A 134,646-nucleotide genomic window follows, 5' to 3' on the forward strand; every position below is an offset into this window, starting at 1 on the left:
TAAAAGTTAATAAGGGCTTAGTAGATTTGCCTTGGTTGTGCTTGTGATTTCTATTTTCTTCTCTTGGAAATGCTTTCTTTTTTAAAAAATGTTCAGTAAATTTTGTAACTCAAAAAGATAGGATTTTTTTTCAGTTGAAAAATTGGTATTTTCTTCCCTGATGTTATATACCTCTGTCATGTTTTTCCCCCTTCCTTTACTTTTAACTGAAAGGAACTGATTCACCATAATAATTTTTTTTATTTTGATTGCTCATGTTTGGAATTTTCATGCAAATCAATAATTTTAGTTCTGTGCAGCTGTATAACAAATACATCATATCATATGATCTTATTTGATAAATAAATTTTTATTTGGCTGTATCAATATTATCAATATTATTTGACTTTATAAGCACCCCTAAGTGACCTTGTCTTTGCTTGGAAGTAATTAGAACTTGTCTTAGCTACCAGAGTTGTAGGCTAAACTCAGAACTTTAAAAGAAAAATCATTCTGGAACAAAGCAAGAGCAATCCACTGTATTGTTTCTAGGAGTAGCATGGGTTCACATTCATTAAGTCATCTGAAGCAAAATTCAGCTCAAATTGTACTACAAATTGCACTATTTATAATTATAACTGATTCCTTTAGGTTGAAGGTGCCCAAGAAGAAGAAGATACCTCAGTTCAGGAGGATGATCTGTCCGGATCTACCAATGAACTCCCAGCAGCATTTGAATACGGTGATAGTTTTAGTCTAGATATGACTGAAGCTGAAGAAAAAGGTGACCGACTTCTAGACCAATATGCACTTGCCAGGTAGGTTCCTTCCTTCCTTCCTTCCTTCCTTCCTTCCTTCCTTCCTTCCTTCCTTCCTTCCTTCCTTCCTTCCTTCCTTCCTTCCTGTTCAAGGCAATATACATAGGACTCTTGTCTATTGTTCCCAACAACCTCCCTCTAAGGCTGTGAGCGTGAGTGGCCCATTGAAATTCTGTGGGCATTGGTGGAACTGAACGCAGCCTTCCTACTCTTAGTCCAGCACCTTTGCAGCTGCTCCAGACCAGTTATGTTTTACTCCAGACTTTGGATTAGTTCTTTCCATATACACATATATATTCTTCATACAGTATTTATTTGAAAGGAAAATATCTTCTTAGATACAGTCATGGTGACATTTTTGTTTTTATTGTCTTGTTTTCCTTTGAGGCAGCGGTCATACATTTAGGGTTGTGTTTCTTTATGCATATATTTATGTATGAGAGCAGTTTTATCTATATTTCTTTTTTAATAAATAAAAGTGCACACAACAAAATTCACAGCATACAGTAGCAAAACAGTAAAATGGTTCAAATAAATGAAAGCTATTTCCTAAAATAAAACTAAAAGCAAATGTTTAAAAATGCAATATAAACTTCAAGAGGTTTAATTATAGGTATGCCAGGAGGAATTGAAAAATTGAAAAAATTTACACAATAGCGTATAAGAAACAGTTTGTGTCAAATCATTACACTAATTAAGATTGTACGTGTATGAAAACCAAGGAGTTTTAGACACATTATCTGTCCTTATCTAACATGGTGAATTTTTCTTTGTTACAGTTTTGGAGAAGGTGACCGCATTCCTTCACCCCCACCTTCCCCATTCTTTTCTGCTATCCTGGCTGCATTTCAGCCTACTCCCTGTGATGCTGCAGAAGAAGCTTGGCGTAGTCATATAAACCAGCTTATGTGTGACTCAGATGGCTCCTGTGCTGTTTATACTTTCCATGTGTTTTCCTCCTTGTTCAAGGTAAGGAAATAGTTCTAGAATCCTATATGGTTAATTCTGGATAAATATAAAAAGCTTATAATTTGTAGTAGAAGTGTCTAGAAGAGAATTGCCTTATGTGTCACTCTTTAAATTCCTAATGTTTACAGAAATTCTGCTTTCCTAACTCTTGTGCTCAAGCCTTCATAAAGGTGCTTTCACATGGACACTGTAAATGAATATAGTTCACTACAGTAATTTCTTGCTGCATTCAGACAACCTAATTATTCTCAAGCCATGTTTTCTCTTCCTTTACTCTGGTTTAAGTAGATGGATTCAGAAGAGAAATGTATATTTGTGACAGTGGCGTAGCGTGGGTTGTCAGCACCTGGGGCAAGCACCCGGCCGCTGCACTGTCCCTCCCCCAGATAGTCCCTCGCTCTCTCTCCGCACTGCACCGCACGCCTGGCACCCCCCCTCCACAGTGGGCGGCGACCCGGCGGCTCGGATCGGATTCACACAGCCAGCACTGCAGTGAGAGAGAGTGAGTGAGCCAGGCAGGGGCAGAGAGCTGCGAGTGCGAGCGCGCCCCCCCAGATGTTGCGCCCGGTGCGGCCGCCCCCCCCTGCACCCCCCACGCTATGCCACTGATTTGTGAAGATGGATTGTTCCTATAGGTTTTATGAGTGCGGCTTACTTCAGCTAGTCATAGTTATAGTTGTTTACTTCTTTCAGATTTTTCCTATTCACTTTTTTAGATACCTCAATTCTATGGGAAGAGTTTTCATACTTTAATGTGACAGAACTTTAAAACAGTCAAATTTCACATTTGGGAACTGGCTCTGCAATCTCTTTTTTCTTCTATCATTTGCTCTTTCATAACTTTATAAAGAAAATAATATTTTATTTTTACATGGGTCAAAACAGTTGGTACCACTAGTATTGTAGAGTATTTCAGGAAGTAAAATGAATCTTTGTGGTGGGGAGGTAGTGGCAAATCACTTCCATGAATCCTGTTGTTTAAAACTAATTGCACTGTTTTGAAACAGAGGACTATTTGCATTTTTTCAAGAAAACTCAGCCTGGTTTGTTGAAAATATGGCAGAATTATCATTCTGGGATTTTAAAGCATACTTGCAATAGACATTAGAGGCACCTGTATTACATTTAACCACTTTGGGAAGGAAGAGAGTTGAGGTTGGTAGGACAAATTTGTAGATGTTCAAACACATCTTATACAGTGTTTTGAACAGTATACAGTGTCCTTTATAATAAAACACTTAAATAGAGTTGAATGTTAGTGAACACTAAAATTAAATTCTTCATGCAAGAAGAAACTGAAAGACAATCCTCTACTGAGAAAAAAGAGTCATGCCTGGACATAGACTTTTACTTTTAAATAACTTTGTTTAGCAGGAAAACCATTTAAAATTGTTTGGTCATGAAAATCTCACCTCTGTTTAGCTGTTCTATTTTATATTAATATACTTGTCTGGTAATAACACACCCTAATAACTCTGCTTTAATATCCAATGCAAAAATTTCCCATCATGGTTTTTAAATGATAAACCAAAGTTATTATTAGCTGTTTACAGTTATAACAGAGCATTCCTTAAGGCAAAATAATCTCAATCAAGAAAAATGAAAAAAGAAATTCAGCTTTCATAGTTTCCAGCTGAACTTCATTGTGTAAAAAAATTTTTCAAGTAGTACCAAAACACAGAGAAGCCTCTCCTGCGATTTTCTTTTTTTAATAATGATTTTATCAAACATTATAGTTAAACAGATAAAAACTACGTTATCTTAACTACAAATAGTAAAAAGAAAAGTAGAAAGTGCAGAAAAAGAAAAAATAATATAGAAATAAAAATAGGAACAAATGTAGCAAAAAAGCAATACAACCTCTCTTAAGAAGAGCTGTGTAAGAACATTATTCAGATAAGCACAAACACACTGCAGCAACCCAGAACACCAGAAAAAGGAAACAGGCAACCTATAAGCATCTTCCAATAAAATGGACACCCACACAATAACTTTATCAACCCACAACAGTACAACCAACAGAAACTATGAAAAAGATAACACTGTCATACATCAAAAAATCTCAGAAACAACCACAAACTAATACAACCACATGTCATTACCATAGCACACAACCAAATAAAGGTTTCCAACACATCTTAACTGAACCAAAAGACTCAGTAGCTCCTGGGGGGAAAAAAACCAGATGTCATCTACAACAGACTCCTGGGGCAGGTAGGAAGGAGACTGGCATAGCACATTCATGAATACCAGTACTATACAGAAAAGTTAATAGTGTATAATTAAACCATTACAGATATACATATATCCTTAAGTATATAAATATACACCCCACTTACGTTACATATTTCATCTTGAATCATACAAGAAACAAAAGACATTACAGATACTCCTTGACTTACCACTGGTTCCTTAGCGACTGTTCAAAGTTAAGACAGATTCCTTGAAAGCTACTTACGACTCAGTTTCAAATTGATGGTAGCTGCAGCACCTCTGCAGTTATTTGCCCTTATGATCGACCACAGGAATGCTGCAGCACTCACGCATCCCAAGCTGCTAAGTCCCTGCAGCCACTCATTCACCCAAGGGAGATCAGATTGGCTGTAGTGCATCCAGCCTGATCTCTCCTTGCTTGCTCGAGGCTGGCACACTCCAGCAAGCTTGATCTCTCCCAGGTTGCTGGGTGGGAAGGAAGCTGAAGAAGGACCCAAGGGGCGAGAAGTAGCATATGGGATGCCTCAGGGTGGAAGAAGCCTAGGGAAGGCAAGCATGGGCCTATAGTAGGCCTTCCAGGGCCTCCCTCACCCTGAGGAACCCTGTACCTGCTTAACAACCCATATGTTTGTTTCCACAACTACATCAGGGAGAGCAGAGGATGAGTGTCGTCACCACTTGCAACCTTAATGGGCAAGCTCCATTATGGTCATAACTCAAGAACTGCCTGTGTATGAAACTAAAAGATGTATTAAATTCTACAGCAAATATAATAGGCATAATTCTGCTTTACAGAATATTCAGAAAAGATTCTGCTTTCTAACTTGTGATGCTGCCAGCTATCTTGGTGACAATCTGCGAGGAATTGGCTCAAAGTTTGTTAGCTCATCCCAAATGCTGACTTCATGTTCAGAATGTCCTACTCTTTTTGTAGATGCTGAAACCGTGAGTAAATTTACATAAGCAATCACACTAAAGCAGCATGTTTATTACAATTATGTGGATGTATAATTTCATCATATCTTTTCATGATCAGCATGTCAGTTCTTCTGAATATCTGTTCACTGGATAATGACAGATATATTGCATATTATGGAGCATACAATACAGCCTTTAATGCACAATTATATTTTATTTATTTTTCTTTTATTTATTTGTATCCCATTTTATTATTTTTATAATTAACTCAAGATGGCAAACATATCCAACACACGTTCCTTCTCCATTTTCCCCACAACAACAAACCTGTGAGGTAGGTTGGGTTGAGAGTGAGTAACTGGCCCAAAGTCACCCAACTGACTTTCATGCCTAAGACAGGACTTGAAGTGACTCCCGCTTTCTAGCCAGATGCCTTAATCAACAAAATCTGTTTTTGTATGAATTGCCATGTCAGACTATAAATGGAAACTTACATCACCAAAGTGCTACTATTCAAATTCCAAACCATTTTCTTCATGAAGAAGGTTAAACTAGAGACTGAAGATTGAGTCATAGCACCTATTTTCTTAGTTTGGGACATTTTGCTGGTCACCCAAGCAACTTCATCAGTCAGAGCAAGTTAGTTAGGCAGAGTCCTTGGAATGTACCAATTCCTTCCACATTTCTTCCCCAGAGTTCATTGTAATATGTCAATGCAGATTTTCAGTCATCCAGGTAAAGTTGTTGATTGAGTCATGACAACTAGACCTATTTTCTTGATTTTTGAGACGTTTCACTGCTCATCCAAACAGCTTCACCAATCAGAGTAAGTTGGTTAGGAGGAGAGGTTAGTGCAGGAGGAATTAGTACATTCCAATGATTCATAATAATAGAGTGGAGTGGAGTGGAGTGGAGAGGAATGGAATGGAATGATAGAGTTGAAAGGGACCTTGCAGGTCTTCTAGTCCAACCCCTTGCTCAGGCAGGAAACCCTATACCATTTCAGACAAATAGTTGTCTAATCATTTCTTTAAAACTTCCAGTATTGGAGCATTCACAACTTCTGGAAGCCAGTCATTCCACTGATTAATTGTTCTAACTGTCAGGAAATTTCTCCTTAGTTTTAGTTTGCTTCTGTCCTTGATTAGTTTCTATCCATTGCTTCTTGTCCTGCCTTCAGGTGTTTTGGAGAATAGCTTGACTTCCTCTTCTTTGTGGCAACCCCTGAGATATTGGAATACTGCTATCATGTCACCCCTAGTCCTTCTTAAACTAGACATACCCAATTCCAGCAACCGTTCTTTATATGTTTTATTATCTCTGCCTAACTAATTAACTCTGACTGATGAAATTGCTTGGCTGAGCAGTGAAATATTTCAAACCAACAACAAAATAAGTCTAGCTTCCATGACTCAGCCTTAAGATAACTTTACCAGGATGACTGAGAATCTTCATCAGCTAGACCAGAGTTTCTCTGCAATATCTGATCTCATATGAAGCAGTGTGCCTCAGACAAAGCCACTTCTGCATGACTATTCCAGAGTTTAACTCTTATGGGATTGTTCCTACTGATTTTCATTACTCGATGAGAGCATTTTTTACCAGTGTTTGAAAGAAACAATATTCACTGAAGCATCTTTATTTTTTTCCAGCTTCTCTCTTGTGGGCTTCTAGAGAAATTAAAGTTTAGTGTCTTAGAACTGCAAGAATACTTGGATACATATAATAACAGAAAAGAAGCAACACTTTCTGTAAGCATGATTGTTATGTTTTGTCTTATGTTGATTTTGTCTTATTTTTAAATCTAAAATCTGGAAGGGGATTAGTTCATCAGTAAGTCATTTTTTAAAAAACAAACTTAGAGCTAGTTACACTGATGTTGTGTTATTCATTACTTTCAGAATATACTCTACGTATCTTAAAAGATTTTAACTTTTAAAACTTTATCACATTTTAGGAAGTAAACAAGATCTATAAATGTTTTTAGGGATTGGAGTCATCATAATGTGATTAAATTTGATTAGGTTATAATGTAGTATCTACTACATTTTAATTCAAGAATTTTATATTCAGCACAGTAATGCATCAGTTCTTAGATTTATCCCAGAAAATATTTAGAAATTCAGTAAAATGTATATTATCTCAAAAGTATGATTTTCAAAAAATGGAAAGATTATGTCTTTTGTGCTAATGCCTATATAAATATGTGTGGGTGTGGATGTGGATGTATGTATATACACACATATATACATATATATTGTTTTTTACAAACAGTGGCTGGCAAACTGCAAGGCAACTTTTTCAGGGGGTTCAAGAGATGGGGTTATCACCTGTCAGCCAGGAGATTCAGAAGAAAAGGTAATAAAAATTCTGGTTATATGGTATTGTTTCTGGAAGAAGGTTTTTGTGTGCCTTGTGTTGGTTTCAATTTCAGTCTAAAACCATAGCAACTATGGGAACTTAATATAAGCAGATTCTGAGTTATTCTCACACATGCTGAGGGAAGGTTTGCACTCCCATAGAGTTTTGTTTTGTTTTTTGAACATTGAAAAATCCCTTCTTCCTTCGAATCCCCACCATTTCATTTCATTTCATTTTATTATATTTGTATACCGCCCTTCTCCCGAAGGACTCAGGGCGGTGAACAGGGCATATATAAAAATACAGAATACAAAAATTAAAAAGAATTAAATAGTAGCCCAGCTAAAACAATCAATAATAATATAAAAATCCCCATTAAAACCCCAACACATCCCCCATCAGGCCAGGCCGGCTTGTTCAAATAGATGGGTCTTCAGACCGCGTCGGAAGGAGCGAAGGTCAGGTGCCATCCGGAGCTCGACCGGCAACTGATTCCATAAAGCCGGAGCACCCACAGAGAAGGCCCTCCCCCTGGGGGCCACCAGCCGACATTCTCTGACCGGAGGCACCCTGAGGAGGCCCTCTCTGTGGGAACTTACAGAGAGGGCCTCCTCTTACTTACTTCCCACCAGTAAGTCAAAGTATATGTAAATACCTAAAATTCATGGAAATGTATTAATTTAATTGCTATGGCCACCCATCTCAACCAAATGCCAATAACGGGGAAAGAAAGAATAGTTTCCTTTTCTAGGGTTGCCAGCTTCTTTCTAGGAAGAATGCCTCTGATGAATTTGAAGGGAATCTTCAAATGGACCAGCCTCATATGTCTTTCAACAGCCATCCTCCAGCTGTTTCAAAGACTTTTTCGGGTTATTCATGTGCATATATAATACAGAGTATTGAGTAGTGGGTTCTTGGCCACTACAATGGACTCAGCATGGCAGGTCTTTATTGGTAGCAGTACTCCAGCGAACAAAGGGGTTACCTGTATCCCCTTATATACTTGGCCAGGTGCACTGGCAGCCAATCCCTTATTTGGGTTTTCCCACCGAGCGCTTACCAGCCAGTCCAGTTACAGTACAGCGCCACCTGATGGTCACAATGAGCTGCTGCTATATTTTATTATCCCCATACATAACACAGAGATTAGCAACAAAGGGTCTGTGCCTGCTCCTGCATTCAGAGGCAACACAGGAAAGACCATTCAACAGATACAGCTGCCTCAACTTTGCAAACAACCCCTTGACTATTTTGCACTCATTCCTATATAATCAGAAAGTAGACATATATTAGTGAATAGGCTTATGTCTCGCTTTGGACCAGAAAACAAAAAAGTGCTTTGAAGCACAAGTGAATGTAGTAGCATTTGTCTGTAGCGCCTTAAAGCAGCTATGCCTTTTCCAGGATCATTCATTTACCGCAAAAGCATCTTTTTGCCTTCAACTCGAAAATACTCCTTGAAAAAGCATGAAAGAGATTCCCCCAGTAATCTAGAAGCTTGGCTTACATTTCTCTTTGGGAAAGAGGTGGAATAAATGACCAGATTTATGTAGGTATTTCCGTATTATGTTTGAGGGCTTATAGGCCAGTCTTCCAACTCTCAAGCAGTTTAATCCCCTAGCTGGGATTAAAATCATACTATTAGTTTCAAAATAACTACATCAACATAAAAAAAATGTTCTAATCATTTAAGATTACCATATATAACATATTAAGTGGTGAATACTACTCTTGCTCATGCCTGCTGACTAATCACATAAATAGATGTGAATAATAAACCAAGGATTTCATCATTCCTGACATACCTAGTGTACAAAGAACCGTGCCAACCCTGTGATTCTATGATGCAAATCAGTTGCTTTAACTTGTTCCACTTGGAATAGGGCATAATATCCTCTTTTCTTCTGTCTTATTAATATATTCCTGTTTAAGAAGCTCAAGGAATAAACCAGCATTGAAGACATATTGTAATATTAATGGACTGTTAATTCTAATGTCTTGGTGTGAATCCAGTGCTGAATAATACACTGTCCATAGCATGTTCAGAGTCAAGTGGTGAACAATATATTCTGCATTTACATATTTCTTTACAATGTGTGGAAAGTAAAGCAGTACTGAGTACTTCTGGCCTATTGCACTTCTGGTCAACACAGAATAGTTTCCTTGCCAAAGGCTTGGAGATGAATTTCAGAGTAGTTTTTTTTTTGAAACAACAGAATCAGGAAGAAATATGAATGAAAGCAGCATATCTGCCATAACTGGGGGAAAAATAGCTGATTTCCAGGATCTGTAGAGTGCAAGTAATGTTACAAATATCAACATGTGGCTTCAATGTATTTTTTTCCCTGTAAAGTTTTGAAGACTGTTGATAGCTTTTGCTTTCTTGATTTATTTGCAAATTACTCTTTCAACTTCCCTTCTGTCATATGTGCTATTGGTCTAGTCAGTGCTAAAAATATTTGCTTTTAATTTCCCACATAATCAGTTTCCTCTCTTTGCACTGGGTCTCCTCCCATTATTTTTGGCCATATGCATAAAATAATAACAAGAGAAAGTAAACCTTTTTTCTTATTTTTGTATGTGGAATTAGAGAATATTCAGCTTTAACTTCCCATTGGCATGTCTACCTTTCTGGGATAAAGGTGGCCCCCAGGGGGAGGTCCTTCTCTGTGGGCGCGCCGGAATTGTGGAACTGTTTGCCGGTTGAGCTCCGGATGGCGCCCGACCTTCGCTCCTTCCGGCGCGATCTGAAGACTTTTTTGTTTGAACAAGCCGGCCTGGCCTGATGGGGGATGGGGTTTGGATTTTATTGTTGTTTAAATGTATTTTAATCTATTGTTAACTTGGGCATCTTGTTTAATTCCTTTTTAATTTTTGTATTTTGTATTTTTATATGTTTGCCCTGTTCACCGCCCTGAGTCCTTCGGGAGAAGGGCGGTATACAAATAAAATTATTTATTTATTTATTTATAATGAGGTTTGTAGTTTCTAAGCCTCGTAGGATTTGGCCTGTGGTAATTATTTAGTAAAAAAGCATTTATTAATGATCTATTAGTTTGTCCTGGCATGCCATAAGCTTTATATAGCCTGGTTGTGACCAAGGCCATTTGCCACAAATTAGGGGTTTTTCAAAACTAACCAAATCTAACTAATGTAATTAAAACTGAATTTCTCCTGCCTTTTCCCATCTAAATGACAATATATTTTAATGCACAGACCAAAGGAGCATTCCAGTGCCATATTTTGTGTCTCCTCTGGACACAAGTTTACATTATTAGAATGTGCTCATTCATTTACATTGAGTAATTCAAAGAAGATGATATGTTCCCTGATTATTGCTTTTATGTTAGTTAAATTAAGTATTCAGAGTACCTCAAATCATGCAGAACTGGAGATCCTGCTAAGACAAAACTTCTAAATGCCAAGAATTCATTGTTTTTATCCAATGAAGCATGTAGGCAGTGGTAGAAATATTATATTTTATTTGTAATACAACATATGTATAAAATGACATACAAATGCTTAAGTGAAAAATAACAGTTTTTAATTATTTCTGAAAGTTCAAGTATCATCATCATAATTTAGTATAATATTACTAAACATAATAGCTATTATAGTCATAATAATTAGGTAAGATCACTGCCTTAGTTATATATGAAAAAATGAGATAAAAGTCTAATAATAAAAATAACAATCTAATTCAAAAAATGTTGTTGTACTTCTGGTTATATAAATTTATACATTTTAGGATTTCTGTCCAATTATCATTATTATCATCAAACTATATCCAAATACTTCAGTTTTAGCTAGATTGTATAGGTGTAAACACTGCATTTCTTAACCTTACTTTCCATGGCAAGTTAATTATTTTTTTTCAAAAATGAATGCATATATAGCAAGATAAAATCACTGGTTTATCACTGTTGAAGGAGATCTTTTGAGGAGAAACCATCTTTCGTTTCCTTAGGATTTTTTTTACAAAGCTTCAGAAATGTTTGCTTGATAGGGTGCTCTCTTTCTCCATTTCTTACAGTGATGGAACACTGGTCCTATATGATGATCAAGGTGTTGGAGATTAGAATCACTGATCTAGGAAAGATGGCCCAGAGTAGATTGTTCCCACATACTGTATTACTTATGGACAGCTGGATAGATGTTTGAGAAAGAGTTTTCTTGAAATAGGTGACTGGTGCTATTTTATTAGGAAAAAGAAATATTCAGGCTCATGATTCACAGAACCATCATCTTTCATATTCTGGTTGGGTATAGCAGGGCTTTTCAACCAGTGGTACGGGTACCACCTGTGGTACATTGGCACCTGGCAGGTGGTACACGACCATCCTAGAAAAGTGGTAGTGGGGGACGGGAATGAGCTGAACTGGTGGCAGCACCGCACAAGCCTGAGCGAGAGATGGCTGGAGCTGCAGGGCTCAGTGGAAGCGCCAGGATCAGCGCTTCTTCAGGGTTGTCAGGACTCAGTGGAAGCACCAGGATCAGCGCCAGGCTAGAGCTGGAGCTCGGCGCTGATCCTAGCGCTTCTGAGCCCAGAAGAAGCGCTGATCAGCTGGAATATTGCAGCATCTCCAGGGTCTTGTGTTTTACATTCAGATGTTTGGCAACTAATTCATTTTTTCAGAGCCATTGGTACTTTGAACAGTCATTAAGCAAGCTGTTGTAAGTCGAGGACTACCTGTACTTCATCACTTTTTTCTTTTCTTTTCTTTTTTGTTGGTCATCAAGTTTTTGACACCTTGCTAGGTGGCTGGTGGTACTCGGATGTTGCCATATCCTAAAAGTGGTACAATGGGTGAAAAGGTTGAAAAGCCCTGGGGTATAGCATGTCCTAAGGCAAATTCAGATGGTTTGTCAGCAGTTTGAATGCTGTGAGCAGTTTAATTTCTCAGCTATCCTAAAGAAATATTCCTCTACATTATCTTAAGTTACATTTTAAAGATATCAATACCCGAAGAATGATAGCTTAATTTACAAATGGCTTTCAGAAATAGGTTAACTATAGTTAACTTCTACGGTACACATTGAGGCTTTTTTTATCAGAATCAGCAAGTACAAAATTGTGCATAAACAGATGCTTTTCAGCACAACACAGATGAGGTTGAGGTGGGGCTGGCATTTTTTAAAAATGAATCATATTATTTTATTTTTTATTTTATTTTTAGAAAAGATATATGCTGCATATTCTATCATTGCTCCAAACGGATTACAACATACAGAAAACCTATTAAAATCATATAATTATCTTCTTTTAAAAAAAATCTAAAAACACGAGGAGGCTTTAAATCTTCTCCTAAACTATAATAAGTATGTGGCAAAACATGCTCTATTGAAGAGCTGACAGTGAAACATCCTGCAAATAAGTTGGGCCTGACCGCCTATTTCAAAAATGGGGCAATCCTGCATTATATGTTTGCTTACCGCCTAGATATTGTTTGAAACCTGCATGATACTAAAAGAGCCTAATCAATTTGCATCCACAGCTTTTTAAAATTTCTTAAAATGGAAATTTTAAGATTATGAAAACACAGATTTCATAATTCCAACATTATGTCCTTTTTGTAACCTTTTCCTTCCAGTCTGTTGCATCTTGCTGGTGAAGATGTTGGAAATCACAAACTAGTATATTATTTGGCCAGTTCTAATACATACTTATTATGGGATTTGATTATTTTTCTTTCAGATCACTCTGATCTATAAGAGAATTGCGGCTATTGATTTTACAATTATTATTAAGATTTCCGAGCCATGCATGTTGTGTAGTTGATACATCCTGAATCACTTTAGCAACTCAAAATAAGCGCTGCTAATTGTAGTAAGAGAGTAGTAGGAATGGCTGTGCTTTTCCAGTTGCATGCATTACACTGACACTTTACTTTCTTTCCTTTCCTTTTTCCTGTGCCATGCTTGCTGTGTAGCAAATGGAATCTCTTGCAGTAAGTTAAACATTCTTTTCATATTCTTTGTCCATTAAAATATGGACTAATAACACTGTTTTTAACTCTTAGCATGTTTCTCCTTTTTCACTTTCTTATGTATTCAGTGTACAATCACTGTTATTAAATAATTTGTTTTAATTTTATTTTATTGTAGTTTCCCAGGCTCCATCCTTTGAATGGAGCTTTCTTTGTTTATACATTCTGACCATGTCACATTTAATTCCAATTATTATATGAATTTTATTTGAAAGTGTATTAGCCTTCTTTAATTATCAGGGCACTCAGTTGCTGCTCTTCTGAATAAATCAAATTAATATAATATGTTATTAAAGAAAGTGGCTTGTTTCCTGATCACATCAGCCATCACTGCAGCAAACTAGCTACATTACTATTTCATATGAGAGGACTGTTATTTGTGGCCTGAATTGGTCATTTATCTGGAGGACCAGATACCTAGTTAACAATTACATATTCACTACATATACTCATGATGCAGAAGAGGAATTCAACTGCTTTTAAGTGGCTACTATATAATGAGTTGTGATCTTGTAACAAATGATAATCTATCACCACGTGTTATGGCATTAAGTAATTGAGTTTCAGAATTTACAGTAGTCATTTGCAGTCACTTACAAAAGCTATAGCGCAATAATTCTGAATCTGTACTCAGCAAATCATTAAAGTAACCTATTACTTTAACCTATTAAAATAGTATAGGTCATTCCTGGAATGGACATCAAACTAAAATTGGGTCCAAATGATACAGTAGCATCAAATTATCACAAGGTTTTGACTTTATAGCAAGTTCGTAAGATTCCAAGAGGGAATGCTAGTGAAACAACAACAGTAATAATTCTTTATATAATATTACAGTTCCACAATTTATGGTTTATATGGTGAAGCCTTTCAATGAAAATACAATGTTTCAGATAAATGAAAAGTTTAAGGAACAGCTGCCATAGTTTTTAAACTTAAGGAATTATCATAAACATAAGTAAACCAGGTAACAAATATAGTTTAGAATAAAACTTTTAATTTTAATTTATCTGGCTCAATTTATGCAATAGTTCCCATAAAAATTATTTACCTATTCTCAATATCTGAGTCAATAACATTCACTAGTTTTAGCAAATAATGTAATTTATTCAAAGGGTCAGTCGTCCCATGAAAATAGGAATGAATTACAATCACAGAATCCATTGTGCTATTTCACAATGAGCCATGGGTTTTGCAATGAAATCAGCTATGAGCCCTGAAACTGGGAAACTGAACATTTCAATTATGTCTAAATTATATTTTTTCATAAGAATCTTTATAATAGTTTCATAACCCATGCTTTAAAATTCTATTGTTTTATCAAAACATAGATAAGATTAGCCAAATTATTTTGACAGAAGACAAAACAGTAAAATAAAATTAATAAAATGGGGAAAAAAGGCTTGGAAATTTATTCTCATGGCCATATAGGAGAAGAAAAGGGAGAATACAGAGGCCTTAAGATGTTTCCTATCACAATAAATTACGGTGTATGATGCCAGAATATAATTTCTGATACTACTTGAAGTAAATGCACAGCTTGTCTGTTCTTAAATTTCATGTCATAAACTTATAAAAGTAATGCACATTGTATTGAGATGAAATAGATGAAATGTTAAAGTCATTCTGGTAATGTTAGCTTAATAAAAAGAAATAATGTTAGAAGAGACTACATCATAAAGTATATTAAGACTCAGCATTTCAAGTCCTACAAGATAGATCATCATTATTAACTTCATATTGCATGGGAGTAAGAAAGAATGGCTTGCAACTGTGTTCATGGCCAAGGAAAAAAATTGTATCAGGGATAACTGATATAGAGGCTTATATTTTAGCAGCTCTGCTGCTCTAATTCATCATCAGCCTAAAGAAACATTAAAACAAATGATGTAGAAATAGCATACGATACTCATAATAGCTTTGTATTGTTTTGTAATCCCTGAGTTTCTGTTGCAAAGCACATTATGGAAAAATCCAAGCTGTCACCTTTTAATAGTAATTCTCTCTTCTACTATTTTTTTTTAGCAATTGGAACTGTGTCAGAGATTATATAAGCTACACTTTCAGTTGTTGTTGCTTTTTCAGTCGTACTGTAAACTCATCGGACAGGTGCATGAAGTTAGTACAATGCCAGAGGTATGTAGCAAGAAAAAAAAAGACAGAAGCATCTTTTTGTTGGAGTAATTGCTATATTCTTCTGATTAATGTTTATTTCTTTCACCATTCCAGGTGAATTTTAAGTGATCAGTAATGAACATTTAAATTTTGGTGGACAAGTATTGTAATGGAAAGAATAATTTAAAAAAATGAATAAAAGTGGAATTAAGTATTCTTTTCTCCTCCGCCCCCCCCAGTTTTTTAACTGTGTAATGTCCCCCCACATTTCCTATTACAGAATCATGGGAAAACTCTGGTGCCAATCACACTCCTATATTTTTATTGGGTCCTGAACACATTATGGTCTGCAGATTGTCTAATAAGCACTCTTTTTTAAAAATTATAAATGTAGAATTTTGATGATTTTATGTAAATTGGTCCCATTTTAAAAAAAAGTTTCAATATTTTTTTACATATACATTTTGCTTCTCCTTTATACAGAGAGAGAGAGAGAGCTAAAGTTGGTGTGCACATCATTCTCTACACCCCATTTTTCCCCACAGGAATGTTGAATAAAATATTGGCAAAAAGCGACTAATGTAATAACCCTCGGTTGAATTTAATGGCTGAGTAAAGACTTCCCTACCCTAATTTTAATACTGAAACTACAGAATTACAGTAAGCTGCATGTAGCATATAGTGGGCTACTCCTAAATAGGTTTGTGGCATGGTTTTTAAAAAGCATAGCTCATCTAAATGCTATATATTTATTCTTCAAGTTATAATCCAACATTAATCATGGAATTAAGAAATGGTAGAATCTACTTTTCATGATACAATAACAGTATTATTTTCCTTGGAATTAGTATTCTTGCCCTATTTTTGTCCAAAATGAAGCAGAACCTAGCCATCTAGATGTGTAAAGTGTAACCTGCAGGTAGAATTGCTGATGAGGTGCCTTGACTTCTGATCTCAAGTAATTGTTGCTTAAATTGAAATAATCTCAATACGGCCTTTTAAATTTAATAGTACTGATATCAGTGGACCCAACTGATATATAGCTGTAAGCTGCGTCTACAATAACATACAGTATTGTTATAATTAGTTTTCATGAAGTCAGAAGCCAACACCTATGGTATCCCACCTGATTTTAAAAACAAGGGACAGTAAAGTTTGATGTCACTTTAGCAGCCTCATCTTTTGAGATTTTTCGGATTTTTAAAAATTATTGACACAGTTTTTCCCACCTCAATTTATAAAGAGTAGACTGTACAAAGGAGATTAAAAATACAAGGGTAACAATACTGTGTATTGTGGGATTCATGAGTCATGGAGCTAAGCAGAGTCCACCCTATGAAGCCACTCCCAGAATAGAAACAAAACCACTGGAAAAGAGTGTGTTTTATTCTGACAAGGGATGCCATGTTTAATGAGATTCACAATCCATTTATTCCAGTCTCACAAAATACAAACATGCAAATGAAAGGCAGTGTGGTTTAGTGGTTAAGATGCTAGACTAGAATCAAGGAGCTGCAGGGTCTTTCTCAGGCGTGAAAACCAATTGGATAACCTTGAGTCAGTCATTTTCTCACAGCTGCCAAACAATGACATCACGCAGTATAAGGGTTTGCAACAAGCCAACTGAAGAACAAAACCCTTCTCACATCATGCATTGATCTTGTAAACTGGGCAAATATAGTACAAATGAAGTAGAGTCTTTAACCAAGATAGACCGAGGCTAAAAAAGAAATAATAAGATAGCATGAAGTACTGTGGAATATATAGATCTTATTTTAGAACAGTGGGGCTGAAATGCTAATGCTAGCCTTAGAGCATTGATTTTAGTTTAAAAAAATCTTCTTAATAAATCCATAAAGTTGGATTCATATAGCTTAATAGGGTAAATAAAATTTTATTTTACTTAATATCTATTACATTTTTAAAAAATAAGAATGAATTTACAATATATATTCTTTAACTTGTAAAACTCCCTATATTCCTCCCCAGGTTTTAAAATCAGGACAAAATGTATCAAATATATACTTCACTACATATTCTTAAATTAATTTTCATGTGGATATTGTTCCTCCTAATTTAAATAATTCATCTGTCCTTGAATTTTGCATCTTTTATATGGGAGGGAAAAATGTACATTGCTGAAAATGATTTTTCTTCTTCCACAGCTGCTAAATATGTCACGAGAACTGAGTGAGTTAAAGAAAAACCTTAAGGAAGCTAGTGCTGCCATTGCAGTTGATCCATCGATTATAGAAAGTGGTACCTCTGAACCCATGTTCACTTCTACAGAAATAGCTATTCAATTTATGCTAGAGTGTCTGAAAAACAATGAACTTGGAAAAGCTCTACACCAAATAAGAGAATGCAGGTACATTAAAATAGATGAGTAATGTATCGTATTTTCCTATTTTCTCTGAAGAACAACTATCAAATACTGTATGTTTTTACTGAATAATACTGATTATTGCTGAATTTATATAGATGATCTCAGATTAAAAGGACTCATTTCAATCTAATAATTGAGAAATAATTAAAAGGTTCTGTGTTCCCTTTGTTCATCGGTTAGTCATGTTCAAAAAATCTTATAACTTTGGAACACAGTCTATTATCACTTTCCCTCACTTAGAGAAATGAATGAAATTCATTCATGTTCTGTAATGAAATGAAAAAAACTGTCTTGATCACAAATTAAATTTTGCATGTTGAAAGGAACAAAGTTCTAGTATGTTATGCCAACTTAACGGTGAACATACTCATGTATATCTACTGGTTTTGTCCACTAAACTATCTATGTCTTGGTTTTCAAGCTTCTTTTGCATGGAATATATACATGAGATAGTACCAAAAGCCAACACCCCCCCCAAAAAAAAAAAACCCAGCATATCTGTTTGTTTTGTTTTACATTATCTTGTAAAACCCAATGGGTTCAAGCAAATAAAAAAGAGAACCTGCTTTATACAAAAAGACAGGAGTTTTAAAGTTACTTTACTAGGTAGTAATGGAAGTTACTTCCTCTTCCCTGAAAAGAGAGAGAGAAATCTTGAAGAGGAATCTTCTTAAATGTGTTGCATATTGTAATTAATGCCTTTGCATTTTCCCTTCTTTTTGTGATATATATATATAAAACACTGGTGGGTTTTTTAAAAAACTCTTTTACATGTTAGGCACAGAAATAAAGAAATGGGATTTCATTTGTGTTAAACAGCATTTCAGCAGCATATCCTGTACTTTTGTTTCATTGCAGGAATTTATGGCCGAATGACATTTTTGGAAGCAGTTCTGATGATGAAGTCCAGACTCTACTGAATATTTACTTCCGGCACCAAACCCTAGGGCAATCTGGCACTTATGCATTGGTAGGCTCTAACCAAAGCCTGACCGAAATCTGTACGAAACTGATGGAGCTGAACATAGAAATCCGGGACATGATCCGGCGAGCTCAAAGCTACCGAGTGATCAATTCTTTTCTTCCAGATTCCAGTGTCTCTGGCACGAGTCTCTGACAAAAGTCTTGTGCCCCCTACCTCTTTCAGGCTGGGATTGCTTCCGTGCTGGGATGAGATGGTTCAGTGCATTTTCAGCTCTAGAAAGAGTTGGTCAAGTCATAGTCAATCTTGTTACTTTTACAATATTTTCCAAGAAAACTTGGGCAGTGTTTTCAGAGTGCAGTCATAATATAAGGACAAAGGTAGCATCAAATCCTTTGTTCTGAACTACACACCCAAATGACTTTCACAGGGCAACTGCAATTCACTACTGAAGAAGTGACTTCCTTACATACCAAAGACTACTACACTGAGCTAGACTTCCTTTCTAGAAAATAGTTTTAGATATCAAAAGTGCAATCTCTCCTTCACTTTAGGATTTTTTTTAGTTTTGTACATTTATTTCTTTGACCAAGTTATTAAAAACAGGCAGAATGAAGCTAGCGACAAGATGCTGAAAGACTGTCACTGCGAAAGCTGAGAGCCTCTGCATATGAAAATTGTTTTAAAGGACTACAAGTGTGCACTGTAATTTAAATATGATTAGTGTATCTTCTAAATAGGGAAAAATAAGCTGCTATGAAGTACATTTGTTGATGTTGCTAGGCTACTGTCTTGGAAGGTACTAGATCCTATTTCACGAGGTCTGTTATTAAGACCCAAGTACCTATGAATGGACTAAGATTTTTTTTAAAAAAAGATTTTGGCTGCTTTTTACTAGAGAGTTGCTTTTATGTATATTTATATTAAGAATGCTGGTCTGGCATAAGTTGTCATTTTGTAGAAAAATATGTCTGATTTAAATTCTTTTGAACTGGTACATGCATCTTTAATTTTAATGTACATTTGGAATATAACACTGAAATTATTAAGTACAGATCGGATTTACTGTCTATTTTCAAGTGGGGGGTCGCTTATTAGTAATATATGTTCCTGTTTTCTGGCAATTTTTTTGCACTTACTGCTGTAAAGAGTTAAAATAAGTGCATGTAAGTTATTTGCACATTTGAGATACTTTTATTCCAACATTGTGTGTGTCACTTATTCACCCTGTAAATACATTTAAAGGTTTTGTGAATTTTCTTTTAATAGTTTGATCATTAGATCTCAAATATAAAAATCTATATATGTATGTGTATGCACATGTGTACATACATATATCTATATACATACACATTAGTGTGTAAATGTACTAAATTGTAATGACTTTATGCTATAATATATATGGAAACAATTCTGTAAGAATATTTTGAAATCAAGTTCTTTTTTAGTTGGGCTTGAATCAACATGTAAATTAGTCCAACTTTTATGTGCTCACTATGCATCCAAACATTAACCTGCACAAATTGATATAAATTTAACAAAATCCCTTAAAATTAATGTATTCTTGCTCAACCAGTTCTCTCTAGCTAAGCTTTGTCAATCTGGCGTCTTCCAGAGATGTTGGGACCACTAATACCAGAATTTCTAACTAGAGAATATACTGGAATTCTGAGACTTACAGTCCAAACAAATGAGAAAGGAACCAGGCTGAAAGGGCTTCTGCAAATATATGAAAATTGTTCTCCCTTCCTCAAAACAGTAATTTGAGTAACAGAGAAGCAAAGTATTAGTTTGAATTGTAATGGAAAAGTCAAGCTGTTAAGAAATACATATTATGTTATGCAAAATGTAAGTGTACTTATTCTGTAACACCACAATTGAGCAGAATGGGCTCTATAGGTGTGAACCTCTTCCTGCTGGATTGTGCCACCTTTATTATAGAAGCCAATTTAAAATTTCATTTCCTAAACGTGATTCAAACAGGAATTAAAATAGTGTATCTCTCATTCAGATTATAAAATCAACATGTCATTTGTTAGGTATTTATCTTGGTTTCTTCTCCCTATTGAGTTGGAAGAGACAAGCTTTATGCTTAGTGACTAAGGCCTACTACCATAATCATATGGAATTGGGGAATATTAATAGGATATAAAATTATTTTTATTGCTTATAATCTTGTGTGGCAAGTCCGTGTCAGCTAACCCTCATGAAAGCTAACATGAAGTGCCTCTTTCACTGTGTGACTCGAGTGCTGCCCTACTCACTTAGTTACTATTCTCTTAGTGGAATGCTTTGTAAGAGATTAACAAATGTTTCTGAGTGTTAGTAAACCTAATATAATTGAACAGATGAAGTTCATGTTTCTTCTTCATTGTGCTACTTATCAGATCGTGTATAACTCGGGTTTAAACCAACACCATCATTTTTTTAATGAAATGTCAACCTATGTACATGTATCTAAGAACTATTAATAATGCATAATTGAACTGTGTTTGCAATTTTAGAACCTATGTTGTTTTCAGTATAATTTTGCTACTATTTTTATCATCTGAAAACAACTGGAAATAACATGGAAGCTTCATTTAACCATCTATTTCCACATCTCCTTGCTAAAATGCAACAGAAATGGGTACAAACTCATTGCACATGCAACTACTCAGGTTATTATTATTTTTTGCATTAGTGTATGAAATAGATATGAAAATCTCAATTGTTTATGAAGAGTGGCCAAATCTTATCAATTTTTCCCCGTTTTTACATTGGTTTGAAATTGCATATTTAATCTATAATGCTATGAAAATCAGTATGCATCTCTTATAGGCCTAATCATTTATTTATTTATTTTGCAAATTACCGTAGTTTTGAAAGTAATGTCCCTCCTGGGACAAAAGTGCTAACATCTAACACGAGCCACAAAATTCAAAGTACATTAGCAATCTGATAATGTCTTATATTACAATACAAAATACCTAAGTAAACTAGTATGCTCAGGTATTTTTTCCTGTGTAATTTCAACAAGACAGACAGGCCATCTGATACTCAGGAAGACTACTTGTGCTTTTTATTCCATTTAATTATTGTTACCCCTAACATATAAATCCATTACATAAGTCTATTTTTCCTTCAGTGATTTAAGACTTAATTTCATGTATAGAATGCTGCAGTGAATATGCAAGTATACTGCTCAATCTTTATCAAACTTCAGTAAATTCAATTATATTCAAAATCCTGAAAATATATCACTGTTTCTACAAAAAGATTGCAGGAATATAATGTATTGTTTGCAAGCTTTAATCTGGTATGTAAAATCCCTCTAAGTTTTCCACCTCATTAAGAATGTCAGCTTTCCCGTCTCTTTTTAATGCTCATCAAGGAAAAAACAATTTAATTAGAATTTAAGTTTTATTAATTAGGCTGTACAGTGATAAATTACAAATATATTTTAGCATTGCAAACATCTTTAGTCCATTATCCATTGCCAGGTCAGAATCCTAAAGTCAAATCCATATTATGAAACAAAGTGCATAGCTAAATGCAACCTCAGCATACAAACTGCACAGATCAAACAATGTATTTGAAGCTGTAGGTGTTGTCGCAAGATAATCTTTTGCCTTTACAGCGGCCACATAGCTCTTGCCGGTGGGGTCTCTTGAGATCAATGTGCCTTTTTTTCTGGGGACAGGAGCAACGAGTCTTTGAACAGATCTTAGGATAACAAACTTTAATTAGTAGAAGAAATCAAAACCTATTTCAAAGTTTATTTTTGTTGTGATTATACTTAGTGATCTTCTAGAAACTTTTGAACTATAAAAGATGAAAAATATTCTATTAACTAAGATACAAGTTAATCCTATTGCACAAATGTACCACAGATGCCAAATAACATTAAACAAAAGGTAAGGATAAGCACCCTACGCCCATGTTGAACCAGGATTAAGAAAAGTTTTTAAAATGGCCATACCCTATATTTTTAATTGTGTAGTTAACAACCATCCTCTGAAGATCTCTAATCAATTCCTGGGGTAGTTTTGCTTATTAAGAACAAGGAAATGAAGCATCTGAATTATCCATACTTATTGGTGAACAGTAAGACTTAACAGTCATCAGAGGAAGAGAGTTCATTCATTCTTCCAATAATAATTAAGTCCAAAAGTATCATTTGACAAAAATGATTACATTACATACAAATGATATAATTTACTATAAATGTAAGTGCCTTACAGTTCAGATGCAGCAAACTTCCAATTTCCATGGGCTGACTGACCTGACATTCTGCCTATTGTATCCAAACTCTGCGAAATGATAGCCTTTCTATGAGAAGTTTCAAAGTGCCACATTTATTGCTGTTATTTGTGGAGGTACAGAAGACAACTTATGGAAGTCAATTTGTCTCAGAGAATTGTATTTTAATATTGTGATTCAAATAGTTTCCTAATACGTTGCAATTTGTAAGCCAGAAAAAAAATTCAAGTTTTTTCTTTTTTTATACTTCTTTTAATGTGTTAATAGAAGTTGCTGAATATCAAGTCTTACTTACATGGCACTGAATTGCTTCTACTTTATAAGGATTAAAGCTCTTCTGGCACTTGCGACAAAGCTGCTTAAAGTATACCTAAAAATGAAAGTGCTACATTTGAGGGGAGAAAGTCTCACATCAGAGGATCTTTAAAATGTAGCAGCAAAAGATTATACAGCACAACTGAACCAAAACTCATTGTGCCAAACAGACATTAAAAGGTCTTATTCAGCTCATTTTATGATTCATCTAACACTGCATGATTTAACCCAAAGCAAAAAATCTGATTCAGTATATTAAAATGTAACTATAATTTATGTTCAGAGAAAGTGAACAAGAATATCATGAACTGTGAACCAACAACATTTATTTATTTATTTATTTATTTATTTTAATTCCATTTATATCCCGCCCTTCTCCGAAGACTCAGGGCGGCTTACAAGCTTAGCAGTAGCCTTCATTCTATGTATATGCCTGCTTATTAGGGCTTTCACACACACACCCAAGCGGCATTATTACAAAGTCAGCTTATTGCCCCCAACAATCTGGGTCCTCATTTTACCTACCTGGGAAGGATGGAAGGCTGAGTCAACCTTGAGCCTGGTGGGACTCGAACCTGCACTAATTGCAGGCAGCTGGTGTTACTTAAGGAGGCATTAGCCCACTGCTCCACCAAGGCTCTTTTTAATGCTGCCTTCCAGCATTTACAGTTGGTCACTGCTATAGCGAACAGGTAAAAATTGCACAAAAATATCACTTCGTTTACTCATCACATTCAATGAAAACTGAGCCTAAAAAGATTCTGCAAGTTTCAGATGCAGTTACATTTTCTAACATGCAGTCCAGACACTGAGTCCTTTTCTGAAATTTACACCTTACAACAGAAGCAACTTTTCTAATATTCCCTTAAACATACCTTATTGGTTCCAGAAATGCACCATACATAGGCACTTTCCCATCTGGTCTTGCAGTCCTTGCAGTGGAAATAACCATATTTCTGTTCTAAGAACTGCAATTGAAAGTTGTTCATGAATAGTAAATTACTAAATTTGCTTTGTACGATTCTTGAACATTTATTTTAAGCCATTAACATTTAAATCACACTTTTTAAATGCAGAATTTGAGGGGGGGGAAAATCCTATTCACCATATATTTACCTTGTTCTGTAAGCATGAAAAAAAGCATTCTCCAAATATTAAGATACGAGTTATTTCTGGCCAAATACACTTTTGTTCTACTCCCACAACCAAATGCTATCCTATTTTGACACCTTCAAGAACTTTACACCTATTTCTCATTCAGGGGTGACGTTACCACACATAACAATTACAGTACTACCCCAGAGAGAAAGGCTACTAGCAGAATCCTAAGTACTAAACTCAAAAAAGCCAGAAGCACAGGACTATATAATTCTTAATCCCAACATCTCTTGCGAATATACTGTTAAATTCCATGCCTGTGTTTGGGGTGGAATGGGGACTCAGAGACGTGACAAACATTACATCCTGGTTGTATTCTCATGTTCACCATACTCGTGGACTGGGTTCGTTTAAATGTCAGGCCTTATTAGCCCAAGACACTAGTGCAGCGTTTCTCAACCTCAGCTACTTTAACTCACGGGATTCAATTCCCAACTGACTGGGGAATTCTGGGATTTGAAGTCCCCACATCCTAAAGACGCTGAGGTTGGGAAACATTGCTCTAGTCTAGCCCAGGGTTAGGCAACCTCGGCTCTTTTTTGACTCATGGACTTCAACTCCCAGAATTCCTGAGTCAGCATAGCTGCCTCAGGAATTCTGTGAGTTGAAGTCCATGAGTCATAAAAGAGCCGAGGTTGCCTACCCCTGGGCTAGCCAAAGACAGGCGCCTAGCCAGGGTCCAGTTAACACGCGAGTTCTTCCACGGCGTTTTGAAAAACCACCGAGCCGCTCACCTGGAAGGCGGTTCGTTTGCCCTCTTCGGCGAGGCGGCTCCCGCCTTGCCCAGCCTCGCCTCCTTTTCCGATCAGCTGCTGGGCAGAGTATCCGACAGCGTGGCCCGGCAGCCAGTCCTCGGCTCCCGCCTTCTCTTCGGCGCCTCTGTCTCCCTTCTCCTCGACGGACGTTCCCTTCTCCTCGGCCTCCTGGTTGAACTGTGGCGAGGCCGGCCCTTCAGTCGGCACCTTCGGTTTCTCCGCCGTTTCGGGCAAGGTGAAAAGGCGGCGACCGAGCGCGGGCGAGTAGAAGCCTGGGAGCGACGGCTCCCGGCTGAGCCGGCCCGAGGGGCTTTGAGGTCGGACGGCCTGGAGCGGCCGGGATCCGAGCGAGCATTGCACCGCCGCGTCCGCCCGCGGGTTCACCTGAATGCCCACTTCTTTGGTGTTGGCTTTACGGAGCCGCGGGGTGAGGCCCGGGCTGACGTGAGACAGCAGCGCCTTTAGCTGCGCTCGCTTGTAAGTGTCCAAATAATCCGGCGAAGACACCGGAGGAGTCGAGGAGGGGGCAGACAGCACCCCTCGGTAGGGATTAGAGATGCCGCTACTCTTGCTTTGCTTCCAGCTCGGCTGCTTCTGTTTGGGCGGTAGCCTCGAGGCCACGTTGTGGCTTGGGGTAAAGCTGCTCCCATAACTTTGATAAACGCTGTAAGGCGGATAAACGAAACGCTCCATGCCGGGACAGGGAGCCTGGTTTAAGGGTAGGCTTCCTGTCTGCCCTCTCTTTTATCGCCCCCAGGAGTGCCGGTTGTAATTAGTGCTCATTACTAGTGGCGAAAAACAATAAACGCTCTTCGTTAATCAAGGAACGGTTGTACTGACTACGCTCGTAAAGTACGTTTGAAATTTACGCGCCGGAGTTGTGGGGAGTCTACAGGTTTGAACTCACAAACAATAAGGTGCATTCGCGCCATAAAGCGCTTCCACTAAATGTTTGCAACCAAGAACCATTCATGATGGATCAGATAGGTTTTGGATTCAGTTGGCTGTAAATGGAAAGATGAAACTACAACTTGATTCAGCAGCTCCTTTGGAAAAAAAGGGTTACTTTACGGAAAATTAAGTCGTACCAAATTATTAGGGAGTGGAAACATTTATTCCAAGATAGTACATTGATACCAACTGAATTTTAGAGATACAATCCAATAAACATCTAATATTGGCCCTGTTGCAGTATAAAAACCTGTTTTTCACAAACCTAGTTATCCAAACAACATTGGTTCTTTTGGTCAAAATGTGATTTAGTGTGCTGTGGAAATCCAAACAGTAAGAGTTAAATTATTTAATTTGCTCTGTGAATCCAGGTAATTTGACTCAATAAAGTAAAACTACGGGCCCTTTGTTTGCCTGAATGTAACCAATCCCCCATGTCAGAAAGCAACCTGGCCAGATTGTTCAGAACCTGGATGGTTCCGTTAGTCTTTTAAACAAGTGAGCATATTTCAACTAGCATTGGCTTGTTTCCTTTCATATGTATTTTTAACAGTTTTGGTGGAATATATGCATGCTCTAAAAGGTTTTGTGGAATTTTATGATTGACATATTGCTTAGTAATATGTTAACTTTACATTTAACTCTTTAACAAACTTTAAAAACATACAGTGATGAGGCATATTGTGGAAGCCATGTTGAAGATATAGGTCTCAACTCCAGGTTTTACTGAAGTCACAATTAACTATGTTAATATAACCCAGAATAAATCACTAACCCAGAATAAATCACTTAATGGCTCATTGTTCATGCGACACACTAACTCTTAATGTGATGTTTGGTTTTGGCTTAAATATTGCAATTTGTAAGTTTATGGTGCAGAATCTTAAGTTTTAATATGTGTAATGACTTCAGACTTTACACAATACGTAAAATAAAATCATTGTGGCTTAGCATCCAAACTGATCCAGATTCAATCCCAAAAGCATACCAGTGACTTTGACAGTACAACCAACTTCAGTGTGTCTAGAGATTCTCCATCATCCAGGTCATGGTTGTCCCAAAAATGCTTTTCCCAAAGGCAACTGGACTTTCTTGGGGGTTTTTCCCTTGAAAATGTTTGGTGTGTCATCCAAGAAGCTTCTTCAGAACTGAAGTGAAACTTTTAAGGAAAAAAAATTAAGAAAGTTCTGTTGCCTTTTGGAAAACCACCTTCGAGGCAACCAACTTAGAGTGTTGCTGTGGGGAGAAACTGAAGAAGTGAGTGCTCTCTATGTCTCCTTGAATTCCTGGAAGAAAGGCAGAATATATATAGCAAATCGGTTCTGTAAAATGTAACTTTTTTCACAAGAGATTTGCAGGAACAGATTCTCATTGTTGCAGTTAGTATAAGGTAACTAAAAGAAGTGAGTATATTTCAATGGATGTTTGCAGCTTTTTGAAAAAGGAGGGGGAGAGGATCTTAACATCTCCCGAGAGAAAAAAAATGAAACTATGTGCCTATCTCTGAACTATCAGAATTCCGTGGTTCGAGGCGTACTTCAAATATTGCGTATAAACCTACTTAAACTGTGTTCTAGAACGGGCCAATTTTTTTTAAAAAAACCACAAGTTCCATGATCCTTTGAGTGCGGCAGGATTAAACCATTACAGTCTACCCGGTGGCTCTTCTCTTAGTTTTTCGGGCGTTCACTCCATTTCCAGTGAAAAGCGGAGGCAAGAGCTGGGCTCCACCGTTCCTAGCGGGAAACCATTTGATTTCCGCTCGTACTCTGATTGATATCTACGAAAAACCTCCGGATTACGAGAGTGGATCGGCTGTGAGGAAATCACCACCCTCCCCCATTTTGAAACTGCGCATGCGTTGGCGGATTTTGGCGCCTTCATTTGTCTTTCAGAGGAAGTTGTTGCTGAGGTAATTTGGAGCTCGGCGGTACCGGGGCTTCATCGCTTGGCTACGAAGAGCCTTCCTTCCCATTGATTTTTTTTATTCTCAACTACTTTTCAGCGGGGCTGCTCTTCGGAGGTTCTTGCTCAGAAGCTCGCTGACCCATGAAGAGAGGCACTGAGGTGAAATGGGTGAGTGGAAGCCAAGTCGGGTTTTCTTCAAGGGTTAGGAGAGACCCCGTAAAGCAGGAGTCTTCAAACTTGGCCCTTATATGAGTTGTGGACTTCAACTTCCAGAATTCCTCAGCCAGGCAAGCTGGCTGAGGAATTCTGGGAGTTGAAGTCCACAACTCATAAAAGGGCCAAGTTTGAAGACCCTTGCCATAAAGCCTTGGCTCCTTCTCTATATCTGGGATGGTGCAGTCTGAGTGAAAGGGATGTTGGACCCCATTGAATTAAATAGAATGATGAGCATTAAAGACTTTGTGCCTCCTGCTGATTTATTTATTTTTTACTCCTGCCCTCTGCCTGGACAAGCCCCTGCAGTTTTCTTGGCAAGATTTTTCAAGAGTGATTTGCTGTTGTCTGCTTTCTGAGACTGAGTGACTGGCCTAAAGTCGCCTAGCTGGGTTCATGCTCAAGGTAGAGCTAAAATTTGCACACTTCTGTTTTCTAGCTTGATGCCTTAACTAACCTTAGACCAAACTAGCTCTAATATGATTGTGATTATATTTTCATTTCCCCTATACTGGATAGTTAACTTAAGGTGGTGAACATACCTAATACTTCTGCCTGCTACTCAAATTACATTAAATTATTACATGAATTAAATATTCCCAACTAAGTGTGTAGAGATAGAAAAATATTGGATCATAACCTTCCTGTAGGTCAAATGCAGACTTAAACTAAAATACCTCTATGGCTATATGCTGTACCAGCTGGTCATATAGTAAAATTAGTGTTCAGTGTGTTGTGCTAGCACAGCTGATTGGGATATTTCATCAAAGGGGGGGGGAGTTCTGCAAACTTGTGTAATCGTGGCAAGCCCCATTGAATACTTTTTATACTTGTAGATATTATGTAAATAGAAGTATTTACTTCCAGGGTATGTATATTAGGATGACAATGATAGGATTGATGGACTAAATAGGCATTCAAGTCTAATTTCCTGCAAACAGAGGCAAAGACTATTGAATAGGCTTGCAAATTTGTCCAATTGGATTCAGCTCCCCCTATTTTGTACAGACTTATGTTCTTAGAACCTAGTTAATAGATGTGGAGGAAATGGGTAGACTTCAGCTTCATTCTCCATAAAAGTTTTTTTACAGGGAATGATGAAATACAGTGATGGAACATTGATTCTGATTTCAGAAAATACAAAGCTTCCATAGAATAGGATTTTTTGTACTCTAGATTAGAATACAAGTGTCAGTGTATCAAAAAGGCTACTTGAAACATTTTTTCCAACTTCAAGCTTTTTTGCCAATTGTCAGTATTTTTTACACTTTGTAAATTTTAGTGGGTAAGTAGATAGTACAGATCCCTCCACCACAATATAATTGGACATTAAACTTGATAATTTTAATGTCATTTTTTCTGGTTTTAGCTATGCTATTTCCAATATAAGGTTTGATGTGGTTAAGGTGCTGGCCTACAAACCAGGAGATTGAGTTCTAGTCCCACCTTAGGTACATAAGCCACCTGGGGGACTTTGGGTCAGTCACACACACAACCCAATACTCCTCCAGGAAGAGGGAATATTGGGTGCGTTTGTTGCTTTGAGATACCTATAAAGTAACAATGCTGAGATAAAAATTTAACAAATTTCCAGTTAATAAACAGCCAAGTTATTTCTCATAAATGTTATTTTTAGAATTTTGTCTTAATCTGCTGGGATTTACAGCAGTTCCTAAGTTTGTGAAACCTTTTGAATTTTTCTGCATAAATATAAGCCTAAAACATGAGAAAATTCCAGACCTACATATTTGTATATGTAAAACTGCTTTTAGTAACGTGCCCTCTTTGAGAAGCAATAACCAATTAAACATTTCCAGTAACTGTTGATCAGGTCTGCAAACAAACTGGAAAAAAATCAGCCCATTCCTCCTCAGAGAACAGGTTTAACTCAGGGATGTTGGTGGGCTTCCTCTCACAAACTGCTTGCTTATATCCTTTAACATTTTTCTACACTTAATGTAAAAATTTTGACTTGCCTATTCCAAAAGTTTTTTTTTTTTAGCTTCAGTTCATAGACATATACCGTGATATTTTCATGTAGAATTTGCTAGTATAATTCAGAATTCATAGTTCCATCTTGTGATCAGAAGGCCTAAATCATATTACAGGTAGACCTCAACGTACGACCACAATTGAGCCCAAAAATTCTGTTGCTAAGTGAAACATTTGTTAAATGAGTTTGCCTGCATTTTATGACCATTCTTTCCACAGTTAAGTGAATCACAGTGGTTGTTAAATTAGTCAAAATGTTATTAGGTGAATCCGGCTTCCACATTAACTTTGTTTGTCAGAATATAGCAAAAGGGGATTACAGGACCCTAGGGCATTACAACTATCAAAATATATGAGTCAATTGCCAAGTGTACGAATTTTGATCACATGACCATGGGGATACTACAACGGCCATGTAAAACTGGTCATAAGTCACTTTTTTCAATGCCATTGTAACTTTGAATGATCACTAAACTAACTGTTGTAAGTAAAGGGCTACCTGTACTATTACCACCATGTTTCACAGATGTGATAAAGTTCTTACGCTGGAATGCAGTGTTGCTTTTCACCATCTTTTTATTTAAGCCAAAAGTTCTCTTTTAGTCTCTCATCCATCCACAGAACTGTCCTCAGCCTTTTGGCCTATCCATGTGGTATTTCACAAACTATAGATGGGCACTGGGCAACCTTTTTTTTTTTTGAGTAGTGACTTTCTCCTTGTAGTCCTCATACTCCACTTTGTATCAAGGCTGCAGTTGTGGAGGTGGTCAATAGTATTAAGTACCTGGGAGTGCAGATAACTATGGCAACAATCTGACTTTTGGTCTCTTCACACGTTATCTTTAGTGAAGCGTGCAAACTAGTGTTTGCATTTCCCACTTCAAATGAGAGCATATCTTTCTCCTTTAGTCCGACTACTTTTTACAGAGGCATGACTGAAAGCGTTTTAACACTGTTTGGTTTGGTGATAGCAGTGTCTCAGATAGAAGGTCCATACAGAGAATGGTAAGGACAACTGAGAAGATTATAGGAAGCTCGCTTCCCGTTATTCAAGATACTGTTTATAAACGCTATGTGCTTAGAGCTCAAAGCTTTGTTAGAGGCCCCACACACCCACTTCAGTCTGTTTTTGTGGCTCACCTCTGGGAGGAGGTTTCGAAGTATTTGTAGCAGAACTACTAGATTCTATAATAGCTTTGTTCCTTATGCCACCCATCTTGTAAATTCTTTTTTTCTGCCATGTATATATACATTTGAATTAGAATGTGATTTTTTTTCTCTGTCGTGTGTGTATGTGGTTATATGCATAATGGTATTTTTTGAGAGCTGAATGCAGTGAAAATTTCATTTTAATGTATGCTGATTAGTGTGCATTTAAAGTGACAATAACATTTCTATTCTATATTCTACCATTGTTCAGTATTCTCCTAATGGTGGTCTCATGAATCCTGACATTAACCAATTCAAGATAGGCCTTCGGTTTCTTTGACATTATCCTGAGGTTCTTCCAGAGCATTATGCATCTTACCCTTGGTATGCTCTTGGTCTGTTGATCACTTCTGGGGAAAATAACAATAGGGTTAAGTTGTCTCCATGTATACAGTCTTCCTGGCACCTGACAGACTGGTAGAATCTAAACTATTTAGAAATAGTTTGTAACACTTTTCCAGCCAATGTGCCTCGATTAATTCTTTTCCAGAGGTCATCAGAAGTCTCTTTTGTTGAAGCCATGACACATGCTTATGTTGCAAAGATCCTACATTTTCATTCTTAAAATAAGACAGGACTTCCCACCTTCATACCTGGTTATCATCCCACTAATTGAAACACATGATGCTAGTTTCCCCTTCAAATGAACTGATAATCCCAGAAGTTCATATAGTCTTGCCATATAGAAATATGTAGCTTTGTATCATTTTTCTCAATAAATGAACAAATATGTTTTTGACAGATTTCCCTAATTGATTTGTTATCTAGTTTTAGAACTTGTAAGGACAACAGATCACATTTTAGGTCATATTTATGTGAAAATATAAACATTCAAGAGGGTTCACAGGTTTTAAACATCATATGTTAATTCCTGGCAATTTGTTACTAGTTTAACAAATAAGAGGAAGTCTTGACTGTATACAAATAAATGATCCTATTATTCAGTTTCTGAAAAATTATGGTATTGTCCACTGTAGGATGTGGCTTATTCCTATAATATTACTTTCAGTTTCAGGCAGTTTGTTTCTATAAAACACTTGCAGTTGCAGGATTTCCCCCCCTATATTTTTGGATTTGTTGTGCCAATACTTATAGGTAGAAGTTATATACTTAAAACATGTTACAATTCTGCATAAGAATAATGAGTCTTATAAATAAACCATCCATTTTGAAACATACCAATTTAAAAGCCTGATCTAATTTCCCTTAAAGATCAACTACTATAGTCGTTACACAACAAAGACTGCGAGCAGTTTTCATTGATTACGGTATATGTTGTCTTGCCAATCAGTTAACGGAATTAGACATTACAAAATCTTGTCTGTTTTTAGTCCTTTGATTCTATTTAAGAGACTTCTAGATCTATGTTTGAACCAGCCCTCATAATTTGTCAAAATAAATTCACCTGGTATTTTTATATAAGCTATAAATTATACCCCCTTCATGGATTACTGCCTTGTCGTGGCGAAGGGGCATGCGTAATTCAATGAAGCTATGAGCTATGCCGTGAAGGGCCACCCAAGACGGAAAGGTCATAGCAGAGAGTTCTGACAAAACGTGATCCACTGGAGAAGGAAATGGCAACCCACTCCAGTATCTTTGCCATGAAAACCCTATGGACAGTACCAAAAGGCAAAACGATATGACGCTGGAAGATGAGCCCCTCAGGTCGGAAGGCGTCCAATATGCTACTGGGGAAGAGCAGAGGGCTAGTACAAGTAGCGCCAGAAAGAATGAAGCGACTGGGCCAAAGCCGAAAGGACGCTCAGCTGTGGATATGTCTGGTGGTGAAAGGAAAGTCCGATGCTGTAAAGATTCTTTCTCCATAGGAACCTGGAATGTAAGATCCATGAATCAAGGAAAGCTGGACGTGGTCAAACAAGAGATGACAAGACTAAACATCGACATCTTAGGTATCAGCGAACTAAAATGGACAGGAATGGGTGAATTTAATTCAGACGACCATCAGGTATACTACTGCGGGCAAGAATCCCTCAGAAGAAATGGAGTAGCCTTCATAGTCAATAAAAAAGTAGGAAAAGCAATACTGGGATACAACCCTCAAAATGACAGAATGATCTCAGTTCGAATCCAAGGCAAACCATTCAATATCACAGTAGTCCAAGTCTATGCCCCAACCACCAGTGCTGAAGAGGATGAAATTGACCGGTTCTATGAAGCCCTACAGCACCTTATAGAACTAACACCCAAAAATGATGTCCTTATCATCATGGGAGATTGGAATGCTAAAGTAGGAAGCCAAAAGATAACTGGAATAACAGGCAAGTTTGGCCTTGGAGTACAAAATGAAGCAGGGCACAGGCTGATAGAATTTTGTCAAGAGAATACGATGGTCATAGCAAACACTCTTTTCCAACAACCCAAGAGACGGCTTTACACATGGACATCACCAGACGGTCAACACAGAAATCAGATTGACTATATGCTCTGCAGCCAAAGATGGAGAAGCTCTATACAGTCAGTAAAAACAAGACCAGGAGCTGACTGTGGCTCAGACCATGAGCTTCTTGTTGCAAAGTTTAGGCTTAAATTAAAGAAAGTAGGGAAAAGCGCTAGGCCAGTCAGGTATGAATTAAATCATATCCCTGTTGAATATACAGTAGAGGTGACAAATAGATTTAAGGAATTAGATCTGATAGACAGAGTGCCTGAAGAACTATGGACAGAGGTTCGCAACATTGTACAACAGGTAGCAACCAAAACCATCCCAAAGAAAAAGAAATGCAAGAAAGCAAAATGGCTGTCTGAGGAAGCTTTGCAAATAGCTGAGGAAAGGAGGGAAGCGAAAGGCAAGGGAGAAAAAGAAAGATACGCCCAATTAAATGCAGAATTCCAAAGAATAGCTAGAAGAGATAAGAATGCCTTCTTAAATGAACAATGCAAAGAAATAGAAAAAAACAATAGAATAGGGAGGACCAGAGATCTTTTCAAGAAAATTGGAGAGATGAAGGGAACGTTTCATGCAAAAATGGGCATGATAAAGGACCAAAATGGCAGGGACCTAACAGAGGCAGAAGAGATTAAGAAGAGGTGGCAAAATTACACAGAAGAACTATACAAGAATGAGCTTAATGTCCCTGATAATCACAATGAGGTGGTCACTGAGCTCGAGCCAGACATCCTAGAATGTGAAGTGAAGTGGGCCTTAGAAAAGCTGAGCAACAACAAAGCTAGTGGAGGTGACAGTATTCCAGCTGAGCTATTCAAAATCTTAAAAGACGATGCAGTAAAAGTGCTTCACTCAATTTGCCAGCAAATTTGGAAAACTCAACAGTGGCCACAGGATTGGAAAAGATCAGTTTACATTCCAATTCCAAAGAAAGGCAGTGCCAAAGAATGTTCAAACTATCGCACCATTGCACTCATTTCTCATGCTAGTAAAGTTATGCTTAAAATTCTACAAGCTAGACTCCAGCAGTATGTGGATCGAGAACTACCAGAAGTACAGGCAGGATTTCGAAGAGGCAGAGGAACTAGAGATCAAATTGCTAACATACGCTGGATCATGGAGAAAGCTAGAGAGTTCCAGAAAAACATCTACTTCTGCTTCATTGACTATGCTAAAGCCTTTGATTGTGTGGATCATAACAAACTCTGGCAAGTCCTTAAAGAGATGGGCATACCAGACCATCTTATTTGTCTCTTGAGAAACCTATATGCAGGCCAAGAAGCAACAGTGAGAACTGGACACGGAACCACTGATTGGTTCAAAATTGGGAAAGGAGTCCGGCAAGGCTGTATACTGTCGCCTTGCCTATTTAACTTATATGCAGAGCACATCATGAGAAAGGCAGGGCTAGATGAATCAAAAGTTGGAATTAAGATTGCCGGAAGAAACATCAACAACCTAAGATATGCAGATGATACCACTCTAATGGCAGAAAGTGAAGAGGAACTAAAGAGCCTCTTGTTGCGAGTGAAGAAGGAGAGTGCAAAACTTGGGTTGAAACTAAACATTAAGAAAACCAAGATCATGGCATCTGGCCCTCTCAATTCCTGGCAAATAGATGGGGAAGAAATGGAGGTAGTGACAGATTTTATTTTCCTGGGCTCCAAGATCACTGCAGATGGGGACTGTAGCCAAGAAATAAAAAGACGCTTGCTCCTGGGGAGGAAAGCCATGGCAAATCTAGACAGCACACTAAAAAGCAGAGACATCACCCTGTCAACAAAAGTGCGTATAGTCAAGGCTATGGTCTTCCCAGTTGCAATGTATGGCAGTGAAAGCTGGACCATAAGAAAGGCTGAGCGCCAAAGAATTGAAGCCTTTGAACTATGGTGCTGGAGAAGACTCCTGCGAGTCCCTTGGACTGCAAGGCGATCAAACCGGTCAGTCCTAGAGGAGATCAACCCTGACTGCTCTTTAGAAGGCCAGATCCTGAAGCTAAAACTCAAATACTTTGGCCATCTAATGAGAAGGAAGGACTCACTGGAGAAGAGCCTAATGCTGGGAAAGATTGAGGGCAATAGAAGAAGGGGACGACAGAGAATGAGGTGGCTGGATGGAGTCACTGAAGCAGTAGGCGTGAGCTTAAATGGACTCCAGAAGATGGTAGAGGACAGGAAGGCCTGGAGGAACATTGTCCATAGGGTCGCGATGGGTCGGACACGACTTCGCAACTAACAACAACAACAACAATAAATTATACAGCTTTATTTTATCTTATAGGTTTATTCATGATGTTAGTGCTGTAACTATAAATGTTTGCGTTTCTTGTGGGGAGGGTATATGATGACAAAACAATGTAGAAGAAAAAGAAATAGAATTTCTGTCAAATATGATTAATATAATTTTGAGAATCTTTATTTTGCAGACTTTCTTAATTGTATCAGCAGTGTAATGGATAAGAAAAATGTTGATACATCTGCAAAGAAGCCATCTTTGTTTGAAATATTCAAAACACAATACATCGAATCAGGTACTATTTGAATTCAAACTGCTTTTGGCTGGGGGGGGAGGTGGGAAGGGAATGCTTTTTTCTTTGCACACCAGCCAGGCCAGGTATGCCTCGGCAGTAGTGGGAGGAAGAAAACAGCAGCAAAAGTCGAAGAGGAGTCAGCAGAGAATCAAAAGAGCATAAATGGTGGTCAGATAGACAGGTGGCAGTTGCAGCGCCCTTGTGGTTGCAAGTGTGGATAGAGTGCCAAGAGTCCAAATTTTGACCAAATATTGGAACAGGTTGTAAGTCCCTTAATTCAGTACCATTGTGCTCTGAACAGTCGCTGAAGAAATTGTAAGTCGAGGACAGCCTATTTGAAGCTTTTTCCTTGAAATATGATTTACAAAATTACCTTTGTAAATAGTACATTGCAAGTTCATTTTCTATAGGTGATACAATGTATCTTATAGTAGATATTATTTCCTACTTGTTCTGGAGACAAGATTGAAATTATTTTGATATTCCTTGGTCTGAGAGGGGATAGCTGCTTCCCCAGTTTCAGAATGACAAGTTAGAAAAAGAGTTAAAGAAAACGTAGGAAGATTGGTATACAATTAAGATGAAACCGCACACTTAATTGTAGCTACTGCCAGGGTTCGCAGGTTTTTTCACTTTTTTTCTGTTATTGTCTGTGATTATAAATAATATTAATGTGTGATAAACCATAATTATTTTATTAATATATTATTATATATTAGCAAATATATTGAGAAGGAAAAGGTGGGATTACAACAGCTCCAGCAATTGAGCTGTTTCCCAATTGGCAATAACATATACATTCGCTGGAGACTTTGTTTCTCTTTCTAAAGCCTTCCAGTGATTTGGCATGGAGGTGAATCTTTCTGCTGATAACAGAGAAGCTTGTAGTTAGTTGTTAGTTACTTCTATGTAAAATTTAGTGGAAACAATTATTAATCTAGTAATAATCATTAAATTATAACTTGAAACATATATTAAATAATGCATTAACTGCTTTTCTTAGACCTAGGACCAATAAGTCTCAATTGGTTTGAAGAACTCAGTTCAGAAGCTCCACCTTATGATGTGAAAAAAACAGAAGACTCCTTACACAAAATTACGGATCAAAATATTTTCAAAACCCCAAAAGGGAAGTTGTCTATAAATAACTCATCAGTATCAACTCCCATGATTTTCAAAGACCGGAATAAAAATTTAAAAACATTTACTTCTCCTATAGAAAAATCAGCTCAGTCCAGTGAAGAAACAGGTAAGAAATAATATGTAACCAAAATTGTAAACATTTTTGCATGTGTAGCATTTACAAAATGGATGTAGTATGAAAATGAAATGTTACAATGCAGATACCTTTTCTATGGAAATTGTACTTTTCTGGCTATATAAAGGTCCACAAGTAGAAAAGTGACTAATTTGGGGGATATTAGGTGTCAGCTCAAACATTGTGGTTCGTATAAAGCTGGAATGTTGGGTTGATAATTATAAAACAACAGCTTTTGTCCTATCTCCATAAAAGCATGAAACAATAGAAGACAATTTCAACCATTTCTGGGTATAAACTGAAAGTGTATAGACCTGGATTTCATCCTGGATATATATTATCTAGTGTGTACTAGGTAATCTATATTTCAACTTTTTGCTTGCATCTGGAAGGCAACATTCATTGATCTAGGAACAGAGCATTTTGTTTCCTTCAAAACCTTTCTCTTTCTACAGTGGTAGATCAGTTTCAAAAAATCCTTTGAGCTAGGAAGAGTTGAGGTATTTCAAGGGTAGTCTGGCCATGAAGCACAACAGGAAAGGGATCATCCAGATTCTCTAGAATACGATATTTGGAGCAATGGTTCAAAGGACTTCTGTAAGTTGCAATTACGCTTGGAATGGCATAGTTGGGAGGAAATGGAATTCTCTGAAATTCATTTCTGAATCACTAAATGTTCCATATTCTTAATTAGTACTCTAACTTCTGAAGCATTTTCAACATTGTAATGTTTTGTTAAAATTATATTTAACATCTGTATCTTTAGAATATTCTTGGGGCTTCATATGTTTTATTAATCATTACTATTTACTCAGGACACAATGGCTCAGGGGTTAAAAACATTGAGCTTGAAAGCTGACAGTCGGGTTCAAGACCCGAGCGCCACACAACAGGGTGAGCTCCCATTCTTGCCCTAGCTTCTGCCCATCTAGCAGTTCGAAAGCCTGCAAATGCAAGTAGATTAATAGGTATCACTTTGGTGGGAAGGTAACAGCATTCTGTGCGCCTTTGGTGTATAGCCATGCTGGCCACATAACCACATAAAATGTCTTAGGATAAAGCCCTTCGGCCAAGAAACAGAGATGACGTCAGACACAACTGGACAGGAAAATCTTTATTTTTTATATTCACTCACTTTATTTAAAATATAGATTTGCAAAATCTCTAAACTGTTTTATAGATTTAATCTCTTGTGTTCTTTGAATATCATTCTTTAAGTTTCCAAAATGGTAATACCCACCAATAAGAAGAAATTGAAAGCAGATTCAGAGTAACCAAGCCAGTGTGTAACTGGTACTGAAAGGGGGGAAGTCCCATATTTAAATCCCATTTCCTCTGTGGAATTCACTAACTCATTCAATTACTATTGCTCAAGTGAACTTAACCCACAAGAGTGGGTTTTGAAGGATAAATAAAAAGAATAGAGATCCTAGTGTTTGCCATTTTGAGATCTTAAAGGAAAAATAGAATCTAGATGGAGATTAAGTTGAGGTAGGATTGGTGGTCTATAAATTTTATAAATAAATAAATCTAGTAATTACTACTATCAAATATTTAACTTCACTATTTTTTCTCATAAATTTGTAAGTTTTAGTTAACCAAATGGTTTTGCTATTTCTGGTAAAAAAATTATTTAATTTTATAGTCAAAGATTAAATTATGACATACACATAATATTAGTGACAGGGTCTCATTTCTATAAGCCAGGGGTGTCAAACTCGCAACGTCATGTGACGTGTCACAACATATCATGACTTTTTTCCCCGCTGCCGGCAATGGGGTGGGCGTGGTTTAGCCATGACACATCTGGTCCACGGGCCAGCAGTTTGACACCCCTGCTATAAGCAGTTTTAATTCTCAAGAAGGCTATTAACTTACATAGCTAAAATTCCAAAAGCCCTTAAGGGGAAGGAAAACTCTTCCATTTTTGGCTGAACTAGATCCTGGATTATTAGATTTTATTTAAACTGATTTAACTTAAAAGGGGGAAAGTGAGCATAGGCAAAGAGGGCAATGGAATTGTGAGGCTAGAAATGGTTTAAATGCTTACAAAATGGTTAAGTAACAAACTTACTTCCTGTAGACTTCAAGATTAAATTAGACAAATGTAGAAAAAAATTGGAACTATCAGTGAAAGAGGGGTTTTTTGCTTACATTTCTTTGATACAGGTAAAACTTTCTGTGAAATGCCTAGACTAAGGACACAAGTGGATGAATCAAATGAAGGAATGAAACTTTCTAGTTCCTGTGTCATTGCAAGGTGCATCTCATTTCTTTATCTGTGGTGCTGATGCAAATATAGATCTTGTCTATAACAACACACAAAAAAATTCCATTATTACAGCTAAATTTACCTTTTAAATCAAGGTAATATCACAGTGCTTGGGCATATTCATGATGATTTCTTAGCATCATTTTTTGGAAGTTATTTGCTATTGCCTCTTAGAGTTGACAAAGAGAGACTGACTAAAATCACTCAGCTGGCTTTGCATCTGAGGAAAGACTAGAATTCAGTCTCTTGGTTTCTAGCCTGATGCCTTTAACCAACCAAACTAGCAAATTGGCTCACTGCTACACCAGATGATTCTACATGGCAACAAGTGCCTCAGAATTTAGCTGTTTAAATTATTTGGTATATTGAAATGAATTTAGTAACACTGGTATGGATATATTTTCTGAAGGTATAAGAAATAGCCAAGCAAATTAGGGCACAATGTGTAAAAAACAATGTAGCTATATCTAGTTAACATTTATTTCTTTCAGTATATATTTCTCTGAACCTTTTTGCTGTTGCAAAACATCTTTTCTCTGACTTTTTCATGCAGTATTTTTGTTCTCCATTTCTAAGAATCTCTTCAATTCCATCAACACAATTTTCTGCTTTTTTCTCCCCACCCAACAAAAAGGGCAGAAACACATTCTTATATTCCAGTATAACCCCAAATAATTTCAATACTTTTATTTTTAATAGTTTTCATTCTGCTGGAGGATCTTGTTTAGTGTTTTTCACTTATTAAAAATGTTTCCACCAAATCATTCTGCATTTTTTTCTTATTTAATTTTAATTTTACTTCTTCTTTAAATATATATTTTTCTGACTACCTATTTCTTTTAATAGAACATATTTCCTAATTTTTTTTAACAATCATCTTCCTATATGCACCTATCTTGCAGCTTTCACTTCATTACTCTACCATTATTCTTTTTTCATACTCTCCTTTAGCATTACTCCATACATTTCTGAAGCATTTGTAGCATACTTTTTTCACTCTGTTCCAAACAACTTTCACATGTACTTTCATTATGTCTAATTTCCATTCATTCTGTTAGAAGATCAATTGATTTTCCATCACTACTACAAAGATTCATAGTCTTGTGCTTTATTTTCCTGCAGTAATTCAGTCTTCTTTTTCTTTTCTTTTTTTTTACATTTTTCCTTCTAAGGTTGCATACGGTAATAATCTTTCTTGATAGTTCTAAGTTATTGTATATCCCACATTCAGAACCTCTTATCATTCTTGTATCCATTATTTAAACAGTATTGGTCTTTAATTGTATAAAAGCAAATCAATTAAACTTTTCAATTAAATTGTGGATGTTTATGTATACATACAGGGATGCGGTGGCTCAGTGGATTAGGATGCTGAGCTTGTCAATCAGAAGGTTGGCAGTTTGGCGGGTCGAATCCCGAGTGTCGTGTAACAGAGTGAGCGCCTGTTACTCGTCCCAGCTTCTGCCAACCTAGCAGTTCAAAAGCACATAAAAATGCAAGTAGAAAAATTGCTACGGTGGGAAGGTAACACTACGGTGGGAAGGTAACAGCATTCCGTGCGCCTTTGGTGTCTAGTCATGCTGGCCACATGACCACGGAAACGGTCCTCGGACAAACGCTGGCTCTTCAGCTTTGAAACGGAGATGAGCACCGGCCCCTAGAATCGGAAACGACTAGCACGCATGTGCGGGGGAACCTTTACCTTTTACCTTTATGTATACATACACATGCACACATACACATGCTTAAACCATATATTTGAACAACATTTCCCAAGCAAATCTTCAAAAATATACAAATTATTATTTTCATTAATTTTTGGATCTCTGAACAGTCCAGTCACTTTTTCTTTATTTTCCATTTCCTATCTGCCCTATCCTATCTATATTTCATATTACCAAACAGGTTTTCAGTGAGAATGTTCCACAATTATGCCCAAACTCATCCTTGCTCATTTTTTATCACAATGTGTTGACAGGAACAGCTATCACTGAATTTCTATTTTCATATACACCAACAACAGTCCAGATTACATGGATCCATACCTTATTACAACATTTTAGCTATTTCATTTATAGTTAAATTTACATTTCCCTATATGTATTTATCAACTCTACAAGATCAGCTCACATTCATAGAGATTATCTCATTTCAACCTATAAACCACTTATACATACAGTACATTTTTCTTTATATGCCATGGCTGTCAACAGATAGACCCATTTTTGTAGAACATAGATTTGAACAGTTGAGGCTTTCGCCTACCAGTATGTTAGAATGGGAAAGAAATACATTAGCTAACTAATTTTAATCATGGCCATGTCACATTTACCATTATCTTTTAAGAACAGTGTTAATCAGTTTGGACACATTCTGATCTAAATAAATGCAATCAAAGCCTAATATTACCCCGCTATTACTCTAGTGTAGGTGCTCCGCAGATTTTGGTGCAAGCCAGTATACTGTTGCCTATATTCCACCAACTAATAAGTATATATGCTGCAATGACATACCCCTGTGGTACTTATGATATGTAAATTTTCCTAAAGAAAAATTCTGATACGTAAATATACTTCTGCAGAAAGATAAGAAAATAATTACCTTCAAACTATGATATAAAGTTATTCTTGCTTTTGGAGAAATTAAAATGACTAATAAAGGACTGTACTTGGTCTCAGTGCTATAGAATCAGGAGCTCTCAGATTATTCATATTGACTTTAAAATATGATTTTAGATGAGTTGGATGTATGGACATTGTTCATTATATTTTAAGTTATATAAATTAAAATTGTGTTTAAGGATGCTTTTGATTTAAATAACTATTTTTTCTTTATATTTCAGTCCAGTTGTACAAGAAAAACAAAATAATAATTATGGTAAATATTAATGTCTTTATTGCACTGAAAGTTGTATTAGTTTATAAATAGATGCTTATACTAAGAATTGATACCTTCTTTTATATTTTCAGTACTAAATGAAAGTTTATTACAAACACCCAAGATTTTTGAGGTAATTTTATTCTAAAATATTTTAATTATGAGAATACCATATGTTTGTGTGTGTGTGTAAATAGTTGTTCACTATATTTTAGGTTCAGACACAGAAATGCATCTCTGAGAGCTTGGGAGCAGAGGCAGATCCTAATATGTCTTGGTCAAGTTCATTAGCAACACCTCCTACACTTTCTCCAACTGTCATAATAGGTAATGAAAGTAACATGCTTATGACAAAGCTGTGGGGATAAAGAACAGTAAATACAGAGTAGCCACAAGGGAAAGACATTTTGCAATTGTAATTAATATAATTTATAGATTGTTATTGAAATTATTGTTCTTTTGAAATCAGTTGATAATTATTAGTCATATACTTATTTCATTTTCAATATTGTTAAAGAAGTAGAAATAGAATCTGGGGTATACTGGTTACTGTGATGGACAATAAGTGAGAAAATGCAATTTGAGTACATCATCAGCCACTTCTTCCTGGTTAACTTGGAGCCAGCTGCTGTCTCTCAGTCCACCATACTTTAATAGCAGGAATTATAGTTAGTTGAGTTCCTGAATGAAAGACTGAGTATAAGTAAATATGAAATCAAATTTATTGTTAAAAGTTTGGTTAAATTGAATAATTACAGGTCTACTACAAGTAGTCCTTGTCTTATGACTATAATTGACCCCAGACGTACAGTCATAAGTCACCATGGCGGGGGTTAAACTATCATGTGACCAATTTTCCAGTATTTTTGGAGAAGTCTTTAAGTGAATCCATTTTACTCGGTGGTTTTTCCTGGAAACAGGACTTAAATACCGGAAAACTGGCAAACAAACATCAAAAAATTGATCATATGACTGTGGGATGCTGCAAATAATCATGTGCAATGAGCCAGTGCCAAGCACCCAAAATGCAATTATGTGGCTATGGTTTGTGTGGGGGATTTGTCATAACTTCAAACAGTCACTAAATGACTGATTGTAAATCAAGGACTATCTGAGGAAAGATAACTAAAAGAGATAAATATGGTTAGATCTATATTTACACATAATTCATTGTAATCATTGCAAGGGGTTGCATTGCTCAAGCTTGATATACGTGCCAATAGTTTTATTAGAGTATTTCATTGTTCAGTTTATTTTATTAAATATGTTCTGAATTTTGGAATAAAATCCTCAGAAAGCTTCACTAAATACAAGTTTGACATAAAACATTGATTTCCACCAATGAGTCTCAGAATAGCTATAAATAATATGTATTGTCATTTGAATTGTAGAAAGAAGAAATGATTCCGTTTGTGGAACAAAGATCCATAATGAAATAATTGATACTGTAAGTAAAGAATCAGTATTTTTTGGTATTAGAATTTTTTATGTAGTTTATCAATTAATTTTTCATTGTTTTGATTTTTAGATCATGTATGGTATTTTTTCCAAATATGAGAAAAGTCTCAAGAGCAATAATATTAATAGGCAATCTTCATCAGGTGTTGAAATTTCACATGCAGAAATGGACAGCAAAATCCACAGTAAGCATTTGTCTTTTATTAGCATTTCCTACCTCTTGGTTTGCTTCTTTTTCTTTAAGATTTTTATTTATTAAATATTAGAATATGTTTTTAGGATATGGTATTTGTTTATTTTTGTCTAATAAATGAACCATAATTGATAATATTTTGGATAGCGGTAGCTTTAATAGGCAGCTTTGTTGCAAAGTTACATTAACAAACTCTTGCCAATCTGAAAGTACTTCTGAATCTCTTGCCCCACCCACATTCCTGCTGCAAGATAATTTATTTTCCTGTTCCTTGGCTATGTCTCCTTGCCCTGTTTCCCAAGGTTACTCCCATATACCATTACAGATGGTTAGTTTCAAACAGATATTAGATTTCCATGTACAAATAACTACCTTAATATTTCATAAGCCTTTACTTAGATTTTATGATTGAATTCTCATACAACATTTTGTTACCAAATTTCTATAGTGGGATTTTACTTCTGATGCTGTTGCTTTGCAATTATTTACAGATCTTGAAAGTTTTTTAAATGAGACTTTTGATAAGAATGCATTTCCGGCTAAGCTACATGGATACCAAAAGCCATTAAATGTATCAAAGGATGAAGATAATTATGATGGAACAAATGATTTTTCTCTGAATATTGCCAACAGCAGAGTTTTTCTTAAAAAAATAAACTCGGTTGAGGATAATAAAAAAGCTCTTTTTTATAAAAAGAATCATGAAGAACTTGAAGGAGAATATGAAATGATTAAGGCTTCTAACGAAAGTAGTAATGAAATAAAATATGAAAGAAAGTTAAAATCTTCTAAATGTAACCTGAATATAAATGTCCCAGAAATACAGAATGCAGTGAATAGAAAGAAGAATACGCCATCATCTTTGCTTTGTCCATGGTCTCAGTTGGACTTGTCTGGTCTTGAAATAACACAGCTTGAAAAAAAATTCATGAAGGGCATTAGTTCATCTTCTACCTTACAGGTCAAGAAAAGTTCTCCTGGTAGCCCATCATCTGTCGAAAAAGAATGCAGTAGTCCTAAAATAGTAAAATCATATATGTTAAACTCAACATGTCTAATACAAGATAGTAAGGTGAATTCTCCGAAAAAGTTATTCGTTTCCGAAAATTCCCCTTTATTAATTAAGAATGATTCAATGTCATTGAAACACGCTGAGGATGAGGAGTTTTCTTTTGTAAATTTTTCAGAGAATAATTATTTCTTAAAGAGCAGAACTGTAAGAGAATTCTCAGAAGTCCAAAGTAGTTGTTCTGATTTCTCAAGAAAGGATGAAAGTTCTTCTGGCCATCTTTTTGGTAATATTTCAAATCAAGCTTCTACTGATGACAGACAACACACAAAATCAAGCTTGAAAAATATTAGCTCACTTTCCAGTTTGAAAAGGCGGCCCAAAAAATTCATTTATCCTCTAAACAATTCTCTAGTTCAGCAGGAAGAAGGAACTACACCGAGAGATGGATCTCTTACTTGTTTTGTGCCAGTGTGTACAAATTTAGAAACTGGTATCTCTGAACTTTCTGAAATCCTAATCAAGAATGAAGGTACAATATTTATATTCCTTTGTGTATTGACTTCTAAAACTTAAATCTGAAAATTCCATATGTGTCTCATTGTGATTTCTGTTTACTGCATTGAAAAGGTCTACTAAAATATACTGTATATATGTTAATATTGCTGAAGTCATTTTCAGGTAGATAAAATAAGAAAGTATGGTTAATTGTAAGAACAAAAAAAATAGTGGAATTTCAGATACTATCAGGAGGCTTGTTTTGTTCTATTTGAGGCTTATCAGGTATACACAGCCCATAGAGCTTTGGGGTCTTAGTAATTGACAATTGACTAGCTTCAGATAGAATGAAAGTGATCATATACCGCCTCCTGCTGATCAATATCTGTAAAAATAGCACACCTTAAAAATAAAGGAATTTCCCCCCTTTCTTCCATCTCTGGATGGAGAAAGGTTTCTCTAAGAACTAATAAAGAGGAAGGTAGATTGAATATACCATTACAAAAGTAGAGTGTAATTTCAAATATTTCTAGAAAAAAGTACTTGATTTTGCTAAGAACATGTTAGGTAAAGGTAAAGGTAAAGGTTCCCCCGCACATGCGTGCTAGTCGTTTCCGACTCTAGGGGCCGGTGCTCATCTCCGTTTCAAAGCCAAAGAGCCAGCGTTTGTCCAGGACGTCTCCGTGGTCATGTGGCCGGCATGACTAGACGCCAAAGGCGCACGGAATGCTGTTACTGTATTCCAATTATTTATTGTATGTTGAAAAGATACACATTTTATTTTTAAAAAATCAACTCTACCATTATGTTCTATTGGTGTGGTTTTGTAGGAAAATCAAAATGAAAAACATGCATCTTGTTCAGATAGGTATGACTGAAAAAGATTTAAATATCTCAGAGAAAGCTGTTTTTTGGTAAAGACAAATATGTTGTTTAATCTATAAATATAAATGCATAGAAATGTTTTAATATCTGATGGTTTTTCAAATGTACAGGGAGTGCAGAATTATTAGGCAAGTTGTATTTTTGAGGATTAATTTTATTATTGAACAACAACCATGTTCTCAATGAACCCAAAAAACCCATTAATATCAAAGCTGAATATTTTTGGAAGTAGTTTTTAGTTTGTTTTTAGTTATAGCTATTTTAGGGGGATATCTGTGTGTGCAGGTGACTATTACTGTGCATAATTATTAGGCAACTTAACAAAAAACAAATATATACCCATTTCAATTATTTATTTTTACCAGTGAAACCAATATAACATCTCAACATTCACAAATATACATTTCTGACATTCAAAAACATAACAAAAACAAATCAGTGACCAATATAGCCACCTTTCTTTGCAAGGACACTCAAAAGCCTGCCATCCATGGATTCTGTCAGTGTTGTGATCTGTTCACCATCAACATTGCGTGCAGCAGCAACCACAGCCTCCCAGACACTGTTCAGAGAGGTGTACTGTTTTCCCTCCTTGTAAATCTCACATTTGATGATGGACCACAGGTTCTCAATGGGGTTCAGATCAGGTGAACAAGGAGGCCATGTCATTAGATTTCCTTCTTTTATACCCTTTCTTGCCAGCCACGCTGTGGAGTACTTGGACGCGTGTGATGGAGCATTGTCCTGCATGAAAATCATGTTTTTCTTGAAGGATGCAGACTTCTTCCTGTACCACTGCTTGAAGAAGGTGTCTTCCAGAAACTGGCAGTAGGACTGGGAGTTGAGCTTGACTCCATCAACCCGAAAAGGCCCCACAAGCTCATCTTTGATGATACCAGCCCAAACCAGTACTCCACCTCCACCTTGCTGGCGTCTGAGTCGGACTGGAGCTCTCTGCCCTTTACCAATCCAGCCACGGGCCCATCCATCTGTCCCATCAAGACTCACTCTCATTTCATCAGTCCATAAAACCTTAGAAAAATCAGTCTTGAGATATTTCTTGGCCCAGTCTTGACGTTTCAGCTTGTGTGTCTTGTTCAGTGGTGGTCGTCTTTCAGCCTTTCTTACCTTGGCCATGTCTCTGAGTATTGCACACCTTGTGCTTTTGGGCACTCCAGTGATGTTGCAGCTCTGAAATATGGCCAAACTGGTGGCAAGTGGCATCTTGGCAGCTGCACGCTTGACTTTTCTCAGTTCATGGGCAGTTATTTTGCGCCTTGGTTTCTCCACACGCTTCTTGCGACCCTGTTGACTATTTTGAATGAAACGCTTGATTGTTCGATGATCACGCTTCAGAAGCTTTGCAATTTTAAGAGTGCTGCATCCCTCTGCAAGATATCTCACTATTTTTGACTTTTCTGAGCCTGTCAAGTCCTTCTTTTGACCATTTTGCCAAAGGAAAGGAAGTTGCCTAATAATTATGCACACCTGATACAGGGTGTTGATGTCATTAGACCACACCCCTTCTCATTACAGAGATGCACATCACCTAATATGCTTAATTGGTAGTAGGCTTTCGAGCCTATACAGCTTGGAGTAAGACAACATGCATAAAGAGGATGATGTGGTCAAAATACTCATTTGCCTAATAATTCTGCACTCCCTGTAGAATAAAAATCTGTAATTCAGATATATAATTGTGGCTTCCCAGCTGACATCCTGAAAAAATGGCTTTAGTACAATATCATACTACAGAAATTTACAATATGTTTCTATTGATATCATTTTAATTAACATCCCTGTTATAATTAAATTTCTTACAGGACTAATTAAAAGTGCTGATAATCATTCCACAAAAGCAAGCAAGCAGATAGAGTCTGAAAAATGCTATACATCTGCTAACATGTTATATGAAACTCCAGGTAGTAAAAAGTCAAATATCAAACATAACACTACTGATAGTTCATCACTACTTGTAAAAAATAATATGAAGAAAGAAACTGTGATGTTTTCTAGAGATATTGCTGCTAATTATCAAACGGAGGCAGCTAAAAAAGGACTCCATGAAATCTGTGACAGTAATACTTGTGTGGATAGAAAGACTGATTTCCCAAATTGTAGTTCATCACAAGAAGCATTTATTGAAGAATGTACAGAGCCAATGCAAGTATCAGAAACAGAAAATAAACAAGTAACCTTGGAATTAACTGCACAATTTTTGGACAGTGGTATTCACTCAACAAAAGCATCAAAATGTAAAACTATGGTATTGGAGAAAGGAATGGATACAAAACTGTCTCCATTACTAAGTTTAAATGGTAATAAGCAGAGAGAGTTAGGATGTCTTTGCCATACGAAAATCCAGAAATTCAAAGGTTTTAAGACTGCATCTGATAAACAGATAGTGCTATCTGCTGATAAAATCAGAAAAGGCAAATTATTGTTCAAGGATATAGAAGATCAACTTCCTGAAGACTTTCAGAAGGAAGAAAAAGGTGCTATTTCAAGTAAAAATAAACAGGAAAATACTGAGAATTTTTCAGTTGGACAAAATGAACTAAACAAACATGCATGTAACTTTTTACCTGTTTCTGATTCTGTGGTGAATTCTATTCACTCAAATGATACGGAAATTTGTTTTCCTGAATATGACAATAAGTCTGTTCAAAATGTGCTTAAAAAACAGCACCCTGAAGAAAAACAAAATTTAACAGCAAGCCAAGTAGCTGAAATTATTGAACTTTCTAATATATTGGAAGAAACAGACAGTCAATTTGAATTTACTCAGTTTAGAAAACACAAGACTAAGATGTACAACAACACTAACGAGACTAGATGTTTTGATAAAAAATGTTTAAATTCTAAGAGTTGGAAAGATACAGGATTTGTGGACGATTTTGTGCAAAAGAATCCAGGTGATAATCTGTCCTTTAAGCATATAGATTCTGGTGTTTGTAATGTTGACAGACAAAGCAATGAGCAGGTTATATTGCTGAAATCAAATAGAAAAGAAAATAAATGTTTTGTCCAAGTTATTTCAGATCCCTTACTGCCTGATCTGGGAAATCATAGTTCAGTTAAGAACAAAAATGAGATTACAAGAAGAGGTACAGAATTAGCCAGCAATATGAATGGAATGGGTGAAATATTGAACTCCTATAAAATAGAAACTGATGGCTCAAAAAAATGCAATAGGTGGCATATGCCTATGAAAGAAATAGATATTGATTGGCCTCAGAAAGCCAAAAAAGGAACCGCTGGATATATCATACAAGATACCACAAAAGATACAATTGCTTTTGTAAAAGAAGACACAGAAAATAGGTTAAAAGATGTGGACTGCCGTAAAGATAGTGTTGTCCAGATTACTAGCACCACAGAAGTTAACTTGAAAATTATTCAAAAATATTCTGTACATGTATCAGAAAATGAATTGTTATCCACTAAAAATCAAAATGCTTTACCCGTACATCATTTTGTAAATTGTGGGAAAACTTGCTGTAACAATAATTGCCCAGAAACTTTGTCTGATCTAACATGCTTAGTTGAAGTTGCTAAAACCGAAAAAAATACTTGGAGTGATGCAGGTGCAAAAGAAAGCTTTATTTCAGAGCAAGAGAAAAAAGTAAATAAGCCGGGGGGAAAATATTTTCTACAGAGCATTCACACTGTTACTGATAGGAACATATTTGCAGAAAAAAGTAAGAGACTTAATTTCTTGATTGGCTCTGATATGCAGGAAGAGATAAATAGTATGTCATACTGCAAAAGGAAGACAAATGCTAGCCATAAAGAAGTTATCCCGTCTATGAAAGACAGTACAGAATTAAATCAGACTGAAATCTTTTTTGGATGCAACCATGAGAATGTCTCTGAAACCAGGGAAAAACAAACTAATGGCTTTCATACAGCTAGTGGTAAGCAAATTACATTTACTGACAAATCTTTACTTAAAGCAAGGCATCTTCTTTCAGAAGAAGCTCTCTTTTTTGGAAATATGAATAATATTGGTAATCTTATAAAACCTAGTGTTGAAGATTCAGTAAAAAAAAAAATTAAATTTGGAGAAGGAGCTGAAAAATGTAGAGAAATTGGACATTCTAAAGATAATTTTGAAGATTCTTTGGGTGTGCTGTCAAATACAGTTAGACAGGACTTAAAGAGTGGACTGGCCTTGAATATAAATGCATCTGAATCACATTTTAATGAAGGGGAAAAAAACAGTATTTTGGAAGAAGCATGTAAAAATCAAGATTCAAAATGTGATTTACATTTAGTGGATACTGGCACCTTACAGAAATATCCAACTAATGAAGAAACCTCAACTTCAAAACAATTGAAAGTTAGTCCAGCTGCATTCAGTTTCAAAACAGCAAGTGGTAAAGCTGTTAAAGTTTCTCCACAGGCATTAGAAAATGCCCAACAATTTCTTCATAAAAACTACAGTAACTTGGAATCTCACTCTGAAACAAATCAATGTAATACATTAGGAAATTCTTTGGATGCTTTTGGTAGTAAAAACTGCATTACGTCTGGTTACTTGAATGTACAGAAGTTGCCAATGGGATATTCAGATGTATCCCAGTTTCCTATAACCAAAGAATTGTGTAGAACGGCCCAAGCATTACCATGTGGTATGCCCATGTTGGACACTGTCTCTGAATCAAATTGTGCAACTTCAGATGAAAATTTTGAAATGGGCACATGTTTTAACAGCAGGGTTTCCACCAAAGGGAACTGTATATCAGATTTGTCTACTGATAAATGCATGTTTTTTAGCACAGCAAGTGGTAAGCCTGTTCAGTTATCTAAAGAATCACTGAATAAAGCAAGACAACTTTTTTCTGAAATTGAACCTAATTTATCAGATCACAATTTCAGCTGTAATGAGATACATTCAGTGAAGAACATGAATGCAACTGAGTCAGACGTTAATGCAGAAACTAATGTCAACATATCTGGAGAAACCTGTGGAAATGAAAATTGGATGACACCAAAGCATAGCTTGCTTTTCTTGGATATTAGCACCTTAGGAAAATCCTCAACTAATGGAGAAAATGACTCCCCTTCAAAACAGGTGAAAGCTAGACCAGTTGCATTCAGTTTCAAAACAGCGAGTGGTAAAACTGATAATGTTTCTCAGGAAGCATTAAAAAATGCCCAACACTTTCTTCATAAAAATCTCAATAACTTAGAATCTCACTCTGAAGCAAATAAAGGTAATACCTTTGGAAGTTCTGATGCTTTTCATAGCAGGGAGTGTATTGGTTCCAGCTATTTGAGTGTAGAGAAGATTCCAACGGAATATTCAGGCCTGTCCCAGTTTCCTATAACCACAAAATTCTGTAAAAGTGCCCAAGCATCATCTTGTGTTGTACCCAAATCAATGGAATCTGTGGCTGAATTAAGTTGTAAAAATTCAGATGACTTTATTGAAATGCACATGGGTTCTGATATCCAGACTTCCAACAAAAAGAATTGCAAATCAGACTTTTCTATTGACAACTGTGGGTTTTTTAGCACAGCAAGTGGTAAGCCTGTTCAGTTATCTAAAGAATCACTAAAGAAAGCAAGCCTACTTTTTTCTGAAATTGAATCTGATTTACCTGGTTATCAGAATTTTGTCCCAGATTGCAGTTATGATTACAACACAGTGACTTCTATACAAAAAAAAGTATTTCCCAGAGAAAATAAATTACATATATCCCAAAGAGAAAAAAATCCAAACGTAGAAGTACATTTAGGCATTCCATGTGATTTTAATACAGCATGTGGAAAACAGGTACAGATTTCTCAGAAGGCTCTCCAAAATGGTATGGGACTTTTAAAAGGATTTGATGATATGGGTATCAGTGTACGTGATTTCTTTGTTGATGAAAATTTAAATCAAACTCATACTTCTGCAACAAAAACTCCCATTGCAAAAATTAAACAGGAGCATGAAGCTAATTCATCTAAACCAAAGGAGAAATGTAAAACCAGAGAGAATCTGAATGAAAACGAAACTTCTAAATCCTTGCTAAATATTGAAATACCTATGTGCATCACTTCTGTTGAGAAATACAAGCAACCATTAGAATTCAAAAGAAGCTTTTCATCTTCAAAAGAAGTAATTGAACCTTTGATGATAAGCCGACCATGCCAAAGCAGAGTCAATACTAAATATGGAACAGAAAAGAATCCAGATTTTCTTTGTCCTGCTTATTCTCAGACTCCAGATAATTACTCAGATATAGAAGCCACAGAAAGTGCAAAAGCTTTCATAAAAGATGACGATTTCACTGATTCAGAAGTACAAAGAAATATTCAGAAGTCTATCTTGACAGCTAATAATTCTCTGTTATGTACAAGAAGTGGGAAAAGACATATGGAAAAAGAAAATACATTTGGTAAGTACTTTTTTGCTTTCTTCAGCCTTAACATTCATTTAAGGTACTGAACAGTGAACACTTCCAATAACTCAGATTGATGTTCTACATAATTATTGACTTCAGTGAATAAAAATCTTTATTTCAAAAAACACGTCTCAGATTTCTGTTGCCAAAGGGTTGGCAGTATAGCATTCGCATGAGTTTTAGTGAAGATTGATGGAAGAGTAGAGTAATAGCAGTAATAGCTGCTCTTATAAATATTCTACAGTTTTTATCCTATAAACAAAGTTGATGTTGAGAAGAAAAATATGCTGATAAGTTGGCAGTTATAGTATTCTTTCCTCCAGCTGTCCCCTGCACTAAACAAACCCTTTTGTTTAGTCATTCTACATTTTTCTTGGATAATGAGAAATATTCATGTGAAGAATTGTGAATGTGTAATGTAAAATTTTCACATTCCTCCATAATTCAGGTTCAGATGACTACAACTATGTAGTCATCTACACCATACAATTTTTAACAATTGTATGGATTTTTTTTTATCTCTTGCTTTCTGGGTTTTTGACCTCCCAGTCTGAAATTTTTGATAGCAAATGCCAAGATTAACCCAGGCTAGGAAACTAAAAAAACATTTTTTTAAAAATACAGTGGGAAATCACTCATCTATATCTGAAAAAACATGGAAGGTTGTATTTGTGTAATCATCAGGAACTGAGCTTAATTAGAAGTTGGGTTTACTTGTAAATGTTTTATTTACAAATATTTTGAAAAGTAATATTTATCTGTCTAGTACAGAAATACATAGTATCAATCCAAAATATTAATAGAATAAGCCTCATATTTTCAAAAGAAACCACTGCTATCTACATAAACGTGATTTAATAAATCAGTTAAATAGATGTTCCATAGAAATTTGTATTTATTGAATATGCATTTTTGAAATGTTCTCAGGACAACCTCCTATTAAAAGAAAGTTGCTGCCTGAATTTGATCAATCCGAAAAATCCAACAGATCATCTTTCAACTCTTCAAGAAGTTCTCCCTATGGTATTTTTTTGTTTTTCAGTCTATATCAGTCATCTCAAAGATATATACATTTTGTTTTCATTGGCACTCCTTTTCTTTTCTCGCTTGTTTTATAGTGCCTGCATATTTTTCTTGTTGATTGACGTGTGAGGAACTACAGTGTAAAAAGTGAAGAGATTGGTCCAGGGTTGTTGTTACCTGCTCATTCCATGTGGTGGCTGAAGCCTTAGTTTAACTTTCCATCAGAACTCTAAACCCCAAACATGGTCTGAAAACTAACAGTCCATCAGGCATATGGGCAGACTATTCAAAGGGGAGGGAACAGTACTTGAAAATTGCAGGCCAGCCTGAGAGTGATCTTACTAAAGCAGGTGATAAATGTTAATATCCTTCACATAACATCAGAAATGTCCTAAGATTAAACATTTTCAATGTGTGACCATTATGGAATGAATTAGGCCAAGGATTATGGTTGTCACGGTGGCTGTGAAATCCCAAATCGCCTCATAATTTGAGCAATAACAAGTTAGGAAAACTGCTATGGAGAAGTTAGTACAATTGCAATAGTCAAACTATTTCCCGAAGCCCAACTTTAGAAACAGGATCTCACCTCCGATTAACAGTGGAGAACTAAAGGCTGCTAGAGTTGCCACATAACTGACCACTCCATCCCCAAGGCTTGGAGTTGTTGCTTGATAATATGTTCTGTAATCTGCAGTAATCAATGCAGTGTAGTTATCAGAATATCTGATCAGTAATATTTGAAGATAAATTCTTTTGAACCACTTATTTCATTAGGAATTTCAATGTTGATGGGATTGTGGTTTCCCAGAGAGAAATAATGTGCAATCTGAGGGTCTTTCTGCTGCTTGAAGAACAGGTATAAGACATGGCCAAGAGGACTTTGTCTAGTTCTGGCTGGTACAACTTGTGACCTTTTTTGGCACTGGAGATACAGATACAGATACTTATGCTTTTGTCGCCTATCAGCTTGATTACTGTAAATTCACTTTGCATGGGACAGCCTTTGAAGTCCATTCAGAAACTTCAACTGGCTCAAGATTGAGTGATCTTTGTGGAAGTAATAGTATTGCCATATTATATTTTATAGCTTCGTAGAGCTTTGGCAGATGAAAAATTTCTTTAGTGATCAAGTGTAGGATTGTCCTTTGCATTTAGAACAGAGAACAGAACAGAATAGAATAGAATAGAATAGAATAGAATAGAATAGAATAGAATAGAATAGAATAGAATAGAATAGCAGAGTTGGAAGAGACCTTGGAGGTCATCTAGTCCAACCCCCTGCTTAGGCAGGAAACCCTACACATTTCAGATAAATGGTTGTCTAATGTCTTCTTAAACTTCTGTCTTTAAAAACAAGTTATGTTCCAGAACTCTGAGAAAAGCCATATTCCTATAGTAGTAAGTACAATCTTTAATATAGATATGCGAGCAGTATTTCAGATTAATTTTAAAATTGTGCCAGGGAGAGCATAATAGAAAAAATACAACCATGTTCCAAATTCTGCTTGCTTTTTCACTCGTTCAAAAGTGGGACAGGTTTTTTTTTAATGTCAGGCATAGAATAACATATCTTAGGCACCCCAAGGATCTGGCTTGCAGAATAACAGCCCATAATTGTTTTCCATCTATGCTCGCCTATCTAAAAGCTTCTCTCAATAAATGGAAGCTGATGAAAACAATTCTACATCCTAATACATATCAGGTATTTACAGCAGACATAGTGGTGATTAAGTTATACAAGTTTGACAATCGGTATTCAAATTAGTACAAATTTAACTAATTCTCCCCAAAACGTTCATGAGACAATTTTTTTAAAACTCAAGTAAAACTAATATTTATCATAAATATAGAAATATATATTCTTTTAAATGTCATTTGATTCATAGAACTTATTTTTATTTAGGTATAATAAATGACAGGAAAAAAATGTCCAACAAGATCTCTTTAAAACCAGCAATCTGTGGAGCATTTAGGTAAGAGTAGATTGTCATTTCATTTAAGGTTTAATTTTTCTTTAACACAGGTTCTTTTGCTTGTCCAAAACTTTGCCCAAAGGTCTAAAGCAGTAGAATATATGATGGATGTGAAAAATCTTAGCTGACTAGATTGAATTTTCTAGATCATAGTAGCAAAACCAGTGTACTAAAGTATTAAGAAAAAGTGATTCAAGGAGGTATAGTTCTATTTGATTTATTGAATTTTATGCTAATTGTATAATATGTAATTTATAAACCATCAAAAGGATATAATGAAGTGTGTGTGTGTAGAGAGTTTTTATTTCATTTAATTTATTAATCAAATTTACACTTATCTCAATTCAAGAAACTGGGCAGTGCACAGCAGTAGGTATTATTTTTTAAAAATGCATTGAATAATCTTTGTAACATTGTTTTGGAAACTACTAGTTTCTTATTCAGCATTAATATAAGTTAATCACCAGTAAATTAAGTATGTGTGCAATACACGGCAGCTTAATTGTGTGAATTTCCTAGTCAAAGAGAGGGAAGATAAAAAGGAATTCTTGTTAGTTTTCCATTCACATTCTTATAAAAATGTTTTTATTTCTTCAGTTCCACAAATGAACGACAAGAAATACTGAATCCAAATTTTAGTATTCCACAAGAAGTTATGAAAGCATCTAAGTCTGGTGGTTTTTCAGAGCAGTCTTCATTTAAGTCATTGGCTCAGTTTGGAATGATCTTAACTGAGGAAAACAAACCACAAAATCATTATTCAGGGGGAAAAACTACCAAGATCTTTGTGCCTCCTTTTAAAATAAAATCAAGAACTTCAGAAGGTGAAATAAGCAATGTCAAAGACCATCCCTCATTCAGTTGCAAAAGTATCAATGGAACTGAAGAATATAATCCAAAAGAAATTAACAAAACTTTCACTGAATCAGAAGAAGATAATTGTGCACGAATATCAGCTTTGGATTCAGGACGTAGTAAAATAGTTCAAGGTACATTGGATACTTCATTCTTCTTTTTATTTTGGCATGTATGTAATGTTACAATCATAACTTTTAATATCAAATACTTTTTTTAAAAAAGACCAGTGTTTAACCATTTTTTCCTACTACTTATTAGTTATTGCCAGGTCCATAATTATTGTCTTAAAACTCTTATTATGACAAAAAATGCCATTTAAGAAGCAAACATAGAACACATATACAAAATAACAATTAGACTTTCTTTTTTTTTATTAAAGAGTTTTACAAAAAAATTTTTTTACAAAACATCCCCAAAAACCACCCACCCCAACCACCCACTTCCCCCCACTTCCCAGAGCTGAATACAGGGTCATAAATATAATAATCATATTCTAACTAAAATTATCCATTATAAAATTAACCAAATTCATAATGTGCTTTAACATTGATACATTCAAATTATTAAAAACATAATAACAATAACTTAAACAAAAATATAATCAATACTAATACTAAAGTTAATAAAAATCTAAAATCTACTCGTAAGCTAAATGGAACTTTTTAGTCCCATATTTATTCTGAATATAATCTATCCATCTCCTCCAAACTGAAATATATCTTTCTTGCGAATGATCCTTCAAATACCGTATATACTTGAGTATAAGCCGACTCGAGTATAAGCCGAGACCCCCAATTTCACCCCCCAAAACTGGAAAAAGTTATTGACTCGAGTATAAGCCGATCCGCCGTTCTGCAAGCCTCTGCCGCCAGCAGAGGCTCGATCCGCCATTTTGCAAGCCTGAATACACAGGAATACCCTGTGTGGCCAAGGCTCGTCGGCAGGTCTCCGTTCCTCCTGCCGACCTTTGGGGAGGTTTGGGCGCCTCCCCAAACCTCCCCAAACCTCGGCAGGTCTCCGTTCCTGTTTGGGGAGGTTTGGGCGCCTCCCCAAACCTCCCCAAACCTCGGCAGGTCTCCGTTCCTCCGCGCAGACCTGCCGACCTTTGGGGAGGTTTGGGCGCCTCCCCAAACGTCCCCAAACCTCGGCAGGTCTCCGTTCCTGTTTGGGGAGGTTTGGGCGCCTCCCCAAACCTCCCCAAACCTCGGCAGGTCTCCGTTCCTCCGCGCAGACCTGCCGACGTTTGGGGAGGTTTGGGCGCCTCCCCAAACCTCCCCAAACCTCGGCAGGTCTCCGTTCCTGTTTGGGGAGGTTTGGGCGCCTCCCCAAACCTCCCCAAACCTCGGCAGGTCTCCGTTCCTCCGCGCAGACCTGCCGACCTTTGGGGAGGTTTGGGCGCCTCCCCAAACGTCCCCAAACCTCGGCAGGTCTCCGTTCCTGTTTGGGGAGGTTTGGGCGCCTCCCCAAACGTCCCCAAACCTCGGCAGGTCTCCGTTCCTCCGCGCAGACCTGCCGACCTTTGGGGAGGTTTGGGCGCCTCCCCAAACGTCCCCAAACCTCGGCAGGTCTCCGTTCCTCCGCGCAGACCTGCCGACCTTTGGGGAGGTTTGGGCGCCTCCCCAAACGTCCCCAAACCTCGGCAGGTCTCCGTTCCTGTTTGGGGAGGTTTGGGCGCCTCCCCAAACCTCCCCAAACCTCGGCAGGTCTCCGTTCCTCCGCGCAGACCTGCCGACCTTTGGGGAGGTTTGGGCGCCTCCCCAAACGTCCCCAAACCTCGGCAGGTCTCCGTTCCTGTTTGGGGAGGTTTGGGCGCCTCCCCAAACCTCCCCAAACCTCGGCAGGTCTCCGTTCCTCCGCGCAGACCTGCCGACCTTTGGGGAGGTTTGGGCGCCTCCCCAAACGTCCCCAAACCTCGGCAGGTCTCCGTTCCTGTTTGGGGAGGTTTGGGCGCCTCCCCAAACCTCCCCAAACCTCGGCAGGTCTCCGTTCCTCCGCGCAGACCTGCCGACGTTTGGGGAGGTTTGGGCGCCTCCCCAAACCTCCCCAAACCTCGGCAGGTCTCCGTTCCTGTTTGGGGAGGTTTGGGCGCCTCCCCAAACCTCCCCAAACCTCGGCAGGTCTCCGTTCCTCCGCGCAGACCTGCCGACCTTTGGGGAGGTTTGGGCGCCTCCCCAAACCTCCCCAGGTCTCCGTTCCTGTTTGGGGAGGTTTGGGCGCCTCCCCAAACCTCCCCAAACCTCGGCAGGTCTCCGTTCCTGTTTGGGGAGGTTTGGGCGCCTCCCCAAACCTCCCCAAACCTCGGCAGGTCTCCGTTCCTCCGCGCAGACCTGCCGACGTTTGGGGAGGTTTGGGGAGGCGCCCAAACCTCCCCAAAGGTCGGCAGGAAGAACGGAGACCTGCCGAGGTTTGGGGAGGTTTGGGGAGGCGCCCAAACCTCCCCAAAGGTCGGCAGGTCTGCGCGGAGGAACGGAGACCTGCCGAGGTTTGGGGAGGTTTGGGGAGGCGCCCAAACCTCCCCAAACAGGAACGGAGACCTGCCGAGGTTTGGGGAGGTTTGGGGAGGCGCCCAAACCTCCCCAAACGTCGGCAGGTCTGCGCGGAGGAACGGAGACCTGCCGAGGTTTGGGGAGGTTTGGGGAGGCGCCCAAACCTCCCCAAACAGGAACGGAGACCTGCCGAGGTTTGGGGACGTTTGGGGAGGCGCCCAAACCTCCCCAAAGGTCGGCAGGTCTGCGCGGAGGAACGGAGACCTGCCGAGGTTTGGGGAGGTTTGGGGAGGCGCCCAAACCTCCCCAAACAGGAACGGAGACCTGCCGAGGTTTGGGGACGTTTGGGGAGGCGCCCAAACCTCCCCAAAGGTCGGCAGGTCTGCGCGGAGGAACGGAGACCTGCCGAGGTTTGGGGAGGTTTGGGGAGGCGCCCAAACCTCCCCAAACAGGAACGGAGACCTGCCGAGGTTTGGGGACGTTTGGGGAGGCGCCCAAACCTCCCCAAAGGTCGGCAGGTCTGCGCGGAGGAACGGAGACCTGCCGAGGTTTGGGGACGTTTGGGGAGGCGCCCAAACCTCCCCAAACAGGAACGGAGACCTGCCGAGGTTTGGGGAGGTTTGGGGAGGCGCCCAAACCTCCCCAAACAGGAACGGAGACCTGCCGAGGTTTGGGGACGTTTGGGGAGGCGCCCAAACCTCCCCAAAGGTCGGCAGGTCTGCGCGGAGGAACGGAGACCTGCCGAGGTTTGGGGAGGTTTGGGGAGGCGCCCAAACCTCCCCAAACAGGAACGGAGACCTGCCGAGGTTTGGGGACGTTTGGGGAGGCGCCCAAACCTCCCCAAAGGTCGGCAGGTCTGCGCGGAGGAACGGAGACCTGCCGAGGTTTGGGGACGTTTGGGGAGGCGCCCAAACCTCCCCAAAGGTCGGCAGGTCTGCGCGGAGGAACGGAGACCTGCCGAGGTTTGGGGAGGTTTGGGGAGGCGCCCAAACCTCCCCAAACAGGAACGGAGACCTGCCGAGGTTTGGGGACGTTTGGGGAGGCGCCCAAACCTCCCCAAAGGTCGGCAGGTCTGCGCGGAGGAACGGAGACCTGCCGAGGTTTGGGGAGGTTTGGGGAGGCGCCCAAACCTCCCCAAACAGGAACGGAGACCTGCCGAGGTTTGGGGACGTTTGGGGAGGCGCCCAAACCTCCCCAAAGGTCGGCAGGTCTGCGCGGAGGAACGGAGACCTGCCGAGGTTTGGGGAGGTTTGGGGAGGCGCCCAAACCTCCCCAAACAGGAACGGAGACCTGCCGAGGTTTGGGGACGTTTGGGGAGGCGCCCAAACCTCCCCAAAGGTCGGCAGGTCTGCGCGGAGGAACGGAGACCTGCCGAGGTTTGGGGAGGTTTGGGGAGGCGCCCAAACCTCCCCAAACAGGAACGGAGACCTGCCGAGGTTTGGGGACGTTTGGGGAGGCGCCCAAACCTCCCCAAAGGTCGGCAGGAGGAACGGAGACCTGCCGAGGTTTGGGGAGGTTTGGGGAGGCGCCCAAACCTCCCCAAAGGTCGGCAGGAGGAACGGAGACCTGCCGAGGTTTGGGGAGGTTTGGGGAGGCGCTTATCTCAATTCAATTTACACTTATCTCAATTCAAGAAACTGGGCAGTGCACAGCAGTAGGTATTATTTTTTAAAAATGCATTGAATAATCTTTGTAACATTGTTTTGGAAACTACTAGTTTCTTATTCAGCATTAATATAAGTTAATCACCAGTAAATTAAGTATGTGTGCAATACACGGCAGCTTAATTGTGTGAATTTCCTAGTCAAAGAGAGGGAAGATAAAAAGGAATTCTTGTTAGTTTTCCATTCACATTCTTATAAAAATGTTTTTATTTCTTCAGTTCCACAAATGAACGACAAGAAATACTGAATCCAAATTTTAGTATTCCACAAGAAGTTATGAAAGCATCTAAGTCTGGTGGTTTTTCAGAGCAGTCTTCATTTAAGTCATTGGCTCAGTTTGGAATGATCTTAACTGAGGAAAACAAACCACAAAATCATTATTCAGGGGGAAAAACTACCAAGATCTTTGTGCCTCCTTTTAAAATAAAATCAAGAACTTCAGAAGGTGAAATAAGCAATGTCAAAGACCATCCCTCATTCAGTTGCAAAAGTATCAATGGAACTGAAGAATATAATCCAAAAGAAATTAACAAAACTTTCACTGAATCAGAAGAAGATAATTGTGCACGAATATCAGCTTTGGATTCAGGACGTAGTAAAATAGTTCAAGGTACATTGGATACTTCATTCTTCTTTTTATTTTGGCATGTATGTAATGTTACAATCATAACTTTTAATATCAAATACTTTTTTTAAAAAAGACCAGTGTTTAACCATTTTTTCCTACTACTTATTAGTTATTGCCAGGTCCATAATTATTGTCTTAAAACTCTTATTATGACAAAAAATGCCATTTAAGAAGCAAACATAGAACACATATACAAAATAACAATTAGACTTTCTTTTTTTTTATTAAAGAGTTTTACAAAAAAATTTTTTTACAAAACATCCCCAAAAACCACCCACCCCAACCACCCACTTCCCCCCACTTCCCAGAGCTGAATACAGGGTCATAAATATAATAATCATATTCTAACTAAAATTATCCATTATAAAATTAACCAAATTCATAATGTGCTTTAACATTGATACATTCAAATTATTAAAAACATAATAACAATAACTTAAACAAAAATATAATCAATACTAATACTAAAGTTAATAAAAATCTAAAATCTACTCGTAAGCTAAATGGAACTTTTTAGTCCCATATTTATTCTGAATATAATCTATCCATCTCCTCCAAACTGAAATATATCTTTCTTGCGAATGATCCTTCAAATACCGTATATACTTGAGTATAAGCCGACTCGAGTATAAGCCGAGACCCCCAATTTCACCCCCCAAAACTGGAAAAAGTTATTGACTCGAGTATAAGCCGATCCGCCGTTCTGCAAGCCTCTGCCGCCAGCAGAGGCTCGATCCGCCATTTTGCAAGCCTGAATACACAGGAATACCCTGTGTGGCCAAGGCTCGTCGGCAGGTCTCCGTTCCTCCTGCCGACCTTTGGGGAGGTTTGGGCGCCTCCCCAAACCTCCCCAAACCTCGGCAGGTCTCCGTTCCTGTTTGGGGAGGTTTGGGCGCCTCCCCAAACCTCCCCAAACCTCGGCAGGTCTCCGTTCCTCCGCGCAGACCTGCCGACCTTTGGGGAGGTTTGGGCGCCTCCCCAAACGTCCCCAAACCTCGGCAGGTCTCCGTTCCTGTTTGGGGAGGTTTGGGCGCCTCCCCAAACCTCCCCAAACCTCGGCAGGTCTCCGTTCCTCCGCGCAGACCTGCCGACGTTTGGGGAGGTTTGGGCGCCTCCCCAAACCTCCCCAAACCTCGGCAGGTCTCCGTTCCTGTTTGGGGAGGTTTGGGCGCCTCCCCAAACCTCCCCAAACCTCGGCAGGTCTCCGTTCCTCCGCGCAGACCTGCCGACCTTTGGGGAGGTTTGGGCGCCTCCCCAAACGTCCCCAAACCTCGGCAGGTCTCCGTTCCTGTTTGGGGAGGTTTGGGCGCCTCCCCAAACGTCCCCAAACCTCGGCAGGTCTCCGTTCCTCCGCGCAGACCTGCCGACCTTTGGGGAGGTTTGGGCGCCTCCCCAAACGTCCCCAAACCTCGGCAGGTCTCCGTTCCTCCGCGCAGACCTGCCGACCTTTGGGGAGGTTTGGGCGCCTCCCCAAACGTCCCCAAACCTCGGCAGGTCTCCGTTCCTGTTTGGGGAGGTTTGGGCGCCTCCCCAAACCTCCCCAAACCTCGGCAGGTCTCCGTTCCTCCGCGCAGACCTGCCGACCTTTGGGGAGGTTTGGGCGCCTCCCCAAACGTCCCCAAACCTCGGCAGGTCTCCGTTCCTGTTTGGGGAGGTTTGGGCGCCTCCCCAAACCTCCCCAAACCTCGGCAGGTCTCCGTTCCTCCGCGCAGACCTGCCGACCTTTGGGGAGGTTTGGGCGCCTCCCCAAACGTCCCCAAACCTCGGCAGGTCTCCGTTCCTGTTTGGGGAGGTTTGGGCGCCTCCCCAAACCTCCCCAAACCTCGGCAGGTCTCCGTTCCTCCGCGCAGACCTGCCGACGTTTGGGGAGGTTTGGGCGCCTCCCCAAACCTCCCCAAACCTCGGCAGGTCTCCGTTCCTGTTTGGGGAGGTTTGGGCGCCTCCCCAAACCTCCCCAAACCTCGGCAGGTCTCCGTTCCTCCGCGCAGACCTGCCGACCTTTGGGGAGGTTTGGGCGCCTCCCCAAACCTCCCCAGGTCTCCGTTCCTGTTTGGGGAGGTTTGGGCGCCTCCCCAAACCTCCCCAAACCTCGGCAGGTCTCCGTTCCTGTTTGGGGAGGTTTGGGCGCCTCCCCAAACCTCCCCAAACCTCGGCAGGTCTCCGTTCCTCCGCGCAGACCTGCCGACGTTTGGGGAGGTTTGGGGAGGCGCCCAAACCTCCCCAAAGGTCGGCAGGAAGAACGGAGACCTGCCGAGGTTTGGGGAGGTTTGGGGAGGCGCCCAAACCTCCCCAAAGGTCGGCAGGTCTGCGCGGAGGAACGGAGACCTGCCGAGGTTTGGGGAGGTTTGGGGAGGCGCCCAAACCTCCCCAAACAGGAACGGAGACCTGCCGAGGTTTGGGGAGGTTTGGGGAGGCGCCCAAACCTCCCCAAACGTCGGCAGGTCTGCGCGGAGGAACGGAGACCTGCCGAGGTTTGGGGAGGTTTGGGGAGGCGCCCAAACCTCCCCAAACAGGAACGGAGACCTGCCGAGGTTTGGGGACGTTTGGGGAGGCGCCCAAACCTCCCCAAAGGTCGGCAGGTCTGCGCGGAGGAACGGAGACCTGCCGAGGTTTGGGGAGGTTTGGGGAGGCGCCCAAACCTCCCCAAACAGGAACGGAGACCTGCCGAGGTTTGGGGACGTTTGGGGAGGCGCCCAAACCTCCCCAAAGGTCGGCAGGTCTGCGCGGAGGAACGGAGACCTGCCGAGGTTTGGGGAGGTTTGGGGAGGCGCCCAAACCTCCCCAAACAGGAACGGAGACCTGCCGAGGTTTGGGGACGTTTGGGGAGGCGCCCAAACCTCCCCAAAGGTCGGCAGGTCTGCGCGGAGGAACGGAGACCTGCCGAGGTTTGGGGACGTTTGGGGAGGCGCCCAAACCTCCCCAAACAGGAACGGAGACCTGCCGAGGTTTGGGGAGGTTTGGGGAGGCGCCCAAACCTCCCCAAACAGGAACGGAGACCTGCCGAGGTTTGGGGACGTTTGGGGAGGCGCCCAAACCTCCCCAAAGGTCGGCAGGTCTGCGCGGAGGAACGGAGACCTGCCGAGGTTTGGGGAGGTTTGGGGAGGCGCCCAAACCTCCCCAAACAGGAACGGAGACCTGCCGAGGTTTGGGGACGTTTGGGGAGGCGCCCAAACCTCCCCAAAGGTCGGCAGGTCTGCGCGGAGGAACGGAGACCTGCCGAGGTTTGGGGACGTTTGGGGAGGCGCCCAAACCTCCCCAAAGGTCGGCAGGTCTGCGCGGAGGAACGGAGACCTGCCGAGGTTTGGGGAGGTTTGGGGAGGCGCCCAAACCTCCCCAAACAGGAACGGAGACCTGCCGAGGTTTGGGGACGTTTGGGGAGGCGCCCAAACCTCCCCAAAGGTCGGCAGGTCTGCGCGGAGGAACGGAGACCTGCCGAGGTTTGGGGAGGTTTGGGGAGGCGCCCAAACCTCCCCAAACAGGAACGGAGACCTGCCGAGGTTTGGGGACGTTTGGGGAGGCGCCCAAACCTCCCCAAAGGTCGGCAGGTCTGCGCGGAGGAACGGAGACCTGCCGAGGTTTGGGGAGGTTTGGGGAGGCGCCCAAACCTCCCCAAACAGGAACGGAGACCTGCCGAGGTTTGGGGACGTTTGGGGAGGCGCCCAAACCTCCCCAAAGGTCGGCAGGTCTGCGCGGAGGAACGGAGAGCTGCCGAGGTTTGGGGAGGTTTGGGGAGGCGCCCAAACCTCCCCAAAGGTCGGCAGGAAGAACGGAGACCTGCCGAGGTTTGGGGAGGTTTGGGGAGGCGCCCAAACCTCCCCAAACGTCGGCAGGTCTGCGCGGAGGAACGGAGACCTGCCGAGGTTTGGGGAGGTTTGGGGAGGCGCCCAAACCTCCCCAAACAGGAACGGAGACCTGCCGAGGTTTGGGGACGTTTGGGGAGGCGCCCAAACCTCCCCAAAGGTCGGCAGGTCTGCGCGGAGGAACGGAGACCTGCCGAGGTTTGGGGAGGTTTGGGGAGGCGCCCAAACCTCCCCAAACAGGAACGGAGACCTGCCGAGGTTTGGGGACGTTTGGGGAGGCGCCCAAACCTCCCCAAAGGTCGGCAGGAGGAACGGAGACCTGCCGAGGTTTGGGGAGGTTTGGGGAGGCGCCCAAACCTCCCCAAAGGTCGGCAGGAGGAACGGAGACCTGCCGAGGTTTGGGGAGGTTTGGGGAGGCGCCCAAACCTCCCCAAAGGTCGGCAGGAGGAACGGAGACCTGCCGAGGTTTGGGGAGGCGCCCAAACCTCCCCAAACGTCGGGAGGTCTGCGCGGAGGAACGGAGACCTGCCGAGGTTTGGGGAGGCGCCCAAACCTCCCCAAACGTCGGCAAGTCTCCGTTCCTCCGCGCCCTGCCTGCCTGCTTCTTTCCGCTGCGGAAAGAAGCAGGCAGGCAAGGCGCGGAGTTTGGGGAGGTGCGCGCGCACCTCCCCAAACCTCCCCAAACTTCGGCAGGTCTCGGACGGCGGTGGCTTGGGAGAGGTGCGGGCGATCCCGAAAGCACCAAAGCCTCGGCCGCGCACAAGTCCTCGGTAAGTTTTTTTGTTGACTGGAGTATAAGCCGAAGTGGAATTTTTCAGCCCAAAAAGTGGGCTGAAAAATTCGGCTTATACTCAAGTATATACGGTAAGCAGAAATCTTAGACATTTCTGCAAGATTCGATACCTTAAGTACCCATTCTATAGAAGGCAAACTATCCTTCCAATATTGTCCCACCAGTAACCGTGCTGCTGTTATCAAGTTCAACATCAAATTAATTTCTTTAGTATCACCAGGGCTTTTTTTCTCATAGAACGCTCAGAACGGAGTTCCGGCACTTTTTTTGGATGGAACCTTGTAGGATAGGTAAGGCGGGTTGTATGACATGTGTGAGTTCCGGCACCTTTTTCTTATACAAAAAAAGCACTGAGTATCACAATCTACAATACCCAATAAAAACAATTGTGGAGAAAACTTTATCTTTCTCTTTAAAATCTTTTGAATGTTCCACCAAATTTTAATCCAAAAAGCTTTTATATTTCTGCAAGTCCACCACATATGAAAATAAGTAGCATCTAAACTACTGCATCTCCAGAATTTAGACTGTAGGTTAGGATACATGTTAGAAACAATTAGACTTTCAATTATGAAAATATACAGAAGTTATAGATATCAAATTCACAAATGTTATAATTTATTATGACTTCATAATCTTACCATTTCATTTCCTATTTTTTATATAAATGCCATTTCTAGACTGGGGAATTGCAGTTATATACAATTTTATGTACTCTTTTTGAAATTTTATAATACTAGTCAAAGATATCTCTCCTATTAATTATTAAAGATCTTTTTTTACCATGATAACTCAGAGTTACTTTTACCAAAGTAACTGATAAGTAAAGATTACAGAAATAGCATATTGATATTCAGAATTTTTGAAAACTGTTATTGGGCTAGGTTACACATCCTATAGGCACTAACAACACTGGTTTTGTTGGTGCACTAATGCTGAAAAAAGGACAATATATCTCTCATAATTGTTCACAGATGGTCCATATGTGATCTGCACTAATTAGAATTCAGGGTTGCTATCTTAGGCAAGTTTGTAATTTCTGTTTTAAATTAAAATAGCCATGACTTTATTAATACTTTGGCAGACATAACAAAAATGACACCATATCTTCAGTATGCCAGAAATCTGCAACAAATGAGAATTTCAAAGAAACAAGATCAAATAATTCATCCACAACCAGGCAGCCTGTACCTTCTGAAAAAGTCTTCTGGTCTTTGCAGAATTCCTTTAAAAGCTGCAGTCAAAGAGAAATTGCCTGACTTTTATTCCAATGAACAGGTAAGCATACTATCTATTAAGAGACTTATTATTATAAATTATTTTGTCTGTGCATATACAACCTCTTTGGAATCTTAAGACATTAAATCTATAAACCAAAGTTTATAGTTACCAAAGTTATATCTTGTCTGGAAAATCTGGGAACTTGTTTTAGAAAATGCATGCTTTTTCGTGGGTTAAAAGTGGTACCATATTTTCCTGCATATAAGACGACTTTTGAACCCCTGAAAATCTTCTCAAAAGTTGGGGGGTCGTCTTATATGCCCAGTCGCCTTATACGCCGGAAAATCAGTGGGTGGCGTCTGGCGGGAGCCGGCAGGGCAGTCCTGCGCACGCGCACACTCCCCGGCTGCTCCTTAGCAGCTGGGGAGTGCGCGCGTGTGCAGGACTGCCCTGCTGACTCCCGTCCGATGCTCTTCGCTCTTGAGGCAGCTGCTGCCTCAATAGGGAAGAGCGTGGAGCCGGCAGGGAAGTCCTGCGTGCGCGTGCGTTTGCAGGACTTCCCGGACGGCTCGCTCTTCCCTAAGAGCGTCGGACGGGAGCCGGCAGGGAAGTCCTGCTCCCGTCCGACGCTGCGCTTCCGCCAGGCGGTGCTGGCCGGGACGAGCCAGCAGGCAGCCACCGTGAGCGCGGCGCTGAGGGGCAGCAGCCCCACGCGCAGCAGCAGCCGCCAGCTCAGCAACAGGTCCGAGCGCAGGAGCCGCACCGCCAGGCTGCCCAGGAAAAGCAGCCACACCGAGAGGCTGCACGCCCAGTCCAGCTCCATGAGGGGCAGGGCGGGAAGCCGGTCGGGAAGAGGGACCGGGAGCCCGGGCCGAGCGCGCCTCGGCCGACGGTGAGAGGGAAGCGGCACATGAAAAAGGCTGCGGGCGGAGCTGCCCCGCCCTGCGCCGAATGGGAGAAGTTCAAGGCCTGGGGGGGGGGAAGCAGGAGGGGCGCCGACCGTGGCGGGTGGCGGCTGCCCTCCGGCGCTGCCTGCCGCCCGGGAAACGCTGCGTCTCGGGGGCCAGCAGAAGCGCGGGAGCAGTGGGAGGGCCGGCGGGGCCAGTCGGGCCTTCGCCTCCTCTGCGACGGACAGGGAGGGCAGGGCATGTAAGTATTTTCCGGCGTATAAGACAAAAAACCTTGAAAAACTTCTTAAAAGTAGGGGGTCGTCTTATACGCTGGAAAATACGGTATACTGTAATAAGTTATTGTGTGCTGAAGCTGAAAAACAAAACTTGCTCATTTTGTCCAGTCATAGAGGGGACTTTATAGTTTGGTTATTTGCACAAAAAGCAAGAACAAAACTTTTACATAATACCTATTAGAGCCATTGATCAATTAATTGCCATAGATGGTATATATTTCTTTCATTTTCTCCCTTAATCTTTTATTAACATCTTTCAATTTCTTATTTTTAATGTTTTTGAAACGTAAGATTTACAGTACATACAGTATGTATGTTTGTAACCAATTTCCCCATCATCATTTTTTCTCCTTTTTTCCCTCTTCATTTATTAATATTCCTAATATATCCAGTGGCATATTGATCTGGTATTGACATAATATTAACAATTATAAAATGTTACATACCCAGATTTCAGATGTATGTTTCTCTTTTTTTTATCCACAGCCTGAGATCACTATTTGCTTTTAATTTTGATTAATCTGGATTATTGTTAATGACATATGGTGATCGTATATTTTGTTCTGAACTTAGATAATTTCAAATAATAACTTTTTTGTTCACAGTTCTGAGATTATTTTTTGCTTCTAGTTTTGATTAATCTTGATTAATTATTGTTAATGATAATATATTTTGTTCTGAACTTGGAGATTTAAAATATTAACTACAGCTTTGTCCTGATTCAGATTTAACTATTAAATTCAATTATGCTGAACTTAAATATAAGTTTCTAAATTCCCTGTCTTGGCAGAAAAACAAAAGGTAAAATGAATGAACCAAGGCTAACTGCAGTTTGTTCCTATATTAATAATACATAATTTATCATATATGACTAGGAACATTTTCTATGCATGAAAATGAATGTTTTAGTACTATTTACCCATCAACATAATGCCTCAACTGGATTTTTTTGTCATTTTCTATTCTTTCATAAGATGAGAATGACTACTATTAGGTTTCTGAGATGCATCTAAATCCTCTAAAAAGATCAAGAAGTCAAAGCTACTTATATTCCACAGATCTGATGTTTTTTGAATTTTTGTTTTCTGATTATTTTGTTCTTTGCCTTTTTAACATGACTTTAAAGTGGCCAACGAAGTTATAAAGTTTTGTCTCTAAAGTTCAATATTATAGTACTATAGATACTAAATAGTTGGAATTTATAGTTGGAATTTCTGGTTTTGAAAAACATACTGAGAAATATTCATAATTTCTTTAATATACATTGAGCATGTATGCAATAACACTAAAATATTCTACCTGCCTTTTATCCTTGCAGTTGTATGCTTTTGGTGTTTCCAGGCAAAGCATAAAAATTAATAGCACAAATGCAGAAGATTTTCAATTTCTCATCCGGGATTTTTTCAGTGGAAAATATTTTCTAGAAGACCATGGAATACAGTTGGCTGATGGAGGTTATATTATTCCTAATGATGAGGGAAAAGCCGGAAAAGAAGAATTCTTTTGGTATGGTGTTCAGGATATTTATCTATGAGTATGTAATATGTTATTAAATGTTAGAATTACTAATGCTTTTAATGCTAGAAAATGATTTATATTTCTCAGTGCCTAGGCAATGCAGAAACTATTTGCTTAAAATTAAAAATGTGTTTTTTGTTATTCTCTCTGAAAAACTATAAGATTTAAGGGACTGTTTACATTTAATAATAAATCCAGAAACAACAACAGAAAGTCCTGGTTAAAAGCAAAGATGTTAGTCATGTGAATGAGGTAATACCAGGAACCTCATGTATTTTGACTAAAATATAGAATTTTATAAGATAAATATGTGTAGATGCCTGTAGTGATTTAGAACTTAAATGTGAAAAGTATTAATGCAGGAGGTAACACAAAGTATCTCTACAGGACATTCCTTAGCTTCTATACCACTAGGAGTCTAGGCTATGTTTTTATTTATCACTCTTTTCAAAACACATATTTAAAAGTTGAATTATGATAGTTGTTGTCTTTTCTATGTTGAAACTCAGGCTTTATCTTCTTAATAGGTTGATAAATTTTCTGATAATTTTGTGCAGGGCTTTGTGCGACACGCCAGGTGTAGATCCCAATCTAATTTCCAAAGCTTGGGTGTATAACCATTATAAGTGGATTATATGGAAACTGGCAGCTATGGAGGTTGCATTTCCACAAGCCTTTGCCAGTAAATGTTTGACACCAGAAGGAGTACTTCTTCAGCTAAAGTACAGGTAGAGTAAAGATAAAGATTTGTCAAAATGACTCTTCTGAATTTTACCTGTGTCTGTACAGCCTTAATTACCACTCTGAGTCTGTTGTTTGCTCATTAAATTAAGTACTACTACTTAGCAAATCAATTGCTTCTCAAAAACATCCAAATTCAGTTTGAAAATATTTGTTCAATTTTTTTAAAGGTATGATATAGAAGTCGATAAAAGTCAACGATCAGCCATCAAAAAAATAACAGAAAGAGATGATGTTGCTGGAAAAACAATCATACTGTGCATCTCTAAAATTATATCATTTAGCACAAACATGCCTCACATTGCTGACAGTAAAAGCACCACTGAGGATAATAAAAAAGAAGTGGCAATCATTGAAGTTACAGATGGTTGGTATGGAATTAGGACTGTCTTGGATCCACCTCTTCAATCACTGTTATCTAAGCAGAAACTGTCAGTTGGCCAGAAAATTGTTGTACATGGAGCAGAACTTGTGGGATCTCAGGATGCAAGCACCCCTTTAGAAGCACCAGAATCTCTGATGCTAAAGGTACATTTATAACATGTGCTATGATTGTATTTCAAGATGACTTTTATATATTGTTGTAGAAATGGGCAATGATAAACATTTCTGCATAGTTGTCTCTTCTTTGTGTATTTTCCTTTCAGAGTTGTAGGTCTCCAGGTCAGGTAGCTCCCTCTCTCTCTCTGTTCTGTCGCAACCTACATGAGTCCTTGTTATGCTCACAAGGAAAAACCCCTCTTCCAAGAAACAGGCAGGAACCGTAAGACAAAACCAACCACTTTTATTCTCACAGACCTGAGTCAGTGTCCAAAGCAAACAAACACAGTCCACAGAAACACGATCCTTTGGCAACCACACCTTCCCTTTTATAATTCAGCCAAGGCGTGGCTTCCTAATGCCTTCTCCTTTGCCTTTGGAGCCACCCCATTGCATTCCTCTGTCCTACTCGCTTCTCTTGCCTGTGTATTTGTGCATCCAGGATTTGTCCCAGCTGTTCTTCATCACTGGCCAACTCAGGCTCCCAGCATAGCTGTGTCTCAGCTTGAGTGAAAGTAGAGGGGCCAGGCTTCTCGTTCGACCATAAGTCTTGGAGCTCCTCAGAGCCTTCCTCTAACTAATGTCACTCAAGGCCCCTCCTCATCTGATTCCTCAGACTCAGCTGCTGGATCCACTGGCTGGTGAGGAATCACAACACTATCCTGCACTGCAGGACCCTTCCCCCGGGTCTGCCAGGCCTGATGTGGTCGCGAAGGGAACTGTTCGTGGAATACCATCACCAAGGCAGGAGTATGGATGGTGGTCGCATCCTCTCAGGTGAAGTCCGTTCCATAGCCCTTCCATTCAATCAAATACTGAAATTGGCCTTTCAGACAATGGGAGTCTCAAATACTGGTAACCTCACCATACTAGGGAGCGCTGTCTCCGTCATGTTGTTCCAGTGGGGGTTGTTCTGCTCATGCAGGACATGCCGGTTGTTCTGGGACCAACAGAGACCGGTAAAAGAACCAGATGTACCCGTAATGACTGTGGCAAAGTTAACCGATAAGTGACTGGGTTGATGACAGCTTTGATAGGGAACAGTCCTAGGTACCAGTGGTCTAGTTTCTTGGCAGGCTGGTTTGATAGCAGGTTCCTGGTTGACAGCCACACCTGATCTCCCACCATGTAGGCATATCTCGCCTCGACCGATCAGCAACCTTCTTGTAATCCGCCTTGGCCTTATCTAATTGTTGCTGCACCATTTGATGGATAGCCCATAACTAAGTCAATATTCGTTAGCTGCGGGAACTGGCGAGTCAAGCTGTGAGCCGGGAAAAAGCCAAGGATGATACTCCACATTGGCCAGGAATGGTGCCATATATGTGGAGGTGTGCTGTGAGTTGTTAAACGCAAACTCAACCAACGCAAAATAGTCCACCCAATTGTCCTGTTGCTGATTCACATAACAGCGTAGGTATTGTTCTAGGGTTCTGATTACTTTCTCAGTCCTGCCATCAGTTTGTGGATGCTGCACTGACGATAGGCAGATTTTTACATCTAGGGCCTTCATCAACCACTTCCAGAAACGGGCCTTAAATTGAGCCCCTCTATCTGAAACGACCCTTATCAGGGAGGCTGTGCAGCCAGAAAAACTGCTGGATGAACATGCGAATGATGGCAAGCCACGGTAAGGATGTGCCATCTTGATCAGCATGACCACCACCACAAACACCGTCGTGAAGCCAGAAGACAAGGGCAAGTCCGTCATGAAGTCCATGGAACTGCCCCCCAGGGTCTTTCAGGTGTTGGCAAGGGCTGAAGTAGACCTGGTGGGGTCTCTGTCGCTGACTTGGCCTGCCTACGCTACCTGCATTCCTCCGTCCCACTCGCTTCTCTTGCCTGCGCATTCATGCATCCGGGGTTGTTCTTCATCACTGTCCAACTCAGGCTCCCAGCACAGCTGTGTCTCAGCCTGAGCGCGAATAGAGGGGCCAGGCTCCTTGTCTGACCGTAAGTCTTGGAGCTCCTCAGAGCCTTCCTCTGACTCTTGTCACTCCAGGCCCCCTCCTCCTCATCCGATTCCTCAGACTCAGCTGCCGGATCCACTGGCTGGTGAGGAATCACATCTCTCCCCCTCCCTCCCTCTCTCTCTCTTTCTCTGCAATATATGTATGTGTCTATAATTTGAGTTGCTTACAAATACTTAATTATGAATAGGGCCATTTAATTAAAAATGTTAATTGTGCAGAATAAAAGCAATCGGGGAACTATAGTATTAAAAAACAACCCAATATATAAAATGTCAACCAAACATGATAAATCTACATCCAAAGAGTACTCATTTGATTAGACCCAAATGCCTAAGGGAGTAAACTAGCGATAGCACTTAGACTTACATACTACTTCATAGTGCTTTACAACCCTCTCTGAGCAGAATCAGCATATTGGCCCCAACCATTTCGGTCCTCATGTTACTGACCTTGGAAGGATGGAAGGCTGAGTCAACCTTGAGCCAGTCAGGATTGAACTGCTGGCAGTCAGCAGAATTAGCCTGCAATAATATATTCTAACCACTAGCTTTTTGAAATGCAAGCAGAGTTGGGGAGACTTCTGTATTGGGGAAAGTCATTCCAGAGAGCCATTGAGAAGGCATACTATCTAGGTGCCATAAGATGATAATATTTGAAGGGAAACTGGAGCATGTCCTTCCTATGAGAATATATGGGGCAGGCAGATGTTCTTGGAAGAAAGTGGTCCAGAAATTAACCAGGTCTTTTGTTATGTAGAACTTTAAAGGCGATAATTAGTATCTTGTATTGCACTCATAGGTCTATTAGGCACTAATATCAGTTATGTCACATGGTCATTATTGTTGTGATTCCGTGTCAGCCTGTGCTCCCAGCAGCTGAGTCTTTGGGATCTGAGGAGGAGGAAGAGGAGGGGTTTGGAGAGCCTTCGGTGTCGGAGGGAGGCGCTGATGCATTACAGGATTCTCAGAGGAAAAGCCGGGCCCCTCCAGTCGTGTTCATTATGAGGCTCAGATGTGTGAGGAGGGTTCAGACTCAGAGGAGTCACAGCTGAGACGCTAGAAGCAGAAGGCAGTTGAGCAGAGCAGACCAGAGGAAGTCTATGAAGTAACTCAGCAAAAAGGAGAAGGCATTGAGAAGCCACGCCTTGGGGCTGTTAATAAAAGGGGAAGGTGTGGGTGGTGCTGGTTGCCAATGAGAAAAGAAAATCCTGGTCTGTTCTTGCTAATCTTCCTGTTTGACTCTTGTTTGAGGTTTGAATCATTTATTCTTGTTAAGGAAAATATTCTGCTGCTTTTTTGTTTGAAAGACTATTATTTGGAACTGTAAATAAATTTCCAGCCTATTGATTTAAAAAGAAAAAAGGGGTTGTCCTTGAAGCAAACTGGGACGGTCGTAGGCTGGAACAGAACAATTATAAGTTACCCATGTTGCTGCATTCTAAACCAACTAAAGCTGGATGGTCTTCGGGGCAGCTCCATGTAGAGCACATTCAAGCAATCCAGTTGGGGGGTGACCAAAGTGTCAGTAATCATAAGCAAGTCCTCTTCCTAGGAATGGATGAAGCTGATGCACAAGAAAGAATTGTCTGAATAGGGAACTGAAACTAGTTTGAATGACGACCTGAATGACCTGAACCCAAAATGAAAACATTATGCTTCCCAAATCCAGGAGATACAAAACGCGTTGCCATTCAGTCATGGTAGACTGAGTTGCAACCTGTTCTTCCCCATCCAGAACTTCAGTCTCCAGCAGTTGGGACAGAATCTTGACAGCTTCACTTGGGACAGCCAGAGGCTGAAATGTAAATTGTGAATCATCAGCGTATATTGATGATACTTCATCCATACCAACAGATATCCTCACACAGGTAGAGGTCTGAAGCACCCTGCAAAACAGATTTAGGACTCACCCATTGTTGTGATTCAGGGTCAGCCTGTGGGTTCGGCATTTGGGTCGGATGATTCAGAGGAGGAGGAGGGGGGTGTTGGAGAGGTTGCTGAGGGGGTTGGAGAGCTTGCTGATGAGAGCCCTCAGCCAGGCCCCTCCCACCTGGTCACGACGCAGACCCAGCTGTGTGAGCCTGACAGCGTGGATGAAGATGACCCACAGCTGGCCCTGTTCAAGGACGCCCGACACAGGAGGCAGTCAATCAGGAGTAAACAGAGGAAGGCAATGGGGCACCTCGGAAAGAGGCAGAGAGAAGCCACGCCCTGAACTGTATAAAAGGGAAATGTGTGGGAGGGCTGGTTTGCTGAAGGCAACCGTTTGAATAGTTCCTGTTTCATGGTTCGTGTTTGCTCTCTTTGCTCTGTTTATGTTTTTATGTTAATAAATTTGGCAGGCTTAGTTCCAGCCTCTTGCCTTCTTGTAAAAGGGGTTGTCCCTGCCTTATCTGCAGGGCCGGTAGCAGGCTGGTACAGAACACCCATTCTCCTTCCCCACAATACTGTCTAGAATTGGTCCCACATTCCCAGTTCCCTAAACTGGCTCAGAAGGCTATCATAGTTGATGTATTGAAGACTCATAAGACATTAAGGAGAGCCAGGATGAATGCACTACCCCATCCTGAATTTGCCTAGATAATTGACCAGTACACCAAAAATCACCTCCGCACTTACCCAGTTCTAAATCCCAGGAGTACAGATATTCTTCCTCCAGGATCCTCTGAAACTGGAGGCTGAACACCACCTTAGGAACCTTCTCTGAAGGTTGGAGACCGGATAAAAATTGTCCAGATTAGCTGGGCCAAAGAATGGTCTCTTGAATAGCAGGTGCACCTGCATCTTTCAGAACTTGCAGAAACATTTTTATCACTACTAGGATCCACCTACATGCACCCTCCCTGGAAGGATTAACAAATTAAGAGGCTTTGATTTAATTGTGTAGTGAAATCCTGGGGAAAAAACTAAGCTTTTTTGGAAACCAAATAAAATCTAATAGGTACCTGGACCAGCCTGATCCAATAAGGCTACTTCCTTGCAAAGAAGGGGTCAATTCCAGGGTCACTAGATAGGGATCTGTCCATTACAAGGGACAGATGGCAACATCCTCTGTCCAGTTCACATAGCCACCCTGCTAAGTGTCTTCAGCAAAATCAGAGTCACTTGTTGAGAAGGGCAGCTGTAGACATTAAGTAAATAAATAAAATGTACACAATTTAAAAATGAGTGGTATAGGCCATTTTTACTGCACTTACAATTGTTAAATATATTTTTTCCCTTCCTCTGAAGTTACCATTTGCTCTATAACTAGATGTTGTGCTATATATTTAAACATCTACATGACTACCAGGCTACATTACAAGAATATGTTCTGAAATATATATTTATTTTATTTTAGATTACAGCTAACAGTACTCGACGTGCTCGATGGTATGCCAAATTAGGATATCTTTGTGATCCTCAGCCGTTCTCTTTGCCTTTATCCTCATTGTTTAGTGACGGTGGGACTGTTGGTTGCATTGATGTCATTGTTCAAAGGATTTACCCTATGCAGGTAATTTAGTATATTAGTCTTCAATATACATAATTACTGGGATTTGAGAAATATATCTTAATTCAAATGTGTGTCCTAATTTTCAACCAATATTTATTTCAGTGGATGGAAAAAGTATCAAAAGGGTCCTGTGTGTTTCGTAACAATCGGGCAGAACAAAGAGAAGCTACAAAATTTGCTGCAAATCGACAGAAAATATTAGAAGCATTGTTGGCAAAAGTACAAGCGGAATTTGAAAAGAATGATGGTAAAATAGACATCTATATTTTTGTTTTTAGAATGTTATTTTGCACATAAAAGAAAAATGTCTATTTATAGAGAAATATCTGTTCTCTGTTTAACTTTTGTGCATCACAGAACTATTTAGAAAACTGTACTGATATCTCTTTTCTTGTCTATAGATTCCAGCCCTTTAAACAGAATTGAGTTCCTGAAATTTTTAGGTTTTGAAAAATTTGCATATTTTCTTAAGTATAGAAATATCTTGGAATGTAGTTTCTAGAACAATTACTTTGTATTCATTCTTACTATATGCCTGAATATTATAAAGCAATATTACTTGACTCATGTAATAATGTTTGATACTAATAGCAGTTAAAAAGTATCAGATTTTAAGTAAGTAATTCTTATGTAAGTTTCTCCTTTAGAAATTGTTTCCTCTGGGTACTTTTCACTCCAAAACAATAATTCTGTCTTACCTATAAACCAGACTTACAATTCATTACATTAAGTAATTTATGCCTAGTTTAGAACATTAGCAGATCACCTCCTATATACTTAGTCATTTAAATAAGAATCACCCTCATATATTCAATAAATAATCTACAGATTGCCCTATCTATGGTGAAATATGAGGCAATATCATAAGGAATCATTTATTTTCTATTTAAGCCTACTAAAGCACACCATCTTTGTTTCTGCTGTATGCAGTGTTCAAACCAAGCTTCCATATATAGAGCTAACTGCTGTGTTTGATAGGGTTTACTACTGTGTTTATGAACACAGTAATCTGCCACCATGCTGTTATTATTTCAAATTAGATTGAAAACTGTGCCACTGAAGTTCTAAATTGATTTTGATGCGGAAATATGTTATCAGCCTTCTGATGAGTTGAAGTACTAAGTAACACAGGTTTATAGGATACAAATTAGGAGGTCAGACTTTCTGTTTTTGCAGGGAGAAAGAGTGAGCCACACATGGAGTGAACACTTGAGTTTGGACTGTGTTGTTTGACTTCTTCCTTCTTTGAGCACTTAGCCACTTGCCAAAGAAGATATCTTCTTGTTTTGACTGAATTGATATCAAGAGTTACAGACAATGGTTACAGAAGATCAAAAAGACAGTGGAGAGAATGTTCTCAGTAGTGTTGCTATATTCAAAATTGGTACGCCTGCTGCCAATTCTTGATCTTTAAATAGTTTTTTAAAAAAATAGGGTCATCCTGTTTGGTTCTTCTTTGGGTATCTTTTTAAATGATGTTATAAACACAAGACAGTAAATATATTTTTGTTTTTAGAAACAACAAAAATGTTATTTGGAAGGATAATTTTTAATTAATTGGTGGTACCTCCTTGTAATCTATTATGATTTGTTTCAAATTCTTTTCAAAAGCTTACTAACCAACTTACGCTCAGTTGTTCTATTTGATTACTGTTAACTAGGCATTCTCGGCGATAGTTATTTGAGACATGTTAATTTTTAAAAACAGATAAAGGCAAAAGAATACTGCGATCTCATGCTCTAACAAGGCAACAGATATGTGCTCTACAAGATGGTGAAGAGCTTTATGAAGCAATTATTAATTCTGCTGATCCATCTTATATGGAGGTAAGTTTTTTTAAAACAATGCTCGAAATAGTCATTTTTGCCTTTTTGCCAGAGGGCTCCAGTTTAAAACAAAAAAAGCAAAATAAGTAAACTGGATAAAACAAAGGAGGCACAGTTGGGAAGAAGCAGGAAGACAGAATGAACCCTCCCCTCCCCCCCCCAAAGAAGAAATGGTGAAAATTCTATGAAAGAAATTTCACTTAATATTTTAAAGGAGCTTCATTCCAACCATTCTTACAAATATTGGGAAATTTAATGAGGACAAGTATATAACTAAAAGTTCGTCAGCTACACCAAAATGTTTGGGGGCTTAGATTCATAGTTTGAAGCAGCCATTTAATTTCAACCCCTTGCTTAGTGCAGAAATCCACACTAAAGCACCTCAGATATTAACATATCCTATATACTGATGTCAGACTGACTGGTCTGTTTGTGCTTTCAATATCCCCTTTAGGAACTCTCCTCTTGAACTCCTCCTAAGAGATCCCACTTTCACCATTGCCCTGAATTTCTTAATGTTTTTTTTAAAGTCCAGGTCCAAAATACGGTAGATCACTTTCCTTTAAAATCAAGAACTCCCTTATTACATTTCCCCCCTAAACCTTTGCTATTAATGATTTGTATTCTTTGACTCCTAACATAGTTTATGAACCATGATTTATGGTTGAATGCCACAACTGAACCCAAGTATAATAGGGTGTTCAGTAACAATTAAAATGATCTATTAAATTCAGTACAAAATATTGGTATTATCTTTAAACCTTCGTAGGCTTTGGATCACATATCACAATGACTTGGGCTTGATTTTTCTCTCTAGCTACTCCTGGTTTTAGAATGTACTGCTTACTGAGTTGAGGTAATTTATCTCCTTGTTGGGTTTTTAAAGTGTCTCCAAATTATGTTTTTTTAAACAGGCTTCTATGTTTTGATGATTTGGGTTTTAATATCTGTGGCTATCATTCTGTTTGTATGGTTTCATACTAATCTAATAAGGGACTTCAATAGCTGACAATATAATTAATAAGTAAGTGATACAGTAGCAGCAATAGTTTTTGCAAATCATTCCATTTGTGTTAATCAGTCTTACTTTAAGAGTAGACCTCATTATTTTATGTCCAGTGGGCCATATCTGGCTCTTTGCCTGTCCCTTTCCGGCCCTGTTCAAGAATATAGGACAGGTAGACCAAGTAGAATTAAAAATGTGATGTGTGTTTAAATCAGATTATGTATGACATTTTTTACAAAAAAAAAGTTCAGTATCTGTATACAAACATTATAAAATATAAAATTTTAACAATTTATAGCATGACCACTTTATTCTTTGGTGTTTTTAGAAACGGGATTAACACTGAACTGGTTACAATAGGAAGGTGAAAAAATAGACTCCCAAGGATACTTTAATTTGGATTCTTTCACTGAATAGGAAATTGAAACTGATAGGCAAATAGTTGTTTTTGATTCTGATTCTACCTATATCTAAACAGACATGTCAATGATTAAACTGGAAAAAAATTACATTTGATAGCCAAACATATTCATATATTTAATATTCCATATTATAATATAAATGAGGTTTATTTTCTTTTTTTTTTTTTGTTAAGATATATGCAGCTGTTTCAGATTTACCACTGTTTATTGCAGGGTTTTTTCAGTGAAGAGCAATTAAAAGCCTTGAATAGTCACAGACAGATGGTCAATGATAAAAGGCAAGCCCAGATAGAAGCAGAATTCAGGAAAGCTGTGGAATCTGCTGAGCAAGAAAAAAACAGCCCCTGCAGAAGGGATGTATCCACCATAATCAAACTACAAATTGTAGATTATGGGACAAAAGAAAACTCAAAAGGTAAATACGATCCTAATCCACTCTGAAAGGGATTGCTTAAATATATGTAATATAGTATCTAAGCAATGCTTTATTCATATAACCTATTTGAATTCACTGTATGCCATCCCTTGATGCATTAATTGTAGACTATTCAAACAGTAACATTTCTAAAAGTAAATGTTCTTCTGTAGCATAGATATGAATCGATATGTGTAGTTTTTGTTTAACAATGAAATACAAGTAGGCCTCAACTTACGACCTCAATTGGGACCAGAACTTCCATTACTACACAAGATGTACTTGATTTTATGACCTTTTTGCCACAGTTTTTTAATGAATCATATGGTCATTGAACAAATCTGGCTTTTCCCAATGACTTTGCTTGTCGGAAGCCAGCTAAGAAAGTTACAAATGGAGATTGTGTGACTCTGGGATGCTTCAGCTGTCATAAATAAATGCCAGTTGTCAATTACTCAGATTTTGACCACATAATCATGAAGACACTAATAGTTAGGCAAGTCATTTTTCAGTGCCATCATAACCAGCATAATGGTTGCTAAACAAATGGTTTTAAGTTACGGACTACCTGTATGGACAATGACCAGCAAGGATAATTTTTAAAAAGATGCACCATATTGTTGTCGAAATACAATCTGTATTTTTAATTCTAATCTTAGAAGTTATACTGAACATCTGGCGTCCATCCTCAGATGTTTGTGACCTCTTAAAGGAAGGAGGCCGATATAGAATTTTATATTTATCTGCATCTCACTCGAAAGGCAAGTTGAAAACCAACAATATACAGTTAACAGCTACCAAGAAAACCCAGTATCTACAACTGCCAGTAAGTGTTCTTTAAGTAAGACTTAAAGTGAGCTACTTAAGTTACATGTTTTATGTAATTTTCATAATATTATTATCCATAATGCTATTAGGTTTCTCAAGAAAGTCTATTACAAGTTTACAGACCAAGAGAATGTCTGGTATATGGTAAACTACTGGAGCCCTCCTTCCGACCAGCTTGTTCTGAAGTCGATTTGGTGGGATATATAGTTTGCATGACAAAAAGAGCAGGTATGTTACATATTGTAATCACACTTATTACATATATAAGTAATTATATATAAGTTCCAAATTGGTATCTTTAAAATCATTTTTTCCTCCCAAACTGAAATGTAGAAGTTATAAAAAATTCTTTGAAGTTTTACATAAGTGATAAAATAACTCACCTCATGACCTGGGTAGAATGGATACATTCTAACTCAATTTGTTAATGTAATATATAGTGAAAAATCACTGGGCTTTTAAAGTTATAAATTAATTGCAATATATATTTATTGCAAATTAAAACTCTAGATCTAGTTAAAAACAGAAATCATAAAGAAACCATATAAACCAATCCGTTAAATTTTTAACATGATCATGGACCTGCATCAATATAAACCAAGGATATCCATCTACAAATCCTAATATTTTAATGGTGTATCCCTTTCACTATACCAAGCTTCTGATATTCCATGGACCTGTGTTTACTTTCTTTAAATTGGGTTTCATAATGTCTGAAAATTTAAGCACAGTAGGATTATGCATTTAAAAAAAGAATGGGGTTACTTTTTAAATTTATGATGTTATTGTATTGATTTTCACAATTGTTTTTGTTTGAAATGCATTTGCTTTTCTTTAGTGGGAATTGTGGTATTGAGTTTTCCATTTTGTAGAAATTAAAAAAATACTAATTTGATGGGTTTGGCAGAAACAACTTGCTTCTTAAGTCCATTCGTAAACAAACAAGGTGAGCCTTAACGAACAGCTGAGTTAAAGGGCAGGTCAGTAGGATTACTAGGTGGTAATGGCAGAATGCAGTATAGGGGAAGAGTTGGCATCAAAGGACCTGTTGATTACTCTTTTTTCCTTTGCATTCCTGCTGCGCAGTAGTAGCTGGGAGTAGAGGATTTTTTTATTTTGAACTTCCAAGATGGCCAACATGAACAATTTAATGTTAAATCCAATAAGTTATATGTTCCATTTTTACATAGGTTTTTCTACATTGGTGTATTTGTCAGATGAACATCATAATATAATAGCAATCCAGATTTGTACAGATCTCAAGCAGCTTGCTATTGAAGATATAATCATTCCGTCTGCATTCATCTCTGCAACCAATCTTCAGTGGCGACCTGAATTTAAATCAGATATTCCCACCCTTTTTGCTGGAGAGCTTTCTGCATTTTCTTCAAACCCAAAGGAAAACCATCTCCAAGAAATATTTAAAGAATTTAAAAATACCATTGAGGTAAAGTTACTTATTTCTAAAGAGCAGCTTACATTCAGTGCATACAGTGCACACATTACTTTTTTGTGATGCAGATTAAAACTGTATTCCACAATTGATTCAATAAATGTCCACATCATTTTTTCTTTTCTTTTCTACAACCTTTTTCATTCCCAAAACCCTTGTGGAAATGAATCTAAATGCTGCACAGTACTACAGATAAGTTTTCATTTAACAACCACTTGTTCAGCAACTGTTTAAACTTATGACAGTGCTGAACAAGTGGTAGTTATGACTGATCCTTGTATTTGTTGGTTGTAGTTTGCCTGCAGGTCACATCTAGGTGCTTGATGCCCAGCTCACAATATCAGTGTTGCAGTGTCCCAGTCAGCTGATCACCAATTGCAACTTTCTTGTCAGTTTTTCACGAGTACAAATGATGGGAAAGTCATCAGGAGTTCGCAAATAGTGATCGTGTGAGGTCCTCACTTAAAAGGCCATGACGATTTGATTAATAACAGCAATTCTAAGTGCTGAAAACTGTGTCACTAAGCAATGAGGTCACATGCTGAGGTGGTCTAAAGTCACGGCATTTAGCAACAGAAATTCTAGTCCCAATTGCCATTATTGATGATTATATTTCATTATTTAAAAAACATGTGTTCTGTAACTCCTGACATTCAAAAATAAGGTATTAGTTGCATACTTCAAATAATTTCATAAAACATGTATTGATACAACACCTGAAATATGTGTTATTTCATTTTTTGTTGTTTTGTTTTTAAGTTGTTCTCTCCCCAGAGTTGTATGTCAATTGGATAACCATATAGACTTAAATAATAATTAAATATATTATCCACACTTTACCAGAATATAGTTATTATAATAGAAAAATATTGTTTTTGTCTTATAGAAAGATGGGTGCTTTAGCAAAGATGCAGAATACAAAATCATGAATTTGCTAAAATCAGATCCCTTGCAATTACCTAATTTATCCAAAGAATGTGGCTTGGATCCTCCCTGGAAATCTGATGCAGGAAATAAACAAGCAGTAAGTTTATCAAAAGAACAATTTTATAAATGGTGTTCAAAAGTAAATTATTCTATGTTAATTGGACTTCCTATCAAGAATTGCAATTAAAATGTTTTAAGGCATTTCATAATCCTACATAGTCACTGCTGAAAATTCTAGGAGTTTAAAACACATTTCCAGGGCATATAGACCAGGACTATTGTCTTATACTCATTTAAATATTTGGTAGAGACAAATATTGCTTTGAAGGGAGTTATTTTAAAAGCATACATATCTAAAGAGAAAGGCATATTATTTAGTTCAAATGTTTTTAGTGAGTAAAAGTAGCTTATAATTTGTTGTTGTCTTTTTAAGATTACAATTCCCAACAGTGAACTAAGACATCAAAGTCCTCTGACCGTTGGAAAGTCAGACATAAAACCATCCTTTTCTCTTGGATCTGCAAAAGTGACACTAGATCTTCAAGAAACTCCAAAGAACTATAAGAAACGAAAGGCAATGGACCTGCTCAGTCGGGTACCTTCCCCTCCACCTGTGAAACCAATCTGTGCATTTATTTCACCATCTCTAAAAAAAGCATTTCAGCCCCCTCGAAGCACCTGTACCCAGACCAAAACATCAGTTAAAAAAACTGAAAGTAAGAACCACAAATATCCACAGGTAAAGTTAAATGGGACTGATTTTGCTCCTGAAAGCAATTTTGTTGCTGATGAGGAACTTGCAATGATAAATACCCAAGCCCTCTTAAGTAATTTTTCAGAAGAGCAAGGAGTGGGTAAAACTATACATGTGATATCCAGTACATGATGCTGCAAATAAGCTGATCACTCTGTCCAGCCTGCTAATAAAAAAAACACACACATATGCATCAGGGTAATACCAAGGAAAATTAATTCCTACAAAAGAAAACAAAACTAACAGTTCATTATGGCAAAGGAAATGTTACAGAGGCAAAGAAAATAATGTCACTGTTAATGTGGTTTGTATTTAATATGTGAATTACCTTTTAAAACTCTCAACGTTGTAAATGTTTAGATTTGTTTTATTACACATTTTAGCTCAAAACAAGCATTTTAAGACATTTCAATAAGAACAACTGTTGCAAATTCTTGATATATAAACCACAGGTACATTTCTGGATCAGAAGTTATTAGTTTCAAATTTTTATCTCAAATTTAAAGTTTTCCAAATATTCAATGCATCTTATGTCAAAGTTAGCTTTTGCACAAATGGCTTAACACAAGAATAGATAAAAAGGTTGCAAAAAATTGATTTTTCTTGTTTTTTCTTTCATCTATAAAGATGCTCTATAAACAGTTATTCTAAACAGTGTTATATGTATCAGAGATTGTCAAAGGGACTAATGCCCAAAATTGAACAAACCGGCCCTTATTGTTTTATCAATTTGACTATTAAAATAGCATCAAATTATCCTCTTCCCTAAAGAAGGGGAAAAAAGAAAATGATCCCTAAACTTTTAATATTTACAAATGAGAATGATATCACCTGATCTATAACTTATTTCAGAAATATTTTCAGGGATCCTTCCACTAACACTGGGGAAATAAATACAAATAATTTTTTTGTTGCAAGGAACTGAGTTCTGCAAAAAGATACATTATTACTGCAGTGATCTCTAAAGCCTAATGACAAATATGTCCCTGAACACTAAACTATCTTTATAAAGTAGTACAAAACTATTACAGTAAGCAGTTTCCAAGTATGAATACAATGATCATTATCTGTATATGTGTTTGCATAAAATAGCCAAAATTTCATAATAAAACATAATATCCATGATAAAAGTTAAATGCATTGCAAAATGATATGCTGAATCCCTATCATATTTAATTATATCATCTTACTTGTTTGATATGCTTCACAAATTTCATTGTGCTTGGGGTGCCTAAAATTGGAACCTGTTGGTAGAATAGTCTCCCTAAAGTATAATGAACGTTTAAAAAATAATAGAATGTTCTGGGTAATTTTTAAAGAATTAATAGAAACCAGATCAAGAGAAAAAGAATCCAGTTTATGCTATAAAGTGAAAAAGTTTTTAAAAAGGAGAAAAAAATTATTCTTTCAATCGATAGCAGCGGTAATAATTTCAATATTTTGGTTTTAGCCACTATTTAGTTTTTAACATTTTTGCTGGTTTCTGACTCACATCTAAAGTAGTTATTACTTAATAGGAAATTTGAAATGCATGTTTTGGTTTCACAAAGACCAAAGTCTACAAAATTATCATTTCTGTAGAATAAAAATAAACAACTGAGGTTGTGCTTTTGCTCTGGTTTTTTTAGCAAATTACTACCAGATATATAAAATCCATCAGAACCAGGAATTCAAAATTAGAGGTCTAATGAAGCACCTCATCTCTTTGAACAATAAAGTGCACTGAATAGGATTTTTTAAAGGGAAAATCAAAAAGCAGAAAAGTAAAAGAAGCTACATACCATGGATACACATTTTAAAAACAGAATCTGAAAGACAATCTATCGGACTTAAGAAACAAGATCTTACAGCATATACTACTTAACAACTATTACAATTTACCTGTACTACTTCTGGGGATTTCACAAATCGGTGGCGGTTTGGGCTTCACAGTTTCCTTATCCTGCAGCTCAAAAGCTTCATCCGCACCCATTCATAAAATGTTTGGTTCTGGTTCTCTTGAAGGTTCAGCCTTCTGGTAAACTGAACACAGTCAGACTTGGACACTGGTAAAGCGCAAATAGAAAAGGTTTCTGCTATTTGACTGGAGTCCTATTTTTGGCCTTAGTGAGAAATACAGCACATTTATGGCTGCTGCAACCACAGAATTGCTCGATAGTGTATGAGGATTTGGAAAATATCATATATCATAGTTAGCATTTTAATGCCAACAGTCAACATGGTATTTGACTGACGTGTAGACCTAAATAGGTGCCACCCTCTAATTTTTTGGGTGAATATAATGCCTAGTTTTAAAACAATTGTAGAAAATAAACTAAAAATGTGAAAAAAACAGATTATGGTTCATGTTTAAATTATTTCTTCTATAATTTTCTTAAAAATCTGCAAGAATTCTGGAACATCAAGCTTAAATGGGTTAAGACCTATTTAGTTCAGTAGAAAAATAGAAAATTACTAGGAATCTAAAACAATATACTAATTGACAGAATCTATAAAATCCCACTAAGTCTTCTATTAAAATCCTTCAGTTTCATGACCTATTCATTCTGTTGTTGGAAAACGCTGAATTCAGACGAGAATAACGTCCAGAATTGCAGTATCTGGCTGGTTCTTCAGAATGAAGCACTGTATGGAAAGTAACATCATGCTCATATTCGTCTTTCATCCATTGTATTTTCTCAAATGGAACACCATGACGATTACGTCTATAAAATAAAAATACGTCAAGGAAAACATGAGAATATTAACTGCCCCAATCCATGCATTACAATTTTCCTTGTACGTGGTTTTCAAAAAAATAGAACCTCATACATAGATTCAGAAGGCAAATTTCCTGTATGTACAGTCAAAGGAGTTAGTCCATTAAATGTGTATATGGGTATGGTTGAGATTATATGATTATATGCTGATTAAGAGATAATAGAATCACTCCCTCTAATGTTGAATACAACTGTATCCAACACCTATGTGATCAAACTGACCATTGAGAAGCAAGAGAACAGGGTGCTTTTCAGCAGAGGACTCCCCAGAATCACAGAAGAAAGAAAAAGGCTGCAAATTAAAAACTCAATTGTATTTTTAGTAAGAATGGGATGCTGACTAGAGTGAAAGAAAAGAACTAGTTGTTACATCAAGCCCCTAAGCAATTTAATACGTTCAGTACAAGCAGAATCAAAATTGATCTACTAAAGAAAGGAAGAGAGTTATCTGACTATCTATGAACTTTTAACATTTTTGTTATTTTAAGAAGAAAAACATGAACACATCAAGTGATAATTGGCTATAGGAAACAACCCCAAATTAAAAACATACTAGAGAAAAATAGACCCATTCTCAATCATTTTATAGGATAAAAGATAAATAATGGATTTAAATTATACAAAGGCAATTCCAGATGAATCTTGGGCAAAAATTCTAGGTAGTAAAATTGGTTCAGCAGTGGAACCAAGGGAAGTGATGTGATTTGACCCGGCGCAGATCCCGTTGGACTCCATGGTTTTCTGCGGAGCTCCGGGAGATGAAGCGTCGGAAATGGGGTCTAGAGAGCGGTTGGAGCCATTCCGAATCTGACCGATTGCAGCTAAGAATCTTTATAAGGTCTTATCTTGCTGCGATGAGGACGGCGAGGGCTAATTACTTCGCCGCCCTCATCGCGTCCGCAGATAATCGCCCGGCCGCCCTGTTTAGGGTGACTTGCTCCCTTCTTAACCAGGAGGTGAGGGAGGATCCCTTACAGGGACGGGCCGAGGAGTTTAGTCATCATCTGACGGACAAAATCGCTCAGATCCGGGCCGGCTTGCACTCTGACTGGGCGGAGTCTGACGTGGAGGAATCGGACAGTCTTGAGCATGTTATCTGGACTGAGTTCGATCCTGTTTCCCCTGATGTGGACAGGATCATGGGAAGGCTGAGCTCCACCACCTGTTTATTGGATCCGTGCCCCTCCTGGATGGTTTATGCGGCTCGGGAGGGGACACGAGGCTGGTTCCAGGCAGTAATAACTGCTTCTTTGAAGGAGGGTGTCTTTCCCGCCGCCTTGAAGGAGGCGGTGGTGAGACCCCTCCTCAAAAAGCCTGTCCTGGACCCGGCTGTTTTAAATAACTATCGTCCAGTCTCCAACCTTCGCTTTCTGGCGAAGGTTGTTGAGGGTGTGGTGGCGCATCAGCTTCCTCTGTTCCTGGAGGAAACTGATTATCTTGACCCGTACCAATCGGGTTTCAGGCCCAGGCACAGCACGGAGACGGCATTGGTCACGCTGGTGAATGATCTCTGGGGGGCTCGGGACGGGTTGCTCCTCTGTCCTAGTCCTATTAGATCTCTCAGCGGCTTTCGATACCATCGACCATGGTATCCTTCTGCAGCGTCTCAGGGGTTTGGGAGTGGGAGGCACTATTTTACGGTGGTTCTCCTATCTCCTGGGCCGCTTGCAGTCGGTGTTGACTGGAGGGCAGAGATCCACCCCGAGGCCTCTCGTTTGTGGAGTTCCTCAGGGGTCAGTTCTCTCTCCCCTCCTGTTCAACATCTACATGAAGCCGCTGGGTGAGATCATTCGTGGTTTCGGGGTGGGGTATCATCAGTACGCTGATGATACCCAACTTTTTTTCTCCACCCTGAACCAACCCAGCAATGCCCTCGCCGTGATGTCCCGTTGCCTGGAGGCGGTCCAGGTCTGGATGGGGAGAAACAGGCTTCGTCTCAATCCTGCCAAGACTGAGTGGCTGTGCATATCGGCATCTTGGGTTAACTAGACTATTCCACCTTTAACGATGGGGGGTAAGGTGTTACCCCCCGTTGATAGGGCTCGCAACTTGGGCGTCCTCCTGGATTCACGGCTCAATTTTGAAGATCATATAGGAGCCGTGACCAGGGGGGCTTTTGCCCAGGTTCGCCTGGTGTGCCAGTTGCGACCCTATCTGGACCGAGATGCCCTACGCACAGTCACTCATGCGCTCGTGACCTCCCATCTAGACTACTGCAACACTCTCTACATGGGGCTGCCCTTGAGGACCACTCGGAGGCTTCAGCTGGTGCAGAATGCGGCCACGCGAGTTGTGATGGGGGTTTCCCGATACTCCCATGTAACACCTCTACTCCGCGAGCTGCATTGGCTTCCGGTTGCCCTCCGGGTGAGATTCAAGGTGCTGGTGATGACCTATAAAGCCCTGAATGGCTTGGGTCCGGGATATCTGAGGGAACACCTGCTGCCAGCATCAAGCTCCCTTCGTCCAGTGCGCTCCCACAGGGAGGGTCTTCTCAGGGTGCCGCCGATAAAAGACTGTCGGCGGATAACACCCAGGGGAAGGGCCTTCTCTGTGGGTGTGCCTGCCCTCTGGAACCAGCTGCCCGTGGAGCTTAGGACTGCCCCCGACCTTCGCACATTTCGCCGGGACCTGAATACCTGGCTCTTTGAGCTCTCCGGCCCAGGCTGAGAATTTTTAACTGGGTTTTTTTAATTTTAGGGATAATTTAATCTTTTTAAATTTGTTTTTAACTTTTGTACTGGTTGTTTTAAATACCCTGTAAACCGCCCTGAGTCCTTCGGGAAAGGGCGGTATATAAATCTAATAAAATAAATAAAATAAAATAAAATAAATTTGCTTCAGTAGATAGAAATCCTCAGATTGCAATGTTTTAATTTAGATTCTTGCCCTGAGCAGTGGGTTGACCTCGGTGGCCTAAATAGTTCCTTCCAAATCTATGAATATAAAGCTCTGGATATGCTTCGTGTGAGATATTTCACACAGAAGAAAAAAAATCATGCTTTCTCAGTTGCAGCTTTTGCTCCTAACTTTCTCATGGTTAGGAGTCTAAGAGAGATTAACATTAATAAGCTCATACTTCATCAGAAATCTTGCCAAATAATTACCAATTCAAAAATAACATTGAGTTTTTCCCAGATTTCTTACTATTCAAATCTCATTATATGTTTTATTAATTACTGCTGCAGGTTTATTTTTAAATACAAACGTCTGCTATTTGTAGATTGCTATATTTACAAGATATTTTCAAACACTGAAAATTATGTTTAAATGGGATACATACTCCATTTCTGACACATGATATATAATAGTGACATAGCAATCATAGATTCAAGGTCACAATTTTTGCAATATATCCAAGAAACTACACTACTCTGGTACATAAGCAGGAGGAATATTTAGATGTCTCCAACTAGACTAGTAGAAGCCAACTTTCCTATATGCTGTTTCTCAGGACCAGCCTCCCAGCTCTTGCCTAAATCAGTATTCAAATCAATCAATGATTACAATGATCTGCCTGGTTTTTCTAAATTTGGTTGTAAAATGTACCGAGCTAATTCCCGAACATGGAACTTCCAACGCGTATCTGGCTCCCGAAATAGAACTCTGTATCTGTTTTCAAGTGCCTGATTAAAGAAAAACAAATTGTTACCATGCTACAATTTTAGAAAATATTATGTTTTAATCTATTAAGCAGTATTTTTCATATTTTTCTCTACTGTGAGGGAGAAAAAAATACTAAAGGTTTGACTTGCACAACACATTTAACCTGATTACTGAATAAACCCAATACACTGAATAATAAACTGCATACCACACACTAAGCCACCAAAATCTACATAAAAGTTAAAAACAGCATGTTATATGAAAGTAGCTCATACAGCTGCACCAGACCTGGCTAAGTAGGTTGTACTTGCTTCTCAAGCATGTTAATCTGCACTATCCAAAATTTAACTTTCAAAAAGGACTGATGGTACCCTCCCCACCCTTTTATGAGCATCTAAAAAGACTAGAGTCGGAAACGACTAGCACACATGTGCAGGGGAACCTTTACCTTTTTTAAAAAGACTTATTTGGCATGAATCTAGAGCATACAGAAAGGCTCCTAATTCTTTTTTCTTGGAATGATTAATTCAAGTTGAATTCCTTCACCCAGGATTTCCTGAAAGGACAATCCATGAAACAATCATTTTGAGAGTACTAAATTCTAAATGAAATGGGCAATCTCACAAAAATTGTTAGTTGTTAAGAGGCATTGCCTCATGCATTATAGCTGTTCCAAGCATAAAAACTAGATCTTGGTGGCTTATAAATCAGGATTTATTTCCAGGCTAGTAAAGTCAGCAGATTTACTAATCTAGTCATATATCTACTGCTATTGGCTTTGACTGGATGGACTGACATTAGGAGTGCCAGATCAAATCTACTGTTACTTAAGCACATCATTCAGGATTGCAGACCCATGACAAACTCTGCTGCAGGACAAGGCATACTACAGCTGATTAACTTCCAATGTTGCTGGGAGCTTAGGCTGTAAATACAGAGATCAGTATGAATGCCATAGTGGGAATTTTGGCGTATGTTTGAATGTACTTCAATGGATATGGATATTCTGTGTGTGTTTCTGAGCGAGATTGAATTGAGTCGACCTTCAGGATACAATTATGTGCAGATTTTATTAAGTTTTTGTTGTTTTTCCCATGTCAATGTTACTCTTCATGCAAGAGTTAAGCAGCAGCATTTTTTGCAACAACATAATAGAGACAGTGCAGACAAGAGGTCCTGCAAAAAGCAATCTGCATGGAAGACTGACTTAAAAAAAAAACCTTTTTGCTTTAATTTGCTTAACAGTGGAGTGGTAATCTATCAAAAACAACTACAATGAATAATTCTTTCCATGACTTCTTAAGAGACTTAATCCACACACATCTTCTATTATTCTATTTCTCAAAATTATTTATTCAAGCACAACTATTACTCCTACTTTTCTAATGTTTTTTTCAGTAAATTTCAGTATTTTTCATGATTTTGCTAACTACTCACCATTAATTTTATAAGACTTTTCATCATAAATGCATTATAAATAACATAGCAAAATAGCAATCCAACATTGCTATGAGTTATATCAAGGACTTAAAAATATTGCTTCTCAAGAAAAGAAGCAAAGCTGGTTAGACATGCAGTTATCTGTAAATTGCTCTCAAAACAGACAATTGTGAGCTAGGAATATTGAAACAGTTACCTGTTGATACTGTAGGTGCTGTCAGAACTATATTAAAAAAATGAGTGGAAACTGGAATTAGCAGATTGATTGACTTTTTTGAGAATCACATTCATAAGTGATTTTTATTACTAGGGCAAAGATTCTATTTAATTGATGTGCCAGGCAGCATCTAATTTTTAATAGTCACCAATATCACTAAACAGTTAAAAAGAAGTACTTCTTTACACAGAATAATTAAGAATTCATCACCACAGTTAGAGGCTTCTTTTAAGCCTACACTTATTAAGAATTACAAAGAGGTCACAATATTCCATACCATTATCACATATGGCTTCATTTCCCAAGCGTGGATGTTGGTATTATCAATTATAACTGGGGATTTCCCATTCTTCATAGCTTTACGTGCTGTAACATAAGGTACAGGTTTTTAGTTATCTAGATAATTATATTAAATACTTCAGATAACAAAAGAACTTGAGATTTCCAGGGCCTGTACCACGGTTGCAAATCACTAAGCTAGGAGAACCTCTTTGGGGGGCTTAACTGCAACAGAAGTATTGGCTATTTACATTACAAATAAGTATGAGATTTAATTTGCAAAGGACTTTCAAGAGGCATATTTCATATTTTTTGACATATCTTCAGATTAAAACAGAAAAGAACACACTAAAACTGAATATAATATTGTAGTACAGAAAAGCTAAATTAAGCTTTCTTAATAGAAGAAACAGAATAAAAGTCAACTGTCATAATTAATAATAATAAATCTCACCGGTTACTCTACTGCAGGCATGTCAAACTCGCGACGTCACGTGACGTCGTGCGACGTATCGGAGCTTTTTCCCCATTGCCGGCAATGGGATGGGCGTGGTTTCATCATGATGCATCCGGCCCGCGGGCCGGCAGTTTGACACCCCTGCTCTACTGAGAGCTGCAGGGACAAGAACTATATTTGCAACTCAAAAATTCCCAACCTCTTAAAGTTGACCTATGATATTAGACAAAAGTGGAAGGCCAATCTAATAAGCCAGCTTCCAGGCTCTTAGCAACAGACCTGGCTTTTAACCCACATAGCAAAGCAGGGTCACCAGGGTCCATTATACTAGTGCTGCCACTGAGCAGTGATATTTTCAAATTATGAGGCCTCTTCAGGGAAATGTAATTGGCACTGTTTTTTCCTGTTCTGATTTATATTAAAATACGTCTATGTGTCCATTTGGTCTCATGGTTAAGGCACCAGGCTAGAAACCCAGGAGACTGTGAGTTCATGTCCTGCCTTACTGATGAAAACTCGTTGTGTAGCCTTGGGCCACTCTCTCTGAACCCAATTGGCCTCACCAGGTTGTTGTAGGGAAAACAGGAGGAAGAAGTGGCATTAGGTATGTTCACCACCTTGAGTTGTTTATAAAAATAACAAAAGTGGGATATAAATTAAATAAATTTAAACAACATTTTGAAACTTAAAATGTGGGTGACTTTGATCACCACTAATATTAGACTTTTTACAATGATTAATAACTTTTATTTTTCTACCTGTTGTAATTTTGTTATGATATATTAGTTTTAATGCCAAGTATATTCACTTGGAAACTCTTATGGATGAAAGACCAGTTAAACTGTTACTTTAAAAAAAATTAAATGTGCTTGGTTGTAATGCTTCCATATCCTATACAAGACATGTGCAATAGAAATATGCATTCCCATGTACAAAAATGATAAAAGTAAATGTACTCTTTATACATTTTTCTTCATCCAAGAAGTGATTAAATTTAAACTATATATTTATATAACTATATATAAACTAATGAAGAATACTAGCATTATGTTCATATTTTTTATCCTCACATTGCTCCTATTATCCTCACTTTTCAGCTTGCTGTAATTAATCCAGAAGCTTTTTCATCATCTGCAATTTCTAATTCATCTGAACTAGAAAACCTTGCTCATTATATTTAAAATCAGCAAATACATTGATTGATGATATAAGAAATCAGTTCATTCCTGTTCTGGCAAGCTTTGTGTTTAGGGTATAACATGGAGATGGGCAGTATTTTTGTAGTTGGGGTAGGCATATATTAGACAAATTTTGATCAGGTAAGAGGGTTTATGATACCAAAATAATATGTTACATCTTTTTGCATCTTTTTTCACTTCAACATGTGGAATCTAGATTTCACTGCAATCTAAATCAATGATTCTGCAAAAATACATCTAAGGAGCTCCTTAACTCCATACAGATCAAAATTGCTTTCCTAGGATGTAGGAGGAGATGTTTGTATTGTTAACTGTAAAGTACCTGGATTAACTGCATTATACTGGCAGTCAAAGTAGAAATGGAATGAACTGAGAAAAATTAAGGTCAAAGCAGATCTTTAGACTCAGGTAACCCTTCAAACCCTAGTATATTTTTTGCATCTGTTCTAGGCTCATGTTTCCAGATGGCCATTTCTGTCCTACAATTTATCAAAATGTTTGGGAAGGGGGAGGGGTCCAAGTTATTTTTCATTTACTTCTACCCACTTTTCAATATCCTCCTAGAGGCCAATTAGAAGTTATCACAGAATTGGCAATCAATTTCCCAGAGCCATGCCAAACATCATAATGCAATGTAGTTTTTAGCTTCCGTATCAGAAAGTCTTTAAACAGTAAGCATATCAATTTTCATTTTAGAATTAGAATTATTCTGTTCTTAATTCTATTATGTGATGCTTTGTTCTAATCAACTTTTAAAAAGCCACATTGATAAAGTAGATAAAGAGGAACATTAAGGAGAATCAGTCATACATGCCTCTTTCCTGATTCCACTTATGTGCATCTCTCAAACAATCAGGATTAAACTCATAGGTGCCATCTTCTGTGATGAAGTACTCATCAGAACTAAAAATGACTGCATTAGGAAATTCATGTTTCAGTTGCCTGACAAACAAACAAGAAAGAACAAAATGCTGATTGGTTATCACCACTGAATCCGACAACATGATGTCACAAGAGAAAAACGTCTACCACTTTGAAAATGCTATTTGGTGTAAGTGTCAAATGCAATACTTTCATTTTTGCAATTACTTGAGCAAACAAATTCATTTTTATAATTAACTACAGCTACATTATAGCAGGGAGGTGTACAACCTGAAGCTTCTCTCCCCAAGTCTTCACGTTGCCATCAGAGGTCGTCCAATTTGCTGCCTGATTATTACTGTGAAAATGTGTGGAAATCATTCAAGGGGTTGCGTTCTGGACAAAGTTGAAGATGGAGATTTTCAGCCCTGATGCCATGAATTATTTGGGTGTTTTAATCATCTTATGTTTCTGTATTGTTGTGATTGTGATTCCGTGCCAGCCAATGGACCTGGCAGCTGAGTCCGGGGAATCAGAGGAGGAGGAGGAGGGGCCTAGAGAGCCATCAGAGTCAGAGGAAGGCTCTGATGAGCTCCAGGATTTACAATCTGATGAAGTGCCTGGCCCTCCACTTGTGCTCTGGCTCAGAACCAGCTATGCTGGGAAGCTTAGTCAGACTTTGAGGACTCACAGCTGGAAGACATCATAGACGCTCACAAACGCAGACAGGCAACACAATGGGGCGGCTCCAAGGGAGGAGGAGAAGGCATTGAGAAGCCACGCCTTGGGGCTGCATAATAAAAAGTGAAGGTGTGGGCGGTGCTGGTTGCTGAAGGCAACCGTTTGCAAAGGACTCAGGTTTCATGGGATCATGTTCTGATTGCCTTGCCTGTGAACAATTCTCCGTTTGAATCATGTTCTATTTGCTTTTGGACAATTCTCCATTTGCATTGTGTTCTGTCTGCCTTTGCTTTGGGACATTTTGCAGGTCGGTAAATACTATTAAAAGGGTTTTGTTTTTCCTGCATTTCCAGCCTACTTGTTGAAAGAGGGGTGGGTCCTTGTGAGTTAACAAGGACTCACATAGAACAGAACAGTTATGATATAAGGCACCGAGAGTCCTTGGGATTGTGGTGGGATATTTAGTGAATTTGATGCATAAATAAATTTCTGAATCACTGTGTATTTGTTCTGTGCAAAGTAACAATAAAAATAACTTGGATGATTATGTTCTAAAACAGAGGTCCCCAACCTTTTGGGCACCAGGGACCGGTTCCATGGAGAGAAGTTTTTCCACGGACCGGAGGGTGTGTGGTTTTGTGTGCTGCCTGCATCCCACAGATGGGGCTTTGCTTATTTGTGCAGACCAGTTGCTGGTATGCCGCAGCCCGGTACTAGTCCACAGTCTGGGGGTTTGTATTTATTTATTTATTTATTTATTTATTTATTTATTTATTTATTTATTTATTTATTTATTTGATTTCTATACCGCCCTATTCCCGAAGGACTCAGGGCGGTTTACAAGGCAAAATTAAAAACAGTTAAAACGGGTTGGGGACCCTGATACCCAGCACTTTAAAGGTAGTCCTTATCACTGATTTTTGTTCATAAAAAAGTCAGCAGCCTATCTCTAAGAAGCAAGAGTTCCAAATTAAACAAAGGAAGTCACTTCATTCACATATAAAGTAACATAAACTCGGTACATTGGATATATATATACCGCATAAGGGTATAATGTTGCCATGATTCCTGGCATATCCAGAAACAGTGGAAAGCAAAATACAGTACATTTGGAAACTAAACTGATAAAACCAGATGTTCCCTCATTTTAGCACAAATATCCATTCAAAACAACTATACTTCGTATGTAATTCCTTCTGGAAGTCCAAAAAGAAGCTGAATTGAAATCAAACACTTCTGAGAAGCATCAAGTTGGAAGACTGAAATCTCACAATTCCTAAGTCACAATACTTGTTTAAATAATCAGCATGGGGACATGAAAATAATAACCGAACATATACAATATTGGGAATACCAACACATAGCGGTTGAGTTCACACATTATGCTAAGTTAAAGTGTTATCTGTTCTGGGCATACCGGTATATTTGTGAACTCAGATAACCGGTTTAGTTAATAAATGATTCTTAAACAATGGTTTAGTACACCCAGGTCAGAATGTTGATTCTGTTGGCTTTCTGAGGCAAGGTTCAACCCTGTATTTGAAGGATACAATGCCAGTTGAAATTTTCTCCTATTCACAAGGTCTTGCAAGACTGGTATATTGTCTTCATCTATGACACAGCAGATAAAAGCACTACTGACCTTGGCTGACATAAAAAAAGCTAGGTTAGTCCATGGATAGGCGATAACTATTTCCATCTTTAAAGGGAAATAGTTAAGGACAATTCTCTCCTCCCCCGAAAGTTCAATAATCTGACTGAATCCAGATTAAATTTGAATTTACAATTCAGTTAAAATATTGATTAGTCCACAAAATTCAGCTAAATTTCATTAGATAAAACTCCATGATGTCTTGCTTGACAAGAACACATCACGATAACGTTTATTTAGCAGTTATAAAGGACCTTGGAGATCATCTAGGCCAGGGTTAGGCAATCTTGGCTCTTTTATGACTCGTGGACTTCAACTCCCAGAATTCCTGAGTCAGCATGGCTGGCTCAGGAATTCTGGGAGTTGAAGTCCACGAGTCATAAAAGAGCCAAGGTTACCTACCCCCGATCTAGGCCAACCCTTTGATCAAGCAGGAGACCCTATACAATTCCAGACAAATGACTGTCCAATCTTCTTAAAAACCTCCAATGATGGAGCACCCACAACTTCTGGGGGCAAGCTGTTTCACTGATTCATTGTTCTCACTATCAGGAAATTTCTCTTTAGTTCTAGGTTGGCTCCCTCCTTGACTCATTTCTATCCATTACTTCTTCGCCTGCAACACTTCACATGATCTTTATACTATCCCTCTGTTGATGCTGTGTTGGCTTTTTTGGTAGCTGCAGCACATTGCTGGTTCTTACTTAAGTAGCAGGACTCTGAGATTACAGTTACTGCTGTTGAGCCAGGTACTAGCTATTCTATATCTGTGCATTTGGATTTTGTTGCCCAAGTATAAAATTTCCTTTCTTAAACAGTAGTACATATTTTATAAAGATAGCATAGTTTTCTTTTCATGATGCATTAAAGTTCAGCTTTTCTTCAATACTCTTTTCCACTAGGGATTTGAGATAGAGGACTCCAATACTTACATTCAATTATCCACATGCTCTGTCTTTTCAGAAATACCCTTCCAAAATGCCTTCAATTTTGGCACAGAATAGAAAATGAAAATTAAATTTAGGACCTGCTCTGTCTTTATAACTGCTAAACAGAACTAAAATCCAGGCCTTCTTTTACATTCAAATCCTGAAGATTAGTACACCAGAATTGCAGCAATGTATCTGGTCAAAGGGAAAATAGCAGCTCTTTCAATTTGTCAAATTTAGGGGAGTTACTTTTATGCTATGCATATCCAGGCATATTCTTCTCCCACTCTTTTTATCTCCCCTTTAAATATTTCAATTCACCACATATATGGATTGCTTTATACTGTTAGTTGTTGAGATTTGTGAATATTTGCATAATATTGAAAGATAAGTTTGGTATGTGTTTTTTGGTTTTGTTTATAGCATTATTTTGTTATCAAAATTATAGATTTTGTTCAGTTTGTAAAACAAAATAATTTTTAGGACTATTTTTTTTTAAAGAGAGCCAGTATTAAGGTAAATTAAAAATTACAATTCTCCAAATGCACTCTTATCACACTCCTATTCTATTGCTCATCTTAAATCTGGCTGCTTGTTATACTTCTTCAAATTGGTAAATAAGAATTAAAACTGTCAGTTATGGAACTTTTACACAGCTGAAACCATTAGATCATTAGTAGTAAATTATGCACACAACTTGCACAAAATTGTTTTGATATCTAATTTTTATCCCTGGCATATGCAGTCTGGACTTCACTTTCCAGAATTAAAAATAAACATTGTCTGAAATTGACAGTCGTTTTTAGCACATGACAAAATGTACACTTCCTTGCGTACAAGCAGTGACCTTTTGATATGCATTGTGTGAAATATTTATTGAAGTTATAAAGTAGCTGCTATGTACAGAAAGAGCAGCTCTGACCGGGTTCAACTGCCAATCTAAAATTTAAGTTCTATGAAAAAAATATATATTAACTAATTTCACTGGGCTCAATGCTAAAGTATTGTATATAACGGAAAGAATAAATATTCCATTTTCACAGTGCATTCTCACAACCTAATCACTTCTCCAAACCAAAGCAGGCAAAACAGGCATAATTTCTATCAAAGATACAGATGGGTGGGGATTGCCCCTTCCAATAGTTGCATAGTCTGGAGAAAAGTCACCCACCACCTTAGGGCAACCCAAACATAGCAGTGGAACTTTGCCAAATAAGTTCCAGGGTTTGGAGAATGGGTGGCACGCAAACCTCAGCTAAAAAGATGGTGTTCTCATTGACCCACCTAGCTACTGCTGCTTCCTTACATTTACTAACTCCTCACCCGGTCACGTTTAGGCTTTCTGTTGGTGCTTCTCACTGCAGGCGTTAAGATGGACTCAAGAATACAAGGGCGGGTCCGGGAGGTCAAAGTACCCTTCTCGCCGACCCCCAACATTCTTGTGTCTTTTAACATAACTCTCCACTAGATTTAAGATGGGGGTGTGGGGGGGGGAACTCAAAAAGCGGAACAACGGCTTCTTCCTTCTCGCAGCCCGCCCAGCGACTAACCGCCTGTCTCGTTATCAACTCGGGCCAGGCGGCTTCGGCTTGAGACGGCGCTTCCTGCAAAGCCGCCAGACCTCAGTTCGCTCCCGGCGACCCTCGAAGTTGTGCTTCCGCCACGCCCGGCGGCCCCTCCACCGAGCCGCGCTGGCTTCCTCCCGCGGATCTCTCCCGCCCCCCCCCCCCTCCGGCGCGACCTAGCAAAGGAAGCGGGAATGGCTGCAGCCGGGACACGCTTACCTGGCCAGAGTACTTTTGCCCGAGCCGGGCAAGCCGCGGAGCAAATAGAGGCTTTTGCTGAAGCGGCCAGCGGGAGGCCTGCCTCGGGCACGGCGGGGCTGCTGGAGGCTGAGGCCCCCGAAGGCGCGGACCAGGCTATCTTCCATAGCGGCGGGACGGCGACCGCGGAAGCAACAACCTGCTCATCTCCGCCCGCCGCCCCACCAGCTGGTGTTGTTTACCCGGCCCTTCGTCCGCGTGACTGAGATAGGCGGCGCCGCCCCGCCCCGCCCCGCCCTCGTTTCCCCGGAGCGGAGTTGGGGCCGAGCCAAAGGAGGCGGCCGAAAGCGATAGTGGTGCCTCGGACGTCCCCTCCGAGGACGGCGCTTCGGAGGAAGGCCGGAGCGCCGGAGAACTAGAGTCAGCCAAGCTAACTAACGTGTGAACCACATGCTAAGGAGGGCCCTGCCTAAACTGAGCTCGATCGGACAGGAAAGGTCCAATCCGATGGAGACTCCTGCGAAGTCAAGCTCGGTCACTGGGATAATAATAATAATAATTAATAATAAATAATAAATAATAATAATAATAATAAATAAATAATAATAATAATAATAATAATAATATAAAGTTGGAAGGGACCTTGGAGGTCATCTAGTCCAACCCCCTGCTCAGGCGGGAAACCCTATACCATTTCAGGCAAATGGCTGAAGCCTCCAGTGTTGGAGCATTCACCACCTCTGGAGGCAGGTTGTTCCACTGGTTAATTGTTCTGTCAGGAAATTTCTCCTTAGTTCTAGGTTGCTTCTCTCCTTGACTAGTTTCCGTCCGTTGCTTCTTGTCCTGCTTTCAGGTGCTTTGGAGCAGCGTTTCCCAACCTTAGGAACTTGAAGATGCGTGGACTTCAACTCCCAGAATTCCCCAGCCAGCTATGCTGGTTGGGGAATTCTGGGAGTTGAAGTCCACGCATCTTCAAGTTCCTAAGGTTGGAAAACGCTGCTTTGGAGAATAGCTTGACTCCCTCTTCTTTGTGGTAGCCCCTGAGATATTGGATCACGCAGTTGAGTGGGCTTGGCAGCCCCCCCCACTTCCCCCCCCAGCTACTAATCCAGCAACCAGGCAGCGGTAGGCTTGCGATAGGTTGGGCAAAACGGGTGGCTAGGATTGCAGCCAACGATAGGAGGACGTTAGAGCCGCCAACTCTGGCTGCAGAAATCCGGGCAACAATTACGTGGCAAAGAGAGTTTTCTTTCTGGGGAGTGAACGCCCCCCCCCCCGGAGTCTGGGTGAACTGTTAAGGAGCCACCGAAGAGCGTTGCCATATTGGCAAGCGCTGAACGATAGCCCTAACTTGCGTACGGTATCCATTTGTCACATTCTCTGCCAGCCATCGGACAGCTGGCAGTATCATTCGCTAACTAGTTTTGAATGGCAATTATTGGCAATTATTACAAAAAGTCACCCGGATTGTCTCTGTATACTGTACATTTCAGCTTACAGAACTAATCTGTGCGTACTTTGTGTCGTTTAATCCTAGAGTTTTTTTTCCCCATGCGGATCAATTAATCTTTTACCTCCAAAAATCTTACACACCGTGTGTAAATACAATATTTTCAAATATCCACTGGTTATTTTGCAATTGATGAGTTACTTATCTCTATCAAGTATTTGTAATTGGATCATTTTGAGTGAGTGGATGGAAAAACAAAGGGTTTCCTATTACTCGGGACTAGTGAACTTATTTAAAACTTTTTGCTATAGTAACCAAATATAGTTGGCGCTGTAACAAAATCATACTCATTTAGCCAGAATTCAGGAGGACTGGACAGATTACATTCCAGAGTTCTGAAGGAGCTGGCAGATGTTATCTCAGAACCATTGTGCCATATCTTTCAAAAATCCTGGACCACTGGGGAAGGAGAAGCCAACACACCAGAAGACAAACTCAGGATCCAAATATTTTTTTTGACAGATTTGAACAATGGGCCCTATCCAACAAAATGAGTTTCGATGTGGAGAAAAGCAAAATCTTACATTTAGGCAGGAAAAACCAAAGGTACAAATACAGATCGGGTGAGACCTGGCTTAAAAACAGTAACTGTGAGAGGGACCTTGGAATCCTAGTGGACCATCACTTGACTATGAGCCAGCAGTGTGCAGCAGCCGCCAAAAAAGCTAATACAATCCTGGGTTGTATAAGCAGAGGCATAGAATCAAGTTCATGCGAAGTATTAGTACCGCTTTATAAAACTAGTAAGATCACACCTGGAATACTGCAACCAATTTTGGTCACCATACTACAAAAGAGATGTTGAGACCTTGGAAAATGTTCAGAGAAGAGCAACTAAAATGATCAAAGGCCTGGAGACTAAAACATAAGAATGGCTGCAGGACTTGGGTTTGGCTAGTCTAAAGAAAAGAAATTGGGGTGACGTGATAGCAGTATTCCAGTATTTGAGGGGCTGCCACATAGAAGAGGGCGTCAAACTATTCTCCAAAGCACCAGAGGGCAGGACAAGAAACAATGGTTGGAAACTGACCAAAGAGAGAAGCAACCTGGAATTAAGGAGAAACTTCCTGACAGTGGAACAGCTTGCCTTTAGAAATTGTGGGCGCTCCATTACTGGAGGTTTTTAAGAAGAGACTGGACAGCCACCTGTCTGAAATGATAGAGGTTCTCTTACTTGAACAGGGTCTGGAGTAGAAGACCTCCAAGGTCCCTTCTATTCTAAGTAGATCCTTGTGCAGAATTGGTAATTTCTTCTAATTATTTTGGAGATGAAAAGTTCTTTAAAATATTACTATCCAACTTCCAAATGATAAATATCAGAATTGTAGATATTAGTTATAGGTTCTCATGTTGGCTCTTTTCTTGACAGTAGAATATTTTAGACACAAGGGTTTATTGTATTTTGCTTCACATTTATTCAAAGAACTACTTGATTATGAACAATTTTAAACAAACACAACAAATTTCTGCATTTATTTATAGTATTGTTTAGTTTGCCAGTCTTTTTTATTTTTCTGTACTACTTTGGTTATTTTACTTTTCCCCCCCAGTTGTTAAATATTACTGGTTACCCAGTATTATTTAACTACTACAGTTACTGCTACTTTCCCCCTTCTCCTCTTCCCCTCTCTCTCTGTTTCCTTGTTGTTGTTGTTAGCTGCGAAGTCGTGTCTGACCCATCGCAACCCTATGGACAATGTTCCTCCAGGCCTTCCTGTCCTCTACCATCTGTTTCCTTAGAGTTCTATTATTGTTCTTTTAATGAAGTCGCCACTTATCTCTTTATATACTTGCATTGTACCAGAACAAATTACTATACACTATTTAACCTGAAAGCAAACTACAACTAAATGCCCATCAAGTTGCAGTTCTATTTGTCTGTCTACATGGGTGTCGGGTTTTATTGTAACACTTGTCATACTCATAGATTAAAATAATGGGAATATAGTTTAGAAAGAATAGAAATAAATAATTCAGCTCTGTCCTACCTTCGGTATGATGTCCAGTTCTGTATAGCACATTTTAAGAAGGATTCAGAGAAATCAAAAGAGATAGAAAGAAAAGCAATAAGGATAATTATGGGATTAGAAACTAAGGTATATGAGGACATGTCTGTTTAGCTTTGTGAAATGCTTATTAACAGGCATAGAATACCCTTCTAGCACTAAAGGGGTGTCACATAGAAGACAATTATAATTTTTCTTGTTCCAGTGTGCAGGACATAGAATAATGGTTTTACTATAACGGCAAGTGGATTCCAGTTAAATATTAGCAGAAATTGCACAGTAATTCATAGGGAGGAATTTCTCTCATTGGATATGTTCAGGAAGAGGCTGCATAGAGATCTTAGGCTAGATATGACTCACCTGGAGGATAGACTTGAGGGCCTGCATGCGCTTTCCAAGTCTATGATATTATATCGCTTAATTTTTTGGGGGGGTCATAAATACACGACTTACACAGCTGAAGCCACTTTATTTAATTTTGTCCATTTAACAATGACAATCACTCTTCACAATTTTATTTGAACATGAAATTCAAAAGCAGCAGATGACTCAGATATGGATTCAAAAAGTTTGATGCTTTGTACTTTTGCTGATTCTTGTGGTTTATTTTTATTATAGATGGTTGTTAATTTCAGACCACCCCAGGGAAAGCCAAAAAGCAAGAACATTCTGTAAAATAATAATAATAATAATAATAATAATAATAATAATAATAATAATAATAATAATAATAATAATAATAGTAATAATAAATATAAAAACTAGTGAAAGATCAAACCTAAGTATTACAACTATCTCATCCACTCAAACTATAATTCATATATTAACAATTAAAATTAAATAAAATTGACATTTTATTAGGGCTTATGTATAATTTTATGTTTCAGTTGCAAACAAAAAATTAGCTATTTTTAACTTACCAATTAATGCATTTCTCCACATTATTATAATGGTAGTTTTGTTAAATAACCTTTCCCTCTGGATAATTACCTTTCTTGCATCTGCTTTGCACAGAATAGCTTAACTAATAGCCAAATATTATGCTCTGATCACAAATAAAAATATTTAGAGAGTGTTAATTAGGCATTTTAAAGTTATGCAAGAACTTGACTTCCGGTTTGCTGACGAGGCCGCTGCGGACGCTTGGAAGGCGAGCTCGTCTTCCACGTCTGATTTCGCATTGCTGGGGGACCCTGGAAAGGGTCAAAAGTTGCCCTGTAGGGGCAACCAGCAAGCAGGGGATCCCTGCTGGATCGCTGCAGAGCGGTAGCTCTTCCGTTTGATCCAGTGCAGCCTTCCAAACCAGCGGACGAAAGACCAGCCATAGCAATATGGCTTGTTACTAGGCTGCAGATAGCCGAAGTCACACTTACCACCAGGCACCTACAAAGCAGTGCAGAAGAGACTGGGTGAGATCTAAACCTCTCTTCTAATTATTTTTTTCTACCTGTATAAGCTGCCCAAAGTATTTCTCCCCCTGTGGAGAGAGGAAAGGGAAACTATCCCACCCTGTGGACCAGTTGCCAAGTGCCAAAAATGCAATCATGTGATCGGGGGCGGCAACTGTTAGAATTTGAACCTGGATCATTAGTGCCTTTTGATGGGGATGGTGTCTGTCAAAAATTTGAATGGTCATTAAGCAACTAGTCATTAAGTGAGGACTACCTGTATGAATAAAGAGATGAAAAGGATGGTCATGGAGGAATTTGAAGGTAAGGAAAGACATCTGTGTGAGATTTTGAAGGACATAGCTGACTCAGGAATTCTGGGAGTTGAAGTCCATGAGTCATAAAAGAGCCGAGGTTGCCTACCCCTGACATAGGAAATAACCCTATTAACAGAATATAATTAATTTAAATTACAATAAAATGTAAATTAAATTAACCCAATTTAGATTCCATGCCACATTCACCTACTCTTTTTCATACTATCTACTTTTCACATACAGCCTCTGATATGCCACTGATAAGTTAGAGGTGCTCTTGTCCTGGAAAAGATTGCACAATGCTGTTGTAAAGGGAGTTGTGGCACAATTTGGTTAGAAATAGCCTAGAGAGGACAAATGAGATGGAAGAATCAAAAACTAAGGCAATACAATGGTCCTCTTTAACAGAGTGGCAAGAGGCTAGAGGATTTTCACACTCAACTATGGCTATTCATCAATATTAAATAGTACACATCTTCAGCAATTACGGCTTTTAAAAAATATAGGAGCCTGCTATTGTCACAGTAATAATATTAATCTTCTCTTGGTAAAGCTACTTTTCTTGTTAATATTCTAAAACCATTCCGTTTCATTCCTTTTCTTTTTTCTTTATCCCCCCTCATTTCTTCTACAATGCAAAGTTCACTTCAACAACAGACTATATAGCAAAACCAGAAGCAACCACTCTATGGGGGTTCAGTCTATGAATTTCATATTCAGAATGGGTCAAAGCCTTGAGCTAACAGAATCAAAACACAGGAAGAAATTACCTTTCTGCAAAAAAAAAGTTGCTTAAAATAAAATTTCAGAGAGGCTAGCATTATTGCTTGGATTATGTAGCTTGAAACATTGTTTTCAGAGTTAAGATGGTTCTTCCAAATGCATCTCTGAGTTTATTTCTGAAGATTTTCTTTCTTGACTCTACTTATTTGAATCCTGGACAGCAGTTGCAGCAACTACAGATAAAGAGAGTATTAAACAGTGTAAGGATTTTACATGCCTTTGTTTATGTGCTGGTCAGGATCTTTCACCAGAAGGACCAGGACTGGTTCCCCAGTTCCCAGCATCAATCTATGGTTGCATGCTTACTTGGCTCTACGCATTTGTGCAGTATCGCCACTTTTACCTTATTACAATGTTGTATTATGACACATATTTTGTTGCTGGTTATAAATCAGACAAAAAGTAACAAAATTGTACTCACCAAGCAAGGAATTCTCTTTCAATAGGTTATTTTCCTGTTTCTTCTGCAATAACATATAAAGAAAAATGCTATATGTATCGTAAATTTCTTCTATCCACAGGAAAGAAAACCCCATTCTTTAGCAAGGTAGGACCTGGCAGAAGGAGCAAGCAATGCTTTTTCCAACATCACATCCATTTTGTCCTGAGCTGTGGTGGCACGGTGGTTAGAATGCAGTATTGCAGACTAACTTTGCTCACATTGCCAGTTCACTCCCTTCGATCCTGACCAGCTGAAGGTTGACCCAGCCTTCCATCCTTCTGAAATCAGTAAAATGAGGACCCAGATTGTTGGGGGCAATATGCTAACTCTGTAAACTGCTTGGAAAGGGCTGTAAAGCACTTTGAAGCTGTATATAAGTCTAAGTGCTATTGCTATTGTCTAACAACTACTGTGTATCTATCATTGCATAAATTACTAGGAATAATTTACAGATGACTAACATCCATCAATTATTTTGTATAATATACAGGGGGAGTAATAATGATAATGATAATGATAACTTTATTGTCACTTTGAATGTACACCAATTGGCATACATCAAAATGAAATTTCGTTGCATACAACTCTCAAAGGGTCACCACCTCTGATATATACTCCTTGTTTGGGGCCCGCTCAAATTTCACATTGTCCATTTTAGTCTCTAGGGAGTGAATGATGGCAAACAGGACAGATGGAAATGGGGCTCCATGTGGATTAGCCCTCAAGTTAGCTTGTATTCTGACAATCTCGCCTTCTTTCCTTTTTCTGATCCTGAGGCTTCTACCTTTTCCTTAAAGAGGCCTTGCTTCTTTTCGCCCCTGGTAATGGCCATACCTCCACAGATGTCTTCCACTGTAGATAAATCTCCTTTGATATCGCCCAGTCAAGAGGAACTACATAATCATCTGGTAATAAAGTATCTACAAAACAAGATCACACAAAGTATCTTTAACCTGCACATAGGTTTGAAAGTTTACATTACATAGATGTGATGGTCATTTGATTGCAGGTGGCACTAGCCTAAGAGCACATTAGTTATTTAATTATGATTCTAGAATTAATGGCATACATTGAATGTGCAAGGTAATTGAGCTATTAAAGCTTGATTCATACTTGCACATATCACTTTTTTAATTAAGGCTTATTAACTTACAATTGGGTCTGGTGTTGAATGAAATGAAAGCTAGAACATTTTTTAAAAATTATTTGAGATATTGTGTGTGATTTTTTTTGTGTTTAGGGGTTGTTGTTGTTTTTGGAAGCCACCAGAACCATTTGGAAGTGGGCAGCATATTCCATTCTAAAACAAACAGTTTGAGTTCTTCTGGCAGTTTCCTTTGGACAGAGATAATTGGTTTTTAAGGCTCTATGAGCCCTTTTGTCTTAGGTAATGGATTGGAAAAAACAACAATTCACCTCAATAGCAAGAATAGGGTTACATTAATGGTGATCATGAACTTGGCTCAGTTGCTTTTATAGACCAGTTGCTGCTATTACTATTCCACTTTGGATGAAATGATGAACTCATTTGGGAACTGTTTTTTAAGATTTAAAATGGGGACTATTGTCAGACAGAATGGCCTGCAGCTAGATCAGAGTTCAGCTGTGACTTTGAATGTTGCTGCTCACTGGGCCAAAAAAGTTGAGTTAGGCAATTGCAAGATGGCATCTCAGTAGTAGTAGGTGTTTTCACCCTGATCTTTTCAGCCAAGGAGCAGTTGATCCAACTGTAATAAGTTGTATTTTATAGTAGAAGCCAAAGATTGATTCAATACAATGGGTTAATTTTCACAGTCTATATGTTGTAGCAACATGACATGAGATGGGTTATAGTATTTACATTTATTATAAAAAGATTAATAAGCTAGAGGTGATATTGTGTACTATCCTTTGTAAAGCTACATGGGAAAAAATCTAAGTCTCATTTAAAAATTCCAGCATTGCTAACTTGACAAAATTAATCTGTTGTCAGTGTGGTAACAATTTGAATAGTACAATCATATGACCAGAATATCTGTAAACAAAACTATGAAAACTATTTGTTGTAGTGATTTTCTGACATTATTCCTATAAGCAAAACACACCCAGAATAGTTTGATTAGTCCTACCTATATTCTCCAAAGAGAAAAGTCATTGAGGGCTGGAATACTTTTAAAATATCAATCTTCTCACTTGAACTAAATGTTTGAAAACCAAAAACTATGGCATTGCTTAAGCAAATGTGGAAAATATGTGCCCATTTACTGGAAATGATAAGAAACATGCAAAATAATTAAATACACATAATTGAAATTTGGCTGGCCTGAAATCTAAAAAGTAATCATATGATTTTTATGAGGTTACTCTTAGTTCATGAAGGGGTAGCCTAATCATTAACATCAAAATGGGATTTTCAGTTTTTTGAACCTGGCACTTTTACCCCCAAAGTAAGCAATAAAATTAATTTCTGTATAAAAAGGCAATGGATGCTAAAATGCATGCTAAAGTTTAAATTACTAAATTCTTTTTAAAAATTCAATTATATGAAATTCTACATTTTTCTCAACTTTATTTTAACTTATAATTACCTAATGGAACTCCTGGAAAACCAAAAAGTTCTACTAGTTGAAGTACAAATCTTAGTGATAAAGGAAGTTCCAAATTGTATTTTGTATATGGGGAATCTTGAACATCTTTGATCTGAGAATTCACTGTTTGTTCACTTTCATTAATCACTTCCATATTTTCAAATGATTCAGCCATGGTGTTTGTAAGGCATTCAGTAATTCGTTTAACTGAATGTAAAATATCTGGCTGGGTAGTTGAAATAGCTGGAGATATCTTTTTCTTTTCTTTAATTTCTATTGTTTCATCAAATTCAAAAAAATCTTGTTCACTTAGTGAGGGAGCTTTACATGAAGCAAAAGTACATATATGAATTGGAATATCAGATTCTTTTGTTGAAATATTCACAGATTCATCTGCAAGTTGATTGGAACCATTGTGTAAGGGAAGTTCCACATCAAAATCAGAAAATTCAACTACTGCTTTGTAATTAGATGCTCGAAGTTCACAGAATTGCTTGTTCTTTTCTATAGTTTTTTCATTTGAAATGTCTTCTTTCTTCGTTACTGCATTTATATTGTTTAGCACTTTCTGATTCTTTTTAGGAGGAATATGCCTTGGTAAATCAAAGTTTGGGGCCAATTTGAAGATCCTTTTGTATTTCTCTTTTTTCTTTGGTAAAGCTAATATACAATCAGTTGTGAAACTGGCATTCCTTCCACCATCTCTGACAAATTCACTAGAATTATCACATATCTTATTTTCCATCAGCAATAATGACAAAGAGGTAATTGTTGTATTGTTATTTTCATGCAGGAGTCTTTCACTGCTTTCTTTTACTAATTCTTTACTAGAATTATAATCAGTTATTTCTGTTGTTGCTTCTGAAAGCATCTTCTTAGGTCTTTTGATCTTTTTTGGTCTTTGCTCAAACATGATTTTAGATACATCCTCAGGCAAAGTCAAACAGGATTCATTTTTCTCTGTCTTGGTCTGAAATTGTTCATCAGCCAAATCAAAGGAAAAGAAAGCCCAGGAATTAATTTCATTACTTTTTGAAGTCCCACGTGGATGTGGAAGAGTTGTTTCCTCTTCATTGCTTAACATTTGGTTTCCTTGGATCAAGTCATATGTATATTCAGCAGATGTATTTTTGTTTTCTTTATCAGTCAATACAGTATTTTTTCTTGCATCATTTTGATCTGATTGTTGAAATGAATTTTGATTATGATCTAAAGTATTACTGTCACATTCTGCAAGCGATATGTTTTTGATCCGATTTGATAAATGACAGTTGGATAATTGGCCAGCTATATTTTCATTTAGAGTAATTGATATTGACACATCTTCAGTAATATCTGCTTTTAATGACTTCTTTAAAGACACTGGATTTACCACAACAGAATCGAGGATTTCCTTTTTTTGCAATTCAAAAAGCTGTAAATGATACTTCGTTGAGCCATTCTCACTATCAATTTTAGCTTCATTTAGATGGCCAGTCACTAATTCTGATTGTCCATTGTCTTCTGAATTTTCTTGCTCACTTCGTGATAAATCCCCATCACTTGGAATTAAGTGTTCATCTGATTTTGTGTCCAGTGATGTAATAGCATTTTTCATTTTTCTGTTCTTCCTTCGTTTCTTTTTTTGTTTTATCTTGTGTAATCTGTGTTTCCTCTTTACAACCAGTTCCCTAAATAGAATAAAGAACTAAATATGAAAAAATTATTAAGAATGCTCTTAATGCAGGCATACATGTAATGACTAATCATATAACCCATGGAACATTCTCTTAAGACAGCTATGGAGTGATCCAACTTTAATCATGCCAAATAACAGATTCACAGCATTTTTCTAAATATTCAGAAGTTCCACAGAAAATATTGTACTTAAATCTTAGATAGCAAGAGCAGAATGTACTGATAATCAAGCTTAGAAACAGAATAGGTTGTTGTGCTGGCATGATATGCATACAGTTCACCAGCATGAAACATTCCTATCATAATTTATTACATGAGAAGGCATTTCTAACCAGAAAAATAACATTAGTACAAAAGATGTATTCATGTTGTAACTTAATTATATAGACTTCATGACTTTTTTCTAGTTACGGAAGACAAAAGAAAAACATCCTCTCTGATTATGATTTAATCATGGTACTCTTACAAGATGTAAGATGTAGTGTGTAAGATGGGTATTTTAAAAATAGGTATCAAAGATCAAACTGTTCCAATCTGCTTTTAACTGAAATATAGTATGGTAATCATCCATATCTTTAAACTCTAGTAAAATCCATAGAATATCATTTACATTAAAGTGGATTTCTGTCTGGAGAAAAAAAATGTTAATTTACATTGTTTAGCTCATTTCCTAGTTTTACTCATGTGCCATTTTGAAATGATGTTTGGCCCTGAAAAGATGCATAAAATACATAAATTGGGACAATATAATCAAGTAAGCTTGTAAGCCGCCCTGAGTCTTTGGAGAAGGGCGGGATATAAATGGAATTAAAATAAATAAATAAAAAAAATAAATAAGTTGGTTTTAAAACTGAAAGAGTGGTCATCACTTTCATCCTCTAACATGTTATAATGTTTTTATTAATATTATTTCACCTCACCTCATCTTATTCTCAAATTGTTTATGGGTAATCCCTAAATGAAGCACATGTTAGCTGACATCAACTTGCTAATTTATGCATCCATTCATAAAGAATTCCATAACTGAACTTGAGCACGGATATTATGGAATAGAAATGTTGAGAGATTGGCATTAGATCTCATCTAGCATGGCTCTTCTGTTCGTCAGTCAATTAAGTGTAAATTCTGTATTTATTCCCACTTTCACTTTTCTACTTGATTTCCTGTGATAGATTTTTGATTGCAAATTTGTCAGAGTAGAGAATTCTTGTACACTATAAAACACTGCAGTATATATGCTAAACTATCACACACACGGTGTTTATGGCTGTGTTTGTGTCTCTTTGTATAGTCTTTCTGGGGAAAAGCAAAATGAAGATTTTAATCAGCTGTCCAGCTCCCATCAACAGAACCTACAAGTCTATTCGCAGTCATATGAAAATATATACCAAGAATAGATCCAAAAATTATGTATTACTAAAACTGTCTATCATGACTTTAAGCTAGATGAAACAGTGTATTAACAATTTTTGAACCAAGAGACTTCAAATGGGCTAATTTGCAGAATGTGTCCAAAATCTGGGACCCATGACTGCTGAGGGAATGCATTTTTAAAAGTTGTGGCTGCTTCGATGCTACTTGCTGCTGTTGCATTATTGGGCTGCTGCTGTGGTTACTTGATCTTTGTTTTCAACATTCTGTCTTGCAATCACCCACTCCCCCACCAAACAACAGCCACTTACCTGCTTGTTGGGTAGGGAAGGATAGGGAAGGGAAGGTCTCTGATGCTTCCTGCCAGATTCCCTCAAGGAAACTCAATGGGAAGCCAGCAGGAAATCAGAAGTCGGTCTTATTCCAATGCTTCTTGGCCCACCCTTGGTCATTCTGTTTCTCTGTTTAGGTAAGCAAATATCTCTGAAATGATGACCCAATGGGGTTTCTTTGTGTGTAGGAAGTAATTCAAAACTAGCATTTTCTATTTATAATGGTAGCAGGAAGAAGGGCAGTTCTTAGCACCTTATTCTGCCACATATGTTAATTGCATTTTTTCTCACTGCTGAAAATCCAAAACACTGTATCACACGTGGTGGGTATTGGCAATATTAAAGCCTAATATTTATGTTAGATTAACCTCCTCTTAATAAATACCATGGGACTGAGTTCTGAATGAACATATATAGGATTGCATTATTAATCACTGTGACTAAAATCATATTTATTGGTAGGGGACATACCTTGATCATATTAATCACTGTTATATAAATTACTTATTATCTACAATCACTTAGGTTTGTTTTATTTACTGCCATATGTACAGTATATATACAGTGGGACAAAAAAGTATTTAGTCAGCCACCAATTGTGCAAGTTCTCCCACTTAAAAAGATGAGAGAGGCCTGTAATTTTCATCATAGGTATACCTCAAATATGAGAGACAAAATGGGGGGAAAGAATCCAGGAAATCGCATTGTAGGATTTCTAACGAATTTATTTGCAAATTATGGTGGAAAATAAATATTTGGTCAATAACAAAAGTTCATCTCAATACTTCGTTATATACTCTTTGTTGGCAATGACAGAGGTCAAACGTTTTCTGTAAGTCTTCACAAGGTTTGCACACACTGTTGCTGGTATTTTGGCCCATTCCTCCATGCAGATCTCCTCTAGAGCAGTGATGTTTTGGAGCTGTCGCTAGGCAACATAGACTTTCAACTCCCTCCAAAGGTTTTCCATGGGGTTGAGATCTGGAGACTGGCTAGGCCACTCCAGGACCTTGAAATGCTTCTTACAAAGCCACTCCTTCATTGCCCGGGCAGTGTGTTTGGGATCATTGTCATGCTGAAAGACCCAGCCACGTTTCATCTTCAATGCCCTTGCTGATGGAAGGAGGTTTTCACTCAAAATCTCACGATACATGGCCCCATTCATTCTTTCCTTTACATGGATCAGTCATCCTGGTCCCTTTGCAGAAAAACAGCCCCAAAGCATGATGTTTCCACCCCCCATGCTTCACAGTAGGTATGGTGTTCTTTGGATGCAACTGAGCATTCTTTCTCCTCCAAACACGAGTTTTTACCAAAAAGTTCTACTTTGGTTTCATCTGACCATATGACATTCTCCCAATCCTGTTCTGGATCATCCAAATGCTCTCTAGCAAACTTCAGACGGGCCCGGACATGTACTGGCTTAAGCAGGGGGACACGTCTGGCACTGCAGGATTTGAGTCCCTGGCGGCGTAGTGTGTTACTGATGGTAGCCTTTGTTACTTTGGTCCCAGCTCTCTGCAGGTCATTCACTAGGTCCCCCCATGTGGTTCTGGGATTTTGCTCACCATTCTTGTGATCATTTTGACCCCACGGGGTGAGATCTTGTGTGGAGCCCCTGAATGAGGGAGATTATCAGTGGTCTTGTATGTCTTCCATTTTCTAATAATTGCTCCCACAGCTGATTTCTTCACACCAAGCTGCTTGCCTATTGCAAACTCAGTCTTCCCAGCATGGTGCAGGTCTACAATTTTGTTTCTGGTGTCCTTCGACAGCTCTTTGGTCTTGGCCATAGTGGAGTTTGGAGTGTGACTGTTTGAGGTTGTGGACTGGTGTCTTTTATACTGATAACAAGTTCAACCAGGTGCCATTCATACAGGTAATGAGTGGAGGACAGAGGAGCCTCTTAAAGAAGAAGTTACAGGTCTGTGAGAGCCAGAAATCTTGTTTGTTTGTAGGTGACCAAATACTTATTTTTACCGAGGAATGTACGAATTAATTCATTAGAAATCCTACAATGTGATTTCCTGGATTCTTTCCCCCCATTTTGTCTCATAGTTGAGGTATACCTATGATGAAAATTACAGGCCTCTCTCATCTTTTTAAGTGGGAGAACTTGCACAATTGGTGGCTGACTAAATACTTTTTTGTCCCACTGTAGGTCATAGTATATATCCTCAAAAGAAAAAAAACCTTAAATTAAAAATTATTTTGTTCCCTTCTATGTAATATTAATAGGTAATTTAACATTGATATTTATTATTTTAGTGTTTTATCTCTTTTTACTTGAGCTGCCTAGGGTCACCTCTTAGTGAGATGGCCAGCATACAAATTTAATACATACATACATACATAAATACAAGAGATGCAATATTGGTTCAAAGAGAACTGAGATTTTTGAAAGCTAAATTGAAAAATGTTTATGTTATTTGAAAAGATGAGTGTCTAACACCTTTAAACTTATCTATTTTGTTATCCTTAACTCCCATCCTGATTATGTTCCTGAGAGTCTTACAAGACCCGACTGTTCTCTCAGGTAGCTTAATTTTAAATTCTTAACAAACCAATGCAAAAATCAAGTACATGGTCTAGTGCAAAACCTCCAAAATTCAAATCTTGACTATGGTTGAGTGAAATGTGTTCCATCACTATTTGATTATTTTACCATGATTTACTGAATAGGAATCCAAACTAAAACCCCACAATCACAACCCTGGTCAGCTCACAAATCGGTAAAAACACCCTCCCCCAAACCCAAACAATCAGAACTAAACAAAAACTCAGTAAAACTCACAATGATCTTGGACAACTCTATCCCACACATGAAGAAGCAACCCTGCTGGGATAAAACCTCATGCTACCCCAATGCTCTTGAAAGAATCAGCTCTTCATGGCTATTCAGAGGGTAGATGAAAAGTGGTCTCACAAATAACCTGGTTTCATGCCATGGCACATGCCATTTCTGGCACGATAACAGAAAGTGGAAGCTAGTGCTGCTCACAAAACAGGGGTGTAATGTGAATGTATCATAGAGCAGAGGTCCCCAACCTTTTGGGCATCAGGGACTGGTTCAATGGAGAGAGATTTTTCCGCGGACCAGAGGGTGCATGGCTTTGTGTGCTGCCTGCATCCCGTGGATAGGGGTTTGCTTGTTTGTGTGGCCCGGTTGCTGATATGGTGAGACCCGGTACTGGTCAACAGACTGGGGGTTGGGGACCCATCAAAGAGCACCCAGAACTGCATGCTGAGCCAGTTCTGAACTAGTTATAAGTTCCAAATTGTCTTCAAAGGCAGCCATCTGTAATCATGGAAATCCACTAGGAAGTTACCAGTGAGCAAAGCCTCCTGATCCATGTATGGTGCAATTGGCATCCAAAATGGATCTGTGCAAAAGCTCTCCCAGCCATAGTTACCATCTGCTCAAGCAAGAGCCACAAACTAGGATGATCCCAAAGTTGTGCATCTGTTCAGGTGGGGGCTACCCCACCAAGTGTCAAAGAGGACCAAAAACATAGTCTCTTGCTAGGGTTGAGGCAAAAATCAGGTCCTCCTGATCCAAATCCTTACAGCCTTCAGGTATTGGACCAACACTGGTTAATAATATTTGGCCAATCAGGGGTGATGTATAGCTAGGTATCAGTATACTGATAATGCACCCTGTGCCACTGGATAACCTCTCCCAGTCTCATATAAGGTGGGGTAAGAGACTTAAGCACTGAGGTTCCCCTTATTACAGGGTACTAGCACTCAACCCATGCTGCCCCACCAACTGACAGAAACTGGTTAGAGGAAAGAAAACTATTCCCAACAGTGCCTCCCACTCCCAGCTCCTAGAACCAATAAGAAGGATACCATGATCAACAGTATCAAAAGCTGGTGGAAGGTACAGGAAAGTCAGAATGGATGCCCCATCCCTTCCCAAGCTCTTCACAGATCATTCACCATTGCCACCAATGCCTTCTCAATACTGTAAGACTGAACCCTTACTGAAAAAGATCCAGAACCAGATCACTTAATCCAGGCTACTTTGAAGCTGAGTGCATAATCTTCCCTAAAAACAAAGGTTGGAGATTGGATGGAAGTTATTTAATATTGTTTCTTAAAGTGTGCCCAGAACTCAAGGCAGGGTCTGACTAAAACAGAATAAAATATGTTTCCTAAAATTATGTTTGTCTTTTGCAGTCATATTTCACTGTTCTCTCAGTCTGTAACAATCTTTTCTAATATATTTTTCACAGGTAGTATTACTAAGCTGCATGCTAAACCTTTGCATTTGATTTATGCTTCCTAAATGAGTAGTGTAACTTGGCACTGTCTGTTTTTCAGATCATCAGGACCACTTCCACAACCACCTCCCAGAAGCGGAATTTTTTTAAAAAGACAAAGTTCCCTCCCCCAACAAAATGAATAAACAAATAAAAATTAAAAGTGGCTTCTTCCTGCCTTAGATCTGCCACAATTACATTTTTAAAAATACGTATTGATTCTTGTACAATTAGTTATTTTATCTATTGCTTTATTTCCTTTTTAATGTTTCATTTTTAAAGTTTTTACACTAAATTACAGGTAGTCCTTGAATTACGATGGTCACTTAATAACTGTTCAAAATTATGGCAAAATGCAGAGCCAGTCCTGAAGTTATGACTGCTGCAGGACCCCTGTGGTTATTCGTCCTTACGATTGACCACAGGGACATTGCAGGACCATCTTCCTTATCTCCACCCATCAGGTCCCTGGAGGCCTTTCCCTCCCCTATCAGCTCCCTCCTGGTCATAGTGCTGCAAATTAAAGTGCTGTATTTTTAGGCCTGCTCCAGTGTGGCATAACCTTGATAGTATAGGTGGCATAACCTTGATCTTTTCAGCAAAACTCACCGTTCGCAAAATCTTTCCTAGAAGCATTAGTATGCATCTACTTTTACAAAAAACATAATTGGATGCACGCATACACATCTGCAATTTACAAAAAGCTTGACTGTGCAGGAAGCCAACAGGAGCTACTCATGTTTTCTGTTGCCTTTCCTCCCATCCTTTTTGTGCACCTCAACTTTCCCAGTGCACATTTGGGACTCCCCTTTTTTTTATCCATAGAAGTCACAAACTTCATATATGCCATCACTCCTTCTTTGCTGCTGGGGCACCAGATGGTATTGGAAATGCTGGCCATCTGGTTCATTTTGTGAAGTTTTATGGGGAGGGAGGGAAGAGGAGGGTCCTTTGAAGTTTTCACTGAGGCACTTTCTTCCCCACCTAGGAGCAACAGGGAAAAGGCCTTTGGGGATCCAAGGTGGGGGAAGTAGTGCAAGGGGTGTCTCATGGGGTGCGGTGGCCTTCGGAGAGCCGGACAAGGCAGGCGGATTTCCGTGCTAGGCCACCCAGGGCATCCCTCACTTCTAAGGCAAGGGTCCCCAACCTATGATCCACGGGTCGGTACCGGGCCGTGGCCTGTTGGCTACCAGGTCTCGGGAATAGTTGGTGAGCCCCACCCCACTCGTGGTAGCAGCACCGTGTGGGTATTAGCAGCCCCATTTGCACATGCACACGAGCCAGTGCACACTGTGGGGGTGTGTGGCCCACTTGCATATGTGTACGCACACTAGCACCGTCATGTGCACGCCTGTTACCGCATGCATGTACACAGCTGCATACGTGCAGATTTCCCTGCTGCTCCCTTTCCTTCCGGGCCGCCAAGCCAGAAAGGTTGGGGAACTCTGCTCTAAGGCACCCCATGCTTCATTTAATGACCCACACATTTGTTTAATGATTCATTGGGGAGAGCAGGTACGGGAGGATCATTAAATAAGATGCTTCACAAGGCCATTGCCACATGAAAATATATTGGCCAAGCTCCATTATTTCAAGAACTACCTGTATACATCATATTTTAGATAGGCAAGATTAACATAAACTAAAGTTTAACTTTAAAAATACATTAAACTTTAATTGCATTATATTATTAAGTATTTCAATTTGCAAATATACATATTATTGTTACCTGTAGGATTAGGTTATAAAGTGCATAATATTAAAAATATGTATATATTGTACAGCCACAAAACTAAAACAATATAAAAGTAACATTAATTATAAAAAGAAGGAAAACAAAAATAATACATTAATACAACATTCAGTCAGTGAAATATTGGAAGCAAAGCCAAGTTATCAACAGGTATAAAAAAAGGTGTAACAGTAGGTCCTTACAAATTTGCAGGGAAGGGCCACCTGTAAAATAACTGTAAGAGAATGTTGTTTTTAGTACATGCAGGAAGATCTTCCTTGATTATGTCCATCAGATATGTGCTTCCAAATAGCTTACGTCAAAAGCAAAACCTTTAACCTATCTCAATAACTAATTGGAAACCACTGTAAATTATCCCACTGAATAAACTAGTGATTACTTCTAGAATAAAATCAGTGATAGTACCATACACAGAATATTACAGTAATCCACCAGAGTGTGAACAATTAAGGCTAAACTAACCTATGCTGGAAAGGGAGCGGGAGCTGATGTATAATTAAAGTTACAAGCTCCCCGGATGACATAAATTATTGTGTCGTAACTGATGATCATGAGCCTAGAAAGACTTCCAAGCTATCTGCTTCTTAAATGAAGGCAAACCCACAGGTAAGTTCTTAACTCCCACAAGGTCTTCTTGCAAGAGTCAACCTCAATTTACTGGCCCTCATCTATTTCCTTAATACACTCAGATACCAGTTTCAAATCACAACTCAGTTTCTTGTTTCTGATGTTATAGAGAAGAACTCAAATGTTATCAACGTATTGATGATACCCAGTCCCCAAACACCTAATATCCACAGGTAGTACTGTTAAATAGTATTGAGAACCAAATTGTGCCTTGTGAGCTTCCCCAAACCAACTCCCTCATATGCACTGGGATATACTCTTTTTTTTTTTAAGCTGGAATCCAATCCGTTCAAACTGACATAAAGACTTGCCTTGCTTGTTCATATGCTTGTTTCACTTTTGTGGGAACAAGATGATGATCAATACAAAAATAGAAAAAATGGAGCTCATTGTCTGCTAAAAGGAACAAGTACAAATTAATTGGGGACAAATAATGTCTACTCCTGAAAGGAAAAGCCACCTGCATATCCAATCGGGCATTTGTGGTAGACCAGATCAGAAAACACAGTACGTAATACTAGAGAGATATTTTATTGAGATACGAGTATAGCAACAGAATCTTGCAAATTTGATAGTGTGTGTGTCCTCCCCTTGCTCCCCAGTAAGTCAAGAACGAGCCAACCCGAGTTTCTTCTTAATATTACCTTTTTAGTCATAAGGAATGCTTTTGCCCTTTTTGTTTAGGTAATAGTTCCTGAATCTTTGCCTCAAATTTATCTCCCTAGGTTTCTGTATATCATGATCAGCTACATAATTATGCTGAGGTGAACAAAGGCAATATTCTCATATTACTAATGACAAAATGTGTATTATTAACTTACTAATTAATAGTTATAAGCACACATTGTTAAATGCAAAATTTAATATATTAAACTTACTGAACTAAATTTTTATAAGAACCTCTTCTACTTAAAAAAAGGAAATGGCAATGGCACAAATTAACAGTAAATTATCCAAAATATTAATTATTTCTATTTAGTAGTATTTACATGCATATTTTGCAATACATTAAAGATTAGGACACACACAAATTAATATCCAGAATTAAATCTGGACTTCGAGTCTCATTTGCATGATGCTTCAATCCTCCATGTGTTTATCTTTTCAAAGAAAAAGAAACACATGACACAGAAAACTATGTTTGTATAAACTTATAATAAATAATAAAAAGTAGAAAAAGTAGAGTTGTAGAAAAAAAGATAATAAAAACTGCACTTCAGTATATAATATTGCCAGATATTATTACCATGTAGTTAAGGAGATTTGGGGTTCTCGAATATGACGGTTAAAAAAAATCATTTAGCTACAGTATTGACTAGTAAATATTCTATCCACATTATGAGGTAACTTTCCTCAATCTGGGTGCCCTACAGATGTGTTGATTTCATTTTTCCTTCTCAGCTAACATGGTCCTTGGTGAACATTTGGAAGTTGAGGGTGACCTGAGGGTGAAGTTGTCATAAGAGTTCTTTAGGTGTAGAATGATCTACCTACTCTACATTTGAATTCACTGTTAAAAGGGCAAAGTATAATGGAACCACTATCCCATCATGTGGATATCCTGGTGAATGCAATACAATATGTAAAGTTTTCTATAAGATTCAGTAGATTCATAAACAACATGTTGGCCTAGACATGAGAGATGAATGTTTCTATTAATAATCTGATTATGTAGAAATAGTATGGAAGAGTGTTTTTAAATTGTATTTCAGGCTGCTGCTTTAATAAATGTCTTTATTATTTCAGATTTCATCACTGAGCATGGCTATTAGGCACTGCATAAGTTTATTTTTTTAAAAAAAATCTAGTCATGAAGGCCAAATTATTTCTACTAGTAGTTCTTAATAACTTATAGGAACGTTTTATACAGGGCATGCTACTCTTTAACTTCCAAAGGTTCCCATGAAGAAACGGAGCCTGGTGTAATATTAATTTCACTGAGACTGGATTGCTGAAGCACTAGTACAAAACCATGCAAAAAGAAAAGAGGCATCCAATTTATTACATGGCATTAGCACAAAGACCTTTTGTGAATTCAGCCACAAACATATGAACTGGATATTGTATATATTATAATCCTAACCAAATGTAATAAGGTGTAACTAATGTCAGCTTCACATTTTCAACGTATTTGAACGTATTCATTCTTTTGTAAGAAAACTACGCACCCATATCAAAAGGCACAACATTTAACATACCATAATAGCATGGATTTAGAATTTGATAATTCTATGTGAAAACCGATTTGTAAGAATACAAACCACATGCTGCATGCTGATATTCAGTCACAGATTTTAACTGCAGAGTTTTGCCACCATTTTGCAACTTACAGCTTGCAGATAAAATTCTGTACAGGAACATAAGAACTTCAGCTGAATGTTAATGTTTGATTAATAAGCTTCATAATTACATCTGTTATCAATAGATATGCAGAACTTGAAATGCTACTAAAAGCAGAAAAAAGAATAGTTCTAATGTAATTCCTGTATTAAAAGTTACCCTACTGTTATTTGTTTAAAAAATCATGATATTCTATTGAGGAAAAAAAACTGCTCAGCAATTTGCAGTATAAGTAAAATGTTGCACTAAAAATCAGTGATTAATGTATCTGCATTATCGCAAGTTTCAGTAAAATCAAGATTAGTACAAATATAAAATGTGAAAGTATTTAACACTTTAATATTAAACATTTACATTTTTATAAATAATTCCAAGATATTTAATCTGCATTAAACCTATTTTAGTCACAAAAGAAATTAACTGAATATTTAAAACAGATCAACAAGGAATTAAGTCTTTTCAATAGGTTTAACTCTAATTGTGTATATTGCAGCCTATTATTGATAAAGAAAATTGACCTTAAATATATCCTTGTTTATGTGATACATTAAAAGTATTCCAAGAGACTGAACAGTCTCCCCACCTCTGTCTTCTTTGTAAATATGGTCTTTCTGAAGTTTTATGAAAAGGAAGCACTGAATTCATGACAATGGGTATTGAGATTTGATATTCATATCTTTCCAGCATTTGCCCAATCTTCTCACGACTGACCCCATGTTTATTCCTCCTATAAAACAAACAAAATTTAAAGAGATAAAAATCTGATCATCTTGGAGTACCTATTAGAATGCCTTCAGTCTGTGTTCTTCAAAAAAAGATTGCAAGGACCGATATACACTTAAGTGGAAAAATAGCAATCGAGCAGTGATTTTTAACATAAAAAATCTTCAAAAAAGTAGCATTATGTCTGCCTCAAATATGAATTGTGGATGTTTTTCATATAAAATAAATGTATTAAAACCTCCCAATTTCCTATGTATTAATTAAAAATTAATAAAATATCCAAGTGAAAGCACAGCGTGTGGTTCTATTTCACAAAGCCTAGAAAAGAAATTAGTCTTGGAGCAGGGACAAAGATAATTTTAAGTTTATACAAAAATTTTCAAACGTTTCAAGTTGCATATTTAGGGACAATAATGGAAATGAGTGAAGTATTAGATGGAAGTCTCGTACATTTTTTTTCAAATGAGTGAAATATAATTTAAGTCTTACTTTTCTAATTCTTCGGGATTAAACTTCCACCATGTATCTGGTTCATGGAATTCCACATGGTAGCCTTTTTCTAGAGCCTAAGCAAACAAGAACTATAGTTACAAAAGGAACATGAAATGATACTTTTTATACTAACTTGGAAATAAGTCCTATTATGTATAATGGGATTTATTTTAAGACATGTATAAGATTGTACTTCAATGTCAGCACATTTAACAGTAAAAGTTTCAAGTTTTATTGATATTTATATAGATCATAATAAGACATAGGTAACACATGATGAAATGTATGACAAAAATGTTTCATACATTTACAGAAATTAGATTTATATATTAAGACAGAAAGTGAATCTCCATTAAAAATGGCTGCTTTATTTACCGCTTTTACATAAGGCTTCATTTCCCAGGCTTGTGTATTTGTGTTGTCTATAATAATTGGGGATCTTCCTAGATCTATTGCTTCTTTTGCTGCAATACAAACAATTCAATTAGATAAATGGCAAATAATTAATATTTGAAAACCTCCTAAGAAAATAAAAGTTGAAGAGGCCTATCATCTCCCTGTTCTTGTTTGAATATCTGTTGATTATGCACTGGCACAGAATGCTAGACTAGACTAGTCACTGGCTTAATTTAGCTCATCTTTAAGTTCTGAAGACTATAATTAGTATCATAAACATTTTTAATATATAGATTTTATTAGTTTTTATAGGGTTAGGGATAAGGTGGGGTCAGGATTAGGATTGGGGTTTTCCCCAAAAACATTTTCAAAATTTAGCAAACAGCATAGTGTCTGGGTACATGTATTTAACTAACAGTAATAGATAGTTAATTATCATAAACAAATGTTAATTACTCACTCAATAGCCTTTCTAACTTATATTCAAAATTACATATCACGTTCCTTTCTCTCTCATTTTTCTAGCCACTGATAGAAATTATCCCATGTTCTAAAATACAGAGTCTTCTTTCTCTTTAATCTTTAAAGTCAATCTATCCATTTCTGCACACTCTAAATTTTCTTAACTAGTACTTCTTCAGTTGGTAAGTTTTCATTTTTCCAATATTGGGCAAATACAATTCTTACTGCTAATATATGTAGTATTAGATATCTGCAATCTTTCTTTTAACATTTTCTAATTTCATAAGATCTAGCAAAATATTTTGATAGCCATTACATTTTCTGTATAATGTTATCATCTACATTGATTGTCTCAGCTTTCCCATTAATATCCAAAGATGCCCCAAATCTGCATTTATATATGAATGGTCACGTGATTGTTCATACAGAAAATTATAGATCATGTTTAGAAAGTACAATCTGCAAAAAAGTAGTAAGTTTAACTTGGTTTGCCTTTACTCTTAACATCCTAGATTTGTCTATATTATAAAGAAGACAGGCACAAGGCAGTTTCCATTTACCAAAACTTTCCATAAAAGAGAAAAATAGTAAGGAACCATGCTAAAAATTCAAATTCCCTGCTATTTATGTGGATATTATTGCATATACCAATGAATCTGTCACAAACTGTCAGAGATTTATATTACTAATTTAAGTGCATATTTCATTGTAAATGTTTCTACGTTAATATATTTTCACACCTCGATTTTGATTCCACTCATGAGCAGCACCAAGCTGAGAAACATTATAGGTCCAACATCCATTGATCTGATGGAAGTAATCATCAGTACTGAATACAGTGCCATTACAACTCTGACCAAGAAGAATGCTGCCAAAGGAATAAAAAGAAAGTCTATTACTACATAGCCAAATGTTGGTTTTGAAAACCAGAAAATCTTACACTGAAATTTTAGTAAAACATTTCCAATACATTTTTGGCACACACCTTAATACTATGACAGTTCCCAAATCTAATTTTTACTACCTTTCCTATTTTTTTCCAGAAAAATAAGCCATTCATAAATAATATTTCACAAGAAGAATCTATTCACTTCCATATCAGATAAGTTAATTACTTGATTATATATTTATGCTGTCTTATCTTTCAGTTTCATGTGATGGAAAAAAGCTATCCTAAAGAATACTAATAATTATTTTCTACTGTTGCTAAACTAACAGGTATTATTTATGTTGATTTTAAGAGTAAAATTACTTTAAAATGTACCAATCAGCATTATTCAGAAGGATCCTTTTATCCATCCATCAATTTAGATTTAGGCTGCATAATGAAAACCAATAAACAGCCAATGTACATACATTAATAGTTTAAATTCAGATAAATACATGTCTCATGTAGAATAAGCTAAAATACTGTGATATTAAAAATTATTAATAGAAACATTTCTAACCAGCTCCCAAAAATGGTCTTATTTCTAAAACATTTTAGAAACCAACTAGCTGTTACTTGTATTTCAACCAAAATGCTTTTATCTGTTTCCCTAAACATACCATTAAAAGAATGCATGCTAATTACATTAAAACATATTTACAGGTATATTAATTCAAATTATTCCCAAATTTTACAGAATATTCTAATTAATGAAAGAAAAAAATCATTAAAATTAGTCTAATAATAAATCATGATTTACAGATAAGATTCAGAAACACCTTTTGTAGAATCCAGTAATTGTACATCCAAAGGCCCATTTTCTTAGCTAGAAATTAAGTTATGTAAAACTAATACTAACAACAAAGTTCTGGAGACAGAAGGAATAAGTAGATGGGGAAGAGATTAATAGGAAGCAGCATTATAGAAAAGGAAGTATATGATATAAATTACTTGTATTTTATTCTTAAAATAAATTCATGTTTCACTTACTGAGATAAGGTTGTCTTTCCAGAGCCTGGAAGTCCTCTTAATATTAAAAGCCGCTTTTTAAACACATATTTGTCCTGAAGATGCTGTTGGGGAACTTTATTTGACTCCTCAAAATTGTGAGCTTTAGTGTTTTTCCAATTCGCTTGAGTTTCACAGAAATCATTAAACATGTATCCATCAGGTACATTACATTCATTTCTGATTGTATGCATACTATGAATATTGGAGTGATCACTGTATGGATTACTTTGATCAAATTCTGAACTGTTTCTGTAATTTTCTTTAAATTCTGTATTTGAAGAATTGAAACCATCTGAACAAAGTGATGAAAAATTAGAGTCATGAAAATTAAATTGAGCAGTAAATTGATGTGGTGGGTTGTAAGGTATTACAAATGGATGGGTCTGTGGCCCACTATGCCTAAACTGAGGTACAAAATCATTCCAGAATCTAGAATCTTGTTTATTACATGGCTGTTTGGTTTCCCATGCATTTCTCCCATGTTCACTTTGTTCCATGCCAATTCTGTGACCACTTGTATCACTACAAAAGTATTTGCCAGTTTTATAACCACTTGATTCATTATAAAAACAATGTCCCTCATTACTCTTAAGTAATGTCTTATGAGATAATTCTTGAGACTTTAAATAAATTACTTGATTTGATTTACAGTCCAGAGGTGGATGAGGTGAATTTGCTTCTGTCCCCTGTAAATGAGTATCCAGACAATTTTCATTACTTTCAAGCTGATCAATTTCCCTGTAGAACTGTGACAATTCATCTTCTATTTTTGGCATATCACAGAAGTTAGCTTGCACTATTTCTTTCTGAGAATTTCTACCAGTAAAAGTATTTGATCTCTTTGAGCAGTTGTTTTCAATATACTTTTGCTTTCGTTTATGTTCACAGTTACTTTCATTTTTATAAATGGGCCCAATAAATGCTTTGCTTGTGCTGTACAATTCCATCTCCCCTTTATTCTTATGTTCATTAATGACATTATCTCCACTATGAGTTACATTACTGTTGTCAGTAACAAAAGAATAATCATTTCCTTTAATTTCACTTTTGTTTATTAAACTTGAACATTCTGTGGAACTTGGTGTTTGACCAGGAGATACTCGGTTAAATGATTTTAACACTTCTGCATTTTTTTCTCTCTCTTTTTCCTCCTTCTCTTCATCATCGTCAGATAACGACAATGGAATAAAGCCAGAATGGTTTTTTTTAATATGTATTTCCTCATGAAGTGTTTGTAATCCATCATAGGATTTACCATAAGACTCTTCTGTAGATTTCATCCTTTTAGAAGAGGGTTCAGCTACTGAGACATCCTGATTTTCAAAGTATCTTGGCTTACACACAGCATGAAGCATCTTGAAAACAATAAAATATATATAAATAAAATAAAATATTATATCAAATATGTTTCATGTTTTGACCACATATTACTCATGCAATGATTGAAGCTAAGCATGCTGAATTGAGGATATATCCATTGAAACCAACCTATTTTTTTTCTAATAAGCTTTCTAAATAATAAAAGAATGTTATGGTCAAATTAATGAGATTGTGAAAAGGAGCCTAAGGGTAAAACATTCTTCAGTTTACAAAATGTTTTTGGCATCAAGGTGTTTTATATTTCAGCGACAGCATACACTATTACACATTTGCTACTTGTTTTAACTTTCAATTGCTTTGGAAAAACGAAACTGTGAATAAATTGAGGTCAAACAACAACAAAATGGTTGAAGCTTATTTTGAAAACACACAACAGCAATCTTCAAAATAAAGTAAGCCCTTGCCACTTCAGTATTAAGATCCCAAGTCATATCGCTTTAGCTTTGCCCTTTTCTTAAAGGTCCCATGTGCTACCTAAGGCTCATGATCCGGATTTTGGGATGGCAGCTATCTATGCTTCCCCTTTTTATGCATCCGGTGCCCCAACATCATTGGGCATGTCAATCCTACACCTCAATAGCCTTACTCAACGAGTGACAACTCAAAGCAGAGCCCCTCTGTAGGGCTTGCATCCACTTTCTCCCACTCATAGATTCTGGACTACAAGTTTCACCACCCACGGCAAAGCGAATGAGAGCAATGATGGCTGTAGTCCAAGAGGACCAGGCAGGCCAAGGCCGGCGGATTTATTCTCCGTAAACACACGTCACACAGAAAACAGCATCTGCCCACTCCAGTTCGCCCTCAAGTTGCGCAATTCAGAGGCTTCCTCAGCACTACTATTTCGCATCGCTCTTCCAAAAGAAACTTTCTATCCGCATCTGCAGACTAACCTCAAAACAAGTCGGCTACTCGCTCGCCAAGCATTCCGGGGCTCCAGCGGGGACGGCCACGCTCCCTCACGAAAACAAATCCGAACCAATACGACTTCAAACCGCCTCCTTCCAAAATGGTGGCTTCCTTAGCTTCGCGCATGCGTTTTTGTAGTTCTCGCGGTCTACGCAAGGACAAAATACATTTCCCGACATTCCTAGAGCGTTAGCATGACGTCATAGAAGACGAAAAGCGAAGAGCCGATCCTGTGGGAGTGCGGTTCCTGAAAATGCTAAAAAGCTGTTGTCGTGGGGCAAGTTTATTAAAATAAGTGAAACAATAAAAGAATTTCTCAAATTTTATCGTACCTTGTGTAGCAGGTATAACGGCCATAAGTTCGAAAGATCTTTAAAATAAATCTCTGATTGCTATCCAGGACGCAGTAAGTAAAGCATGTGTTACCATACCACCTACCATTTATCGCTTACAACAAGTCGGATTGTCACTAATTGGCAGCAACGAGGCACAAAGCTCCATTACAAACGGCTTAATTCCCAGGCAGCTTCCGAATCCACTTTAGAAGGTTCCACATACACAGGAGGTCACATAGAAGTAAATACCGTAGAACTCAGGTGAACTTAAATCCTAATAGGATGCTCTACTGTATGGGGCGTTCGCTGTGTCCCACATGAGTTCGTTTATATTGTACATATTTTTTACTGTGTTTCTAAATGTGCCGTTGTTATTTCTACTCTAACCTTTTTGCCTACAATTCCTTCCATATGCAGCAAGTAGAAATTCATTTTCCATTGTTGCATTTCCACAGTAGGCATAATTGAAAGCTGTCTTGTGGTTGAAAAATAAGCAGTCTTTTAATTTATTACTTATACATTCAAATCTACATTATCCAGTGTACTCCATTGTTTAAATTAATTGCTGTGGTAAGACAGCCCCCCTGAAAATAAAAACCTTGCTGTTATGTCAAAGAAATAATTTCTAGAGTACTGTATTCAAATCTCCTCTGTTGGAAGTGACATGCAATTTAATCAGTATACTGCGTATTTATATATAATTACTCAGTATAATAATTCTAAACATTGTTGAAAAGGTTAGAAAGGAAACTTATCATATTCTATAATTTGTGATCGTTTTGGCTAGTGAAGTATATTTACTTTCCTTTTAGGATCATCTCTATTTGCTGCAATGTAATCAATCAAATACTGCAGACTAAGGAGTGAACTATCCTACAAGACAAATATTTTCACCATATCTATAATTTATATAGCACATATACTAAGAGGATTTGAAAAAAATAGCAACTGGAATCAAAATTGGCAGTCAAATCTAAGCTACTCTTTACTTTGTTAGCTACACGTTTTAAAAAATGTAAAAAGCTCTTCATAGCATGGTACTGGGTTATCTGAGAGATAGTTTCTGCCCTATTTTATATAGTCATCCCATCAGACCCAGGAGAGGCAGGCTATGGGCCTTCTCCATTGCAGAGTGCCCTCTGGTGGGGCCCAGGAAGGGAGCCTTTTCTGTTTATATCTTCCTTTTGGAGCTTCATTTTCCCAGAGATAAGACTGCTCCTTTCATAAGACTTTAATGATGTGGCTGTGTCATTGGGTATGGGAATCAGAATGTTGGCCAGAGTCTATGAGATGGTTATGTTGATGTTGGATTTTGGATGTTTGTTTATACTTTTATTTTGGCTCCTGACTATGTATTTACAGTATTTCTCACCAGTAGTGACTGGAACTGGAAACTTCAGGGCTAGATATCTGTCTTTATGCTTCGATCCTCCCATGGATACAACTAATGGGACGCCTTTCCTGGACTTGCTAGACTTATGCGGAAATATACTAGCACGAACTTGTACGCCCTCAGGGGAGCCCCCCTCTCCTGGGTGCGACCCGCCTCTTTAAACACTTTCAACCTCGATGACGGGCCCGAGTTTTGGGACCCTGAGAGATGGCTGGGTAGGGGCAGGGGCCGTCAATATAAAGTTAATAGAAGGCCTCTGATCATCTTTTTATCCAAATTTTTTATAGGGTTAGGGAGAGGGGTGGGTGATAAGGGTTGTCTGGCCTTGGGGGGTGGCCAATCAACCATAGCTCAGGCCAGACTTGGGTCCGACGGCGCGGCGGGAGAACGGGGTGTCGCTGTCTCCGGAGCTCACGAGCGGGTCGTGGGATTACCAATTCCCACGACGGGGAATGGCAGCAGGCGGATAGACAGGGGGCCGTATCGCTACCGGGAGGGCCATCTCCGCTACTTGCAAGCGGTGAGGCGCTCCGACCCTCTGCTTCTTCCCCGAGGTCCCGGGAGCGAGGATGTGCAGCCTCCTGAGCTCCGGCTGGTGTACCTGAATGCCAGGTCTGTGGTCAACAAAGCTCCCCTCGTTAGGGATTTAGTTGAGGGTGAGCATGCGGACCTGGCCTGCATCACGGAGACCTGGTTGGGCCCAGAGGGTGGGGTCCCTTTGGTTGACCTCTGCCCACCAGGCTTCCGGGTGCTACACCGGCCACGAGCTCAAGGTAGGGGTGGGGGAGTGGCGGTTACTATTAGGGAGACCTTATGTCCGCGGGAGACCACCGTTTCTCAGATAGTCGGGTGTGAGTCTCTCTTTGTGAGGTTTGGTTCTGGGGCGCAGTTGGGCTTGCTGCTGGTGTACATTTCGCCTAGTCGCACAGCGGCAGCCCTGCCCGAGCTGCTCGATATCCTCTCAGGGTTGGTGGTTGAGTTTCCCAAACTTATAGTTTTGGGAGACTTCAATCTACCATCCCTGGGAGGCTCATCTGAACTAGCTCGGGAGTTCATGGCTTCCATGACGGCCATGGACCTGACGCAAGTAATTTCTGAACCAACTCATGAGGGAGGTCACACCCTTGACCTGATTTTTTTATCTAGACGGTGGTTGGATGATCTTGGTGGGGGCTCTCCATTTATTATGCCCCTGTCATGGACCGATCATCATCTCCTGCGGATGGTCTTCCGTCTTGCCATCCCCCGCCGTGGGGATACGGAGCCAATCAGATGGTACCGCCCCAGACGCTTAATGGATCCTGATAGATTCCAAGCGGCGCTGGGGTCCCCACCTGCCTCCATTGCTCACAGCTCGGCGGATGCCTTAGTGGAAGCCTGGGAAAGGGCAGCCACTGAGGCACTTGACCGGGTTGTACCCTTGCGGCCCCTGACCCGGCACAGATCCCAGCGAGCTCCATGGTTTTCCGCGGAGCTCCGGGAGATGAAGCGTCGGAAACGGGGCCTAGAGAGCTGTTGGAGGTCGAGCCGATCCGAACCCGACCGGTTGCGGTTAAGAACCTACATTAGGTCTTATCTCGCAGCGATGAGGGTGGCGAGGTGTAACTACTTCTCTTCCCTCATCGCGTCCGCAGATAATCGCCCGGCCGCCCTGTTTAGGGTGACTCGCTCACTTCTTAATCAGGAGGTGAGGGAGGATCCCTTGCAGGGTCGTGCCGAGGAATTTAGTCAACATCTGTTGGATAAAATCGCTCGGATTCGGACCGGTTTGGACTCCAACTGGGCAGAGTCTGGCGATCAGGACACGAGCGGTCTTGTCAATGTTACCTGGGAAGAGTTTGATTCTGTGACCCCTGATGAAGTGGACAGGATTATGGGGAGGCTGAGCTCCTCCACATGTTTGTTGGACCCGTGCCCTTCCTGGCTGGTTTATGCAGCTAGGGAGAGGACACGAGGCTGGCTCCAAGCGGTTATATCTGCTTCTTTGAGTGAGGGTTATTTCCCCACCGTCTTGAAGGAGGCGGTGGTGAGACCTCTCCTCAAGAAGCCTGCCTTGGACCCAGCTGTATTGAACAACTTTCGTCCAGTCTCCAACCTTCGCTTTCTTGCGAAGGTTGTTGAGAGTGTGGTGGCACATCAGCTCCCTCTGGTCCTGGATGAAGCGGATTATTTGGACCCCTACCAATCGGGTTTCAGGCCCGGGTACAGCACGGAGACGGCATTGGTCGCTCTGGTGAATGATCTCTGGAGGGCTCGGGACAGGGGATATTCCTCTGTCCTAGTCCTATTAGACCTCTCGGCGGCTTTCGATACCATCGACCATGGTATCTTGCTGCGGCGTCTCAGGGGTTTGGGAGTGGGAGGCACAGTTCTTCGGTGGTTCTCCTCCTATCTCCTGGGACGCTCGCAGTCGGTGTTGGCAGGGGGGCAGAGATCGGCCCCTAGGTCTCTCGTTTGTGGAGTTCCTCAGGGGTCGGTTCTCTCGCCCCTCCTGTTCAACATCTATATGAAACCGCTGGGTGAGATCATTCGTGGTTTTGGAGTTGGGTATCATCAATATGCCGATGATACCCAACTTTTCTTTTCGACCCCAAACCACCCCAGTGATGCCCTCGCTGTGATGTCCCGTTGCCTGGAGGCGGTTCGGGTCTGGATGGGGAGGAACAGACTTCAACTCAACCCCGACAAGACTGAGTGGCTGTGCATTCCGGCATCCCGGGACATTCAAAATGTTCCATCTCTTTCTATGGGGGGTGAGCTCTTACCCCCCGTGGATAGGGCTCGCAACTTGGGAGTCCTCCTAGATTCGCGGCTTACCCTGGAAGATCATGTGGTGGCCGTGACTAGGGGGGCTTTCGCCCAGGTTCGCCTGGTGCGCCAGTTGCGGCCCTATCTGGACCGGGATGCCCTGTGCACGGTCACTCATGCGCTCGTGACCTCTCGCCTTGACTACTGTAATGCTCTCTACATGGGGCTTCCCTTGAAGACCACTCGGAGGCTCCAACTGGTACAGAATGCGGCCGCGAGAGTTGTCTTGGGAGTTTCCCGGTACTCCCATGTTACACCTTTGCTCCGCGAGCTGCATTGGTTACCAGTTGTCTTCCGGGTGAGGTTCAAGGTCTTGGTTATGATCTTCAAGTCCCTACATGGCATGGGTCCGGGTTACCTCGGGGACCACCTGCTGCCGGCGACAACTCCCCTCCGCCCCGTGCGTTCTCACAGAGAGGGCCTCCTCAGGGTTCCTCCGGTCAGGGAATGCCGACTGGCGGCCCCCAGGGGGAGAGCCTTCTCTGTGGGCGCCCCGGCTTTGTGGAACCAACTGCCGGTGGAGCTCCGGATGGCATCAGACCTCCGAACTTTCCGTCGTGGCCTGAAGACCCATTTATTTGAATTAGCTGGTCTGGCCTGATGGGGGAGTTGGGTTTTAAATTCTTGTTTTAGGATAGTATTATTGTTTTTAATTGGGCACTGATTTAATCTTTGTTTTAATTTTTGTATTGTATTGTATTGTTATTTATATGCCCTGTGAACCGCCCTGAGTCCCTAGGGAGAAGGGCAGTATATAAATTAAATAAAACTAAACTAAACTAAACTAAACAATATGGTCGTAAAGTATGGTAACACGATTGCACCAATTTACGATGGCAGTACCTGCAATCTCTGTTATATTTATATAAATATAAATTGTAGCAGGGGTAGGGTGAGCTGAAGAGACAGTATGGGAAGATGCCTGGGGGAGGAGTCAGGAGAGGCAAGGAAGAGTTTTTTTAAAAAAATTCCATTTATATCCCGCCCTTCTCCGAAGACTCAGGGCGGCTTACAAGCTTAGCAGTAGCCTTCATTCTGTGTATATGCCTGCTTATTAGGGCTTTCACACACCCCCCAAGCGGCATTATTACAAAGTCAGCTTAATTGCCCCCAACAATCTGGGTCCTCATTTTACCTACCTCGGAAGGATGGAAGGCTGAGTCAACCTTGAGCCTGGTGGGATGCGAAGCTGCACTAATTGCAGGCAGCTGGTGTTACTTAAGGAGGCATTAGCCCACTACTCCACCAAGGCTGAGTTAAGTTTGCTGAGGCCTAGGTGGGAGAAGATAAGCCTGGGAGAGGAGACAATAGGGGAGAATGGGAGAGGCTTATAGGATGTAAGCCTGAGGGAGAAGGGAATAGGATATGGGAGGCTTCTGTGTGGCAAGCCTGAGGCAGAAAAGGGGATAGGAGAGGAGAGGCTTCTGTGGGGCAAGGCTGAGGGAGAAAAGGGGATAGGATACGGGAGGCTTCTGTGGGGCAAGCCTGAGGGAGAGAAGGGGATAGGATAGGAGAGGCTTCTGTGGGGCAACCCTGAAGGAGAGAAGGGAATAGGATACGGGAGGCTTCTGTGGGGCAAGCCTGAGGGAGAGAAGGGGATAGGATATGGGAGGCTTCTGTGGGGCAAGGCTGAGGGAGAGAAGGGGATAGGATACGGGAGGCTTCTGTGGGGCAAGCCTGAGGGAGAGAAGGGGATAGGATAGGAGAGGCTTCTGTGGGGCAACCCTGAAGGAGAGAAGGGAATAGGATACGGGAGGCTTCTGTGGGGCAAGCCTGGGGAAGAGAAGGGGATAGGATAGGAAAGGCTTCTGTGGGGCAAGCCTGAGGGAGAGAAGGGAATAGGATACGGGAGGCTTCT

The 134,646-nt window shown here is 38.9% G+C and overlaps 5 protein-coding genes across 8 annotated transcripts in view; 2 read left to right on the plus strand and 3 right to left on the minus strand.

The window, feature by feature from the left end:
• The window catches only part of FRY (FRY microtubule binding protein), a 140,549-nt gene extending 119,540 nt beyond the window's left edge, over positions 1-21,009 (plus strand). Inside the window, exons 54-61 of the mRNA XM_081327598.1 lie at positions 631-797; positions 1,577-1,766; positions 4,776-4,925; positions 6,551-6,649; positions 7,173-7,256; positions 15,272-15,382; positions 17,527-17,729; positions 18,606-21,009. Of these exons, the coding sequence (XP_081183724.1) occupies positions 631-797; positions 1,577-1,766; positions 4,776-4,925; positions 6,551-6,649; positions 7,173-7,256; positions 15,272-15,382; positions 17,527-17,729; positions 18,606-18,864 (1,263 nt within the window). The 3' untranslated portion in view covers positions 18,865-21,009. The remainder of the gene's footprint in view (positions 1-630; positions 798-1,576; positions 1,767-4,775; positions 4,926-6,550; positions 6,650-7,172; positions 7,257-15,271; positions 15,383-17,526; positions 17,730-18,605) is intronic.
• Positions 21,010-22,146: 1,137 nt separating this feature from the next.
• ZAR1L (zygote arrest 1 like) lies at positions 22,147-25,832 on the minus strand (the record flags this gene model as incomplete). 3 transcript variants are annotated; one of them, XM_081326568.1, is made up of 4 exons in its annotated part: positions 22,153-22,341; positions 23,207-23,281; positions 24,102-24,194; positions 25,119-25,832. In XM_081326568.1, the coding sequence occupies 4 exons, from the start codon at positions 25,830-25,832 to the stop codon at positions 22,231-22,233; spliced, it is 993 nt and encodes a 330-aa protein (XP_081182694.1). In that variant the 3' UTR covers positions 22,153-22,230. The 3 variants fall into 3 exon arrangements, with proteins under 3 accessions (XP_081182695.1, XP_081182694.1, XP_081182693.1); XM_081326567.1 differs by having other exon boundaries at positions 22,153-22,374; XM_081326569.1 differs by lacking the exon at positions 23,207-23,281 and having other exon boundaries at positions 22,147-22,374.
• A 10,441-nt stretch (positions 25,833-36,273) lies between these two features.
• On the plus strand, positions 36,274-86,616 carry BRCA2 (BRCA2 DNA repair associated; the record flags this gene model as incomplete). The annotated part of the gene is made up of 26 exons (XM_081326566.1): positions 36,274-36,352; positions 37,356-37,601; positions 39,780-39,870; positions 42,725-42,759; positions 42,852-42,892; positions 42,975-43,086; positions 44,151-44,206; positions 44,288-44,402; positions 44,902-45,951; positions 48,626-53,191; positions 54,125-54,220; positions 56,127-56,196; positions 56,794-57,185; positions 67,510-67,703; positions 70,151-70,338; positions 70,908-71,078; positions 71,262-71,619; positions 76,944-77,099; positions 77,202-77,346; positions 78,808-78,926; positions 80,568-80,769; positions 81,429-81,595; positions 81,687-81,825; positions 82,788-83,044; positions 83,937-84,074; positions 84,411-86,616. The coding sequence occupies 26 exons, from the start codon at positions 36,274-36,276 to the stop codon at positions 84,861-84,863; spliced, it is 9,636 nt and encodes a 3,211-aa protein (XP_081182692.1). The 3' UTR covers positions 84,864-86,616.
• Positions 67,525-100,817, minus strand: N4BP2L1 (NEDD4 binding protein 2 like 1). Of its 2 annotated transcripts, XR_014026270.1 has the most exons (6): positions 100,595-100,812; positions 86,613-87,436; positions 84,010-84,051; positions 76,549-76,724; positions 70,136-70,298; positions 67,525-67,659 (listed from the first exon to the last, which is right to left on the minus strand). XR_014026270.1 is itself a non-coding variant. In XM_081326571.1 (5 exons), exons 1-5 carry the CDS (start codon positions 100,738-100,740, stop codon positions 87,262-87,264), a joined length of 615 nt encoding a protein of 204 aa, XP_081182697.1. In that variant the 5' UTR covers positions 100,741-100,817; the 3' UTR covers positions 87,074-87,261. The 2 variants fall into 2 exon arrangements, 1 of the variants encoding a protein (XP_081182697.1); XM_081326571.1 differs by lacking the exons at positions 67,525-67,659; positions 70,136-70,298; positions 76,549-76,724; positions 84,010-84,051 and adding exons at positions 91,040-91,116; positions 93,031-93,119; positions 95,503-95,630 and having other exon boundaries at positions 87,074-87,436; positions 100,595-100,817.
• Positions 100,818-104,538: 3,721 nt separating this feature from the next.
• LOC308667604 (uncharacterized protein) lies at positions 104,539-128,367 on the minus strand. The gene is made up of 11 exons (XM_081326926.1): positions 128,237-128,367; positions 125,943-127,318; positions 124,765-124,892; positions 123,542-123,630; positions 123,164-123,240; positions 122,535-122,678; positions 109,587-111,256; positions 107,854-107,939; positions 106,999-107,041; positions 106,565-106,750; positions 104,539-104,758 (listed from the first exon to the last, which is right to left on the minus strand). Exons 2-10 carry the CDS (start codon positions 127,316-127,318, stop codon positions 106,716-106,718), a joined length of 3,648 nt encoding a protein of 1,215 aa, XP_081183052.1. The 5' UTR covers positions 128,237-128,367; the 3' UTR covers positions 104,539-104,758; positions 106,565-106,715.
• Between the last annotated feature and the right edge of the window lie 6,279 nt (positions 128,368-134,646).

Source organism: Vipera berus (assembly GCF_964194415.1).
Source record: "Vipera berus genome assembly, chromosome: 4".
Lineage (NCBI taxonomy): Eukaryota > Metazoa > Chordata > Lepidosauria > Squamata > Viperidae > Vipera > Vipera berus.

Excerpts from the sequence above, each read along its gene's own strand:
- N4BP2L1 (XM_081326571.1), bottom strand. The coding sequence starts at position 100,740 with ATGGAAGATAGCCTGGTCCGCGCCTTCGGGGGCCTCAGCCTCCAGCAG. Across the intron at positions 93,120-95,502 it reads TAAGTGGAATCAGGAAAGAG|CACGTAAAGCTATGAAGAAT; the intron begins GCATGTATGACT and ends CTTATGTTACAG. Across the intron at positions 91,117-93,030 it reads TGAAGCCATATGTGATAATG|GCACTTGAAAACAGATACAG; the intron begins GTATGGAATATT and ends TTCTTTAATCAG.
- LOC308667604 (XM_081326926.1), bottom strand. The coding sequence starts at position 127,318 with ATGCTTCATGCTGTGTGTAAGCCAAGATACTTTGAAAATCAGGATGTC. Across the intron at positions 122,679-123,163 it reads AATCCCGAAGAATTAGAAAA|GAGGAATAAACATGGGGTCA; the intron begins GTAAGACTTAAA and ends TTTGTTTTATAG. Across the intron at positions 107,042-107,853 it reads AGTGGAAGACATCTGTGGAG|AAGAAACAGGAAAATAACCT; the intron begins GTATGGCCATTA and ends ATGTTATTGCAG.